The 144,179-nt window shown below is 39.4% G+C and overlaps 2 protein-coding genes across 4 annotated transcripts; both read right to left on the reverse strand.

The window, feature by feature from the left end:
- Positions 1 to 6,708: 6,708 nt before the first annotated feature.
- On the reverse strand, positions 6,709 to 76,447 carry NCK1 (NCK adaptor protein 1). Of its 2 annotated transcripts, none has more exons than XM_087430524.1 (4): positions 76,345 to 76,447; positions 31,109 to 31,352; positions 11,327 to 12,036; positions 6,709 to 8,710 (listed from the first exon to the last, which is right to left on the reverse strand). In XM_087430524.1, the coding sequence occupies exons 2-4, from the start codon at positions 31,332 to 31,334 to the stop codon at positions 8,516 to 8,518; spliced, it is 1,131 nt and encodes a 376-aa protein (XP_087286650.1). In that variant the 5' UTR covers positions 31,335 to 31,352; positions 76,345 to 76,447; the 3' UTR covers positions 6,709 to 8,515. The 2 variants fall into 2 exon arrangements, with proteins under 2 accessions (XP_087286650.1, XP_087286651.1); XM_087430525.1 differs by having other exon boundaries at positions 76,310 to 76,416.
- A 5,782-nt stretch (positions 76,448 to 82,229) lies between these two features.
- Positions 82,230 to 117,335, reverse strand: SLC35G2 (solute carrier family 35 member G2). Of its 2 annotated transcripts, none has more exons than XM_004419338.2 (2): positions 117,198 to 117,335; positions 82,230 to 83,672 (listed from the first exon to the last, which is right to left on the reverse strand). In XM_004419338.2, exon 2 carries the CDS (start codon positions 83,652 to 83,654, stop codon positions 82,416 to 82,418), a length of 1,239 nt encoding a protein of 412 aa, XP_004419395.1. In that variant the 5' UTR covers positions 83,655 to 83,672; positions 117,198 to 117,335; the 3' UTR covers positions 82,230 to 82,415. The 2 variants fall into 2 exon arrangements, with proteins under 2 accessions (XP_004419395.1, XP_014644844.1); XM_014789358.2 differs by having other exon boundaries at positions 116,803 to 117,335.
- Between the last annotated feature and the right edge of the window lie 26,844 nt (positions 117,336 to 144,179).

Here is a 144,179-nt window from a genome sequence, read left to right on the forward strand (position 1 = left end):
AAAAGGAGGAGGGTGGGGTGAGGTCAAGGCAGGCAGGGGTGGGGGTGGTACAGAAAAAGGTTGCATGTGTTCAGCCTGATGCACTTGAATTTGAGATGCTTACCTGGGGGGGAGGGTGGTCTCCAGTATGTAAATGATCTTTGTCTCAAGTTTATGTGTCAAGGGTATGGCACCATTTCCCCTACCTTCAGCATTTCAGTGGTTGCTGAGACCAGGAAGTGGGTAACATTGAAGGAGAGTATGTAGATTAAGGAGGCATGTGGATGTGTTCCTGGAGAAGACCCACATTTAAGGACCAACACAAGAAAAAGAAATAGGGAGATATAGGGGGAAAAAATAGGTCAGAGAGGTGGTCCTGGAACAAATTATGGTCCTGGAAATGATGAACGATGGAGTGATCGTCAAGGGAGAGTGCAGAAGAGAGAGTCATTGAGTTAATCATTGAAAAACGTCCCCTGGACTTAGCACCTGGAAGGTCATTTGTAATCTCAGTAAGAAGAGTTTCAGTGGAGAGCTTGAATCAGAAGTGGATAGTTGTAGGTTGAGGAGCGGATGGGGAAAGTAGTGCTCTTTTGATGTGAAGGGAAAGAAATCAACTCCAGGAGCCTCGTTTTTTCACTTATAAAATAGATACAATGATGTCTTGCATAATAGTTGTGGGAATTAAAGAATGAGAAGCTTATTATCACAGTGCCAGGGATACAGTAGGTCTTCACAAATTCTGTATTAACCATTTATTATATTAATAATATTAACAATAAATACATTAGGGATTATTTGCTCTGACTGGCTGGCCCTCTGTGGGCTGCGCATCCTTCGATTTGGCCCCTGGATCAGCAAAGGAAGGCTTCCAATTGGAGATACCTACTAGAGGGTAGTAGCTAAAAGCATGGGCTCTGGGGCCAGGCTGCCTGGCGTGGCATCCAGGCTCTGCCGCTTATTGGTTGTATTTTAGGCAAGTCATTTAAACAACTTGTTTTAGTGTCCTCATTTGTAAATTGGAGACAATTATAATAGTACCTAATTCATAGGGCTGTTGTGAGGACTAAATGAGATGGTACAAGATCTAGGAAAGTAAGTGTACAGTAAACATTAGCTGTATATCTTTTTGCTACACCACTGTCAAGAAGACTTGGTGCATGCTCTCCTTGATCCCAGCACTGTGAGTCATCTGTGCCCTGACCTCTGGTCACCAGCTGTTTGTACAGTCTCCCAGTGCTCCCCTGGCATCTGATCCTGGCTCCACTTGACTTTGGGTCTGGACACACCTCAACTTGGGAGTGCTTCATCCATGCTGGCCTCAACATCTGTCCTCAGTCTCCTGGCTTCCTGATTCCTCTGTCCTAAATCCACTTCTGCCCACAGTTTCCACATGTTAAAAGCCAACAATAAAGGCCAATGTGTACTGGATATGTATTATGTGCCAGGAATTGTCCTACAGGCTTTCCATAATTTATACATTTCCACGTATTATACAACAGACTTTCAAGGTAAGATCTGATTCCCAACTTTTCAGATGAGGACACAGGGCTCAGAGAAATTTATTTACTATAGATCACAGAGCTATTCAGGGATGGAGACAGAAATTCGAATCGAGGTCTGCGTAACTCCAAGTTCTTTTCACTCTTCTTACTGCCTTCCAATTAGCCCCAAAGGAGGGCTCACAACGTGTCCGAGGGGCATAGAAGAGTGAGTGATCCAGATTAGCAAAGGCTTTAGAGAATAGACAGATCCCAATATGGAGTTCCAAATATGTACCCATTTAGATTTGGGTAGGAGAGATGCATTCACAGTTTAGCATTCCAACTGGGAGAATGGCAAGAGCAAGGCCCAAGGATGGAAAGGTTGAGAGGAAGATTAAGAATGAAAAGGAAAAGGTAAGTAAGTAAAGAGAAAAATGGGAGGGAAAGAACAAGACTCTTCAGCTATGCCGTGGGGGAAGAAGGAGAGTTGTCCACCAAAGCTTGAGGTCTTAAGATAGTTAGCTCTACGTGGGCATGGATCCTTGTCAAGATGCCCCTGACCAGCACTGCCATGCTGATAAGGCAGTACTGCCTGCCAATCCTTCACAAGCCACTGCAAGGAAAGTCTCCATCCTAGGCTCAGCACACCTCAAGGGACACTGAGGGGTAATGCTACCTGCCCATCACAGCTTTTAAATGACGGTCCCGCTCAGGAGTAGTTCATGACTCAACGAGGAACTCAGACCATCCACCTCTGCTTGGCCCACACTATCGGGTGACTTCAGGAGGGCTATGCCTTACCTGCTAGCCCCTACCCTTGCCTGGACATCCCTGACTCTGATCTTGCCTTTCTCTTCTGCCTTTGAGGTACTTCTCTTTGTATACCTTCTCATCAGCTGGCTATGATCTTTTGCCTACGCAACATGCCAAAACCAAACTATCCTCTAACCTGTTGCCTGCACTTCTCAGGTTAATTTCCAGTGCCTTCCAGAGTTGAAGGATCATCTATGTCTGAAGATGAACTGCTGGAAGAATAGACCTATTTCCTATCATAAGCAGGTAGTCTAGAAACAGGAATTTTTTTCCTATTACACTATTTGCAACTTAAATATTTGATACTTAATTATGGAAGGAAAAGCAAGAAGATACGGCGTTTTTGTAGAAGGGTAAAGATGCAGTGGGGAGGTATAAGGAGGTTCATAGTCAAGGAAGAGACTCCCAAGCCCTCTGAGCCCCACAGGGCCCAGACTAGAATGAAGCGAAGGGAGGCGTTAGGGCACAAAATTTGAGGCATTCACTCTTACGTTGTGCAAGTGCAGGATATGTGCTGGCCCTGGCACCAACTACGTGGTCAATTACTCCATTCCAATACCCCTTACTTGCCCTACTTAGCACAGAATAGTTCCCTTCCCTTTACTGAGTAAGATTCCTAAATATCTATGTCCTGTGTTTTAGCACATCTAACATTTAGTTGTAACTCATCATCTTTTTTTTTTTCTGGAAGTAACATAGGGTATTTAAACAGTTGAATTCCCCTTGTCTTAGATTCTTCTAACTCCTGTTTTGATTGAGTCTGCTCCAGATGTAATTTCCACACACTTCCAAGCTCTAGTTTCCAGGGTTCTTGCAGCCCTTTTTCACCTTCTCTGAACATACTTTAGTTTTTCAATTTCCTCCAGTGCAGAACATCAGGAATTTATCCTCCCTTAAGCTCAATTCCTTCCTTAGGGTGTGATCAATTAAAACCCTTAAGGCTGTCAAACAGCCCTCCTTTCTGTAGTTACAAACTGATTTTTTTCTAAGTCACCTTCCCCAACAACTCTTAAGATGGAGAATTCGGCTTTATGCAGAAGAGCCCTATATAGTTAAAAGATGCACATTTAAATAAAACAAATACTATGTAATTCAATTTTAAACTTTAAAACCAGAAAACAATGCTCTGTAATAGTGAAGATCTTAATATAATTTTCAAATGATTTTAGTTGCTTTATTTTCACTCAACCACTGGTTTAATCCCAGTCATCAGTGATTCTATTAAGTGGAGCACACAGTATACTCCAAGGTCAATCTTATTAGAGGCCTCCTTTGATCATCCTACATAAATTAATACCCCTACTTTCACTCTCCAACCCCCTCAACCTACTCTATTTTTTCTTCAGAGCACTTCTTCATTAGACATTACATCATTAGAAATGTAAGTTTGATGACAGCTTTTGGACAACTTTGTCCATTTTCTTCACTATCATATTGCTAGTTTAGAACAGTCTGGCACCCGCGCAATCAAATATTTGAGGTGAGTTGGGTGGATGGTTGGATGACAGATAAAATATCTCTAAAAGCTATTTAAACAGACACTACCATACACATAGATACAACAGTTCAAAAAATATTTTTTTCATCTTGGTGCCAAGTGATTAGCATATGTCCTGATAAAATCAGTATTTGTTTTCTATAACATCTCCCTTATCTATAGTCTAGAAACCGTATCAAAAGTTTGTTTGTCCTTACTTGTTCCTAGAAAAGACATGCTTATTCAGGGATTACTAACTTCTTCCCTAAGGACTCAAAAAATACTAATTAATAATCATTCCTGTGTTTAGCCTAAAACAGACAACACATCAGTCTCATTCTGGGTCCCCCGGTCTCCATAATTTCCCAAAGGCTATCTGCAAATTTTCTACATAGTCTATGATATAAATTATCTCAGCCCAGAAATTTATGTAAAGGAACTATATATCTTAACTATTTTAGATGTCTATTTTTAATTGCCTATTTACGTTTGTTTTCCTGTTTGAAAGTCATTATCATTCCATGAGGTATAAGAAAACTGGAGGGGAAATTGAGTACTCTTTTTGTGTTCTGTAGTTATAACCACAAATAAAATTTGCAACATTATTCCAAAATACTGAGACCAGTTTTCCTGTGAGCTTTAAAAACAGCTTAAATTTAAAGTGGTTTGAGTGGAAACGTTTAAAAATCAGCCAGTCCAGTAGGTAAAGTTTGTGTTAAACCATTGTAGGCATCAGGCCAATTCTGAAATATTTGAGATAATGCAAGTGCTCTGGCCAGCAAACATAGTCCCAAAAAGACACTTTGGTTTAAAACATTTACCTCTGTGAACACGGCCAATAAAAACTGCTCTTCAATAATAATTTTCCTGCTCTTTAAAATCTCACCAAGTTCAATTTAGGTTCTCCTCATTAAACAAGCAAGTCTCAGCAAACTGTATATGCTTTCAGATCAAAAGAACACCTCATTAGTAACCTAGAAAAATATATTTTGGTTCCTCGGTCACTTGGTTTAACTCATGTAACAGCAAAAAATTAGGGTGTGGAGTACGCATAGTATGCTTGTCAGTGTTTAGAAGATGACAGAGTTGAGTCACATAAACTTGCTAAACCAATAGAACCAGCTTATCAGAAGAGAAGAGCTTCCTACTTTGCCTTGCATTAGAATCAAATAATGGTTTTCCCCAGAAGCAGTAATGTGGCATTTTTTAAAAAGTCCACTGGATGCTATTCAGAACATAAAATGAGGATCTCATCATCTATATCAAATGTCCTTTAAGGAAGAAGTGACTACAGTTGTGAAGCCATTTGGAAACAGTCAAAAGATCTATATAAATACAAGATTACGAAGGACCCCCCTTATCTTCTAGGAAAATATTAAAGTGGAAAAGTTAAAGCATGTTGTAATGCTACGTTCCTAATTTATTGATTTGGACATTGCACCTGAAGTGTTTCTGAAAAATGATAGTTTCCTGATTCTATATCGAAAACTTGGAAAAATAGGGAGTAACAGTAACTGCATTTGGAGATGTGAACTAGGGAGATAAGGGTTGGAAGACTTTTTTACGTTGAATTTTTTTTTTACCATATGCATTGGTGAAAATAAGAGGACATCCATCTGATAAGTCGCCTGGTGGGAATTCAACTCCAGTATTGTCCACTTCTCCTTTTTCAAGGGAACCCAGAACTCTGAATTTTATGTGAAATCCCCCAATTTTTAAATGTTAACTATTTTTTTAGGCACTGTGTGGATTGAACTGTATTCCCATTTGGTTGAACACGGCACCTGGCCAAGATGAGGGGTGGGGGAAACGGTGGTGGTGAAACTTAGACTTCACAACAAGAAGAGGGGCTGGGCTTCCTGGGCGGAAGAGGTGCCTTTTCCTAATTTTCATAGACAGTAGTGGCCCTGCTTCTTTGCAATCTCTGGATTAGACGACAGAATTAGAGCATTAAAGCTTAATTTATGTATCTCTGAGGATGACCTTATTCTAACAACCCAAGCTGCTCACCTACTAGGCCTTTATTCTTCTGGCAATGGCAATGCATTGCACTTAGCCTTCCTTCTTTGTTTAGTGATATATCTGTGATACACTGTCCTTAACAGTGCCAAGTGCCTGTGTTACTGTGTATAGTGAAAGATGTATAACATATATGTGTGAATATATATTCAGCTGAACCCTGAGGATTTAGGACCAAGTAACAGAGCAGCAATACCTTTTCGCTACTAAGTTTACATAAAGTTCTGAAAAACCCTCTACCAAGATTTTGGAAAAGTTATTTGTACAAGTGGGGTGGGCAGGATTATTTATGTGTATTTAAATTGATAGCTCAGCATCTCCTCACACGTGGAAGAAAATTTCTGTAATACTGCTCTTTCCAGGACTCTCCTCCCAGTCTAAAAACAAGCACACAGAGGGCAACGTGTCATGATACAGAGTGTACCAGGCTGGGAATAAATAAGGAAACCTGGTTTCTAATACAAATCCTGCTACTAGCTAGCTATGTTGTTCTAGTTCTTAAGAAAATTGCTTCAAGTAAAATTCATGCTTATAAAAACAGCCAATGGCGTAAGGATTGGTTTAAGACTTTTAAAAAATTGACAAAATGTTGAAGTACAAAATTAAGTAGTTCCCAGTGAGGTTTTCATTCCATAATAAAAAGAGGACACAATAGGTATTATTGGCACACATGGGCTATCTGGGAACTCTCTAGTTATTATAAACCTAATTATAGCAGAGAAATATGCCTTCTGCTTCCAGTGCTACTCCATTCCTAGCTACTTTCTTAAAAGCCTTAACATTGCTGCTCAGTGGGGTTTGCTACAAATAGCTCATGTCTGTGATACAAAGTTTTAACTGCTCTTTTTTCTTTTTAACAAACATTCTTTTTTTTTTATAAAGAAGACTGGAAAAAGAACACAGAGATGAAGAACAAAAAGAAACCATCATCGAATGTTTGTTTAAAATGAAATGAAAAGATTTTTACTACCCAGTCATTTTACAACCACTTTAAAACTATTTCCTTCAATTTATATTCAAGTGACTTTACAGCAAAAAAGGTAAGCATACATTACTTTTATTTCCATTAAACTTACCTACTAATAATCACCCTAATAAACAAAAGGGGACTGAGAAAGATAACGAAACATGAACGAAAAGGCTTTAAAAGCAGATGTAACGAAGATGAAAGACTATACATCAATATCTTAATTATATTTGCTGACTCCTGTTGCTTAGTGGGAGAAGCCAGGGCTGCCACCCAGTGGCAACATAAGTCTTTAAATGATTTTAAGATTTAAAGAATAAAAAAATATTTAAAATAAAACAAATTAAAAAACCCAAATACCTCATGAATTAGACAATTTTAATTTTAACCTCAGTAATTCTGGCGTATTAAATGTCTGTTTCTAATTATTAAGGAATGGAAACATTCATTTGCTTAGGCAGCATTGGAGAAATTTTTGAAAATATCATATGACTTCCTACCATTTACTAAGTTATGTGGTTTTAATAAGTATTTTCAATTAAAATATTGAAGGTTGCTTTGCTTAAATTTAAATCTCCAGAATTAATAATGGAGAAGAAAGCTGTGACCATAAAACACAACTTGTTTTCTTCTGTGACCTACAGAAGTTGATTCAATACTCTCTAGTAACCTTTCATCCATACACCCAAACTTCTGCTTGGTAAACAAAAACATGATGGAAGCACCTGCAAAAATAAGATTTTAAAAACAATTTTCTCTAACCATGAGCACATCTTATCTTTTCCCCAGGTATACATCAATTTTAGTGTCCCAGTCAACAAAACTCAAAGCTGAAAGGAGGAAAAGAAAATAGAAATACTATGCCTGATAATTATTGATGTTTACGGATGGGGGGAAACTAAGTATCTTATTGCCTCCTCTTACCCCAAATCTTGGCCATAGCTTTATTCCACATTGGCACAGATATAACATATTCTAATACAAGATGCTTTGGTAACACAACATTAGGGGAAAAAATAACACTAGAGCATCCATTTAGTTTGAAAAGCTAAATATCTCAGTGACTGACTGCTTTTTTCTCTTGAAAAACCAGATGAGAGAGAAGCACCAAAAAAACATTTTTCAAAATTTAGAGATTTTTGTTTCCAACAGTTGAAAATTGAAATTGTACAAGACATGTTTTCTAACCTATGTTCCATTTGTTTCGCTTTACATTGAATGAATTTTTTAAAATAATGGCAGACACAACATACTCGATATTTACAATGGCTTGTGACAAATATAATACCTGAAAATAATTTCTAATTTTCCATTTATTATTGCTATTTAGTCACAGAAAAGATTAACATTCTCCAAGAAATTTATTTTAGCATATGTCACATACTGATATAATAACTTTATATGAAGAGAAACCATTGTGAAAGTGACTAATATGGTGCCCTTACAAGGAAATAAAGGCAACAAAGAAATTCTCCCATATAAAGACTTTCAATCTGCATCATTTTTTCAAAATATAAACCTTAATATTAGAAGCAAAAACAGCAAAAAAACCGAACAGAAGACCAAGGATAAGGAAGTGCCCTATGCAGATGCTTTGCATACATAGTATATTTGTATGGGCTGAGTTATAACAAAAATACTTAGGTATTATAGTCAATTCTCATACAGAGTTAGAAACAGCAATTTCCAATCAAGTACGATTGGACCAACATTTTCTCAGTCTTCAATTACATGACGAATTATAGCTGTGTAGCAGTCACTTTTGGTCAGCAGTTATCATGATAAATGCTTGATAAGATATAATTTTTCTCCTTGTTCACTTGTAAAAATTGGTGCCTTTTTGTAATGTTCTACAAGTTCTTCCATGGTGCTGAATTTACGCTGCCCAATGCAGTAGACAGTCTCTTTTAGTTGGACTTTAAAATGCTTGTTTTTCCCTTGCGCTTTTAGTGATACTGAGAAATCATTTGGCTAAAAGAAAAAAAACATGTAGGGTTAACATACTGAAAGACATTAATTAGAATTTTTATATAAACAATAAAAGCACTTACTAAGTGCTTGAGCACTTGAGCACTTACTAAGTAAGTACTAGGCACTATGCTAAATTATTTACAGAGATTATCTCCTTTATGCCTCAAAATAAAGCCATTTTATAGATGAGAAAATCGAGGCTGAGAGAAGCTAAGTTGCCCAAGATCATCCATCTAGTTAACAACAGAACCAGGATTCAAACCCAAACAGTCAGACTCCAAAGTCACTTAACTAATATGCTCTACCTAACACCCACGGCAAATTCTTTCATTTAACATCTGAAGCACAAGAGGTATCTTCTCTCCAGTCAGACCACTGGAGAAACACGTGAAAAATCCAAGACATCCACCCCTTTTCAATCAGTAGCTAACAGTACTTACAGAGTAAGTGAGATAACACTCTCAATTCTCAAAGATGAAGGACACAAAAATGAGAATTAATGTAAGCTCTAATGAGAGGTCATAACTCAAATGCCTACAAGGGGCAAAAAAGAAATGTAAACAAGTGACACGGTGGCTAGACGGAGGAAACAACAGTGCATGGCCAGTCTAAAGGAGGTGGCCACTGAGCTGCGACTGTTGCCTTGTGGGAATACGAGCTCAATGTTGACAGGCCTTCCAATTTTATTTTATTTTTTGTGTGTGTGAGGAGATCAGCTCTGTGCTAACATCTGCCAATCCTCCTCTTTTTTTGCTGAGGAAGACTGGCCCTGGGCTAACATTCGTGCCCATATTCCTCCACTTTATATGGGACGCCGCCACAGCACGGCTTGACAAGCGGTGCGTCAGTGCGTGCCCGAGATCTGAACCAGCAAACCCCAGGCCGCCGCAGCAGAGCACGTGCACTTAACCACTTGCGCCACTGGGCCGAGGCCTTCCGATTTTAGAAAGGAGGTCTGATGTCTGAATTTTTATAATAAATCTCCGAATATTTAAATACTGACAATGAATTCAAACGTTTAAAAACATTGCGTAGGTCAAACAATATATGCCTGTTTGACACCCCTACTTTAAAAATTCTACTGCTAAAATTAATGATATATTTTGGCTAATACCTATGCTCAGTCACCTACGAGAAAATACACAGTATTCTGCAATCAAGCTACTTTCTTTCTTTTTTCTGAGGAAGATTCACCCTGGGCTAACATCTGTCCCCAATCATCCTCTTTTTGCTTGAGGAAGATTTGCCCAGAGCTAACATCTGTTGCAAATCTTCCTCTATTTTGTATGTGGGCCGCTGCCACAGCATGCCCAGCGACCAGCAGTGTACGTCCACACCCAGGCATCCAAACAGGGCCACCGAAGCGGAGCACACCAAACTGAACCACTAGGCCACGGGAGCTGGCCCTCAAGCTACTTTATTACGTTTTTTTTTTTTTTTTTAACTTAACACTCTTCTGAATGTCTATATCAACCCCAGAAGCCTCTTTTTACACAGTTACTGCCAAAGTTTCAAACAGTGGGCTTCTTGGAAACATCCCATACTTATGGTTACCCACTCCAAGGTCACTCCCTTCCTAACCCCTCTGCGCATTGCTTGTCCTGGAAAGCAGGGCCAGGTTAGGCATCCAACAGGAAACAAACCCTACTACTCTTCCCTATCATCAACCACCTACTCTTCCTCAGGGGTTTTGTACAGGCCCCATTTCCTGAATTTCACGTTGGGCAGTTCAATTATCTCCGTCTCTCCTCTCATTTCCTCTCTCCCTCTCTTACATACATACACACACACACACACACACACACACACACACACACACCACTCACACTGACAGGTTTTCTTCTGACTTTCAACCTTCTGTACAATCACACATTCACTTCTGTACAACTACATACACACAAACAAAGCCAGTACTAATCATGATCTGAAAAGTAGTGGTATCCTTTATCAAGGAAAAATAAAGGCTATTTTTAAGGGAAATGAGTATCACCAAATGCTGATATCCCAGAGAGTTCCCAAAAGAGCTCACATAATTTTCTTATTCAATTTTTATGGTTTTATAATTTTATTAGTATTAGAATAGAATTTATCTTTTATAGCAAATGCATTCAAATACAGTGAATGTTAAAATAGGTTTTTGAGGTACATAATAGAAGTGTATTTCCAACTTCCAAACGACCAATTTATGAAGTAACTTAAATATCAATTTTTTAAATTTGGGATTTCCTTTATTATAAGCATAATGGTGCATCCAATAAGCAACTTAAAACTGTTTTCCCAGCTTAGTCTATTGCATTGTTCTACTCTCAATGAAGAAGCCAGTGTTAACTTCTCAGTTTAATGCAACAGAAAATTATTTCAGGAATGCAAAACCAACAAAACTAGACAAGGCCAAATAATCCAGTGTAGTATCACTGCTAGGGCTATATTTTATTCAAAATAAATACAGTTGAAAAGAACATTGACTTTAGCTTCAGAACATGTATGCTTATGTCCCAACTTACTACCTGGTTAATTTTAGGGAAGCCACTTAACCTGTCTAATCTTCTATTTACTTTTTTTTTTTTTTTTAATACCCAGAGCTCTATTTCCATTTACCTTTGAAAATCAACTTACCGAAGATTCACTATCACGAATGAGGAAATCACCTTCACGCCCTCTTTCATTTAATGCCATTTCTGCTTGATGCCTGGTGACTTTCCCATAATACCATGGATTGCCAGCAAACTTTCCAGTGAGTGAAGGCCTAATATAATCACACTGTGGAGGTGATGGTTCCAAACCTGAGGTTAACGGATTATTCTGCATAATGGTAACATAGTTTTTGGGCACCAGACCAACCATTCCATTGATCTTCCTGCATTTCCACCACTCAGGGTCATTTTCAGGTTTTTCAATAACATCCATTACATCTCCTTTCTCAAAATTAAGTTCTTCATCATTGGATGAGCTGAATGGGTAAAGAGCCTGTACCACATGCAACACTTGCCCAGTATTTAGGTTATTGACGACTGCGGCTAATTTCTCTGACAGAGAACCTACATGGTCACCTAAAGGACTTTCACCTTCCTCAGTTACATAGTTTGAAGGGAACCATCCAACTTGTCCATTGTAGCTACCCCGCCACCACCCATCACTGCATTTCTCCATGACGATCACCTTCGTCCCTTTTATCAATGACAATTCATCCTCTCTCTCTGCCATGTAGTTAAATTTCACATAAGCAGGCATGTTGAGGTCATAGAGCCGTTCCCCTGGGTCAAAGCTATCATCAGCAGGAGATGCAGAATCTGGCACACTAGGTTTTCTTTTCACTTTTCCAATGCCTGTTTAAATAAAAAGGGGTAATGAGAAGAGAATATAATCCACTGATAACCAAAAAAACCAATTTCTTCACTATTAAAAAAGGATCTTCAACTCTGTGGTTCTTTTAAGCCTTACATTTAGATAGCAAATATCTTTCTTTCTTTTTATATCCCCATGACTTATTTATTTCATAACTGAAAGTTTGTATATATATATATTTTTTTTGGTGAGGAAGATTGGCCCTGAGCTAACATCTGTTGCAGAATCTTCCTCTTTTTGCCTGAGGAAGACTAATCCTGAACTTACCTCCATACCAATCTTCCTCTATCTTGTATGCAGAACGCTGCCACAGCATTGGCTTGATGAATGGCGTTAGGTCCACACCCAAGGTTCATGGTTTCAGATCCTGAACCCATGAACCCTGGGCTGCTGAAGCAGAGCGTGCAAACCCAACCACTACGCCACCGGGCCAGCCCCTGGAAGTCTGTACTTTGACCCCCTTCACAAATTCTCTTTTCATAACCACACACTTAACTGCAGTTATTACATAAGAGTTTACCCTTCTCATCTTTTCTCTTGTCAAAGGCCTTTATAATTATAAAGTTGTCCTAAATTAACAAATTTTCTCTTAAATGTAAATAGATTATTTCTCTCATATCTACAATCTAATATCTTAACCCATACTCTTCTTGTCTTACTTTATTAATCTAGATTCCACAATTAGCTGTATAGAAATAAAACAAAAACTGACATTACAACTTGATGTGCAAGATAAAACTCTATTTAGGTCTGGGTAATCCTCCTATTTGCTTCCTTAGTTCCCAGACCCAGGTTGCTCTATTTACCTCATATGTTTATTTTAAAATAATATATTATCTACTTGTTTGTCTCCCCTGACCCCATTCTCATGTCAGCTACACAAGGGCAGGGATTTTTGTTTACTTGGTTCACAGATATAATCCCAAGGATCTCATATAGTACTTAGTACACAGCAGATGCTGAATATACATTTGTTGAAAGAAATGAGAAAATCACCAAATGGTACTATTATTATAAATGTATGCTACATCAACTTCAGTCAGCCATTATCACTACTACTCATTTCTTAGCACAAGATTTTTTGTTCTACCTTTACCGAGAAAACTGAGGTATTCCTAGGTAAAACTTCTCAAATACCTTCTCACTATCTCAAAACTCTTTCTCATTACCCTCATTGTTTTTCTTCACCCAAGTTTCCAACCTCTGATCCTCCTGGATTCTTTTTTTTTCCTCCTTTTTCTCCCCAAAGCCCCAGTAGACAGTTGTATGTCACAGTTGCACATCCTTCTAGTTGCTGTATGTAGGACACCACCTCAGCATGGCCAGACAAGTGGTGCGTCGGTGCACGCCCAGGATCTGAACCTGGGCTGCCAGTAGCGGAGCGCGTGCACTTAACCGCTAAGCCAGGGGACCAGCACCCCTCCTGGATTCTTAACACCATCTTTCCTGCCTCTTTTGAGCCTCTTGGCCATCCTTGTTTTCCTCTTACTCAGCTCCCACTGTCTAAAAACACACTCAGATTACTTTTATTCCAAAATAAAGTTACTTAACTCTGCTACTCCTTTTAAACTACACTATTCTTTAAAAAGTGGTCTTCCCCTTTTCCTTCAACTTTTTCCCCACTCACTCACTCACTCCCAACTTCTTATAAGGTGGTCCTCTATCGCCACCATTCTACCAAAACTATTCAAGTAAAACTTATGAAAACCGTTTCACCTCTTTACTGACAAATCAGTACCTTCTGGAGTCCTCAGTCTTTTCAAACTCTCCATACAGCAACCAAGATCACAGATCACTCGCTCCATCATTTCCTCCTTCTCTAACTTCCCTGAGAGTCCCGTTTTCCCTACTGACCCGTTTAAATATTCTTATGTGCCTCTTACGGTCCCTGTCCAGTTGAAATATTCTCTATGCCTCTTCTAAACCTTATTATAAAATTGCATTGTACTTGTTCACTTGTCCATCTTCCTTAGTAAGAGAGTGAGCTTCCTGAGGGCAGAAAACTGGATCTTATTACCCTGTATCTCCAGCGCTTAGCCGTACCTACACTAATAGTAGGAACAAAGTGAAAGTCTGCTGAATGAATAAGTGAATGATTCCTTAGTTTAAAGTGTTTCCCAAGATGCCATGCTTGGACTTGCCCTCTACTTCAAGGAAACCATACACTTTCATTTTCTATAACTTCTATATAGAAGTTTCCAAGGTCTCTTTACAGCTCTCACCTCTTTCTGGAATGCAAGCACTACAATTCCAATTGTCACTAGACATCTACAGACTGTACTATCAGCACCTCAAATACATCACCCATGTCCAAATATAAATAACCTCTCCCATATCCATAATCAACTCCCTCTCTCCCAATTTCCTTACTTCTGGTTAATGGTATCATCATCCTGAAAAATCCCAACATCAGGGACTTCTGGCAGAATAGGGAATTCTAGGGCTCCATCCCTCCCAAAAAAGTAATTAATGAACTGGAAAATACTGTCAGAATCAACTTTTGCAGAACTCTGGAATCTAGTAAAAAAATTACAAAAACTAGGGCAAGGCTTAGTGAAGAAAGCAGCTGCTGCTTTGTAGTAAGACAGCACTGTGGCATTTTAAGTCTCCCGCCTACCATCTCTTACATCCCAAATCAGTGGCAGCTATGAGGACAGCAACCTGCACTCCTAATCCTAGAGGGAGCAATACAGATCTTATTCTCAAAGAATTGTGATTGTGGGTTGCAAGCTGTCTGGTAGCTATCTGAAAGACCAGCACACTGTCTTGCGTTGGTTTCACTCAACTTGGAGAATTCCCAGGGCTAGAGTGTCTTTTACTGACATCATTTAACCGATGAAACAGCCTGGGGTAAGGGACAATAACTGGGACAAGGAACAGACAGACTGAAAAACTGGGAAGAAAACATTTGGGAAAGGATATATGTGTGGTAATAAGGGCTTTTAAAAGCTCCTGTGTATAACAGAGAATCAAGAAGAACACGCACATAGCCAGGGCTGGACACATGCTCAGCAAAGGCCTGAGAAGACCCTAAGCTTTCACCTATGCCTGACCTTCAGGATCTGAAGAAGCAGTAAGTGGAGGCTAAGGCATAGTTGTAAATGGCCTGGCTAAGTGCTGGAAGAGTATTTTTTAAAATCTTTTTCTTTGGTTCCAGGTGTTTAAGGAAACTGTCAAAACACTAGCTGACAACTAAGCAAACAGAACACAGACTTCAGTGGCCACATAACAAAGAAGATAGACTTTACAAAAATAGCTTAGAAAAGTCACTAAACAAGCAAACAACCACCACCCATAAGAAGAAGCAACAACAAACCCCAGGGAGGGGTAGAATCTGATGCTGAAAGAAAAACTGTCAATCAAGAATTCTATAATAGCAAAACTATCCTTCAAACCAAAGGAGAAATTAAGACACTCCCAGAAAAACAAAAACTGAAGGAGTGTGTCACACTACACCTGTGCTACAAGAAGTGCTCAAGGGAGTCCTCCAGGCTGAAATGAAAGGACACTTAACAGTAACTTGAAGTCATATGAGGAAATAAAGAACAATGGTAAAGGCAGCTACATTCATAAATATAAAACCAGTAGCATTACATTTTTGGCTTGTTAAGTCCTCTTTTTTTCCTATATGATTTAAGATGCAAATGTGTAAAACAATAATTTCAAATCTAGGTTAATGGGCACACAATGTATAAAGATGGAACAGTAAAGGAACAGAATTTTGAATACTATTGAAGCTAAGTTTGTATTAGTTAAAACTTGATTGTTAAAAAATTAAGATGTTTGGGGCCAGCCTGGTGGCATAGTAGTTAAGTTTGAGCGCTCCGCTTTGGAGGCCTGGGGTTCACGGGTTCGGATCCTGGGCACGGACCTATGCACGGGCTTATCAAGCCATGCCGTGGCAGGCGTCCCACATATAAAGTAGAGGAAGATGGGCACTGTTGTTAGCCCAGAGCCAATCTTCCTCAGCAAAAGAGGAGGAAAAGAGACCTAACAGATATATATTGAACACTGGTAAACAACAGCAGAATACACATTCTTCTCCAGTGCACATAGAACACTCTCCAAAATAAACCATATGTGAGGCCAAAAGAAAAGCCTGAATAAATTTAAAGAGACTGAAATCATATAAAATACCTTCTTTTACCACAATGGAATAAAACTAGAAATAACAGAAAGGAAAACTGGAAAATTCACAAATATATGGAAATTAATCGACACACTTAAAACAACTGGTGAGTCAAAGAAGAAATTACAGGTGAGATTAGAAAATATTTTGAGACAAATGAAAATGAAAACACAACATGCCAAAACCTACAGGCTGCAGCAAAGGCAGTGCTCAGAGGGAAATTTAAAGCTCTAAAAACTCACATTAAAAAAGAGAATCAATCTCAAATCAATAACCTAATTTACTTCTTAAGGAACTACAAAAAGATCAAGCTAAACCCAAACCCAGCAAAAGGAAGGATATAATAAAAATTAGAGCAGATATAAACATAAACAGAATAGAAAAACAACAAAGAATCAATAAAACCAAAAGTTGGTCTTTGAAAATATCAGCAAAATTGACAAATCTTTAGCTAGACTGACCAAAAGAGAGAAGACTCAAATTATTAAAATCAGAAACGAAGTGGGGACATTACTAGAGACCTTATAGAAATAAAAGAGTAAGAAAACACTATGAACAACCATATGTCAATAAATTAGATAACCTAGATGAAAAGGACAAACTGCTAGAAACACACAAATTACCAAAACTGACTTAAGAAGAAACAGATGCAAAAATCCTCAACAAAATAGTCAATTCTTGTTATTCATGGTAGTTATGTTCTATAAAGTCACCACAAATATTCAATTAGCAGATATTGAACCACTGCTCCTAGGAGAAATACAGGAGCAGGTCTTGCAAGTCTGTTCACATTTTTGTCAATCAATCAAGACATAACTTTGTTTTATGTGTTTCTCTTTAAAGACACTTTAATATAAATTACTGATTCATTAACATTGAACTCACGGCCAGCATCACTATAACTCACGCCTGAATAAAGCTTATCTAACATACATATTTTCCCACAAGACAAATCACAGCTTTCTTGTGCTTAGGAACACTAGACCACACTTTAGAACTATGTTTGGGGGCCATTTTAAACAGCAAAACTACAAGGAAAAAAAAATGCAAAAAATATGGCACTAAAAGGTGAAAAGGACACTTATTTACAGTATGAGAGCTGAAACAAGAAGGCAGAGAATCACCTTGTTTGACCTCAGCTGGCAACATGTGCATCACGCAACTCAAATTTTTTGCCTGCACATGTCTGCAAAAGCACTGTGAGTATCAATTTGGGGCTTACAAATAAATGTTAGCAAGTAGGCAAATTCACAAATACGAAATCTGTAAAAACTAAGGATCATCTATACTAGCAAACTGAATATAGCAGCATGTTAAGAGGACTGTATATCAGGGCCAAGTGGGACTTGTCCCAGGAATGTAAAGGTGGTTCAACACGTGAAAATCAACATTATACACCACATTCATAGAACGAAGGGAAAAAAACAACACACAATCATCTCAATTGATGATGAAAAACCCACACTTATCATCACACTCAATAGTCAAAGAGGGAAAAAGCTTTCCCCTAAGATCAGGAATAAGATATGGATGTCCTCTTTCACCACTTCTATTCAACACTGTACTCAAAGTGCTAGCCAGAGCAATTAGGTAAGAAAAGAAATAAGAGATCTCCAAACTGGAAAGGAAGAAGTAAAATAATCTTTATTCACAGATGACATGATCTTATATATAGAAAATCCTAAAGAATCTACACAAAAAAAATGTTAGAATAAATGAATTTAGCAAAGTTGCAAGATACAAAATCAACACACAAAAATTAGTTGTATCTCTATACAGTGGCAATGAACAATCTGAAGAGGAAATTAAGAAAACAATTCCATTTATAATAGCATTAAGAAGAATAAAATAGTAATAAATTTAATCCAGGAGGTACAAGACATGTACACTGACAAAATATTGCTGAAAAAAACTAAAGAAGACCTAAACAAATGGACATTCTATGTTTATGGATTTGAAGACAATATTTTTAGATGGCAATACTAGCCAAAGTGATTCACAAATTCAATGTAATCCTTATCAAAGTTCCAATATCCTTTTTTTGCAGAAATGAAAAAGCTGATCCTAAAATTCATTTGGAATTGCAAGGGACCCCAAATAGCCAAAACAATCTTGAAAAAGGAAAACAAAGTTGGAAGACTCACACTTCCCAATTTCAAAACTTACTACAAAGCCACAGTAATCAAAACAGTGTGGTACTGGCATAAAAGGACAGACATATAGACCAACAGAATAGAATTGAGAATCCTGAAATAAATCCATTCAGCTGTGGTCAACTGATTTTCGACAAGGGTGTGAAGACCATTTAATGGGGGAAGGAATGGTCTCTTCAACAAATGGTGCTGGGACAACTAGAGATCCACGTGCAAAAGAATGAAATTGGACTTCTACTTCACACCATATACAAAAATTAACTCAAAATGGATCAATGACCAAAATATAAGAGTTAAAACTTTAAAACTCTCAGAAGAAAACATAAAGGAAAGTCTTCATGACTTTGGATTTAGCAATGGATTCTTAGATTTAACACAAAAGCACAAGCAACCAAAAAAAGAAGATAAATTCTACTTCATCAAAATAAAGAACATATGTGCAGAGGACACTATCAAGAAAGTGAAAAGACAACCTACAGAAAACTAAGAAAGAATATTTGCAAATCATAATTCTGATAAGGGTCTATATCGAGAACATATAAAGAACTCTTAAAACCTAATAACAAAAAGAAAAACAAAAATAGGCAAAGGACTTGAATAAACACTTCCCCCCAATGAAGATACACAAATGCCAAAAAAAACACATGCAAAGACGCTCAACATCATTAGTCATTAGGGAAATATAAATCAAAACCACAATGAAATACCACTTCATTGGTATTGGATGGCTGTAATAAAACCAAACCAAAAAACGGAAAATAACAAGTGCTGGTAAGGATATGGAGAAACTGGAACCCCTCTTATGCTGCTGGTCAAAACTTAAAATGGCACAAGTGCTGTGGAAAACAGTTTGATGGTTCCTCAAAATGTTAAACACAGAACTACCATATGATCCAATAATTCCACTCCTCGGTATATACCCAAAAGAACTGAAAACAGGTATTCAAATACTTGTACACAAATGTTCATAGCTTCACTATTTACAATAACCAAAAGGTAGAAACAACCCAAATATCCATCAACAGATGAATGGATAAACAAAATGTGGTATATCCATATAATGCAATATTATTCAGCCATAAAAGGGATAAAGTAGTGATACATGCTACAACATGGATGAACCTCAAAAATAGTATGCTAAGTAAAAAAAAACAGACATAAAAGGTCACATATTGTATGATTCCATTTATATGAAATAGCCAGAACAGGTAAATCCATACAAACAGAAAGCATATCAGTGGTTGCCAGGGGCTGAAGGGAGGGGGTAACAAGGAGTGACTGCTTAATGGGAATAGGGTTTCCTTTTGGGGTGATGAAAACCATTTTAAATTAGACAGATGTGATGGTTGCATAACATTGTCAATGTACTAAATACCACTGAATTGTACACTTTAAAATGGTTAATTTTGGGGCCAGTTAACTTCACGTGTTCCACTTGGGTGGCCCAGGGTTCACCAGTTCGGATCCTGAGTGTGGACCTACTCACCGCTCATCAAGACATGATGAGGCAGTGTCCCACACAGAAGAGCTACAACTCTATAACTATGATACACAACTATGTACTGGGGCTTTGGGGAGAAAAAAAGAAAAAGAGGAAGACTGGCAACAGATGTTAGCACAGGGCCAATCTTTCTCAAAAAAAGAAAAGGTTAATTTTACGTTATACGAATTTTACCTCAGAAAAATTTTTTTCATAAAAGATTCCCACGTCAAATCCTTAGAGTGAGATGCTTTCCATTCCCACTATTCATGCGCTAGTTCAGGCCCATAATTGTGCTTGAGCCTTCACTACCCTCTACACTAGTTTCCTTACTAATCCAATCTGTTCCACTTCAACCCATCATCCATATTATCCAGTCTAATCTTCTTATGAATATAGCTGCAATCACATGACAGTATTGCTCAAAAGCAAACAGTGGCTCTTCATTGCCTATCAAATTAAGAGAAGTACTCTGCCTAGAATCTACAGTCCTATCTAGAATGTCCTCAGCCTTCCTCTCCAAGCTTATGGTATAGATTATTGAAAACAGCATAGAGTTCGAATCAATCTTTAGGGTTCAAATCTCAGCAATACCACTTATTAACTGTAGAATCTTGAGCAAGCTTTTTCACTTTTCTGAGCTTAGAAATGGAGAAAACAGAACTGAGCATGAGAGTGTTGTGAGAACCGAATAAGATAATATAAAGTAATAGCACAGTACATATAGTAAATGTTCTATAATGCCCTGCACTTAAACTACCAAAAATTTTAATAAAAATGGGCTACTTAAATCCCCTGAATAGCTAATGTTTCCACCTTCAAGACTTAGTTTACCCGTTTGCTAGTTTCTTCCCAAAACCTTATTAAAACTTACGCCTCACACCTTCTGCCTTACAACCATGATTAAGTGGGATTTATTCCAGAGATGCAGGGATGGTTCAACATCCGCAAATCAATCAACATGATACACCACATTAACAAAATGAAGAATAAAAATCACATGATCATCTCAATAGATGCAGAGAAAGCATTTGGCAAGATACAGCATCCATTTATGATAAAAACCCTGAATAAAATGAGTACAGAAGGAAAGTACCTCAACATAATAAAGGCCATATATGACAAACCCACAGCTAGTATCATTCTCAATGGAGAAAAACCGAAAGCTATCCCTCTAAGAACAGGAACCAGACAAGGATGCTCAATCTCACCACTCCTATGTAACATAGTACTGGAAGTCCTAGCCAGAGCAATCAGGCAAGAAAAAGAAATAAAAGGGATCCAAATTCGAAAGGAAGAAGTGAAACTGTCACTATTTGCAGATACATGATTTTATATATGGAAAACTCTAATGAATCCACCAAAAAACTTTTAGAAATAACAAATGAATATGGTAAAGTTGCAGGATACAAAATCAACACACAAAAATCAGTTGTGTTTCAATACACTAACAACGAAGTAACAGAAAGAGAAATTAAGAATACAACCCCAGGGGCTGGCCTGGTGGCATAGCGGTTAAGTTCGTGTGTTCTGCTTCAGTGGCCCAGGGTTCACGGACTTGAATCCCTGGCATGGACCAATGCACTGCTCATCAAGCCATGCTGTGGCAGCGTCCCACATACAAAATTGAGGAAGATGGCCCTAGATGTTAGCTCAGGGCCAATCTTCCTCAGCAAAAAGAGGAAAACTGGCCACAGATGTTAGCTCGGGGCCAATTTTCCTCACCAAAAAAAAAAAAAAAAGAATACAATCCCATTTACAACTGCAACAAAAAGAATAAAATACCTAGGAATGAACTTAACCAAAGAGATGAAAGACCTGTACACTGAAAACTATAAAACATTGCTGAAAGAAATAGAAGATGACACAAAGAAATGGAAAGATATTCCATGCTCCTGGATTGGAAGAATTAACAGCTAAAATGTCCATACTTCCTAAAGCAATCTATAGATTCCCTATCCAAGTTCCAACGACATTTTTCACAGAAACAGAACAAAGAATCCTAAAATTTATATGGAACAACAAAAGAACCCGAATAGCGAAAGGAATCCTGAGAAAAAAGCTTCTGCACAGCAAAGGAGACCCTCAACAAAACGAAAAGACAACTTAACAAGTGGGAGAAGATATTTTCAAACCATATATCTGATAAGGGGTTAATATCCAAAATATATAAAGAACTCATATATCTCAACAACAAAAAAACTAACAACCCAATTAAAAAAATGGGCAAAAGATCTGAACAGACATTCCTTCAAAGAAGAAAGACAGATGGCCAACAGGCACATGAAAAGATGTTCAACATCACTAATTATTAGGGAAATGCAAATCAAAACAACAGCAAGATATCACCTCACGCCATTCAGAATGGCTGTAATTAACAAGGCAGGAAATAAGTGTTATAGAGGATGTGGAGAGAAGGGAACTCTCATACACTGCTGGTGGGAGTGCAAACTGGTGCAGCCACTATGGGAAACAGTATGGAGATTCCTCAAAAAATTAAGAATAGAACTACCATACAATCCAGCTATTCCACTGCTGGGTATTTATCCAAAGAACAAGAAAACATGAACGCGTAAAGATACATGCACCCCTGTGTTCACTGCAGCTTTATTCACAATAGCCAAGACTTGGAAGCAACCTAGGTGCTCATTAAGGGACGAATGGTTTATATATACAATGGAATACTAGTAGCGATAAAAAAGGATGAAATCTGGCCATTTGTGACAACATGGATGGACCTTGAGGGTATTATGGTAAGCGAAATAAGTCAGAGGGAGAAAGTCAAATACCATATGATCTCACTCATAAACAGAAAATAACAACAAGAACAAACACACCGAGACAGAGATTGGATTGGCGGTTACCAGAGGGGAAGGGTGGGAGGGAGGAGGGTGAGAGGGGTGATTTGCACATGTGTATGGTGATGGATGGTAATCAGTCTTTGGGTGGTGAACGTTACATAATCTACACAGAAATCGAAATATAATGACATACACCCAAACTTTATATAATGTTATAAATCAATGTTACCGCAATAAAAAAACAGAAAAACCTCTGCCTCTCAAAAATCTACCCATTCAAGAAGAATCATTTCAAACAACTTTATTATTTTATTCATCTTCCCACTCCATGTTTCTCAACATCCTTCATTTCCTACCCTCACCCCCAATGATGTGTAAGCTCTCCTTTTTTAAGCACCCTAGCACGTTGTACTTCTGAGGTACTGTATGACAGTGTTTCCTGTGTTTGTCTTTTAAGCCCATCTACTAGAGCATAAACTACTGGAGAGGAGCATTCTATTTCTCATTAATCTTCTGCATTTCTTATACTATTTAGAACTGTATACACAGCAGATGCTCAATAAATGTTTGTTAAATGGATTAAAATTGAATACTGATCTAAGCAAATACAAAATTTTAAACTTTAAAATAAAAGCTAGTTCCAAAATGATTTTTTTAATACTGAAAAAGATAATGTCTAAGACTAATTATATCTTGTCAAAAAAAGAATGAATTTTTGGACAGACCCAACAATTAAAGTACCAAGTGGGAAAACACCAAAAACAACCTATTTTAATCTTAGAAGCCAGAAATATTTCAGGGAAAGAACATAAGCTTTGTTTTCTATGTAACATAATAAACAACATAATAAACAAACAACATAATAAACAAACATAAATATTTGTTTTCTATGCAACAAAAAGCCCTCCACGATCTCTCTTGTGAGCATGTCTAAAAGCTCACACCTGTTCAACTAATGTACAGCCATAGAAGCTCCTCGGTTACAAAAAAATCCATGCTCTTTCAAGACTCTGAGCCTTTGTACATGATGTTTTGCTGCCTAAAACACCTGCCATCCTCATTCTTCAAGACTCAGTCAAGGTATCTTCTCACTGAAGATTTTCCTCTCTCTCCCTAAAACAGAACTGATAACCTCCTCCTTTGTGCCACTACTATTCTTTGTAAATATTTTTACTGTCAACACTCAACACTCTGTATACCAGTATTTACTTCCTTGAGATGAAACACAACGTTTTTAATCACCTCTCTATCTATCCCCAGTGCCTGGCCCATATTAAGTGTTCTGTTTCTGTTTATCATGTGAATGACTGACAAATGTATGCATAACCAATAGCTTGCTTTTTTCTTGCTTACAATTCTTTGGGAAGGGGCTGTTTGTTTATTGTCCTTTGTTCCTACTGCTAAAAAATGGTCCTTCCAATCTCCTGCTCTCAGATGAGAGAATACATGCAAAAGTACTTCAGAAAATTATACAAATGTAAAGTATTAGTATCTCTTAGTTTCTCAATTATGTACAATGTATGTATAATCAGCAACAATTACATCATTCCACAGCAAGCAGGCTCCCTCAGATTCCACAACAAGCAGGCTCCCTCAGATCAATATCACCTTTTCCAAATTCTTCCCAACTTCACAGTTCACCACAATCCCCCTAATCTCAATTAGTCCCTTTTGCATCAAATCTTTCCAATCCATCGCTTATCTGACTCCAATCCTTTCACTACCCTTTTGTCATAATAGGTGCACAAGGAAAACTCTGAAAGACCCTAAGTTTAAATTTTAGTCCTGCTACCTACTGGTTAATCTGGTCTTGGTCAAGTTATTTAATCTTCTTTAAACTCCAGGTTCCTTGTTTGTGAAATGGTGGTGTGTAGTAAGTATCTACCTCATAAAATTTTTGTAAAGAATTTTTAAAATTTATAAGTATAGCACTCATCACAGTGCACAGCACAGAGCAGGCACTCAATCAGTGGTAGTTATTACTTTCCTTCCTCCTAGTGCTTTTAGCATTTATTTTTTCAAAGATACTTAAACTTTTATTATAGCATTATATAGCTAGACCTGGCCAGGGTTGGGAGAGAAGTGCTCAGGTCTGAGCACTGAAGATGTGCACAATTCGGAAGCAGCCATTTTTACCGTTAGCTTTGTTTAAAAAAATCACAAGTGTTAGTATAGCTTCCAATCTTCCCCTCACTCCTATCCCCTGGTCTTCTCTCTTCCTACAGCACTGTTTCTTGACCAAAACAATGTATTAACTCCTCAAGTTGTTCAGAATCTGGTTAAGCACTGTGAGTATTTCATCTGGACATGATAGCTGTCCTCTTCCTAAGGCAAATCTTTAGACCCATAACTATTTCGTATGTAACCAGTTTCCAAATTCTTAATATACTGGATGCCAGTTATTTGGAAGCATCTGAGGTTCTCGATACCACTGTTAAGTATATCTATCCAAAGTGGATAAACTATGTTTTATTTGGCTAGCTCACACATAAGGAAGCTACTGCATCCCTTCACCTGAGCGTGAATCAGGTGATTCACGATATGAATCAATGCCATCACGAACTGTGTTGAATTTTTTAGCACCTACATTATCACAGCAGCTCTTACTAATCCTTATACTCATGTAAACTGCTGCCAGGCCAGATTGTCAGCAATCTTTTCAATTTCTTTTAAAACCTTAATGTAGAATTTTACATTAAGGTCTGTTCCCATTCATCTTGTTTATTTCTATCTCAGTTTTCAGCTTTCAAATATATTTCTGAACCCAATGTATTAGTTTTTCTTCCAGCATTAGGTCTTCTTTACTTTTAAGCATGTCATTTTCCCTCCATCTAAATTACTGGGTAAATAAATGTTCCATAGAATGAGGCCAAAGAAAGTATGGCTGGTTATTCTAATTCTTTAGGGAACTATAATTCTGTTCTTAGTTTCCTACTTCTTCAAAACCAGTTTGTCGCCGTTATGAATTTTCCCATGATTTCTATGACATATGTAAGACTGATCAGTTGTTTACCAGGACTGTAAGACTCTTAAGAGTTAGAAGGGACTTTCCAGGATCATCTAGTCTTGCCCAACTCTCTCCTTTACAAATAAGGAATAGGAAATCAGGAAAGTTTAGTTACGTACTCTTGGGCACATGGCTAATAAGTGGTATATCTGGGAGTAGAACTAAGGAATTCTAAATACAAATATACGGTGTTCCTTCCATGACAGGTTTTTATGTAAATTTTTGTATTTTTATCTGTTCATTTCATCTACATGAAGTATGATAAACTATTGTTTTCTTTTCTTTTCTTTTTTGTGAGGAAGATCAGACCTGAGCTAACGTCCGTTGCCAATCCTCCTCTTTTTACTGAGGAAGATCGGCCCTGAGCTAACATCCGTGCCCATCTTCCTCTACTTTATATGGGACGCCGCCACAGCATGGCTTGACCAGCGGTGCATCAGTGCGCATCCAGGATCCGAACCGGTGAACCCCAGGGTGCTGAAGCAGAGGGCGAGCACCTAACTGCTTGCGCCACTGGGCCGGCCCCTATTGTTTTCAATTATTCTGTTTCATCTAAAACATTGTGCCCTTTTTGTTTTCAAGGGTATTCTGGCTATCACACAAGGAACACATAAATTGTTTTCTCTACTTTTTAAGTTCATTCAGGGAATAGGTGGGCCAATAGCCTCTCTCTACTCTGACAAGCTATAAAGCAAAATACACATAAATTCTGGCTTGCTGCAGGCAGTGAGGAAAGGAATATTTTGGTTACAAATCTCAAATCCTGACTCTCAGTCTAAAAATGAATTTACTCAATAGAGAAAATGATAATTTATACTGTATTAATGGTATATATTAAATCACTGTATCAATGATACAGTATATTCTTTTTATACCATTTCTGGTTGATTTATGGTCAATATCCCTTATTAATTTTTCATTTTATGATTTTGCCTGGCTTGCACTAGGTTCCCAATAAAAATATGTTGAAAAATGAATGAATAAATAAATTAATAAGCTCTTTACAAGGAAAACCAAAAAAAAGGACCTAAAAATTTAATAACTCTCCAAAAGTAAACAAGAGATATATTCCAGAAGGATTCACTTGGCCACCAAAGCTAACTAAAGAAACAAATTAGTCTTTACATTACCACTACAACATTCTTTTTCAACAAAGTGCTTTCTCCTTTTCCATTTTGCGCTTTTCCCTGAAATCTCTGACAGGTTACTCTTTGTTTCCTTAGACTCCTTATGCATAAGAGACTTCTACAACAATTCCTCTGTTCATTTTTCTAGAAACACCAAGCAAATATCAAAGAGATCAAAATCAAGTTCACTATCATGAGATCATAAAAAGGCCATCACCAGATACACAGATTAGGCTCTTGCAAATTAGTATTCCTTTTATGACCTGTACTCAAAAACAATCCCATGAATTCACTGTTTTCTTTCAATGTTTTTTCTTTGTATGCAGCTGCTCTCAGAACTCATTTCAAAATATCAAATTTCACATTCACCAAAACAGCAATTTCAAGCCATCCTACATTGATTAAATCAAAATATTCTCTTTACTGGTGCTTTTACTGAATGTTTTCTTCCACACTGTTCCTCTACAATCTAAGTTAAAAGTACTAAAACAAATCATGTTAATTCAAATGTTGAGGATGAAGGAACCTGCTCACCTAATCCTTTTTTTCTCTTATTTTTAATATGTTTACAATTTATTTCATTCACTTCAAGTGTCTGTGATAAATTCAAAGTTACTGAATTAGAACTAATTGCATCAAACTCAAATCATTTATATTCTTTTCCTATTTATTTAAACATTGATACCAAAAATTTTAAAATTATTTTACTTATCAAGTCAAAACTAATATTATTTGATGTATCACCAATCATTTAGTTTATGTTTCGTAAACAACATAAAGCACCAGCCTATATAAACCCACCAGGTTCTCTCCATAGAGTTTTCACAAAAGTGAAAAATCTAATTAAAAAACTAAAGAAAACTATGGATTTAATAAACAGATTAACTTACTGAAAAAATCTTTAAAGATGTTTAACCAATCCATTTTGAGCAAAAATCCCGTGTTCTCTTTTGTCAGTTTAACACAGCTCAGGATAATTGTCAGTGAGCTTCCTGGTCTGTTCTGCTACACTCAAACTCCCCACACCCAATCCACGTGACTTGGCCCACATCCAGGCAATAGAAAGATTTTTCTGAGGCTTCTCTCTTTCCAAAGTGTTTTTTCCCCCTGAACTATAACAGAACCTGTAAAACAAGTATATCATGATGGCCCCAAATGTGACCTATTATTCAGACATATTTTTTGGAAGAAACTTTAAAGCACATAAATATTTTCAATAGTTGAAAATATATTGGCCGGCCCCGTGGCTTAGCGGTTAAGTGCGTGCGCTTCGCTGCCGGCGGCCCGGGTTCGGATCCCGGGTGCGCACCGAGGCACCACTCCTCCAGCCATGCTGAGGCCGCGTCCCACATACAGCAACCAGAAGGATGTGCAGCTATGATATACAACTATCTACTGGGGCTTTGGGGGAAAAATAAATAAATAAAACCTTTAAAAAAAAAAAAAAAAAGAAAGAAAATATATTAACGTATTCATTCTTTCCTCTGTTTTCTCCCTTAACTTTCAAACAATGTCGCCACCAGCAAAATCATTGTGAAACAAATCCATTAATTCTATGAGACATTTAAGTCACCAAAAAGGGCTTCAGAAATTCTGAGAAAGGAGAGAAGGCTGTCTGATGCAAAAGGTGTATTTACATCATTATACAGGCTAACTACAGATCACTAACTTAAAAGAGAAAGTTTCCAATGATGGTGTTCAGGGCAGGCCGCCCCAAGATGCAACACTTAGGTATGCAGATTATTTCGCGCTGAAGACAATAAAGGCTCAGAAGACTCAGGAAGAACATTTGAGTTTCCCCTCCCAAACTGTCTACAGAATTTAACAAAGAAGACCTGTTCCAGGAAGGAGCCGCTACCATATGATGGCTGTAGTATAATGTAAAATAAAATGCTGCAATAAGAAAGGGACCAAGCCCACCTTATCAAAAATTCTCTCTCCCTGGCCACATTCTCTAGGTGGCCCTGTAAAGAGGTGTCAGACAAACATTTGCATTTTCATCTCCATGTGAATTGTTTTCTTCTCCTCTAAAATCCCAAACCACTACTCCCACAACACCTTTCTCACCTTTAGCTAAAATACTTCAGCGAGCAGCTTAGTCAGAATGACAAGTTGCTGCTCAGTTCTCTTTCTGAGTTTCTCCCATGTATACATGTTATTAAACTTTGATTTTCTCCTGCTAACCTGCCTTTTTAATTATTTGGCCAGCCATAAGAACCTTAAGGGAAAGGGCAGAGGGGGATTCTCCCTCTTCCCCAACATCAAGTACCCTGGAATACAGGCAGCAATAATTGTAATATGGTAATAAAGTTAACAGAGATATCCTAGGACTTAAATAAAGTCTTGCTAAAATTGTCTCAATAATATCAGAAAATAGTATGGAAGACTTCCCAGGAGTATCAACAAATAATAAAAATTGCATCTAAACTGGGATTTTTATATGCAATAATATCTAAAACTGGAATATTTTTCCTCTTTGCTCTATATTAGTTTTTTCACTATCTTTTGTTAATCACTGTCACATTTGCTCTAGTCTGAGGATACCAGTATCCTTTTAAAAAAGAACAAAAAATTCTCTTTGAGTGTGGCCCTATTCCTTTCTGTGCCTTCATCACTATGAGGCATACTTTCTCGATAGAAGTTACCCTAATTTTCTCTAATCAACATGCTTTAAATAAATGTCCAGTATTTACAAAATCAGAAGTATTCCTGGATCTAACTCTGGTCTCTTCAGTTATTGAAGGAAAATCTCATTCTGATTTGTCTTTCATTTAAAAACCAATATTAAAAACTAATAATAATGATCCTATTTGCAAAACCTTGAAATCTTATAAAAAGATAACTTCAGATATAGCAGTTACACGTCATGGTGAAAATTCAAACTAATAACTCTATTTACTAAATTACACTTAGAATACTGGAAATGTTTTTAGCTCAGAAACCGATATTCCAATACATTGTATCTTACTTTTAACCGTACTATATTTTAGTTTTTGCTGTTTTACAATGGTTAACAACATAAAAGATTTGTCTTCTACTGCTGATAATTGAAAGAACATTTTAGTCTAGAATAACAATAATGTTGAATAGGAAACAAAAACTAACATAAAGCAGTTAGTCAACAGTATTTCATATTTGTCAATCATGCTACATTATTCCCAAACTATCTCTACAAGGAGAAATCTTACTTTCTCTTCTACATACATATAAAGAACTATTAAGTAACAGCACACTTGCCTGAATACCAAAAATGAAATTTCGTCCCTCCCAATTCCTTCCTGCCAGCCAAGGAGAGCTTAATTAAAAGGAAAAAAAAAAAAAAGAGAGAGAGAGAGAGGCCAGTCCTCGTCTGTGCACATTTCCTTCTTATCAGCTCAGCCAAGCCCAGTCCAAGGCAGGTTCCACTATCTCTGGCCCTGACAGAGGGCCAGTAAAAACAAACTCTACAGTTAGAAGAAGAGGAAAAAGAGAAACAAAACAGGAAAGAGATCAGCTTTGTAGATGCTAATCTACAGTAATGATCCACAATATAAACCTCTTTTTTCAAATATAAGAATAAAATGATGGGGCCGGCCCCGTGGCTTAGCGGTTAAGTGCGCATGCTCCGCTGCTGGTGGCCCGGGTTCAGATCCCGGGCGCACACCGACCCACCGCTTGCCACGCCATGCTGAAGCGGCGTCCCACATACAGCAACTAGAAGGATGTGCAGCTATGACATGCAACTATCTACTGGGGCTTTGGGGAAAAGAAAAAAGGAGGAGGACTGGCAATAGATGTTAGCTCAGGGCCGGTCTTCCTCACCAAAAAGAGGAGGATTGGCATGGATGTTAGCTCAGGGCTGATCTTCCTCACAAAAAAAAAAAAAAAGAATAAAATGATGGCTTGTTTTTAAAAGCTAAGTTCAAAATGCGAGCCATGAGTTGTTAAAATACAGCAATATGCCATGTAAAATAAGTTGCCTTAATGCCAAGGAGGGAATTCTGCATCTCACTCAGTCACCTCTGTCTCAATTAGACGCAGAATTTGCCTCAACTCCAACAGGCACTCGTGGTTCAAGGAGCCCCTGATAAAAGATCTGCTCATTTCTGCTCATTAGCACCACTCTGGCTTGACCCTTGAACTGGCCAGATCCACCAGCTAGATTTACAGAAACTGCAACTAACACTTATGACCGTCACTGGTCACCTGACTTGAACACCTGCTATGAGCCAAACTTACCTTGCCTAGCTGAAATTTCAGTCCTGGCCTTTTCTAGACAATTCTGCCAAACGCTGCCAAAATGGTGTACAAAGAACCAAGCTCTGGCATCCATTTAAAAGAAAGTATTGTTGTTGTTTTACTACAAAAATAACTTACCTAAGGTATCCTTTAGGTTTTTTACAATAGATGCTTTCCGAGCACTGTTTTTTCTTTCCACATAGTTAGAAGGCACAAAGCCTGTTTTATTCATGGAATTTCGAACTCGCCACCAGGACTTAGAATCATCCAGAAGCCATAATTTCTCATTCTTCTTAATGTCCAGCTCTTGTTCTTGTTGGGCCGCGTAATCAAATTTGGCTACTACCACCGCTTCTTCTGCCATCTTTCAGCAGCTTCAGCACTGTAACCACATAGAAAATATGTCTTATAACCTTTAAATAGTACTAGTCTACCTTTCAAAAGAGACACACCTAAGAACCTAAGAGCACTGAAAGGTAGAAAGTAAAAATATGAAAAAAAAAAATACACTAGGCAAATACTAATCAAGACAAAACTGCTATAGCTATATTAATAACACACAAAAGGAGATTAATGCAAAACCGTCACTAGTGATAAAGAAGTTTGCCACAGAATGATAAAAAGTCTTATTCAATATATATAACAGCTAAACTTATATGTATCCATTAACACAGCTCCAACACAGATTGATAGAAATGCAAGGAAAAATGGACAAATCCACTGTCACAGAGGACAATTTTTAACATATCTATCACAGTAATAAATCAAGGAGACAAAAAAATGAGTAAGCTGAGAAAAGAAGTGACATCACAACCATTAAGTTTGAGCTAACAAATGTATACAAACATTACTTTCAAACAGAAGAATACAAACAGAATATATACAAAAATCGATCAAATGCTAAGCCATAAAGAAAGTCACAACAACTTTCACGTACTTGGTATTCTACAACCATATTCTCTGACAACCATAACAAAAAGATAGCTTTTTAAAAACCTCATGTTTGGAAACTTCTAAAAACTCATGAGGCAAAGAAGAAATAATAGAATTTTTTTTAAATGGAAGCAAAATAATAAAAAGACTATATAGCCAACCTTGCAGAATGCAGCAAAAGGAGTATATAAAGGGAGATTCTTAGTTGTAAATAGTTACATCAGAAAAATAAGAAAAGCTAAAAATAAATTAATGAATTGAGCACCTGTGTTAAGCAGTTAAAAAAGTAGAATATAAGGAAAAGTAGAAAAAGGACACAATAAAAATAAAAGCAGAATTTAATGAAACAGAGAACAAAGATATAGAAGAAAGTCTCAACAAAACAAAAAGGCAGAGGCTGGCCCAGTGGCGCAGCAGTTAAGTGTGCACGCTCCACTTTGGCGGCCTGGAGTTCGCAGATTCGGATCCCGGGTACACACTGACGCACCACTTGTCAAGCCATGCTGTGGTGGCGTCCCATATAAAAGAGGGGAAGATGGGCACGGATGTTAGCCCAGGGCCAGTCTTCCTCAGCAAAAAAGAGGAGAATTGGCATCAAATGTTAGCTCAGGGCTAGTCCTCCTCACAAAAAAAAGCAGTTCTGTCATGACTAACAAAATGGACACAGTTCTGGCAAGACTGATCAATGAAAAAAGGAAAAAGCACACCCAAACTCCAGAAATGAAAGGGAGTCATAATTATAGATGCTGCAGACATTCAAAAGACATGGAATATTATAAACAACTTTATCAATAAGTCTGAAAATGTACAAATTTACATAAAAATGAAAATAACAAAAGTAATAAATTGAATCAGGCATTAAGAAATCTTCCCATAATAAACACACCTGGGCCAGATGGTTTTACAGGCAAGTTCTATTAAAATTCAAGGAACAAATAACTCCAATTTATACAAACTCTTTTAAAACAAAGAAATGAAAATTACAAACCTAACTGACTCCTGAATCAAGATCAGCTTTCTGCTTTCTTCAGAGAGATTATTTTACATAAACACCTACCCCGGGTTTAGCGAACAAATATATTCAGCTTTTGATTTTTGATAATGAATAGCATTGTCTTTTCTCAACAATGAAGCAACTTCTTCAATGTTCTCAGGGAAATGCACTTTAATCTAGAATTCAACATCTAGTAGCATTCAAGTGTAGATACTTTTGTATCTACAGTGTAGATACTTTGGGGGGGGCACCGCAAGGCCTCAAAACTTACCACACATTCTTTTGAAAGAATGACTTAAGCATGTACAGCAGCAAAATAACTAATAATGCTAAAAAAAAGAGGATGATGTGGTATTCAAGAAGGAATAATAAACAGAGAGAAACCAGAAAAATTAATCTGTATTCTTGTAACTTTTCTCTGTTTGAAATTATCTCCAAATAAAAATTTATAACCAAGTCTAAATAATTAATGGTACATGATGTAAAAAATTACAACAATGAGTGATAGACTTTCTGAGACACTGGAAAGCAGAGAGATTTTTCTCAGGGATACTTGGGCACTGACTCTGATTCCTTCCCTGTAGGAACCCGCACTTCCCCATAATTAATCTATAAATTTAATGAAATTTAATCCTAGATCTCAATGGAATTTATTCTGAAACTTGACAAACTGATTTTAAAATTTATCTAGAAAAGTAAACATATAAAACTGACAATATTTTGGAAAAAATAAGAGTTGGTATAATAACACTGTAGGTTGTATACTCAGCATTCATTTTTCTCTTTTCCTAATAATATCCTGATTATCCTTCTAGTTGCCACCTCGCTATTATTTTAGCCATGCAACTTGGGGGACTGACTATAGCTTTCAACGCCCTCTCTGCAGAAGAATCACTTATGGAGTTTTAAAAAAAATACAAGAGTTTGGGCCCCTATTTCAGAGACTCTAGTCATTCTGGAGTGTCACTCAGGCATTAGTTTTGTTTTTTGTTTTTTTTTGTGAGGAAGATCAGCCCTGAGCTAACATCTGTGCTAATTCTCCTCTTTTTTTTGCTGAGGAAGACCAGCTCTGAGCTAACATCTATTACCAATCCTCCTTCTTTTTTTCTCCCCAAAGCCCCAGTAGGTAGTTGTATGTCATAGTTGCACATCCTTCTAGTTGCTGTATGCGGGACGTGGCCTCAGCATGGCCAGACAAGCAGTGCGTCAGTGCGCGCCCAGGATCCAAACCCGGGCCACCAGTAGCGGAGCGCGCACACTCAACCGCTAAGCCACGGGGCTGGCCCAGGCATTAGTATTTTTAAAAGCTACCAAAGTGATTCTAACATACAACTAGGATTGAGAACCCTTATCTAAGCCAATCATGACAATCTCTCCCTTGCTAGCTTTGTCCACTTTAACCCACTTAAGTCCAATGGGATGCAAAGGAAACTATGCTAGAAACTTCAGTGAAAAGCTGGCTGGTTCTTGACAAACATAGTAAAAAGACTGTCTCTGTATTCTGTCATGTACAGATGTGAGGCGTGCAACTATGGCAACCATTTTGTCACCAGCTAGAGAATGGACGAGGTCAGTCATTGACCAATACGTCATTACGTGGCGCATGACTGTATAGGCAAACACACCCTATCAGTATCAAAATGCACTAAAATGTTAAGGCAATTTAAAATAATATGATACTGGTGCAGAGTCAAATAGACTAGCAGAATATAGACAGATCTAAAAACAGATACACCTACATACAGGTGGCTTTAAAATCCCTTTTCTCTAACGTACTAGCTATGAGTTTTGGTTTTGGCTTTTTAAAGTAGATGGAGTACTTCAAACCACATAACACAAAATGGATTTTCGTGTATCTTTCCCCCCAATATTTACAGTGGTCTCACCCAGACCTACTTCAAAAGCAAGTAATTTTTTAAAGTGACCTCCTTTGATAAGTCTTTCCAAAGCAATCAACTTAGTTTTCACAAACACTGTCATTTAGCACTATTTTGGTTTGTTTATATAATATATAAAATTATAGTAAGAAGCACACCTGAAAGAAACAGTACAGCTAACTCCTGGTAAGCAGATTCAACTCAACTGATAAGAGTGGAAACATGTCAAGGCTATCAGGTTGTACTGTTTCATAACAGAAATGTAGGTGTTTAGTTAATCAGACAAGTCAGTTAACTTCTACTCCGTGTGTATAAACATGCAAATATATGAGAATTTCATATACAGCAGGGGTAGCATTTCAAATCATTGGAGAAGAATGAGTTATTCAATAACTGATACCAGGTCTACAGCTATCTATTTGGGAAAAAAATATTCAGTCCTACCTCACACTACATACAAAAGTAAATTAGACAGGGGCCAGCCCACTGGCACAGTGGTTAAGTTTGCATGCTCCGCTTCGGTGGCCCGGGGTTCACAGGTTCAGATCCCAGATGCAGACCTACATACTGCTTATCAAGCCATGCTGTGGTGGCATCCCATATACAAAAAGTAGAGGAAGACTGGCACAGATGTTAGCTCAGGGACCATCTTGCTCATGCAAAAGGAAGAAGATTGGCAACAGGTATTAGCTCAGGGCCAATCTTCTTCACACACACACACACACACAAAAGTAAATTACACAGAGGACTTTTACTTCCAGGAAGAGGGAGTATTACACTTTTCCCAATTCCTCCAGCTATGTACTACTAAAAACATGGTAATTTATACATAAAACAAACATTAGAAAACTTTGAAAGGTAAAGAGAAGAAGGCAGATCAGCTAGGACCTTAGGACTCAAGGAACAACATACTGGTGAATTCCCTAAGTTTTACTTTTGCCTGATATATCCCAGACTTGGAGATGAAGATTGGCAACCTAGATATACCAATGGGCACAGACAGAAAAACCCCAAAACAACAAAACCAAGTGCTCCCCAGACAATGGATCAAAAACGGAACAGCCTAACAAGACAGAAAACTTTTAGACAATAAACACTCTACTCCAGTCAAACACTACAGAAAAAAATGGCCCCACGCATACCCACAAAGACCAAGTAGGAAAGCCAGACTTCCTACCCTTGAGAGGCTATTAACAAGGCATCACAACATCTCTACCTGGTGGTTTAAGTAAAAGCCAATTAAGGAGCCAGGACTTCTACCCATCAGCCAGACAGAAAATCATCAAGGATATAAAAGAAATCAATAACACATTCAACCAACAGAATCTAACCAACATTTATTGAACAATCCACCAAACAACAGCAGAATACACATGCTTTTCAAGTGCCCATGGGACAAATACCAAGATAGACCATTTCCTGGGCCATAAAACAAACCTCAACAAATTTACAAGAACTGACACCATACAATGTATTCTTTGACTACAACAGAATCAAACTAGAAGTCACTAATAGAAAGATAACAGGAAAATTTCCAAATATTTGGAACATACTTCTAAATAACTCATGGGTTCATGTCAGAGAGGAAGTCTCAACGAAAATCAAATATTACACTGAAATGAAAATGAAAATACAACCTATCAAAATTTATGGGACACAGCTAAAGCAGTGCTGAGAGAAAGTTATAGCACTAAAGGCATTTAGTTAGAAAAGTCTCAAATCAGTAATCTAAGCTCCTACTTCAAGAACCTAGAAGAAGAAAAGCAACATAAATCTAGCAAATCAGCAAAAGGAAAGAAATGATAAGGATAAAAGCACAAATCAATGACATTGAAAACAGAAAAATCAATGAAAAAAAACAGCTGGTTTCCCTGAAGAGATCAATAAAATTGACAAACCTCTAGCAAGAAAAAAAGAGAGAAGACACAAATTAAAAATATCAAATGTGAAATAGAAGATATACTACAGACCCTGCAGACATGAAAAGGATCATAAGGGAATGCTATAAACAACTCTACACACACACAAATTCTACAACTTAGAGGAAATGGACCAATTCTTCAAAAAACACAAATTACCACAACACACCCAACATGAAATAGATAATTTGAATAGCCCTATTAACTATTCAGGAAGTTAAATTAGTAATTTAAAGACTCCACCCCCAAAAAGAAATCTCCAGGTCCAGATGGCTTTGCTGAAGAATTCTACCAATTATTTAAAGAATTAACAACAAGGCTACATAATCTCTTCTAGAAAAGAGAAGAGGGGAAGATACTTCCCAATTTATCTTTGAAGTTAGTATTATCTTGATGTCAAAACTAAATAAAGACAGTACAAAAAAAGAAAACCACCAACCAATATCCCTCATGAATACAGATGTAAAAATCCTTAACAAAATATCAGCAAATAGAATTCAGCAGTATGTAAAAAGAATTAATACTCTATGACCAAGTAGGGTTTTTTCCAGGGATGCAAAGCTGGTTCACCATTCAAAAATTGATCAGTATAATCCACCACATTAACAAGCTAAGAAAAATCGTATGAGCATATTACTTGATGCAGAAAAAGCATCTAACAAAACTCAACACCCATGATAAAGGCTCTCAGAAAAACAGGAGTAGAGGGGAATTTCCTCAATTTGATAAAAAAAGATCTACAAAAAAACCTACAGCTAACATCATATTTAATGGTAAGAGACAGATGCGTTCCCCCTTAAGATCAAGGACAAAGCAAAGATATCCACTCTCACCACTCTTATTCAACATAGTGCTGCAAGTTTTAGCCAGTTCAGTAAGACAAGAAAAGGATATAGACAGCATATAGATCAGACAGGACGAAATAAAACTCGTTATTTGCAGATGACATGACTGACTACTACATAGAAGATTCCAAGGAAGCCTCAAAAAAAACCTCCTACTACTAACAAGTGAATTCAGCAAGGCTGCAGGACATAAGATCAACCTGCAAAAATCAACTGTATTTTTATACATTAGCAATGAACAATGGACACCAAAATTAAAAATATAATATCATTTATAATCACTCAAATAAAAAAGGAAAAAAACGAAAGAGGGGCAAATCTAACAAAATGTGAAGAGGATTACATGTTGAAAATTACAAGATGCAGACAAAAGAATCAAAGAAGATCTAAATAAAAGTGTTTATGGAATAGAAGACTCAACATGGTAAAGATGCCAATTTTCCCCAAACAGATAAACAGGTTTATGTAATTCTTATCAAAATCCCAGCAAAATTGTTTATGTATAGACAATATTATTCTATAATGTATATGGAAAGGCAAAATAACTAGAATAGCCAAAACAATTTTTAAAAGTTAGAATAAAGTGGGGGAAAACATTATGCAGCTATAGTAGTCAAGATTGTACTGTACTGGCAAATGTACAATGACCTACCCTCACACCTTATCCAAACACTAACTCAAAATGGATGACAACCTTAAACGTAAAACTACAAAACTTTTAGAAAATACGTAAGAGAACATCTTCAGGCTACAGAGCTAGGCAAAGAGTTCTTAGACCTGACACCAAAACCAAGATCCATAAAAGGAAAAACTCAACAGTAGAAAAACAAAACCAATTAGAAAATGAGCAAAAGACATGGAGACATTCACTGAAGAAGACACACAGATCGCAAACAAACAAATGAAAAGATGTTCATCATCAGTAGCTATTAAGAAAATGCAGGGGCCGCCCCTGTGGCATAGCGGTTAAGTGCGTGTGCTCCGCTGCTGGCGGCCCAGGTTCAGATCCTGGGTGTGCACTGAGGCACCGCTTGTCAGGCCATGCTGTGGCGGCAACCCACATAAAGTGGAGGAAGATAGGCACAGATGTTAGCCCAGGGCCAGTCTTCCTCAGCAAAAAGAGGATGATTGGCATGGATGTTAGCTCAGGGATAATCTTCCTCACAAAAAAAAAAAAAAAATGCAAATTAAAACCACACTGAGATGTCACTACACACCTATCAGAATGGCTAAAATAAAAGAGTAACAATACCAAAAGCTGATAAGGATATGTTGAAACTGGATCACTCACACATTGCTGATGAGAATGTAAAATGGCACAGTTACTCTGGAAAACAGTTTGGCAGCTGCTTGTGAAACTAAACATGCAACTACCATATAACCCAGCAATTGTACTCCTGGGCATTTACCTCAGAGAAATGAAGACTATGTTCACACAAGAAATTTTACATGAAAAAGTTTATAAAGTTTATAGCAATTTTATTTGTAATAGCCAAAAACTGTAAACCACCCAGATGTCCTTCAACAGGTGAATGGTTAAACAAACTGTGGTATATCCATACTACGGAATACTATTCAGCAATAAAAAGGTAAAAAATAATTGATACATGCAATACCCTGGATGTATCTCCAGGGAATTATGCTGAGTGAAAAAAAAAAAGCCAATTCCAAAGGTTACACACTGTATAATTCCATTTATAGGACATTCTTAAAATGACAAAATTATAGAAATAGTGAACAGATTCATGGTTGTCTGGGGTTAAGCAGGGGGTGAGAGTGGGAGGGACGTGGGTGTGGTTATAAAAGGGTGACATAAGGGATTCTTATGGTAATAGAAATGTTCTGTACCTTAATTGTATCAATATTAATATCCTGGTCATTATACTGTACTATACTTTTGCTGGAAGTAACTGAAAGAAACTGAGTAAAAGATACACTGGATCTCTCAGTAAGTTGTAAGATTTCTTATCACTGCATACAGATACATAATTAACTCATAACTAAAGATTAATTAAAATAAAATAGACTGATTAACAATAAGCAAAACAAAAAATATAGAAATAATTTCATATTCTTTTTTTTTTTTTAAAGATTTTATTTATTTATTTTTTTTCCCCTCCAAAGCCCCAGTAGATAGTTGTATGTCATAGCTGCACATCCTTCTAGTTGCTGTATGTGGGACGCAGCCTCAGCATGGCAGGAGAAGCGGTGAGTCGGTGTGCGCCCGGGGTTCCGAACCCGGGCCACCAGCAGCGGAGCGCGTGCACTTAACCGCTAAACCACGGGGCCAGCCCATAATTTCATATTCTTGATGCAAGGAATTCTTTTATTACCATGATCCCAGTGTCAGAAACTATAAAATGAAAATTTTAAACTTCTGTACAGCAAATGACACTAGTACCTACTGCCGCTGTAACAAATTACTACAAACTTAGTGACTTAAAACAACACAAATTTATTATCTTACAGTTCTGGAGGTCAGAAATGTGAAACGGGTCTTACGGGCTAAAATTTAAGTGTCAGCAGAATTGCGTTCCTTCTGGAGGCTGTAGGGGAAAATCCATTCCTTGTCATTTCCAGCTTCTAGAAGCTGTCCACATTCCTTGACACATGACTGTATCACTCTGACCTTTAGCCTGATCATCACATCTCCTTTTCTCACTCTAATCCTTCTGCCTCCCTCTCATCAAGACCCTTATAATTTACAATGGGCCCATAAGGATAATCCAAAATAATCTGCCCATCTCAAAATCCTTAACTTAATTATATCTACAAAGTCTCTTTAACTATGTAAGACAATATATTCACAGGTTTTGGAGAAAAGACATGTACATCTTTGGGGAGCCACTATTGTACCTGCCATCAACATCAAAAAACAAAGTTGAAAGACTAATAAACTGGGGGAAATATTTGTTGTATGTTCAAGTGTTGAAGCTCTTGTAACATTAAGCTCATATAAAAAATGAGAAAAGATATTTAATAAGTTTAAAAAATGGTAGGGGCTGGCCCAGTGGCGTAGTGATTAAGTTCGTGCGGCTCCGCCTCAGCGGCCCAGGGTTCTCGGGTTTGGATCCACGCACGGACATACACACCGCTCATCAAGCCATGCTGTGGCAGCATCCCATATACAAAAAGTAGAGGAAGATTGGCACAGATGTTAGCTCAGGAACCATCTTCCTCACACACTCACACTCTCACACACACACAAACACAAATGGCAAAGAACAAAGAGCAATTATGGAAGAGAAAGTAAAATGATCAAAAGGTATTGTAAAAGATCCTGAATGCCCTTATAATTAAAGAAGTGAAAACTAAAACTGAGGTACTATTCTTTACCTATCAATTACAAAAAAAAAAAAAAAAAAAAAAAAAAGAATATTATCTGGTGTTCCTCAGAATGTACAAAAATAAGGCATTCTACTATATTATTGGCATTATAAATAAAAACTGATATAAAGCTTTAAATTTTTTAATTATGGGAATTTTCAACACATACAAAAGTAGAGAATAGTACAATGAACTCCATATCTACCATTCAACCTCAATTATCAATATTCTGCCTTAGTGGTTCATCCATCCTCCCAATTTCTGGTGTGGGAGCTAGAACCCTACAATTTCATCTGAAAATACTAACAGATAAGAACCCACACCCCACAAAAACTAACAAAGAATCAAGGGCTCTTTGCCCTCTCTTTGCCATGGGCCCCCTCCCCTTTTTGGCAGTATGGTAAAACCTATAACCCCTACTCAGGATAAAGTTTTAAATGCATAAAAATACCTAAGACTGAAAATAAAATCAATTACATTAAAATTCAGTTATCAAAATATTTTTTAAAAACGTGTTCTGTCAGGGGCCGGAAATTTATAGCATTAAAATGCTACTAGTAAAATGTTAGAAAAGAAGAAAGGTCTCAAATCAATAACGTAAGCTTCCGTCTTAAGAAACTAGACAAGGAAGAGTGCATTAAACCCAAAGAAAATAGAAGGAAGGACATAATAAACATAAGACCAGAAATCAGTGAGACTGAAACTGAACATAAGAGAAAAACCATTAAAACCAAAAGATGTTCTTTGAAAAGATTAAGAAAAGTGATAACTCTAGCAAAAATGACCAAGACAAATTACCAATGTCTGAAATGAAAGAGAAGATATCATTATAGACCCAAAGACATTAAAAATATAATAAAAGAATACTATTGCTATAGTCTAAATGTTTGTCCCCCCCCCAAAATTCATGTTGAAATCCTAACCCCCCAAGGTGATGGTATTAGAAGGTGGGGCCTTTGGGAGGTGATTAGATCATCAGGGTGGAGCTCTCAGGAATGGGATTAGTGCTCTTATACAAGAGATCCCACAGAGCTCCCTAGCCTTTCTACTACCTCAGGTTACAAAAAGCCTGCAACACAGGGGAGAGACCTCACCCAACCATGTTGGCACCTGAATCGCAGACTTCCAGCTTCCTGATCTGTAAGCCATAAATTTCTGCTATTTATAAGCCACCAAGTTTGGGATATTTTATTATAGCAGCTCAAACATATACTAAGCCACAAAACTGGGATAAGAAGAAGTGGGGGTGCCATTGTAACAAATACCTAAAAACGTGGAAGTGGTTTCCGAACTATATAATGGGCAGAGGATGGAAGAGTCTGGAGGTGCATGCTAGAAAGTCTACATTGCCATGAATGGACTGTTAAGGGCAATTTCTCCTGAGGGCTCAGAAGAAGTGGAGAGCTGTAGAGAAAGCTTCAATCTTGTTAGAGAATACCTCAGAGAGAATTAGAGACTTCAATTTTGTTAGAGAATACCTCATCTCTCACAAAGAAATGAGGAACATGCTATTGGAAATTGGGTATCTGGCTGAAGCTATTTGTAAGCAAAGTATTAAAGGTGTGGTTTGCCTTCTTTTGAATGATTACAGTAAAATATAAGAAGAGAAATAACTTGAAGATGGAATTGTTAATCAAAAGGGAAGCAGAAATTTAACGTAAATTTAAAAGTTGGAAAATGCTCAGCCTATCCATATTGCAAAAAAAGAGGAAGCATGTTAAGAACAGAACACTAAGGGTATGTATGGGCCAAGAGACCCTTTGATAAAGAGATCAGTGTTGGTTTGAACACTGGACTTAATCAGCCACCCCAGCAGGAAACAGTCAATTTGAACTGGAAAAAGACAGAAAGGAATGAAGGAAGATTATCAGCTTTCTCAGATTTTACAGGATGGGACCATATAGATCTATTCAGCTATGAACTTGAGATAGCCTTCAAGACAAGGGAAGGATGCCAAAAGCAATTCAGAGATCATTAAGGCTGCCTCCCTTCAAAAGAGGACATCATCTGGATTTCAACAGGCCAGACGACTCCCAACCCAAAGCCAGTAGAGTCACTGGTGTGTAATTCCACCCCAGGGAGAACTGCCTCAGGCTGCACCCAGCAAAGCCATGTGGCAAAAATATTTTTAAATGGACAAAATATTTGCACAGATATTTCACCAAAGAACCTATATGGATGGCATATAAACACATGAAAACATCCTCAACATCATTAATAATTACAGAAATGAAAATTAAAACCACAAAATGATCTCACTACACAGCTATTAAATGGCTTAAAAAGAGAGATGGAGAAGAAAGTAAGGGGTGGGAGGGGGAGAGAGAGGGGGGGAGAGAGAGAGAGAGAAAGAAGGAAACACACAAACTGACAGTACCAGGTGCCAAAGAAGATGCAGAGCAACTGGAACTCATACACTGCATGTGGGAATGCAAATTACAGCCACTACGGGTAACAGTTTGGCAGGTTCTTCTAAAGTTAAACATACACTTACCATATGACCCAGAAACCTATTGAGCCAGACTCAAAAGGCTTTAAATGACATTCTGGAAAAGACAAAACTATAGGGACAGAGAACAGATGGGTGGTTTTCACAGGTTAATGGTGGGGGCAGAGTCTGATTACAAAGCAAGGGATTTTTTTTTCTTGAGAGAGGGTGAAGGAACTCTTGTGTATTTAGATTGTAATAGTGATTACATAACTCTAAGTATGTCTCAAATCTCATTCACACTCCAAAATGTGTGAATCTTATTCTATGTAAACTAAAATAAATATACAGCATAAAACATTCATTGGTCTTCTACTTTAAATGGACCTGTTTTTACTCATGTATGATTTTGTAACATCCCGCAATATAAATTTACTGAGTTTCACAGCTTTTCCAAATGTTGACATCTTATTATAAAATATCATTGGATTTCATGCAGCCTCTGGAAACTCCAGAGTGAAAACGGAAATTAACATCCCAGTATTGAAAACAATTTTGGCCCTGTAGATTCCCTAAAAGGTCCGTCCACCTCAGAAACCTTTAGAGGACTGTTAATCTAAATATGAGAATTATATCAGGCCAAACACGTAAAAATATGTTCTTCTCCAACCTACTTTTACGAATTCATTAGGTGTATCTATATATTAATGACACTAAGTTTGTCAAATCACTGTATCAATCATATTGTGTATGATATGTAAACTATGAGGAAGGGCACTGTTTGCCATGTATATAGGTCATGATAAATATGATCATTTTTAGCAAGCCAGCTGTTATATTCTGAGGATCAAGTAAGGAACCAGCTAGTGACATAAGAAAATTCTAAAAGGAAAACTCTCATGCTAATACAAATGCAATTTTAGAATCTGCTATACTGTAACACGCAACTTGACAATTTCCTGTTTCTGATAAAAATCAGCAGAGTGACAATACCCAAGTGACTAACTCCGGAAGTTTGGTTGGGCTATGGCTCTCTCAGTAAACAATAAAGGGGGCAAAAATCCCCAAATAACTAACTTCAATATGCTATAAGTAACACAAAAAGACAAGGCAATTCATAAGATGATTTTATTCCATTCAGTGTTTTATCTTTACCAATCTATCTTGTCAAGTAATTTTAATTGTTAAACACTCTTACTAATGAAACAACATGGATAAGAATCCCACAATGGGGAAAATAAAAAATTACAGGATAATCTGAAGTAAAGGCACTATTTGACATTTTAAACCACGTTCATATATTACTTTGATAAATAAGGATCTTGCAAGTGCCGGGTCTGCACCTAAGAGTGAGTGCCTCCTTCAATTCTGTACCCTAGGCAACTTGCTTGCCTCACCCTAGGCCCAGTCCTGCTTCTATAAATAAAATATGCTTACAATACATTCAATTTCCTTTCTAACCACATACTTGAGTTCTAGACACTGGTGTGCCATTAGCTATGACTCAGGGAATGTCATATCAACTTCCCTGAAACTCCATTTTCTTATCTGCAAAATAGGGGAACTGAATCAGATAATAACAGAAAGTCTCTTGAGCAGCAAAACTATGATCTAAGTTTCCCCTTAAATTTTATGGACTAAACAAAACCAGATTTGTATTGTGTTTTCTAATTTTTTCATAGACTAACCCCTCACTAGTCCACTCTTTACTTTTAACATACTCTATAATTACTGTCTTAGTGTCACTCTGAGTTGTACATATTTCCAAAAGAATATATACAGCACAGGGGACAGTGGAACTATCATTTCCCCATGCTGTACAGTACAAATGAGGTTTAGATTGTGTCATCACTTTTAGCAGACATATTCTCCTGACACAACCAAACTGTGGTCACCTGAAATCCCAGACATATTTAACACACAATTAATCACAACATTTGAGTATTTTTCATATTAACTGTTGCACTTAATTCTAACTCTTCCTCATGTCTTCTATGTGCTTATGTAATTTTTATTCAAAAGCAGTTCTAGGACTTTACCACTTAGCCCTATTAAAGTTTACTGTACCTCCCATTATCCTTTTGGCCCATGCATGCCATGGGACCTACTAGAGTTACAGGGAACCAACCAGTACACTATTACTTAAAATTCCTAGGTATGAAAATGTTTTGTAAATTCTAAATCATTGTGCTTGTCTACTCCATAGGCACCTCACACTTAACTACCTTGCCCTACAAAGTTTCTGCTTCTGTATTCTATAATTCAGCAAATAAACCACCACTAATCCAGTTACCTGGATTAATGAATCCCAGGCAGTCAACCCCCACATCTCAAGACATCTCCTTTTTACCTCCCTCACAGACTCAAACAAATCCATGTATCGCCATTCTCACTACCACTAGTAGTAGTAATAAAGGCATATGCCTCCTTAAGTAGTCTGTTTCCACTCTCACCCTCTTTCAGTTGGAAGCATTTAGTTTTCTCCCTAGGGAAAAAAAAGTATCAGAAATATGAGTTCCTCCTTTAAGCACTTGCTATCTAGACTTGAAAGCTAAATAAAAGGCCTCAAATGTATCTAGACTTGAAAGCTAAATAAAAGGCCTCAAATGTATCTAGACTTGAAAGCTAAATAAAAGGCCTCAAATGTATTTGCGTTGAGTTACAATGAACTTACTGTTCTGGAGTTCCTGAAAACCAAAGAGAAAAAGATAACAACTCTTCTAAATTATAATGAAACTCTTTTTGTAAAGTTATGAGAAGATTCTGGGAGGATGGAGGAGTAGGAAGCACCAAGAATCTGTCCCTCCACGTAGACAACAACTGTACTAGCAGAATCTGTCTCATGTAACTATTTTAGAACTCTGGAGTCTTCCAAGGCTTGAAACTTCCAGAGGAAGGCTTGGACTATAAATTTTGGTTAATTTCAGTCAATTTTAGCTCTTAGCTCAGCAACGGCTACCCATCCTCCATCCCCCAGCTCTGCGCCATGGGGCTGTGCATTAGTTCTAAGAAAAGCCTGTAGGAGCCAAGGTGGGCAAGAAGAATCTTGCCATCCAAATACCAAGGATCTCTGTCTGACAGCTGATTGCTACTTCTGATCACTGAGGAGCTGACAGAGGCAGGCAGCCTCTGTTGCACACCCCCTCAGGCTGGTGCCTTTTTTTCCCTGTCTCCTTTCATTTTTTTCTTTTTCTCCTTTTAGGAGTCAGACATTAAAGACCTAGGAACAGGGTAATTCAGAAAGGCAACACACATGCTCAGGAGAAGGCAAAAGCTCAGAAAAGACCTGAGGAGAGCCTAAGTTTATACCTCAGGTTGATTCTCAGCACAGAGACAGCCTACAACAATCAAAAAACAAAACAAACAAAAAAACCTCCAGCAACCCTGAGGAAGAGGGAGAATCCGATTTTCACGTTTACCACATTATTCGATTCATGTATCCAGTATTCAACAACAACAAAAAATCACAAGGGATACAAAGAAACAGGAAGTAAGGCCCATAAACCAACAGTAATCATCCTGGAGAAAGACCAGAGGACAAAACTACTAGACAAAGACTTTAAACAAACATCTTAAAGATGCTCAAATAACTAAAGGAAGATATGGAGAAAGTAGGAAAAAACAATGTATAAACAAAATGGGAATATCTATAGAAATAGAAAACCTAAAAAGAAATTCTGAATTCTGATTCTAAAAAGGAATCCTGAGAAAAAAGAACAAAGCTGGAGGTATCACACTCCCTGATTTCAAAATATACTACAAAGCTGTAGTAACCAAAACAGCATGGTACTGGCACAAAAACAGACACACAGATCAATGGAATAGAATCGAAAGCCCAGAAATAAACCCACACATCTATGGACAGCTAATCTTTGACAAAGGAGCCAAGAACATACAATGGGGAAAAGAAAGTCTCTTCAACAAATGGTGTTGGGAAAACTGGATAGCCATATGCAAAAAAATGAAAGTAGACCCTTACCTTACACCATACACAAAAATTAACTCCAAATGGATTAAAGACTTGAATGTAAGACCTGAAACTGTGAAACTTCTAGAAGAAAACATAGGCAGTACGCTCTTCGACATCTTAGCAACATCTTCTCAAACACCACGTCTGACTGGGCAAGAGAAACAATAGAAAAAATAAACAAATAGGACTACATCAAACTAAAAAGCTTCTGCACAGCAAAGGAAACCATCAACAAAACAAAAAGACAACCTAACAATTGGGAGAAGATATTTGCAAACCATACTTCTGATAAGGGCTTAATCTCCAAAATATATAAAGAACTCATGCATCTTACCAACAAAAAAACTACCAACCCAATTAAAAAATGGGCAAAGGACCTGAACAGACATTTCTCCAAAGAAGATATACAGATGGCCAACAGACACATGAAAAGATGTTCAAAATCATTAACTATCAGGGAAATGCAAATCAAAACTACAATGAGATATCACCTCACGCCCGTCAGAATGGCCATAATTAACAAGACAGGAAACAACATGTGTTGGAGAGGATGTGGAGAGAAGGGAACTCTCATACACTGCTGGTGGGAGTGCAAACTGGTGCAGCCACTATGGAAAACAGTATGGAGATTCCTCAAAAAAGCAAGGATAGAACTACCATATGATCCAGCCATCCCACTGCTGGGTATTTATCCAAAGAACTTGAAAACACCAATTTGTAAAGGTACATGCACCCATGTGTTCATTGCAGCGTTATTCACAACAGCCAAGACTTGGAAGCAACCTAAGTGCCCATCAAGGGACGAATGGATAAAGAAGCTGTGGTATATATACACAATGGAATACTACTCAGCCATAAGAAACGATGAAATCCAGCCATTTGTGACATCATGGATGGACACTGAGGGTATAATGCAAAGTGAAATAAGTCAGAGGGAGAAGGTCAAATACCGCATGATTTCCTTCATTAAGTAGTAGATAACAACAACAATAAACAAACACATAGGGACAGACATTGGATTGGTGGTTACCAGAGGGGAAGGGGGGAGGGAGGAGGGTGAAAGGGATAATTCGGTACATGTGTGTGGTGATGGGTTGTAATTAGTATTTTGGTGGTGAACATGATGTAATCTATGCAGAAATAGAAGTACAATGATGTACACCTGAAATTTTTACAATGTTATAAACCAATGTTACTGCAATAAACAAAAAATTAAAAAAAAAAAAAGAAACTCTGGAGCTGAAAAATACAGTAACAAAAATGAAAAATTCGCCACAGGGATTCAAAGGCAGATTTGAGCAGGCAGAAGAATGAATTAGCGATCACATAGATAGGGCAATTGAAATTATCAAGACTGAGGACCACAAAGAAGGACCACAAAGTTACGACTTAAGTAAACAGAGAAAAAGGGACCTGTGGGACACCAGTAAAAGAACCAACGTATGCATTGTGGGAGGGCCAGAATGAGAAGAAAGACTAAAGAGGCAAAGAGATTATCTGAAGAAATCAATGGCTGAAAATGTCCCAAATTTGATGAAAGACATGAATATAAACATCCAAGAAGATCAAAGAACTCTTAAGTATGACAAACTCAGAGATTCATACTGAGACACATTATAATGAAAATATTGAAAGAGAAAGAGAGAATCTTGAAAGCAGCAAAAAAGAAGTGAATCATCACACACAAGGAATCCTCAATAAGATTATCAGCAGATGTCTCATCAAAAACATTGGAGGTTAGATGACAGGAGGTTGATATATTCAAAATACTGAAAGAAAAAAACTGTCAACTAAAATCCAATATTCAGCAAAAGTGTCCTTCGAAAGTGAAAGAGAAATTAAGACATTTCCAGATAAATAAAAGCTGAAGAAGTTCATCACCCCTCGACCTACACTACAAGAAATGTAAATGAAGTACTTCACAGGTTGAAATGAAAGGATACTAGACAGTAACTCAAAACCATATGAAGAAATACAGATCACAATAAAGGTAAACACATGGGCAATTATGAAAGATACTATTATTGAAACCACTTTGTAACTCTACTTTTTGTTTTCTATGATTTAAGAGACTAATAAACAATTTTAAAAAAAACAATTATTAGTCTAAAAGTTAGTATTATTCTAACTTTAGTTTCTAACTCCAAATTTTCTTTTCTACAGAATTTCAGAGACTAATGTATTTTAAAAAATGATTATTAGTCTACGTTTTTGGACCCACAATATCTAAAGATGTATTTTTGTGACATCAGTAACTGAAAGGGTGAGGAAATGGAGCTATATAGAAGCAGAGCTTTTCTGTTACCAAAGTTAAGCTGATGTAAACTCGGCAAAAGTAGCCAGTTATAAAATCAATACACAAAAATCAGTTGCATTTCTAACACTGACAATAAACAATCTAAAAACGAAATTAAGAAAATATTTCCATTTACAATAGCATCAAAAAGAATAAAATACTTAGGAATAAACTTAACCAAGGATGCAAAAGACTTGTACAATGAAAACTACAGAACACTGCTGAAAGAAATTAAAGACATACATATACAATACCAAGAGTGAACTGTAATATAAATAATGAACTTTGGGTATTATGATGTGTCAATGTAAGTTCACCAAATGTAACACATCTATCACTCTGGTGCAAGATGTTGATAATGGGAGAGGCTATGCATGTGTTGGGTAGGGAGTAAATGGGAAATCTCTGTACCTTCTGCTCAATCTTGCTGTGAACCTAAAACTGTTCTAAAAAAATAGTCTTAATAAAAAATTTAATTAAAAAAAAAGAAGATATAAGTAAATGGAAAGACACCCCATGTTTATCAATTGGAAGACTTAATATTGTTAAGATGTTAAGATGTCAATACTACTCAAAGCAATCTACAGATTCAATGCAATCCCTATCAAAATCTCAACAATGTTTTTTGGCAGAAATAGAAAAATCCATCCTAAAATTCATATGGAATATCAAGGGACCCAAATAACCAAAACTATCTTGAAATAGAATAACAAAGTTGAAGGACTCACACTTCATGATTTCAAAACTCACTACAGGGGCTAGCCCCGTGGTGTAGCAGTTAAGCATGTGCTCTGCTGCTGGCAGCCCGGATTCAGATCCCGGGCACGCACCGACACACTGCTTATCAAGCCATGCTGTGGCAGCGTCCCATATAAAGTGGAGGAAGATGGGCACGGATGTTAGCCCAGGGCCAGTCTTCCTCAGCAAAAAGAGGAAGGATTGGCATGGATGTTAGCTCAGGGCTGATCTTCCTCACAAAAAAAAAAACAAAACTTACTACAAAGCTACAGTAGTCAAAACAGTGTGGTAGTGGCATAAAGACATATAGACCAATGGAACAGAATAGGGAGCCCAGAATAAACCCTCACATATATGGTAAAATGACTTTTTTACAAGGATGCCAAGACTATGCAATAGGGAAAGGACAGTCTCTTCAACAAATGGTGCTGAGAAAACTGGATATCCACATGCAAAAGAATAAAGTTGAACCCCTACCTAGTATCATATACAAAAATTAACTCAAAGTAGATCAAACACCTAAACATTAGAGCTAAAACTATTAAATTCTTAGAAGAAAACATAGGGCAAAGGCTTCATGACACTGGCTTTGGCAACGATTTCTTGGATGTGACACCAAAGGCACAGGTGATTAAAAAAATAGACAAAGCAGACTTCCGAAAATTAAAAACTTTTGTACATCAAAAAACAATGTGAATAGAGTGAAAAGACAATCCACAGAATGGGATAAAATATTTGCAAATTATATATCTAATAAATGGTTAATATCCCAAATATATAGAGAATTCCTAAAACCCAACAACAAAACAAACAACGTGAGTAAAAAATGCGTAAAGGACTCAAATAGACATTTCTCCAAAGAAGATATACAAATGGCCAGTAAGCACATGAAAAGATGCTCAATATCACTAGCCATTAGGGAAATGCAAATCAAAACCACAGTGAGATACCACTTCACACTCATTAGGATAGCTACTATCAAAAACCAGAAAATAGTGAGCGTTCATGAGGATATGGAGAAACTGGAACTCTTGTACACTGTTGGTCAGAATGTAAATGCAGCCACTGTGGAAAACAGTTTGGTGGTTCCTAAAAAATTAAAAATAGAATTACTATATGAAGCAGCAATTCCACTTCTGGGTATATACCCCCCAACATTGAAACAAGATGTCAAAGAGATATTCGTATACCTATGTTCACCACAGCATTAGTCACAATAGCTAAAACATGCAAGCAACCAAAGTCTCCACTGATGGATGAAGGGATAAACAATGCAGATAAAAAATGTGGTAGATACATACAACAGAGTATTATTCAGCCTTTAAAATTAAGGCAATTCTGATCTATTCTACAACATGGATGAATCCTGAGGACATTACACTAAGTGAAATAAGCTAGTCACGAAAAGACAATTACTCTATGATTCCACTTAAATGAAGTACCTAGAGTAGTCAAATTCATCGAAACAGAAAGTAGAATGGTGTTGCCAGAGGTTGGAAGGAGGGAGAAATGAGGAGTCATTGTTTAATGGGTATAGAGTTTCTGCTTTGCAAGATGAAAAGAGCCTGGAAATGGATGATAGTGATGGTTGCACCTCAATATGAATGTATTTAATACCACTGAAGTGTACACTTAAAAGTGGTCAGGATGGTATATTTTATGTTACATGTATTTTACCACAATTAAACAAATTGGGAAAAAAGTTACATACATTTAAACTTCCTGGATTTAATGTTTTTGTTTCCTTTTTGATTAGACACTTTAGTCCTTTATACTTAAATCTGCTTCAAGTGTTAAAACTCTGTTTAGATAAATTTACATAAGCGATAAAACAATGGTTAGTGAATTATATAATTTTTAAAATAAATCAACTGATGTAAACACAATGTACAAGGAAACATTATGACAAGGTAAAGAAAACAATATCACTGTCTGTTCTTTCCCCACAGCAGTAAAAATAAGATTTTAATAAAGTGTTTTAAGCGTTTTTCCTAAAAAAAAGTCTTTCCTCAATAATACCACGTCTTCCGCTTAATTATTAAATTCTAAACAACCTAGTCTCCACACAATGGTCAGGGTGATCTGAGCTTGTAACTCGCCTACTCAAAATCTTACAATGGTTCCCCCTAGCCCTCAGGATAAAAACTCCTTCACATAGTCACATCTTTCAGTATTCTCCACCTAAGCTCTCTAGCTTCACTATTCTCCACCTAATGAGCCATGTTCTGGTTCCCTAAATTTGGCATTCTTTAAGAATGTTTATCTCTGTATTCCTCCTTCTTTGGAATCTAAATTCAAGGTTCATTTCTCTAGGAAGCCTCATCAGAGTTAGGTGCCTCTCCACTGTGCTCTTACATCACCTTCTATTTATTTTATTAAGGCACTCAACATCCTGCCATTGAAATAGGCTGTTTAAATAATATCTCCCTATTTACACACAGCGAGTTCCTAGGGGAAACAGACAAAGTCTCATTTCATTTTATATCCCTGGCACCTCAATAGAATACCATGCATGTGATAATTAACTTTCACAGAATCAACATAATTTCCTGCTCCCTTCGCACAGTGTCTCAGTCCTCAACATACCATGCCTTTCCTCCCTCAGCAAACTCCTGAATAGCCTTTATGACCTAATTCACGTGTTTTCTTTGAATCATTTTTCCCAGACACCTCTGAGCAGTAAGTCAATCCTTTCTCTATGCATCTACCTAACTTTTGCCTCTCTCTAACTATACTTATCTCACTGAATCTGAAATTCTCTTGTACTTTCTTGTAATTTCTATACCACCATATGGCAGAAACAATTAGCTGTCCACCTCTTTATTTGTTCTCTTCTTCCTAAGTAACAGAACTATCCAATTTTGAGCTCAGTACATGGTAACCAAAATAAGAAATATATTTTCAGCCTCCTCTGGAGTTAGATGTGACCATATAAGCCTTACTCTCAAGTAGTAGTCAGTTGCAGCTTGCCTCCTTTAACAAGAGGGGCAACCTACCCCTGTCTCTGGTTTTACTCAGTGTCCCTGCTCTGGTCTCCAGTATTATGTGTGATTCTCTCAGCCCCTATGATCTCACAGGACATGAATTCAGGACCACCTTGACCATTCCCATATCCAAATCCTGGCACAGCCATGGATCTGACCCCATTTTGCAAGCTGTACATCTAGTCCACTACTTCTACAAATAAATTTATCTCATTTTTCAGCAAGGCTTTATCTTTTAAAATACTATTTTATCTATCATTGCTTTGTGTTTAGAGCAGGCATGTATTATCCATTCTAGTATTTTTAAAAATTAATTTTAAAAATATTTGTCAGTTCAACTAATTATTAAAACTATACGGGTCTCTGCAGATATTGGTGAAGAAATGTTAATACAGGGGGCCGGCCCCGCGGCGTAGCGGTTAAGTGCGCGCGCTCCGCTGCTGGCAGCCTGGGTTCGGATCCCAGGCGCGCACCAATGCACCGCTTGTCAGGCCATGCTGTGGTGGCGTTGCATATAAAGTGGAGGAAGATGGGCACAGACATTAGCCCCGGGCCAGTCTTCCTCAGCTAAAAAAAAAAGAGGAGGATTGGCATGGATGTTAGCTCAGGGCTGATCTTCCTCACACACACAAAAAAAGAAATGTTAATATGACAAAGCCATAAGGTTGTATTGGATATATGTACCTTTGGTAAACAGATTATTTTGCTATTATAAAGAAACACGTGTTTTTTTCTGAAAACTGTATTTGTCATCAACTATTTCTGTTTTTTATATATATATATTTTTAGTACTTTTGAAGGGTAAATCTTTCGATTCTACTTTCAAGTACTTTCAGGAACTTTCAATACCTTTCAAATGTTTGAAAACTTAATCACTACTAAGAAAGAAACAATATTGCAGAGGAAATTAAATTACAAAATCTTTGATCAAGGATGTTGTCGCTCTTGTTTATCACTGTATTACCAGTTACGAGCATATTATTAGGCACACAAGGATCTGGGAACTGAGGCTGATGCCACATAATAATATGACACCTGTGGCAATGAGGTCAACAGGTAAGATTCTACATTCCCACTCTGTTACAGACTGAATTATGTGCTGTATTCAATTATCAATTCACCAAAAGACAGGAAAAGAGAGAAGTAAAGAAAAAGTGTGGTAAACAAAACAAGAAAAAATAAGTCTACTTATATCATAAACTAGGTGTAAACAAGTTTAGCTCATTTATAAGAAGTTATCAGATTAGATACAAAAAAATAAAATACAAAATTCAACTAAAGCTGCTTATAGGAAAGGCTGAAAATAAATGAAAAAATATTTTGGCAAACTCCAACACAAAAAAAGGTGATGTAGCAATTTTAATACCAGACAATAACATGGCAACCTTAATAAGTATGGAGAGGTACAATATATAGTAATAAAAGTATCAATAATCTAAGAAAATATATCGAAACCTTATCTTTCTTAGAATAAAAAAGGCAAAAATTAATAGAACTACAAGAAAAAAATTAATTAATCTTCAACCACTGCATGAGCTTCTAATTTACTTATATTAGAAACTGACAGATCAGAAAGTCAAAACATAAGTAAAGATACAGAACACTTGATCCACTTAAATTATTAAGTTTAATCTAATAGTTATTTAGAGAACCCTCTACCAAACAAAAAAATTAGGATATAATTATTTTCAAGTACACACGGAACATTTCCAAAAATTGATCATGTATTAAGAGTCACAAAGGAAAACACAAAAAAATTTCAAAGAACTTATATCTAAGATCACATTCTCTGACCGCAGTATAATGTTGAAATCACCAATAAAACATTTTTCAAATGTTTGGAAACCTAAAAATGGACTCCTAAACAAAAAATTAAAAAGGAAATCACAATAGAAATTATAAAGTAAGAACTGAGCAACAATAAAAGTAATACACTATAAAAATGTGGAGCGCAGCTCAAATTATAACCTTAGTGCATTTGTAATGCAACTGAATATGCTTAACTAATACATTTTCAATCAAGAAACGAAAAAGACAACAGAGTAAACCTAAAGAAAGAATGGGCATAATTTAATCATATTTTAAATTTTCTATATTTTATGATGCTATGACATGGTAGGGCCCTTTGGACCCACGGAGGGACTGTCTCTCTCAGGGTTTCCTAATTCCTAGAGATAGCAACAACCTGCCTGAGAGCACATCTTTGATATACAACCAACCAATCCATAGCCCACAGCCCCAACCACCTCCTTTAAAAAACTCTCTCACACCAAGCACATATTGCCCCTGCCCTAAATCATCCCAGGGCCAGGTACTACACAACTAGAGACCATCCCTATCACCCAGAGCTATAAATTATTCCAACTATCTAATCCTAAACTTGCTCAAGCTTGCCTACCCTGCCGCATCCAGGCCTTCCCACAGAAACCACAGCAAAGGCTCTGGCCCATGCTTTCTCCTTGCTCCTTCTGCCTCCTGACCAACCTTGGTGCTTCCCCATGTGGCCCTGAGTGGCATGGTATGCTGTGTCTCCTATTTCTAGGAAACTGTGATTAAAAACTTCTTCCTTGATAACAGTCATTTTCGTGTCTGTGTGATTTATTCTACCTGATTAAAACAATTCTGGGTACATTTCAAGACAATAAGGGAAATAAAGAGCAGAAATTAATAAAATGGAAAATCAGGAAAAAATATCCCAGAGAAGGGATGAGTTCCTCAAACTTAAGAATCAAAAAGCACAAACTATAAAGGAAAAAAATAAATATGAAAAAGACTGACAAATGAGTACATTAAATCCTCTTCTTTTTTTTTTTTTTTTTTAGATTTTATTTATTCATTTTTTTCCCCCCAAAGCCCCAGCAGATAGTTGTATGTCATAGGTTCACATCCTTCTAGTTGCTGTACGTGGGACTCGGCCTCACGCTGGACGGAGAAGTGGTGCCTTGGGGCGCGCCCGGGATCCGAACCCGGGCCGCCAGCATCAGAGCGCGCGCACTTAACCGCTAAGCCACGGAGCTGGCCCTAAATCCTCTTCTTTAAAATCAGTTGTGAGATATAATTCACATACAAAATTCACTGATTTTGAGTGTAGAGTTTAAGGAGTCTTGACAAATGTACAAAATTGCATAACCTGCACCATAATCAAGATCTAATCTAAAACATTTTCATCACCCCAAAAAGCTCCCTTGTGCCCCTTACAGTCAATCCTCTCCTCCCTGGCAACTACTGATGGGCTTTCTGTCACTATAGTTTGCCTTTTCTCAAATTCCTTATAAATAGAATCACATAGTTGACTATATTAAAATTTAAAACTTCTGTTCATAAGATCCCCTGTTATCAAAAACATCATTAACTTACTTTTGAAAAATATCATAATAAAAAAGCCTTATTACTAAAAGAGAAAATTCTAGCAAGATTAGGATCACTGCAGAAAACAAATAGCAACTTAGACACAGAGCTAAATAGGTGGCATGCTGGGGTTGGGACTCTTGCATTTTGCGAGGGAGCAGAATTTACACTTAACACTAGAAATGGGATTGCCTTCCTTACCCAAAGTGTCCTTCAACATTTACAGTACCTCTGCCCAGCACCAACATCCAATGGCTTCAAAATGTTTGCTTTATCAAAATGGGATCCATCCTAACATCACCTCAAACCAGAGGACCCATTTAATGTTGAAGGAAAAATAATAATAAGCAGTTGACCATGGCATCCACTGGTCCTTCCACAGGACCCAGAGCACAGTTAGATTCTATCAGAAATCTCTTATACTTCATCTTCATGCTGTCAGCCTTTCTTTTGATTCTAGCTGTATTAGTGTCCTACTGCTGTGTAACAAACTGCCACAAATTTGTGGCTTAAAACAACACAAATTTGTTTTCTTTAAATTCTGGAGATAAGTTTGAAACAGGTTTTACAGAGCTAAAATCAAAGCCTGCATTCCTTCAGGAGGCTCTACAGGAAAATCCACTCCTTGTCTATTCCAGCTCTAGAAGCTGCCCACATTCCTTGGCTCCTGGCCAATCATGAGCTCTGCTTCCATCATCACATCTCTTTCTTGAACTGACACTCCTGCCTCCCTCTTATAAGGCTCCTTGTGATTACAGGGGTCCACCCAGATAATCTAGGAAAATCTCACTATCTGCAAAATCCCTTTTGCCATGCAAAGTAACATATTCACAGGGTTAGAGGATTAGGATATAGACATCTTTGGGAGAGCACTATTCTGTCTACCATACTAGTCATAAGCTAAAGCTAACGTTCCAGGTAAGTTTTGACTTACTTCCCTCACAGTATTTACTGTGATTCATTTGCTTTCTGTCCTGGGGCTTCTTTGAGGCCATGACGTGAGACACCACTTAGCAACCCACTTGGCAGGCTCTCGTGTGTGCAGGCTGAAAGTGGGGAAGGGAAAAAGAATTTACTCCCCCTTGGGGCAACCATCAACTGATGGAGAACAAGAGCAGATGATAATGGTTTATTTACTCTTGTCCATCCATGAGTACACAATTTGAGAAGCATCTAGATCCTCAAAAGTTCCCACTGGGATTGAGCGCTAGCTGCTACAGCAGTGAATAACTAACACATTCTTGTGTTGGCTTTTCTTCTTTTATTCACCCTGGTCCCTTGCTCTTGTTCCCTAAGATCACCTGCCAAATAAATTACTTGCACACAACTGCTTGCTCTTAGATCTTTTAGGGGAGAGGATGGGGAGGAGATCTGGGTAAGACAGTCAGGTAAAGAGTTTTAGACCCAGAAAAGGAAACACAATGATTTAATAAAATGAAAACTATATACATAATAGGGTATCTAGTCTTGACACTACCACTGTATAAACTCTGGGTCAAATCTCTTCTCGAAGTTTTACCAATTATAAAATGAACGGTCTGATTTTCATGATTCTCTCTAGTTCCTTTCAGCTCTAAACTTTTATGACACAACAACCAACGTTAGGGACTGGTGAAAGGAGACAGCAGACAGGCAGAGTTGTGAGATTATCACCAAAGAGGCCAGCCAAGGAAATTGTTGAAGTAAGCCAGTCAGAAGGTAATGTGGTTTGAATTCAGAAAGCCTGCCCTATCCTCCTACCTAATGCTAAAAATTCCACCACCAATTGTATGGAAATATAATTTCAATCATAGTTCTATCTGAATTTTATGATAAGGAAATTATGTCTGTTCCAGATAGCAAATAACCTAAAAGTCACCAATTATATGCTACTGGCAAAGCAATTTTCAACTGCTAATTCACTTCAAGTTGAAATCTGAGGCAAAAGGAAAGATCAACTTTAGATAGTTCTTTTCCCCAATTACTTATCTCTCAACTTCTTTTTCTCCTACCCTCCTGCATTTTTAAACACTTCTTTCCTTCCCTACCTGCCTTTTTACCTTATCCTTTATTCCAAACTATTACTTAGACTACTACTGATCATAAGAAAGGCACCAGTAATTTACTTTTTTCCATTCTAATACACATTAAGAGAGAAAAAAATGACTGATCATGCAAACTATGAGACAGTACCAAACTGCCCAGCTAATCCACCAAACTTCCCTAAACAAAAAGATGAACAAGCTTTAAAAAGATGAGAATGAAAAGGAATGCAAGAAAGCTCCCACTTTCCCTTGTGTTAATGGCTCTCTTATTTGTTTATCTGGAAGGAGAATCCTGTGGCATCTAGAGAATGGAAGTGGAATTTCTCCATATTATCCATAACCAAGTTCCACTAGCAAAACAATGTCAGAGGCTCTAAGAAGTTGCTGTTAGCACAATTTGACATAATAATATTATGCTTTCATTCTAAATATACTCTCATTTCATTTCAATGTTAAGTATGAATTTATTCTCCAACTATTTTAAAAGAACAATGCCTTTCAAAGGGGCACCTGCATTATAAATGCTTCCGGAATAAGATTCAGTAAAAGGATGTGGTTAAGAAGCATAAACAGATGAACTGCCATTGTATTGCTATGACTTTGCATACTTTCACACCAAAAAACTCCTATTAAAAACATTTCAAAATAAATTTATAAATGTTATCTCTATATAGCCTTTTAGTACAATTCTAACTTACTTTAACATTTAGAAAGAATATATCTCTAAAGAAAAGGAGCCCAGAAGCCTTTTCTCCCTCTACAAACTCTTTAATGCCTAACTTAATGCCTCACTGTATTGTCTCATTGTATTTCAGTTCAGAAATGTTTACTGGACACTTAGTGCACAGAGCAAGTATACTAAGTGCTTTTAATACAATATGTTAACAATCCCCACAGCAACCTTATGAAGCAGATATTAATACCACCATTTTATAGCCTTTATGGAAGGTAACATTTCAGAACCTTCAAATGCATATCACAAAGAATAGCCACACTAGAGGCAGCCAAGCCAACCATCCCTCCTTCCTGAAACTCTTTGCTGGTTTCCTTAACCTTGTATTAAATTGGGTCTCCTCCTCCCCTCTCCATCTACTCCTGTTTCCCATTTCTGTCTCCTCTTTTTTCTCCCCTTGAGCTATCTGCTCTTCTCAATATATACCCTCTCTCTCAATAGATCATCTATTTTTATGGCTTCATCTTACCACCTTTGGCCGGATGACTCCCAAATCTGTAATTCCAATTGTGTTCTCTAATTCAAGCTACTATTCCTCAACATTTCTACTTGACTGTCTTGCTATCACCTCAAACTCAGCATGCATCAATCCCAACTCATCATTATCTCCAAAAAGCCAACTCTTCTATCCTCTTTACTAATCTCTGTTAATTACAAAACACTCATCCCATTCACCCAGACTCTCCTGTTAAGTCACAATTTGTGTTGGCTTCTTCCTTGAACTATCTCCTTCATCCTTTTCTGTTCAATTGACACTGCCACCACTAAAATTTGAGGACATGATGCCAAGTGACATAAAGCAGCCACAAAATACAAATACCATATGATTCCACTTACATGAGTTACCTAGAGTAATCAAATGGTGGTTGCCAGGCGTTGGGGGGATAGCAGAATGAGGAGTTGTTTAACGGGTACAAAATTTCAGTTTTGCAAGATGAAAAAGTTCTGGAGATCGGTTGCATAACATGTGAATATACTTAACAATACTGAACTGTACACTTAAAAACAATTAAAACAGTAAATTTTATGTTATGTGTATTTCACCCCAATTAAAAAAAAGATCAGTTAGTACAAATAGTAAATCATTTTGTTGTATACCTGAAACGAATATAACGTTATATGTCAATTATATCTCAATAAAACAAATAAAAACAAATGACAAGACACTATAATGCAGCAGTCCAAAAGAAAGACCAGTTAAAAGGCCAAGAGTCCAAGTGAAGAGATGACGGTAGCTTGGACTTCAGTGGTATAGTGACCATGCAGACAGAGAACAGAAGAATTCAAGATGTATTTGGAGGAAGAAGAGACAGGACTTGCTGATGGATTGGAAGTGTCTGAGGACTGAAGAAAGGAATCAGGTACGACACCTAGCTTTTAGCTACTGGGTGGATGGTAATACCATTAAATGAAATGGGAAAAGATTAAGAAATGGATAAATGGAGGGGGGTTTAAAAGTAAGAATTTGTTTTGATGCTCATTAAGTTCAAAATACCTATGAGATATTCAAGTAGCAATATCAAAGAAACAGCCTGATACATGCAGCATACTGAATTTCCCAAAAATGGCTGAAACAATATCTCCCATCCTACATGCTTTTCTTACTATGTGATTTAGACCCCACCTCTTAATAGGTGGACAGTCAATGTCCCTCCTCTTGATTCTGGGTAGGCTTTTTACAACGCAGAAGTGAAGGTATGCAACTTCCAAGGCTGACATACAAGGTGTTACAGCTTCTGTCAGACACCCTGGAGATGCTTGTTCTTGGAGCCTAGCCATCATGCTGTGATGAAGCCCAAGCCTGCTATGTAGAGACCCACATGGAGAGGAACAAAGGCCCCCAATCCACAGCCAGCCAAAGAGGTCCCAGCCAACTGTTAACACCAACTTGTCAACAATGTGAGTAAGCCATCTTAAAAATGAATCCCTCTAGCCACTCTAGATCATACCACATGGAACAGAGACAAGCCATCTCCACTCAAGTCCTGCCCAAATGCAGATTCATAAGAAAAAAAAAATGATTATCATTTTGAACCACTCAATTTTGGAGTGGTTTTTACACAGCAATAGAATGGACACGATACATGACTCTGGAGCTCAGGGCAGAGGTCTTGCCTAGAGACATAAACTTGTGATCCAGCCACGTATCAATACTATTTAAAATCATCAGACTGAATGAGATCATCTAAGGGAGAGTACAAGAGAAAAATAATTCCAGAATGAAGCTCTAAAACTCCAATATAAAAAACTAAGCAGGGCTGGCCCCGTGGCTTAGCGGTTAAGTGCGTGCACTCCGCTACTGGCAGCCCGGGTTCGGATCCGGGCGCGCACCGACGCACCGCTTCTCCGGCCATGCTGAGGCTGCGTCCCACATACAGCAACTAGAAGGACGTGCAACTATGACATACAACTATCTACTGGGGCTTTGGGGATAAAAAGGAAAAAAAAAAGGAGGAGGATTGGCAATAGACGTTAGCTCAGAGCCGGTCTTCCTCAGCAAAAAGAGGAGGATAAGCATGGATGTTAGCTCAGGGCTGATCTTCCTCACAAAAAAAAAAAAAAGAAAACTAAGCAAATAAAAGACATCACTAATTCAACTCCAAACTCTGCCTACTGCCCAAATTAAGACATACAAACATCAGGTATTTTATTAATTTCACTGTCATAAAACTACCAGTGCCTCTCACTTGCTCAAATCTGGACTTACTGCTCTTTTATCTGATATCAGTTAGCAATCAGGGAATCTTCTTCACTATCACCTTCAGGATCCCCTTTGTCTCTTTAGAAATTGATTTCCTGTTTTCTCCCTCTCACCTTCCTCTTTCATTGAGGTTTACGTCTTCCTTTTGGTGGGTAGAGCAAATAGCACAATACCTTTCTGAGAAAGGAAGTGAGGAAGAGAAATTTTTGGAGACCTTGCACCTTTCAAAACATCTTCACTCTATACTTATGCCTAATAATTTCGTTGGGCAAAGAGTTCTAGCTTGGAAATCACTTTCCAATCAGATTTTGAGGGCGTTGCTCACTGCCTTCTAGCTTGTGAGGCTGCAGTTGAGAATAGTGAATCTCTGTAATATGTCCCATTTCCTCCCCTCTGGAAGTTTATAGGATCTTTTTGTCCCGTGTATTCCGAAATTTCACAATATACCTCAGTGTCTGTGTGTACTAGTTATTAAGCTATTGTCCCTGGCTTCAAACCTACTGTTCTCTACTCTGCTTTGTAATGCTGGGGGGCTGGAACCCTGCAAATACACTTTTCCTTTGCTAGCTGGCTCCCTGATAGACTCTGCCTATATACTTCTTCAGGTCAGCATCAACCAACAACCTTCACTCCAGCAACAGCAATCGTTCCAGTAGCAGCAGTTGGTTCCAGCTAGCAATTTTTTGCTTTTGTGTTTTTCCTGTCATTCCCAGACCAGCCTCATCAAGTCTCCTAAAACATCTTTACTTCCTAAGCTTTCGGCAACTCTTCTGAAGTTTGAGTTTCAGCACCTCAGGGCCACTCTTCAAATTCACAGTAATTCTAATAATCCCCATCTCTTCTCTTAGCTCTCCCAGCCCAAGGGGCTAGCAATTACTTCCTACAGTTACCATCTCTGTGACACCTCAGTGTTCCCTTATTGTCTTTTCAATTCTCCTATTATCTAGTGTATTAGTATCTGAGGGCTGCTGTAACAAAGTTAACACCAACTAGGCTGGCTTAGAACAGAAATCCATCTCATAGTTCTGGAGACCAGAAGTCTGAAATCAAGGTCTTGGCCATGCTGTCTCTGAAAGCACTAGAGAAGGATCTGTCCCAGGTTCCCAGGCCTCTCTCCTAGCTTATGGTAACCTCAGGCATTCCTTGGCCTGTAGACGGCCATCTTCCCTCTAGGCATGTCTGTGTCCAAATCTGTGTCGATTTTCCCCAGACTTTAAAGAACACCAGTCATACTGGATTAGGGCACAATCTAATGATTTCACTTTAACTTGATTACCTCTGTAAAGACTCTATTTCCAAATAAGGTCACATTCTGAGGTACTGGGGCTCACAACTTCAACAAATCTTTTTTAGGGGACACAATTCAACCCATAACATCTAGCTAAACAATTCTTTATATTAAACTCTGTTACAATAAGCGATGTGGTCTCTATTTTCCTGACTAGATCCTGATTGAAAGTGTATATTTATTTTCATCCCTTTTCCTCCTACCCAGAGGGCCTCTCAATCTACAAAATGTTCCTCAACTCTGGGAAATTTTCTTGAATACTTTACTGATACATATCTCTTCTCTGCTCTTTTCTCTGTTCTCTCTCACTGGCACTTCTGTTATTTGGAAGTTGATCTCCTGGATTGACCTTTTATCCTTTTTCACCTATTTTCCATCTTTTCCTCTACTTTATGAAAGGTCTTCTCTACTCTAACTTCCATTCTTCTATTGAGTGTTTTCTTCTTGCTATTATGCTGTAATTTCCAAGAGCTCTATTTTGTTCTAATTGTCCCAAATTCTTAATTTTCTTTTGGTCTCTTATATTAAAAGCTTTCCTCATGCAGCTAGTGATTCTTGATTATCTGTTCATATTTAAAAGTAGGGCCCTAAAAGCTGATTGTGAATAACTTATAGTTTTTCTTCTTGGGCTAGTAAGAGAAGCATCCTCTAAGTTCCCACTTGATTGCCAGAATTCTGGAAGCCAAACAGGAGAAGAGGCCTCAAATAAGGGTCCCAACATTGAGCACGTTCACTTAATCTAGGTGTTTTCTGTAAGACACCAGGCCTTCAATTATGTCTAGTGCCCAAAGAGGGCAGTCACTTAGCTATACAAATTGACGAAGATCTAGGTTCAAGCTGGTTTTCTGGTAATAGCTTGCAGAGATATAACTCAGATACTATACAACTGACCCATTTAAAGCATACAATTCCACGGCTTTTAGTACATTCACCGAGTTGGGCAACCATCACCACAATCAGCTTTAGAACATTTTCATCATACCAAAAAGAAATTCCATACTCTTGAAGAGTCATTTCCCATTTCCCTCTAATCTCCCCTATTCCCAGCTGTAGGCAACCATTAATTTACTCTCTCCAGAGATCTGCATTTTCTGGACATCTCACACAAACAGAATCATTACAAGTGGTCTTTTGTGACAGACTTCTTTCACTTAGCATAATGTTTTCAAGGTTCGTTCACATTCTAACAGGTATCAGTACTTGATAATTTTTTATTGCCAAATAACATTCCATTGTGTGGATATGCATTTTATTTACCCAGCTGATGACATTTGGGTTGTTTCTACTTTTTGGCTATTATGATTGAACTGCTTCTTAAACAGGGTTTCAAACAATCCTATTTTTAGCGCCACTCTCATCCCCCTTGGACAAAAATACCTGCTGCTGCCAATTCCTGGGCCTGAGGTTTCTTCTCCGTTTTTCCTACTGCTAGTTTAGAACTGAACATTTTTTTTTTTTTCCCTAAGAAGGCGGCTCTGGAGGATTGCCCTTTTTTTTTTAATTGATGTTTTAGTAGTTTTTAACATTGTGAAATTTTGGGTTGTATGTTTTTGTTTGTCCATCACCATATATACGACTCCCTTCACCCCTTGTGCCCACCCCCCACCCCCATTGCCCCTGGTAACCACAGTACAGTTTTCTCTGTCCATGTGTTGGTTTATATTCCACATATGAGTGAGATCATACAGTGTTTGTCTTTCTCCTTCTGGCTTACTTCCCTTAACATAATACCCTCCAGGCCCATCCATGTTGTTGCAAATGGGACGATTTTGTCTTTTTTTATGGCTGAGTAGTATTCCATTGTATATATATACCACATTTTCTTAATCCAATCGTCAGTCAAGGGACACTTAGGTTGATTCCACTTCTTGGCTATGGTGAATAATGCTGCAATGGACATAGGGGTGCATAAGCCTCTTTGGATTGTTGATTTCAGGTTCATTGGATAGATTCCCAGTAGTGGGATGGCTGGGTCATAGGGCATCTCTATTTTTAATTCTTTGAGGAATCTCCGTACTGTTTTCCATAGAGGCTGCACCAGTTTGCATTCCCACCAGCTGTGTATGAGGGTTCCTGTTTCTCCACATTCTCTCCAACATTTGTTGTTTTTTATCTTGGTGATTATAGCCATTCTAACGGGCGTGAGGTGATATCTTAGTGTTGTTTTGATTTGCATTTCCCTGATGATTAGTGATGTTTAACATCTTTTCATGTGCCTATTGGCCATCTGTATATCTTCTTTGGAGAAGTGTCTGTTCATTTCCTCTGCCCATTTTTTGATCAGGTTGTTTTTTTGTTGTTGTTGTTCAGTTGTGTGAGTTCTTTATATATTATGGAGATCAACCCCTTGTCAGATGTATGTTTTGCAAATATTCTCTCCCAGCTGGTGGGTTGTCTGTTCATCTTGACTCTGGTTTCATTTGTCTTATAGAAGCTCTTTAATCTGATAAAGTCCCACTTGTTTATTTTTTCCTTAGTTTCCCTAGTCTGGGTAGGCACGTCATCCGAAAGGATTCCTTTACGAAGAATGTCAAATAGTGTGTTGCCTATATTTTCTTCTATGAGTTTTATAGTTTCAGGTCTCACCTTCAGGTCTTTGATCCATTTTGAGTTAATTTTTATGAATGGCGATAGCAGATGGTCCACTTTCATTCTTTTGCATGTGGCTGTCCAGTTTTCCCAACACCATTTATTGAAGAGACTTTCCTTTCTCCATTGTATGTTCTTAGCACCTTTGTCGAAAATTAGCTGTCCGTATATGTGTGGTTTTATTTCTGGGCTTTCAATTCTTAGAACTGAACATTTTTAAGTGTACTAAGAAGTTTCTATCAGTCTGTTTGCTTTCCAGCTTCCAAATTTTATTGCTTCTTTCATTCTCTTCATGAGCGTAGTTCAAATCTTTTAAAAATATCCTTTACTATCACCTTGTGGGCTTCGGAGAAGAGTAAATGTAAATGCATCTTTCACTCATTCATCTTTACCCAGAAGTCCTTTCAATTATTTTTAGCCTTTATTCTTTCTAATATATGTATTTTAAGTTTATAAACTTTCCTTTAAGTATGGCTTACCTGTACCCCTTAAGTTATGTCATATTTTCATCATTTAGTTCAAAATAGTTTATTGTTATTTCTTCTTTAATCCCTGGGTTACTTAGGAGTATACAGTTTAGTTCCCAAACAGCTGACAATTTTCTAGTTATTTTTGGTTAACTGATTTCTGGCTTAATTCCACCAGGTCAGAGCACACACTCGAGAACTGATTATTTCTGGAAATCTTTTTTATGGTCCAGCATATGTCAATTTGGGGAAAATTTCCATAGGCATTTGAAAAAAATCTATTCTCCAGGTGCTAGGTAAAATGTTATATGCATGTCATCCTGTAAATTACATTGTTCAAATCTTCTCTTTTGATTTTTTTGTCTTATTTTTCTACTAATTACTCAGAGAGGTATGCTAAAATATCCCATATTATGCTTATGGATTTGTCTAATTCTCCTTTTAGTTCTGTCAGTTTTTTGCCTACCAAATTAGCAAAATCAGAATGATAATGCATAGTTAAGGAACACTATTTGTTGGTAAAGATGTAAATTGGTATGTTTTTTCAGAACAGCAGTCTGGCAACAGTTAGCAACATTTTAAACATCTATATCTGTGAACCCAGTTATTTTACATCTACAAATTGATTCTAAAGCTCTGAATGTGCACTAAACACTGCTTATCAGTCAAATACATTCATGAATTCTCATTTAAACCTTGTAATAATCCTTTGATTCAGTATCATCCCCATATTACAGACGAGAAAATGAAGCTTATAGAGGCCTAAGCCCAAACAAATACTGATGAAGCCTATACTGGAATTTAAGCTGACTCCAGAATCTTTAAATTTATACATACTGACATGGAAGGATGTTTATAAAAGCCAAGACAGAAAACAAGACATAGTGTGTGATTCTATTTTTTTAAAAAGTGAGCATGAGTTTGTATATTCATAGAAACAAGCCTGGAATATACATATTAATAAATAACAGTGATAAATACTCAAGACAAGACACCATTTAGAGGAAAGAAAGAAAGAATTATACAAAAAACCTGTAATATGGGGCCAGCACAGTAGCGTAGTGATTAAACTCACACACTGTGCTCTGGCGACCCAGGGTTCGCGGGTTTGGATTCCAGGTGCAGACCTACACACTGCTCATCAAACCATGCTGTGGCGGCATCCCACATACAAAATAGAGGAAGACTGGCACAGATGTTAGCCCAGGGCGAATCTTCCTTAAGCAAAAAGAGGAAGATTGGCAACAGATGTTAGGTTAGGGCCAATCTTACTCACCAAAAAAGAAACAAACCAACCAACCAAACCTGTAATGAGCTCACACAATTAAGACTAAACATAACTGAGTTTTATGGCAGCCAAGACTTAAAGAAAAAAAGACATTTCCTATAACCATGTAATTCCCATTTCTCCCACTGTGACATGTGGCTCACATTAATTCTCCCTCTCATTTCTGACTGATATCAGGCAGAAAAATGCAACAACATATATATGTATATATATGCAGACACTTACACACATACATGTATATGTATACTACTGCCTGTAGTACATATGCATATATACATATACATGTATATTACGATAAATTGCCTAGAGCCAATTTATTCTGCCAGTTATGATTTACCAACTACAGAGAGGGCTGATAAAAATGACTCATTTAAAATATGACTTGGCCTGTTCTCAATATGACAACTGCCTCTTTCCCCATTCTTCAAAGTATATGAGCCTATGTTCTGCACTTAGATGACAAGACAAAGAACAATGCATACATACACATATTATGTGTTCTGTGATTTATTTCTTCAACATTTTGCCTTTCCTACCCTTTGAGATTTTACATTGAAAATACCTCATATCTATATGAGTATATCCTACCAATTCTTAGTCATAACTTCCATGATATGCACCAGGCTAAATTAAAACAAATAGCTTCAGGAAGTTCCAAGATTGTAAACTGAAGCTTGAGTGGCAGCAAAAGTAGTAGTAGTCTAGACACAGTTTTATTAAAGGAAATCAGAAACTTCATAAGAAGGACAAGGTAGGCAAACTTTTTCTGTAAAGAGTCAGACAGTAGGGCCGGCCCCGTGGCTTAGCGGTTAAGTGCACGCGCTCCGCTGCTGGCGGCCCAGGGTCGGATCCCGGGCGCGCACCGACGCACCGCTTCTCCCGCCATGCTGAGGCCACGTCCCACATACAGCAACTAGAAGGATGTGCAGCTATGACATACAACTATCTACTGGGGCTTTGGGGGAAAAAATAAATAAATAAAATTATAAAAAAAAAAAAAAGAGAGTAAATATTTTAGGCCACAGTCTCTGTCCACAGTCTTTTTACAATCCTTTAAAAATGCAAAACCATTCTTAGCTGAGGGCAGTACAAACAGGGTTTCTGAGAGGTTCCAATTAAAATAGCAGATTTAACACATAAGGTGTTTTTTTTTTTTTAAGAAATTAACATGACAAAACATACAGAAAAGCAAACAACAGTAACAAAATTTCAGAAGCTAAAGACAGAAGGATAAACTGGTAACTGACCCACTTAGTGAATTCCAGAAAGGTGAAGCCTAACCCAAGAGTTGAGAAACTCAATTTATACCTCAGAATCCTCAGAAAGATTAAGGAACTGGCAGCACCTAGTACTGCTTAAACTGAGAGAACAGGGTGTTAAATAAGGAACACTGGGTGAAAGCTGTCTGAGAAGCAATTAAATCCTTTTAAGTTTCCTCTCCAAATCGACCTGATGGTGGGATACCCCACTCTGAACTAGGGAGTCACCAGATATAATCAAAGATCTGTGTACCTACCAAAAGTGAGAGAATGAGAAATCCAGTCCCTGACACCAAAACAACTGGCTGCCAACCTCTGCACCCTCAGGTAGACTGAGTTTTCTCTCATGAACGTCACATGACCCAAGAGGAAACACCTCCCAGATATCAATCAAGGTTTTCTCAAAAAATGGCTCACTTGGACCACCATGAAATGAACTTCAAAGTCTTTTAAGTCCCCATCGATTCAGGTTCTCGATCACAAGATAACATCCAAGCATTACTGACACCTGAGTAAGCCTCCAACAAAAATTAGAAACCAATTTAGAAGAGAGTCTATAAAAAGATAAAAGGTTAAAAAAAAAGTCATTTATAGCCTCAGAGAAGACAGTGCATCCATGAAACAAGTATAGATGCTCTCTATAAAAAACAATTTTTAAGAACAAAGAGCTCTTGGGAAATCAAAATTTTGAGAGTGAAAATGAAAAATTCAACAGAAAGCTTAGGAAATAAAGTTAAAGAGACCTCCCATATAAAACAGAGCAAAAAGACCAGGAGATGAAAAACAGGAGGAAAAAGATTACAAGAGGACTAGTCTAAGAGATCCAAACAAATAACAGAAGTTTCAGACACAAACAAAAGGGAGGAGACAAAACCTTTTTTATGGACTTATGACCCCTCCACACCCCAAATTCATGTTAAAGCCTTAACCCTCAATGAGACTGTATCTAGAAACAGGGCCTTTAGGAGGTAATTAAAGTTAAATGAGGTTATAAGGGTGGGGCCCTAATCCAATAGAACTGGTGTCCTCACAAGAAAAGGAGAGAGAAAGACAATCGCTCCCTCCACAGAAAGGCCTAGTAAGGACAGTGAAAGGAGGCTGTCTACAAACCAGGAAGAGATCTCATCAGAAGCCAACCCTGACACCACCTTAATCTTGGACTTCTAGCCTCCAGAACTGTGAGAAAATAAATTTCTGTTGTTTAAACCACTCAGTCGGTCATATTTTGTTATGGTAGCCCTAGGAGACTAACATAATCATCAATGAAATAATTCAAGAAAATTTTCCAGAAGTGATAAACATAATTTTGCAGATTTGGAGGGTACAATCACAATGAATATTCAGGAAAACACACAAAAATAGATGTACGCCAAGTCACACCCTCATGAAATTTTGGAATACAAGAGATACAAAATTCTAGAAAGGCAAACAACATTAGGATCAGGAATCAGAATTTTGAAAAGAATCACAAGCTAGAAAACAATGGAGAGATGCCTTCAGAATTCTGAAGAGAAATTACTTCCAATCTAGAATTCGTTACCCAACCAAATCAAGTGGGAAGACACACACAAAAAAGGTTTTCCTTAATGCAAGATCTCTACCTTTTGCAAGAATCTACCGTGGGATATCTGGAATCAAAAAGAGGGAGTCAGACCAGAAAAAGAACCACATAATTCACAGGAAATAGATTTAACACAGAAGAAAGGCAAAGGGAGTCGCTAATTTTTGGTAAAGCGAGAAACCCCAGAAAACTGCTCTGGACCAGCCAGAGAGCTGGTTCAAGCAGGTTTAAAAACTGGTAGACAAGAACAGAGCAATTCTACCCCCAGGTGTATATATATATATATGTACTCAAAAGAAATGAGTGTGTATGTCCACTAAAAGACTTGTAAGTAAATGTTTAAAGCAGCTATATTCACAATAGCTAAAAACTGGAAACAAACCAAATAACCATTAATGATGAATTTTTGAAAAACTATATATTCATCAGACGGAATACTACCATCAGTGAAAAAGACCAACTACTATTGCACCCAACATCGTGGGTGAATCTCACAAACACAACGTTAAACAAAACTACCATCCAGAAAAGAGTATATGCTGCATGGTTCCATTTATATTAAGTTCAAGAACAGGCAAAAATAATCTATGGTGATATAGGTCAGAATAGCGATTACTTCTGGGGGTAAGAGATACTGATTGGGAGTAGGCATGAGAGCCTTCTGGAGCACTGGAAATGTTCTATACCTTGATCTGGGTGATGGGTATATGATGTCCACAAATACAAAAGTTCACTAAGCTCTACACTGAAATCTGTGCACTTTGCAATTTAAAAAAAGTTTAATGATACTTTCTCTAAAGTTTTTAAAGAAATTAATGAGATTTTCAATTGAATCCCACAACAGGAATTAATCAAAAGGAAAAAAAATTTAAGGCTTTATATACAAAGATCTTTATTTCAGAGTTATAACAGGAAAAAAATACCTGGAAATAACAAAATACATGAGTGCCACGTATACCCTGGATTTCTCTGGTATGAGAAAGAAATTATTATTTGGCGTCTGTTACTAGTAGCCAAATTTAATAGGAATTAACCTAAAGTAGCCATCTGCCCAGATGGAAGAGCATGTTCACAGGCTCCAAGGCAAAAAAGAGGTTGGCTATTCAAGGCCCAAGGAGCAGCCCAAAGGAAAAGGAAAATGGCAAGAGACTGCAGCAAGAAGTAGTCAAAAACCAAATCACGAAAGGCCTTATAGGCCTTTTTAAGAACATGGGGGGGGGGGGGAGGACAGAAAAATTAAAGTAATTGACTTCCTAGGGCAGAATACTAGGGGGAAAGGGCTGTAAAGGAAGTATTTTAAATGTTTCTTTAAAAAAATGCTATCACTCAAGAACATGTACCTGGAAGTGATCAAGCATTTCCAAGGAAAATTTCCAATGCTTTGTTTAATTAATAAAACGTTTTTGTAATATAGCTGGAATACTTCAAAAGTACAAGGCATATTAAATACTTTGTTATATCTATTATTTGAGTTAATCTATTTTTATTTTTTTTTTTTTTAATTTTTTGTTTATTGCAGTAACATTGGTTTATAACATTGTAAAAATTTCAGGTGTACATCATTGTACTTCTATTTCTGCATAGATTACATCATGCAACACGATTTGGAGGTATGTACTGAAATTTTGGGAAGGCTGATTCCTAAAAAAAAAAAAAACCTTTTTAGATGCATCCATTTTTTTAAAAGATTTCTGCAAGCCATATTCTCACTGCTTTATTCAATTGGTCTGTTTGAACAAAAGCACAAATTATTCATAGAATACTTATATCCAATTCAGCAATCCTCAAGTACAATTTCAGGAATAAAGGACAAGAGAATCAGTGTTTCAATAGTTTATTTTAGCAGATAATGTATTTAAACAAATAAAAACAAGCCATTATAAACAACCAAAAAATAAAAGAAAAATAGCTTCTAACCTGTTTCAGACCAAAAGAGTAAAGCATTCCCTCCAGAGATATTTCACCTGATAGTTTCCTGTGCTACCTCTCTTACACCTTTCAACTCTTGCTACCTAAATGTAAGAAAAATACCAAGGCAACCCTATGCTGCTGCTATTAACAGAAACTTTAGAGTTAAGAGGAAAAGATGTGAAGAACAAATATATAAAAGCTCTCTAACTCTTCAAATGGAACAAATGATTTTCAGAATGTTTTCATCGATAAGTAGATTGCTCAATAATCTGGTTCTTGATAGATGAACAAGATGACAAAGTAGCAAAATGTACAAGTGCTACTGTTCTAAACAATCAAAAAGAGAAAAAGAACATTTAGCTAGATCATTAAATTTAGTTATGTCGTAAGCCCTCAGCGGTTTCCTCCAAACCATTACATTGTTCGCATCTAACTTCAATGCCCCCAAAGATTCAGTTTCTTTACCAAGAAATTCAGACAGACTAAACTCCAGCAGTAAATCCTGTAAGGGATTCATTCAGTTTTTAGTAGGCCATAAGACTCAACTGTAGAGATGACAACATTATGTTTGTTAACACTGTTAATATATCTAACAAGCACTGAAAAAGGCTGTTTGTAGACTTTAAATCATTGTTTCAATGATTTAAACGATGCAAGTCATGGAGGTTCCCCTGCCCTTATATAGAAGTTTTGAATCTATGTGAGCAGGCATAAATACACAAAATAAAAAGTAATGTGAAGCAAACAATACAAAACATTGCAAGAGATGAGATGTAGTACAGTTTCATAAGGAAAACACAGAAAATTAAAAGAAAAAAAAGAATGGATAGAAATTAAGTTAGGAAATCAAGTAGAAAATCAAAGTTTGAATCTCAGTTCTGCCACCATCACTAGATGTGTGAATTTTAGTGCAGTTATTCTGTATGGATTTCATTTCCCTTATCTATAAACGGAAAGTTGATTCCAATGTTCCGACAATGCTGTTCCATGATATTATGATACAAGCCCACATAAGATTAAAAACCAAAGGAATGATAAAACAGTAAGGGCTATGGGTTCAAAGGAAAGTAGAGAACAGAAAGAGCTGGAAGACCGCACTGAAGGACCAAAAATGAAACTTCAACAAAATCTGACTTCATTTGCTACTTGGGTAATTAAAGGGGAAGAACTTCTTTTAAAGACTAGGCAGGCTACGCACAGGCATTCAAAGGCGCAACAGATATGAAGGTAGAAAAATACAAAATCTAAACAAGAGATTGGTTTGGTTAGAGCGGACAGCTTCTACAGAGAAATAGTGCTGTCATTAGAAAAAACAGGTTTTGAACAGATTGTCAGAAGACTAGGAATTCTGAACCACACACTCTGTAGACAACAGGAAGCAGTCACTGGTTCAACAGTGAGAAACATGTTCCAAGCATTATTTTAATTTTAAGGCAGAAGGCAGGACACACTGTGCAGGGAAAAAAGGTAAGCAGAAAACTCAATTAAAAGCTACTGGAAAAGATACCTGAAAGAAATTTCAAGAAATGGCTGACAAAAATTGGCCAATGTTAAGTTATGTGGATAGAGGAAGTCAAAGACAAAACCAAGGTTTGTGTCCCGGTAACTGAAAGCATGATAATATCACCAAAACAAAGTCAGCATATGGAATCGCTTTTGAAGGGAAGACTATAAATTCTATCTTTAGTTTAAAGTGAAGATCATCCAGGGCTGGCCCCATGGCTTCGTGGTTAAGTGCGCGCGCTCTGCTACTGGCGGCCTGGGTTTGGATCCCTGGTGCACACCAACGCAACGCTTCTCCAGCCATGCTGAGGCCGCGTCCCACATACAGCAACTAGAAGGATGTGCAGCTATGACATACAACTATCTACTGGGGCTTTGGGGATAAAAAGAAAAAAAAGGAGGAGGATTGGCAATAGATGTTAGCTCAGAGCGGGTCTTCCTCAGCAAAAAGAGGAAGATTAGCATGGATGTTAGCTCAGGGCTGATCTCCCTCACAAAAAAATAAATAAAAAAATAAAGTGAAGATCATCCAGACAGAACCGTTGCCTTAATTAAATAATCTTTAAATGCCATTTTTAGCCCTGTCAGCTGTCTTCCTAAAACAGCACAGCTAAGTACTTATGAAGAATTTGTTAAATTGCTTAGTGATTTCAAGAGTTCCCTCCAATTTTACTTACAGACTAAATAAATAACCATTTAGTCTTCTGGTGTAAGTAGAAAACATTTGGTATTTTTCCATATTATAAAGGTGAGCAAATTGTAAAAGTTTTTAATAAATTATGATAGGAAAAAATGGACTGCATCTCTATTTATTTAAATCAAGTCCTCCTGACAAGTGATTTACAACAATAATTACATCAAACCTACCTTGAGCTTTGGCAGGAAAGTTCTCAAAGGTCCAAAAGAAAAACAAATCCAGCGGCATACAGTATCACTCGATGCCTAACAAAACATTCTATGTATGTGTTAAGTTTTATTTACATCGACCTGAAAGCACTGGTAAAATCTAGACTAAAAGATAATGCTTAGAAAAATAAGGCAAACAATTTAAAATTTAATACGTGAACAAGCACAGCTGAGAAGTCTTGAACACTACAGTGTTTACACTATTATATAACTCCTACAGACCACAATATGCCCAAATAAGAAAATCCCAGAGTTTGTGATCAACATAGCATGAAACTACCGTTAACCAACCAATGCATATTTCTTGTGTTACTACCAAACTGGGAATGGGATGCCTATTTAAGAAATGAACATTATTGACAACTACCAAACAAAACCGTCTTCTTGGATTATTTCTCCATTTACTTTGTGACCTCGCTGCAGACTGAGGTTTAGGCACAGTGGTTTCCAGGTGCTTAATAAACTCTACGGTCGGTTTTTTCATAAATCTACCAAAGTAAGATTTTTAAAAATGAATACCTCTTGCAACACTTACCCGTTTTGACCGGACACTGAGTTTCTTTGCTCACCACCAAAGAAGTGGTTAGAAAATTCTCCTCAACTTCATTCTTGCCTAACTCCAATGGTTTCTTACCAAATCTAACGGGCAGAATTCTTTTTAGGTGGCCAGTTCATCAGTTCAACATGATTTGAGCGCCTATGTTACGGTTCTCACCCCTGAACAGCTTCCCGAGCTTCTAACGGCAAATTGAACTTTTATGAAAACACATAAGGTTACAAACCCAGCCTACCGAGATTTTTTTTTTTTTACCGGACATGTTACAAATTCAAGGCAAAAGCTCCAATAACAAGCAACTCGCGTACAAATCTACAGTCCACACCACTAAAACAGCCCCGCTTTCCCGAGAACCCGGGAAAGGCCGGGAGTGGGGAGGGGTGGGGGGAGGGGCAGAGGGCGCATCCCGAGGATGTCCACCCTCGACCCAGGGCACGGCTCCCTCCTCTGCTCTCCGGCTGGAGGTGAGCGCGCCCCTTCCCTCCTCTCCCATGTCCCCACCTTCCCGACCTCGGATTACGCCACAACAGGCAACAGGACTTTTTCGGGAGGAAAAGAAACAGGGAACGCGCGCGCTGCACACTCCACCTCCCAGCCTCACAGGGGCGGCCGGCCCGGCGCTCACCCGGACCTGACACGCCGGGGGCGGCCAGGGAAGCCGCGGGGCCGCGCCGCCCGGGGCCGTAGCCGGAGGTCGCGCAGAGCCGCGGGACAAACGCCCCGGCCCGGCCGAGCGGCCTCCCCGCCCCCTCCGGCTCAGCTCTGGGCCGGCAGACGGCGCCCCCAGGGCTAACTTCGCCGGCGAAGAGGAAGCAACGCAGCGAGTTAACAGGCTGTATGGACGCACGGAGGAAGGAGACACTGCGTGTCTGCCCGGCGGCAGGACCGGCTCACCTTCCCTCTGCCGAGCCCGGGCGGCGCCAGCTCACCTGATGGCACCGGGACGACGCCGCGGCCACCGCGATGGCCGTTACGGCACGAGGCCTCCCCTCCGCCGCCGCCGCGTAGCTCTCGGGAGAGGGGCGGGGCGCCCGCGGCGGGCGGGCGGGGCTGCAGCTCCGACTGGCCGCCAGGCCGCGGGCGGAGCCTCGCGGGCAGGAAACCCCCTCCTGGCCCAATCTGATAGTCTCTATCGCCGTCTTCCCGCCTACCCCTGAAGCGAGAGCTGCCTGCACCGCGCTGGGATTGGGCTGGCCCGCCTGTCAATCAAGAGCTGGGCTGGGCCTGGAGCGAGCTGAGGCTGCGCGGCGGAGAAAGAGAGGGTGAGAGGCGGGTGGTCTGACTGACTCGTGTTTCTTTTCCACCGCGCTGAGTATTTTGGTCCTCCTCCTCCTCGGCTTCGCGGGAGACTCCACAGCAAAAATTACTGCTTCCCTGCTTCAGCCCCAACCGCTCCGGGATCTTCCTCCTGGTTTCTGCGCCTGAAGAGGGTCTTGTCAGATGAAGGTTCTTAGGGGCAGGGAGCGAAAAAGAAACCAAAAGGCCTGGAAATGAGGACCTGAGAGAAAAATGTTTAAGACGTATGCTTAATTTGAGCCACAAACCGAAATAAACAGTCTGAGAGGGTTTGAAGTGTCCTGGTGCGTGGGTAGCTTCCAGTCATCTTGTGAGGACAGTGACCCTCGGTGCCAGCTCTGCCCACTCCTAGTGGCCTAGCCCCAGCCGCCTGCTGCTCGGCAGGAAGTGGGTTCTCCACGCCGGTGCTGCAGCCCCCATAACCTGCCTCATTCCTTCCTCTGTGGCTCAGCTGAGGCGTGGCCTCCTTAGGGAACCTTTCCTGGAACACAGGCATTTTCCCCATCCAGGCTGCTGAAATAGTTTGTCCGCATCCCTACCTGGATTGTAAACTCCGTTAAGTCAGGAAGCGTGTCAGTATTCAGTTTTTCCCCAGTCCTGGCACAGGATAGATCGTCAGTAAATATTGTTTAAGGCATTAATACATTTTCCTGTCCTTGCTTTAATCCTGGCCCTGACTGTAAGTTCCAAGAGTTCACACTTTTCTGCATTTCATTTTAAAATTATTCATTTGAGTGCTGATAGACTATGTGGTTTGCTTGCCACATATGGGATCATGAGATCAAGCACAAATCACCTCTGGCCCCTTCCTGGCCTGAAGTTGGCTGGGGCAAGTAGACCGTGAAACTCTGGGCAACAGCTACTGCATGGCTACATCCCATTATTAGCATCCAAAGTGAATAAGTGAATTTTTACTTTATTCTAAGGGTCTAAATACCTTTGCATATGTTATCATGGCTGCTATGGACTGAATTGTGTCCTCTCCCAAAATTCATGTTCAAGCCCTAAACCCCAATGTGACTGTACTTGAAGATGTCGGTCATGAGAGGACACAGTGGGCAGGTGGCCATGTGCAAGCCAGGAAGAGAGCTCTCACCAGAAACTGACCATGCTGGCACCCTGATGTGGGACTTCCAGCCTCCAGAACCGTGAGAAATTAAATTTCTGTTGTTTAAGCCACCCAGTCTGTGGTATTTTGTTATGGCAGCCCGAGCTGACTAATAAAAATAGTTTTATTTGTTGACACATAAAGTTTATGGATTGAGATATTATTATATTCATTCTTGAAGCTGGAGAAACCATTGTACAGAGGTTAAAACTATTTCTCCAAAATCACACAGCAAACTGTTAGCAAAACCTGGCTCAATTTAATTCTAGTTACATATTTAACTTGATGGGGGCAGGGGGAGTGAATACAAATAGAACAGGTAAAGTAGTCCTTGCTATCAGGTAGCTTATACCACCATCTTAAGTGCGGAAAATAAACCCAGAAAAAATATGCTGAAGTCATAAGTTTAGCTTTTATTTTGTAAGGGAATATGTATTTTGAAGGGGCCAATGATCTAAACAGACCCTTCACAAGATTTTTATCCAGATCTCTTGACCCTTGTGTGCCACCTATTCAAGCAACAGAAGTAAGGGAGAGAGCTTTTTCATACAAGGGTTTTAGTTCCCTGTAAACATGCTTTTTCCTTTTAGTTTTCCTTCTTTAAGTTTTCTCATCACCCATTCTTACCAGGAACTCTTAAAAAAAAAGAAAAACTCAAAAAATAGATGAAAAAGAGAAGGAGTAAAAGAAGGAAAAAAAGGAAACAGCAACGAAAGAGGAAAGCATTGGGTGGAAGGGCAGAGAGGCAGAAAGTCGTGTGAAATCGCAGTATAGGGTACTTAGAAGGAATGGAGTCCATGTTCTTATCTTATGGGGTGGAAGTTTTTCCAGACACTTTCCTGCACACACTGTCTCCCCAACTTTCAAACGTAAACACACACGAGGCTGCTGCTTCCTCTCTTTTTGAGGAACTCAAACCAAAAACAGGAATCACTTCTCTTAATTAGTGCTGAGTAGACCAGGGTCTAGCCAGAATCAGGCAAGAACAAAATTTAGGTCAAAACTTATGACCTATGGACTGGAAATGTGGCTTTGGATATGAGAAGCTAATCTGTCTAGGATAAAAACATGCAGGCGGCTTACTTTATTAATCCCAAAGGAAAGGATTTGGGAAGACAAGAAAGGGAAAAATGAGCCTCCATGTCTCAAGGCCTTTCCCAGGAAACTTGATAGCTTATGGTATCATTTCTAACTGTCATTAAGTTATGATAGTTGTGATAGTTAGTTATGATAGAAATGATTAGAATGATCTAGTTTAGCATCACTGTCAAGCAGGACTGTTTAGGACAAAAAAAAAAAGCCCTACCTACTAAACAGCAAGAAGTAACTAATCACAGGCTTGATCATGATGTATAGAAATTAGTGGACCCTGGTAACTAAATTTAATTTCTGCATTGAATATTGTTATAATTTTCTGGGCATTAATTCAACAAAAATTTATTAAGAGTCTACTTTATGGTAGGCATTACGATAGATACTGGAGATATAAAGATCCATCTCAAATTTAAAGAAGCTCAATTCAGTGTCAGAGAATGAGATTTGGGGGCCGGCCAGGTGGCTCAAGCGGTTAAGTGAGCGCACTCTGCTGCAGCGGCCCGGGATTCGTCGGTTCGGATCCCGGGCACGCACCCATGCACAGCTTGGCAAACCATGCTGTGACGGTGTCCCATATAAAGTGGAGGAAGATGGGCGCGGATGTTAGCCCAGAGCCAGTCTTCCTCAGCAAAAAAAAGAGGAGGATTGGCAGATGTTAGCACAGGGCTCATCTCCTCACAAAAGAAAAAAAAAAAAGAGAATGAGATTTGAACAGATACTTATTATTAATGTAGTAAATACAGCAATAGATATGTACAGGGGAAATTAAGCCACAAGGGGAAGGGAGTCGTGTGATCAGGCTAGTCTAGCAATTAGGTGGGCAAAGAAGAAAAGGGTTTTCCACATAGAGGGGCCTGATAAAAAAGGTATTACAGGGCCGGCCCCGTGGCTTAGCAGTTAAGTGTGCGCGCTCCGCTGCTGGCGGCACAGGTTCGGATCCCGGGCGCGCACGGACACACTGCTTCTCCGGCCACGCTGAGGCCGCGTCCCACGTACAGCAACTAGAAGGATGTGCAGCTATGACATACAACTATCTACTGGGGCTTTGGGGGGAAATAAATAAATAAATAAAATCTTTAAAAAAAAAGGTATTACACAACAGTAGAACACCGCTGGAGCAGAAGATGATGAGAAATGTGAGCAATAGCGGGTTGTGGAAGTTAAGGACCTTAGACTTTATCCTACAGGCAATGAGAAACCATCAAAGGGTTTTCTTGCAGCACTTTAAAATGTCATTCTGTTGTTTTCGGGCCTCTGTTGTTTCTGATGAGAAGCCAGCTACAATTCATATCATTGTTTTCCTGTATTCATATATCTTTTTCTCTGGCTGCTTTTTTTTTTTTTTTTTAAAGATTTTCTTTATTTATTTTCCCCCCAAAGCCCCAGTAGATTGTTGTATGTCACAGCTGCACATCCCTCTAGCCGCTGCACGTGGGACGCGGCCTCAGCAGCGGTGCGTCGGTGCGCGCCCAGGATCCGAACCCGGGCCGCCAGCAGCAGAGCGCACGCACCCAACCGCTAAGCCACGGGGCCGGCCCTCTCTGGCTGCTTTTAAGATTTTGTTTCTTTATCAGCAGTTACACTATGTTTCTAGGTGTAGTTTTCTGTGCATATATCCTGCTTGGTTTCACTTATTTCCCTAGATCTGTCAATTGCTGGTTGTTGTTGTTTCCTTTTATCAATTTAGAAAACTTTTGGCCAATATTTCTTCAAATACTCTTTTCTGCCCCATTCTCTCTCTCTCTCCTTTTCTAAGACTACACTTATGCTAGACTTCTTAGTCCTTAGTACAGGTCATTCCAGGCTGTGTTCATTTTTTTTCAAACCTTTTTCTTTCTGTGCTTCAATCTGGATAATTTCTATTGAAAGCCAGTGTCTAATAATTCCTAGAAAATCTGAATGTTAATATTTTCACAAAAGCACAGGCACCCTACTAATGACTGTGGGTTCCTTTGGGGAAGGTTTGGAGACATATTAGTCAAGAAAACAGAAATCACAAGATATTACAACAGAAAGAATTTAGTATTGGGTATTGATGGACTGAAAAAGCAGAAAGGGAACACTGAAGTAGCCCAGAGGTAATAACTGTAGAGAGCAGCTGCCGCCCTAAGGCTTAGTGAAAAAGAGGAATCAAAGTTGGACTATCAGGTGTCAGAAGCTCAGAGGAATGACCCAGCTGAGCTGTAGCCCAGATCCCTAAGAGGCTGCTGTCCAGCTGGTCCTACTGCTACTGACAGGGGAATGATGACGCTGGTTTGGGAGGTGGAGGAGTGCCAAAAGAAGCTCAAGGCTGAGATCAGCTGCTGCTGCTGGAGCAAAGGGCTATTGCGTATTGATGGGGTAACAATGACAGAAACTGCAAGCAAACAGAAGGGAGGAAATCCTTTCTCCCCTTCTCCTGTCTTCCAGTCTCCCTCTAATGCCCTTTATTGGTGGAACATAGTGAGACACCAGCTGGCATAGGAAAAATGTAGTTTGCAGGGTATGAGCCATGGCATCATGGAGGAAAGTAAAGAAGGGTGAATTTGGAGCTAAGATAGCTCAATAACAATTGTTTAATACCCAGTACCATATCAACATTTGCTTGTGCTACATTAGTAAAATTGCCCAAATTAGACCCCAATTAACGCCACCTTATATGCTTTTGCAGACTTTTAGGCCCTTTTGAAAAGAATCTCAGGACACCATGTTATATCAATTTTCTGCTATACTGTGATTACTGCTAGTGTCTTTTTCAGGGGTAAGAAGTACCTTTACTGCAGCTCACACTTGTACTTGCTACAAAATCATAAACAAGAGCAGTTTTGGAAGAGATCTGTATAACTGAGGATAAGAAGACCCTGCCCCCAACATTAGGTCTCCCACCATCAGGCACAAAATGGCATAGACTAAATAGAGCTGGCAAGAATCTAGTCTTCTTCCTACCTCCACCTCCTATGCATTGCCTAATGAGGCCATAGAAAGGTGAAGACCAGTTTCCTATTCTAAGGTAGAACAATCACCATTGTCGTTGAAAAACCAGCTCCTTTCTTTTGTTCCCTCTTTCTTGCCTTAACTCAAGCTCCCTTACCCACCCTAATCACCTCTAGTTTTCTAACACAAGTAGATGACAAAACACGGGTTGGTATTTAGCATTTCAACTTATAGTGTACTTTTCACAAATGAAGACTTTTTACTATTGAGGGGTTTTTGTTGAACATTTGTAGAACACTGGACATGAGCAAGTCTTATGTTCGTTAGTGATGAAAGTTAACATTCTCCTTCTACCATAATCACCTTTTGTTAATAACAGTAAAAACACCAGGTTCATGATATTTCACATATTTAATATTTGGTTTTGAATATATTAGACTAGAATAAATTTTTCTACATCTGCATATATTAATTATATAGTATATAGCACTCTGTCAATTATACAACACAAAAGACACTTATAGGTAAACATTAAAATGGCAGTGTACCTATTAATAACTGGACCTTAACAAGATAATAATCAGGTAGTCATTTAATGGGAGAGTCTAGTATTTCCTGATAATCCTGCCTTCTTAAATTCCTCCAGTAAAGTTTATAGCCAGCAAGGACAAAAACACTAATCATAATGATTACCCCTCCAAAGACATCATAGACACTAGGAAATATGTGTAACACCAGAAGCTGCAAGACCATAGCTACCACAATCTCCAGATGTTGTACTGTGCTGACCAAAGCTGGATGGAATTTGTCCAAAGCATAATAAACTCCTAAGAATGCTGCAGTAGAACAGACACATATAGCAATGAGATAACTCCAGGTTTCTCCATCTAATGGGATGATGGGTTCTTGAAGAACGAACATAGTAGATACTCCCCAGACTGTCCCAGTCCAACCAAAGGTAAACAATGCAGTCCACATGCTGATCTTCTCCTTAATGGATCTGTATACTATCATGGAAAGAGCAGTGGTCAGTCCAGCCATCACGGTCATAGTGTACCCAAAGGCTTCTTTCCAGGCATTTAACAAAGAATTGTCTTCATCAACAATGTTAGGGATCATGACAAGACAAACACCTAAGATGCTGCAAACAACTGTAGCCATGTCAACATAAGCCATTTTCTCATCTACAAGTAAAAAAGCCAAAATGGCACTAAAGACTGTGGTTGTGGCTCTCCACATAGTGGTCCCATTGCTGGGAGGAACAATTGAAAACGATGTATAAGCACAGGTGATAGAGATGACATTGCACACACCATAAAAGAAGAGACGTAATCTGTATCCACTAGGTCCAAAAGGCGCCTCCTGGTAGTAACACACAACTAACACAGATAAGAGCTGCAAGACAGAACGGATAAAAATCAGTTCTAGAGATGGAACTTTAGAACGATCAGAAACAAGCCTAGTGATAAGAGCTACACATCCATGAGCCAAAGCAGATCCAAACAGCACTATCCACATTTTTCTGGATTGAAAAATATTTTTTTCTGCAAAACTCTGGAATTGTCCAATCTCATTGCTCATTGGGTCTTCAGTTGATGGAGGTCGGGTATCCATGGTTCCAAAGGAAGTTCTTCCTTTTTTTTTCATTTCACTCAGTAGGCCTTTCTTTGGATTTTCTTCCATAAAATTTCCATAGTCTTCATTGATTTCCTCATATCCATCATCCCCAGGCTGGGGATAATGAGAAGTATATTTCACCATCACCGTGTTGGGATGTATTTTCACCCGTTTTTTCACTGGATATTTTTTGGTGGGAGAAGTATCCATTTCTTCAGATAATCAATTCTATTTAAGAAGGAAAAAAAAAAGACAAATGTACATATTCATTCATTCGAAATTTAGTTTTAATTTCTATTATATGCACCAATTCAATAATATATAGTAGAGGTTAGAACAGAAGTTAAAAAAAAAAAAGTAATAGGAAGAGATGATTTGGCAATATCAGGTGTATGAGGCCCAATAAAATCATCTACCCTTTTTTCACTCTCATCGTAAGTCTGCCCCTATTTCTCATTTTGCTTATTCTTTGTCTAATTCAGCTCTATTTCGTATCTTTACATTACAAACAACTGATATTTTTCCATCTTTTCATCCCTACCTGTCTCTCCACCCATCCAATAAGAAAAATACAGAAAAATAAATAACAACTTACATCAAATCTTTCCTTCTCATTGTGTCCATTTGTCTGTATTATAAATTATATATGCATAAGTCCAAAGTCTTTTGCATAATCACTTCTGTGTAATACCAGAATTAGCCTTATATTACAAATTATAGTAATTTTTTTAACATTTATTCTGGGTTCCCCATACATTTTCAGATATATAGATACACTAAAATTAGAAAATAAATAAAATGGATTTAGTGACATTCGTGCATTGTTGGTGTGTACAACCTTACTGATGAGCAATTGGGCAATATGTATTAAGATTTTAACTGAAACTACTCTCTAATTCAGCAATACTACTTCTAAAATTTTACCCTAAAGAGATGATCACAAGATGCTTTTTACCTTATGTGTAAAAAAAAAGGAAAAAATAAGAATACATATTTATATTTGCTTATATAACATAAAGAAATTATGGAAAGATACAAAAGAAACTAATAATTGTTGGAGTGGGACAGGGAACAAGAGTGGAAGAAAACTTTTTTATCATATACTTATTTAGATTTTTATTTTTGAATCACGATAATGTTCAAAAATTAAATTACAAACTAAAACAAAATGTTCATCTCTTATTTAAGAAAAAGAGAGCATACAAAAAAGTGTGGAAAAAAATGTATGAATAGGAGTGTGGAAAAAAATATCAATAGGAGAGTTCATGGTAGCTTACTACAATGACCCTTCAAATACTATGCTATGCATCTATTAAAAACCACAACGCAGATCTTTATTGACATGGAAAGATGTCCCTGACATATTGTTGAGTGGGAAAAAGTTAAGCTTGTTGTAAGGATTAAATGAGATAATGCATATAAAGAATTTGCCACAGTGTTGGCATATAGTAAACTCTCAATAAATGTTAATAAATTCAGGTTCCTTTCACCTACAATTAACTCTTTTGAAACACTGGGTATCTTCTACAATGTTACTCTTTCTTTGAGACCTGTATTTATTCACTCAGTTCTCTTTCCTTCCTTCTTTCTCTCTCTCTCTTTCAATGAAAAATTTTCTATTTCTTTCCTAAGGATTCCTTTTCTCCCCCCTAAAAGAAAAAAAAAAAAGGAAGAAACCTTTTTATTTTTTTGTCTTCATGACATACTCCCTGTTCCCTGCCAAAAACTCATCAGTTCCAGGATCTTAAACCATGGTCCAGGAATCAAATCCTATTTTGTTCTTGGACACCATCTGGGTAGCCAACTGTTCCATTCCTGTTTACTCCTTTCTCTTCTAAACAACACCACCTTCAGCTGGAAGAAGTCATTTGAAAAAACACCACCTGTGCCTCAAGCCCTTTAGTTTCCTAGCCTGGACCTCCCACTTGCAGTCCTTCCTGCATGTTGCTATCAGGCTAATCTGATGTTCTTTTTTTCCAACTTTTATCAGGACATTTCCACTTCAAATCATGACTTCAGCTTCATTAATCCCAAACTGAATTAATCATCTTGGTCTCCCAAATAGATTTTCCTTCCCTAACTTCCTCATTTATGATTGTGATACCACCATTTTTCCAGTTCCCCAAGCTAGAAATCAAGGAATGCTCTGAATTATCCTTTCTGCTGTCACACTTCGATGTGGTCGTCAATCTCATTGTTTTTGTCTTTGAAATATTTCTCAGATTTTCCTTTCTCTTCCAATTCTATTTTCCCTTTGGATTCTGGATCAGGTGATCATGAATTCCTATCTAGAATATTGCAACAGCATCCTAACTAGCCCCCTTGAATCCCAGTTCTTCTCCACTAAAATCCATCTATATTATACCATTGTCATATTAATCTGTCTTTAAAAGATTCAGAACAAAACAAAACAAAAAACTTCCCTCAAGCTTTCCCCATTCAAGAACCTACAGTGATTTCCTACTGACTGCCTCACTGAATCGCAACTCCTCTGCCTGGCCCTCAAGACTCTGCTTAGTCCAGCCTCTATCAACACTTGGCTCCTTAACTCACATACTTTGCTCTGATCCGTCCAGTGTCCTCCCTGTCCTCATTCCCCACATGAACCAATCATTTCTCTAAGCCTTTATGCTCATTAGTTTCCCCTCTGCTCCAACTTGCTACACACTGCTCATCTTTTAAGAAGGCCCAGTCCAATTCTGCCTTTTAGAAACAAGCATTCCCTGACCACTCAAGCCACTTATTTTTTCCTTCTTTGTTTAACATCTGGAGTAGTTCTTCTAATATTTATAATCTAATAATTTTGTTATTTCGTTGTCTCAACTCAGTGGAGTTTTGTCTCCAGTTGTTGTGCTCAAATTTGCTATGTTAAATCTCCTTACATTGCTGCTCAGCAAGCATCTTAATGACATCTCAGTTAGATCCCATAATTTCCCACTTGCTGTTCACTGTTAAACCTTTGTCTAATCCAAAGGTTTCCCCTCCCCCACTGCAGGCCAGATTTGTAGCTCCAGGAGCATGAATAGGGAGAGGATGTGGTCTGCTATTTTACTCCTTCTCCCATTTCCTCCCTTTGGAATCTATAGGACAGCAATATGGTCTGCCTCTAGGACACCTCCTCCATCCTCCTCTTCTAGGCTCTAGCTCCACTGGTGTACTGGCACAGGGAGGAAGGAAAAGGAAAGGGACACGTTTCATATATTGGCTGATATTATGTGATGGCTTTTTCTTTTTTTCTCTTGTGAGCAAGATCAGTCCAGAGCTAACATCCCTGCCAATCCTCCCTCTTTTTGCTGAGGAAGACTGGCCCTGAGCTAACATCCGTGCCCGTCCTCCTCCACTTTATGTGGGATGCCGCCACAGCGTGGCCTGACAAGCAGTGCATTGGTGTGCACCAGGGATCTGAACCCAGGCCACCAGCAGCGGAGCACACGCACCTAACTGCTACACCACGGGGCAGGCCCATGTGATGGCTTTTTGATGTATAAAGTTGGCTAGGCTGAACTACATTCCCCAGTTATCTAACCAAACACTAATCTAGGTGCTGCTGTGAAGGTATTTTGCAGATGTGATAAAAGTCCCTAATAGGGGCTGGCCCAGTGGCACAGCGGTTAAGTGCCTGCAATCCGGCGGCCCAGGGTTCGCAGGTTCAGATCCCAGGCGGGCACCAATGCACCGCTTGTCAAGCCATGTGGTGGTGTCCCATATAAAGTAGAGGAAGATGGGCATGGATGTTAGCCCAGGGCCAATCTTCCTCAGCAAAAAGAGGAGGATTGACAACAGATGTTAGCTCAGGGCTAGTCTTCCTCATGAAAAATGAAAAAAAATAAAAAAATAAAAGTCCCTAATAAATTGACTTTAAGTTAAATCAAAAGAAATACTATCTGGGGTGGGCCTGACCTAATCAGGTAAGCCCTTTAAAAGAGGGCTTTAGGCTTTCCTTGAGCTCAGAGATTCCAAACAGTTCATGCCCTTGGGGTTCCAGCCTGATCTTCCTTTCCTTACTGCCTGTGGACAACAAGCTTCAACCTCTGCTCATGGGGTCCCAACATGTTCTTGATTTCTTCCTGCTTGCCTGCCCTACAGACTTCAGACTTGCTTATCCAGCCCCCACAACTGCATTAGCCAATTTCTTGTAATAAATCTCCTACTGGTTCTGTGTCTCAGGTTAAAACCTGAGTCTGATACATGTTAGAATTCTCTCTTTGATTGTTGTCTTTGTTTCTCTGTTAACTCTGATAGGCCATTGATACTGTTGCAGGCATCCAAATGCAGGCTTTCTTGGGTAAATGCTGTAGGGTCTCCCCAGGGCACAAATCCCTGATGTGGGAGAGCCTCCTGCTCTAGGGCTCACGGCTCATGGTTTTTTGCTGCTTGGCCCTCTTACCTGGAGAGCAGCTCTCTTGGGCAGGTACGAACAGTATTCACTTCACCCCAGGAAACTCACATATCCTTACCACTCCAATGAGTGTACAGGCCACTCACTGTGGCCCCCTTCTCTCCAATTTTATTTCTCTTTGCTCAAGCAAGCAAAGGGCAAATTAAAATGCGCTGTCTAAGCAGACTTCCAACTGGGGAATGAGAAGGCGCACCCAGTCGTTGCAAATAATGATCTAGTAACCTTCACCCTCAATCAGCTCTAAGGGAGAAGTTCCCTCTCTCCCATCCCCCATCAGGAAAAAGCACAACATTCCTCTTAGACCAAAGGCCCATAACAGATAATATGATCCCTGTGACAGACTGTATTTTCCAAAGAGAGCCACTAACCTAGTATCTCCCATAGAGGAAGATGGGCACGGATGTTAGCCCAGGGCCAATCTTCCTCAGCAAAGAGAGAAGGATTGGCAACAGATGTTAGCTCAGGGCTAATCTTCCTCACCAAAAAAAAAAAAAACAAAAACAAAACTTCTTCAGTCTCTCTAATTTTCATTTACTTTCAGGCTTAATGAATACAGTTCTTGAAGAAAACCTGGAATTCTGACTAGTTCTTACATTTTTGCACATGTAAGTCTTTCAACATGTGAGCATTTCAATATTAATTGAGGCACCACATGGCCAGCACCATGCTAGGCTCTATAAATATGATGATAAATAAAACAGGCATGGTCCCTGCACTCATAGAGTTTACAGACTAGCGAAAGAGACAACAAGTAAGTTCAAATTTAATATTTTATTGAGTTAATAATGCAAGCAACTACATGAAGTACGGGGAGCTGTTGGAGTACATATAAAAGGTATCTAACCCAAATATGGGGGATCTTAGCAGGTTTCCAGGTGGAAAGGACGCCCGAATTGGGACTTTAGGCATATGTAACAATTAGACAAGTAAAGAGGAGAAGGAAAAACAATCTGTTTTTCTAGAAACAAAAAATTTAAGAGTCAGAAATGTTAGTTTTGAGTTCTGGCTCTGCCACCAACTAGAGTAATAATTATGTCTATTTTAAGAGAAAGAGTTTTAGATAATTGTTGGGATCTTTTGACTCAACTTGCTTCAAAATCACTTTGTCTTTCTAATAATTTCACACTTCTAGTATTGTGATTTCTCTCCCATGCAAGACCACTGTGCAATTCAGTGATCACAACTTTCTACCACCTGCGCAAAGTTGTTCTGACCAATGTGCCAACTCAACTTCTCCTCCTTCCTCACAGAGACGAGGGGTCTGAACTAATCTCCTGGCTCCAGTTCCTCTGACAGGATTTACATGGAGAGGTGCCCTCGAAGGCAGAGCTGTCCATTTCAGCTGTGTGCAGCCACAGGGCTGAACAGGGGGATATGAAACAATAGGACAGAGGACCAGCCTGCCTGGCTACAAATGTATCAACCTGAAATGGTAGATGCAAACAGATTAAAAGGATGCATAGTTTGACCTCTGCTTGAACAATGGGCACAATTCAGTGTGGAAAGCCTGAAACCAATATTTTTGTCCAAAAGAGGCACTGTTTCCTAAGCTGCAACCCACAACGTAAGGCCAAAGATCACTTCTCTCCTAAAGTTGAGAAAATTAACACTGACATCTCTACTGTCTTGGCAGGAATCCTTAGGATAATCCCCTCAAGGTGCCTAAGAAATGCCACTCGGTAAGGAGAGTTTCTTTCTTTAGTTACCAAACTGATCCCTAAAATAGTAAAAAGTCTTACATATAAAGCTGGCTAGTGCAACTTGATTATAACATAGTGGTTTAAATGTAGGCACAGATGCGATATTTGACCCTTGTGAATGAGACTGGCTTTTAACTAAATATTTATAAAGAACTGATAGGTTACTAGCTTCTACCTGAGCAGCCTAGCCCTGAGACATCTAATTACCCGCAGTGTGCTTGGACAGTCTCATCCCTGAATGAAAATGCAAAGAGTATACCTAACTGGCCACCTGAAAGGGAGAACCCAAAACCATCTTTCCAGGATATCATGAGACATCAGGACATGCACAGGCTCTGTGCTGTTAAATGTAACTCCTGAGACCTGCTGAGAGAAGCCATTCCTCCCACCAAACTGATGAAAAGGGGCCCATAACTCTGAGGCCCCAAAGGCTGTCAGCATGATTCTACTACCCATCCTTATGCTGAACCCTGCCTGGCATAATCCTTAACACCCCTCTTTGAATAGGGATTCTTCACTCTCTTCCCCACTGCAACTCATGAGGATCAGGAGAACTAGAGGCAACATTTCAGTTTGCTTGTACTTTATTAATATTTTTTGAGTCTGTATCTTTGTGTAAAGGCTCACTGCTTTAGAGGAAGAAGAACCTGCTTCTAAGCTCTGGAACTAGAAAATTAGTTCTTAAATAAACCAATAAAGTAGAGTTTGAGAAAGAAGAAGAATGATAATAAGTGAGAAATAACAGAGTACAAGGTAAAGGACATGCCCTTTCTTGTATGAGGCACACTGAGGAAGCAAGGAATTTATCATGAGGAATTAAATGTTTGCTCTTCTTAGAAGGTATGATAATATTCATGTTGCATGTAAGTGGCAAATGATCAAAATGAACCAAGTTTATAATCAAATCATGAAATTGAACGGTTTTATGAAGATGTAAAAGAGAGGCTGCAGGAGAAGTTAATTGTACAAGACTTCAGTCAAATACTCAGATTATATAGTAACCCACCACAGGCAAATTCAACAGAGGGAAAAAAATAAAAGAGGAGACATGCAGTCTAGTAGTCTCCTATGGTAAACCAACTGAATGTTATCTCTATAAAATATGAAAAGAAATTTCAGAGCAATCTGGACAGGATCATTCCAAGTCAGATGTATTACATAGGACAGATATACCATAGCTAATGGCAGAACTTGCAATAAAAACACTGATATGGCATCAGATTATTGCTTGACAAACAACAGTGCATCTACATCTCTCTTAGGAAAACAAAAAATAAGGCACATAATCATTTCACCCTCTGTAACACTTAGATTAAAGCACCCTTGCAATGGGCTATCGGAAAGAGATTATAAAGACAAAGACCTTGATTTAGCCAGAGTCATGGCAACATTTTCAGCACTCTAACAGAAACAATAAGAATTAGGATAAAAGCAAGAATGAGAAAACAAATAGAATAAAGAAAGGCAAAATTAATAGCTCTAAAATCCAGTGAAAACAAAAGGAAAGATGGGAGAAGTCAATGATAACAATACCATCAATAGCCAGAGGTATTGATATTTACATTTTTACAATATGCTAAGCACTAAACATGGGTTAACTCAGCTTTGAGAGGAAGTGTAACCTAGGAGGTTTTGGAGTAGGGGAACATTGGGGAAGGGTGGAAAACTAAAACTTTGGAGAAAGCTAATGGCCTACCTCACTTTGAACTGAAAGAATTTAAAGGAGGTAAAGGGAAGTACTCACTTTAGGAAACTAATTCAGTAGATATTATTGAACATACTCTATGTGAAAGGCACCAGGTAGGCCATGTGGAGCAGATCAGTAGGTTCTATTGTTGAAGAGAATTTATTCCAAAGTTTTGTCTAGAACTTTGTCACTTGTACCCCAAATTAGTCTCTCCTCCCTACTCTTCTCTCACTCTTTCCTCTTCCCAATCCCCTCCTTCTTTCCCCACCTTACCCTCTCAACTTTCCTCTCGTCACCCACAGACACACCCCTGTCTGACGTTCTAGCCCAGAAGCAGTTACCACTTATTTATGCAAATAATCTCAGGAAATATTTATTTCATTGCCTTTAAGGACAAAGCATTATTACTGTCAGAATCACATTCTGCTTTCAGAATACAAGAAACTATTTTCATTTTCCTGAAATCATAAGTTCTCTGACCGGAAATAGGGGTGATGACAAAATATCTGCGTGGAAAGGAGGAGAACAGCCTCAGTCATGTGACCACCCCTCCCACTGAGAATCCCACCCTAAAACCGGGCCTCCCACCATCCAAACTAAATTGTAGGCATTTTCGCTACTCTGGGCCTTTTCCCTGTGCCATTTGGTACTTACCCTCTGCCTCCTTTTGTCATTTTGTTCTCTTTGTGTATGACATTGTTAAGTTTTAAAAAGTAGTGGTTCCTCCAGTGTGTGTTTGGGGAGGAGGGAGGACAACCTAAGTGCCCAAACAGATGAATGGATAAAGAAAATGTGGTATGTCAGTACAATCGAATATTATTCAGCCATAAAAAGAAATAAAGTTCCAATATATACTACAAGATGGATGAACTTTGAAGACATTATGGTAACTGAAATAAGCCAGACATAAAAGAACAAATATTGTATGATTCCACTTATATGAGGTATTTAGAATAGGCAAATATATAAAAATAGAAAATAGATTAGAGGTTACTAAGGCCTCTACCAGAGGGAATAGGTAGTTATGCTTAATGGTTACAGAGTTTCTGTTTTGTGTAATGAAAAGGTTTTGGAAACAGATAGTGGTGACGGCTGCATAACATCGAATGTAATTAATGCCACTGAATTGTACACTTAAAAATGGTTACAATGATAAGTTTTGTGTTACGTATACTTTACCACAATTTTTTAAAATACAAAAAGAAAAAGGGTGGGGGGGAAGTAGTGGTTCCTCCACTGTGTTTTAAGGGAGAGGGGGAGGCAGTGCTAGGTATTGGTATTTTTTAAAACTTCCCCAGTAATCCTAATGTATAATTTTATTGTGTGAGAACCACTTGACTAGATCATCTAAGGGCCCTTCTGACTTTAAGATTTAATGAATCTATGGGCTGCTGTGTGGCTTAAGGAAGAGAGAGTGCACAGGGCTGGAAATTTAAAATAAAAAAGTGGATACTGAAGCCACACTGCCTGGATTTTAATCCCAGCTACAGAACCTATTAAATATGTGACCTTGGGCAACTTACTTCACCTCTTTACCTATTTTCTCTTTTGTAAAACTGCAATAATATTATTATCTCATAGGGTAGAATAAGAATATTAAATCAGTTAATACATACAAAACACTTAGTATCTGGCACCTAGCAAGCACTCAGTAAATTTCAGTTCTTTTTTCACGTTACAGTCATGTGCCACATAATGACTTTTCGGTCAACAAAGGACTGCACATATGGTGGTCCCATAAGATTAGTCCCATACAGCCTGGGCGTGTAGTAGGCTATAGCATCTAGGTTTGTGTAAGTACTGTAGGGGAGGAAGAAATTTTCCTCTACCCTTCTAGGTTCTTCTGGCTGGTCTAAGAATTAAACTGACATGAGACCGATTAACAGGAGAAAAACTAACAAAAGTTTAATAACATGTGTACATGGGAGAAACCCAGGAAAACAGGGTAACTCACCAAAATGGACGAAGCCCTCACTTTAAACACCATCCTCAGCTAAAGACAAAAGAAGATGCTGGGGGTGGGGAGAGTCAGGGACTTCAAAGGGAAAGAAGGCAATTCACAGGTAGGTGAAAAGGAGCAAACGTTTGGAAAACAAGTGTTTGGCCACACAGAAACAGAAGAACACAGAGGGGAGTCCAACAAACAGGCTTTTCTAGGTTCCTCCTTGTCCACCACCTAGTTCATGTTATGCTAAGGTGATAGCTCGCTGCGTGAGACAGGTATTTGTTTTTTTTTTTTTTGTGAGGAAGATCAGCCCTGAGCTAACATCCGTGCCAATCCTCCTCTTTTTGCTGAGGAAGACTGGCTCTGAGCTAACATCTATTGCCAATCCTCCTCCTTTTTCCCCCCAAAGCCCCAGTAGATAGTTGTATGTCATAGTTGCACATCCTTCTAGTTGCTGTACGTGGGACGCGGTCCTCAGCATGGCCGGAGAAGCGGTGCATCACTGAGCCTCGGGATCCGAACCTGGGCCGCCAGTAGCGGAGCGCGTGCACTTAACTGCTAAGCCACGGGGCCGGCCCTGAGACAGGTATTTTTATCTGAATTCTTTTAGGCAGTTAAGGGAAAGTAACAAGAAAAACTTTCTAAGTCTTTTGTTTCTTAAAAATAATCAGCCTAAAATAATCCTCATGTTGAAGAAACACATTTCAGGGTGGCAGATTTTGTTTCCCTTCAGTACACTCTACGATGTTCGCACGACGAAATCACCTAACGATGCACTTCTCAGAACGTATCCCTGTCATTAAGCGACGCATGACTATATCCTATCTGCCTGGAATGACCTGGTCCTCCCTCTCTCTGCCCTTGTCTACCTGTTGAGCTAACATTTGTGCTTCAGTGGTTTGCTCAAGTGTTACTTCCTCCTTTGCAAAATCTTCACTGGCCTCTCATCTTTGTATCTCACTGTCCCTGCATTTGTTTATATCCTGTCTTTCCCACCAGACTGTACATTTCTCGATAGCAGACTCTCACCATTATATCTTCAGCCATTAACACAGTGCCTGGCACGCACTGACACTCAATAAACGTTTGTTGGATGGAATGAAGTAGATTTGAAAACCAAGAAGGAGGAGACATGGAAAAGAATGGGGAATGATGTTAAGACTGTTGACATCTCTGTAGGATCTTATAGGCCCAGATATCCATGTCTGCTGTCTTAGTATCACTGTTGAATCAATGGTAATCTTAGGTAACTGAAAACCTATAGTTTCCCTTGATAATCCAAACTACAGAAATGTTCAGAAGAATTCTCCCTATCCTCTGCCTTTAGCCAGATTAGTCAGGATTATCCAGAGAAAAAGAATCAATAGGATGTGTATATATACATATATAGAAAGATTTATTTTAAGGAATTAGCTCACGTGATTATGGAGGCTAGTAAGTCCAAAATCTGCAGGGGGCAGGGGCAGCAGGCTGGAGACCCAGAGAAGAGTCAATGCTTCAGTTCAAGTCCAAAGGCTGTCTAAGGCAGAATTCCCTCTTGCTCAGGAGAGGTCAGTCTTCTGTTCTAGTCAGTCCTTCAACTGATTAGATGAGGCCCACCCACATTATGGAGGGCAATCTGCTTTACTCAAATCCACCAATTTAAATGTAAATCTCATCCAAAAACACCCTCACAGAAACATCCAGAGTAATCTTTGACCAGCCAAGTTGATACATAAAATTAGCCATCACAGACTCATCCTCTACTTGTCCTTCACATGGACAAAAGTTCTGGCTATTCCAAACTACAGGAAATTCTTTAAATATGTCATGCTCTTTCATGTCTCTGGGTCTTTATATATGCTATTCCTTCTTTATAGAACACTCTTTTCCTGCTTTTTCACCTGGTAAATTCCTGTTCATTCTTCAAGGCCCAGATTAAATACCACCTCTCTGGAAAACTTTCCTAGGCCACTCCCATGCCAATCTGAGTTAGATGCCCACCTAGTGCTTTCATTATACAATAGTAATCATAGAATTTATTGCGCTGAATTATAACTGTGTTTTTGTCTTTCTCTTCCACTAGACCTGTGAGGGTTTTAACCCCACAGGTATTAAAATTAGGTATGACTAATTATTATATTTGCAGCACCTAGCACAGTGCTTGGCATGAAATGGGTGTTTAATAAGGGTTTGTTGAATGAGTAAATGGATTATCTTTTTTAATGAAGCAAATTTTGCTAAAAACAAAATATAAGTAATATAAATAAATGGGTTTAAATGGATAGTAACTCAAATAGGGAGCCTTATCCATTAAAACACTTTAAAGTCCTTAATACTATCTCAAGAATAATAAAACATTAGGGTGTGCAGTTTGGCTATTAAGAGAATTTGTGTATTTAGTTCTATCTCTGGCTCTATTTCTACTGCTAGGTCTCCCATGTTTCCCTTAACATTAAATTCCTCAGTCATAACTGGAGCTGTTCCTTAAGTAATGTGTATCTGCTTTCTTAATTAAACCATTCTCAGTCAACTAGGAAGGGTGCTGGAGACACATGTCTGTCGGCATCACCAGGCTGAACTTCAGTTGCTATTTCCCTGCTTTCCCTGCTTCCCTATTCCTCAGTTTGGCCCAGTCAAGTGAATCCCACCACCACCGAGTCCAAGGAGTTCCTCATCAGGCTCCCTTTGGCTTGCTCAGGACAAGCCTCTGACTCGGGAGCTACCTACCACCATCAGATTTCTAAATAGAAAACAACTTTCTGTTTATTCCTATTACAAAAGCAATCTATGTTTATTGTAGAAAATTCAGACATGTGGGAAAGTAAAGAAAGTAAAAACCACTCACAATCCTACCACGCAGAGATAACTACTGACACTTCTAGGCCTTTTTCTATTTGTGAACATTTTTTTTTCTAAAAATGGCATCAAGCACTATATCTTATCTTATAACTTCCCCATTTTACTGATCAATACATTGTAAACATTTTTCCATGTCATTAAATATCCTACAACATCATTTTTAATGGCTAGTTGATATGGATCCAACAACGGGCTTTGACCACAACAGGTCAATCATTAACTTCAGCTTTCTGAGAGCTAAAAGGCAAGTGGGATGACCAATGTCAGCAATCTTTTCTGCAGGAATAGATCCACAACCATCACAGGAAACGCCAGGACATATGTGAAAATGAACAGATGACAATTTTGCAGTTTTCCCACTGAATATAAATGAAGACATGGCTTTTGACAGCCAACGGAAGGTTGTGCAAGAACAAACAGGAGGTAAATCAAGAGTATTCATGTTTGCCTCTTGTTCTCCGTTCAGATGTCATCTATGGAGAGAAACTAGCTGAGACTAAAAGTGAAATCAAGTGTGTCTTCCTTCACATTTTGTGTGTTTGTTTAGGACCAATCCACCGTTTGCCTTTGAAAGGATTTGAGGCAACCATTCAATTAGAGTTAAAGGAAAAATGAAATGACAGGAAATATCAAGCACCGACGCTTCCAAGCACCTGGGATGTGCCCTTTTGGATTGTCTGGTCCTGAATATGGCTCTAGATTCTCTAATTATAATGATAGCTGTGTTTATTTAGCCCCTTCTCTGTGCCAGGCGTATACTAAGAACTTTATTTTCTCATGTAAAGGTCAAAACAACTCTATGAAGTAGGTATTATAATCTCCATTTTACGTGTGAGGAAATAGGTTCTGGGAGGTTGGGTAACTTGCCAGTTAGTGGGTGACATAACCAGTTAATGGTAGAGACAAGATTCAGATCCAGATCTGCCTTCCCAAGCCCTTTCTTCTATACTACACAGCAAAGTAATCACCCATGGTAGGCAGAATAATGCCCCCCACTCCCCACCAAGATGCCTACATCCTAATTCCCAGAACCTGTGAATACATTACCTTATACAACAAAGGAGAATTAAGGTTGCAGATGGAACTAAGGCAACTAATCAACTGACCTTAAAATAGGGAGACTATCCTGGATTATCTGGTTGGGCCCAATATAATCACAAGAGTCCTTCAAAGTGGAAGACAGAGACAGAAAAGCCAGAGGAGATGTGACAACAGAAGCAAAGTCAGAGTGACGCAGTGTGAGGACTCAGCCTGCTGTTGCTGGCACTGAAGAGAGAAGGGAGTCATGAGCCAAGGAATGTGGGCAGCCTCTAGACACTGGAAAAGGCAAGGAAATGGATCCTTCCCTAGAGCCTCCAGAAAGGAACACGCCCTGCCAACACCTTGGTTTTAGCCCAGTGATACCCGTGTTGGATCTCTGACTTATAGAACTGCAAGATAGTAAATTTATGTTGTTTTAAGCCACCAAGTTTGTGGTAATTTGTTACAACAGCAAACAGAAAACTCATACACCATCATTCTGTGAACATCTAAAGATCAGATTTGTATTCTTAGACAGAAAACCCACACACTTAGTACAAGTGTGGACAAAAGAACTGTTTGAATGTAAATCCAAGATTTTGCCTAGAAAAGAGTTTTTGATCTTCTTAAGATCTAAAAAAGTGTAGGATGAGACTGCAAAGTTCTGGGTCAAGTGACATGGACAAGATTATTTCAGCCTGAGACAGAAACAACTTGCTGGCTTGCTTGCCTCCTGAGATACTGTTTGAAATGTCTGTTTTAAGAACCACATCCTCGTGGATCATCTAGACAAAAGTGCATTATAAAACATCTCTCAATGGCTGAGCGAACTGGCCTGCTGGATGTAGTTATTAAATATTGAATCAGGGGCCGGCCCCGTGGCTTAGCGGTTAAGTGCGCGCGCTCCGCTGCTGGCGGCCCAGGTTCGGATCCCGGGTGTGCATCGAGGCACCACTTCTCCGTCCATCCTGGGGCCGAGTCCCACGTGCAGCAGCTAGAAGGATGTGCAGCTGTGGCATACAGCTATCTGCTGGGGCTTTGGGGGGAATAAATAAAATCTTTAAAAAAAAAAAAAAAAAAATATTGAATCAGGGGCCGGCCCCGTGGCTTAGCGGTTAAGTGCGCGCGCTCCACTGCTGGCGGCCCAGGTTCGGATCCCAGGCGCGCACCGACGCACCACTTCTCTGGCCATGCTGAGGCCATGTCCCACATACAGCAACTAGAAGGATGTGCAACTATGACATACAACTATCTACTGGGGCTTTGGGGGAAAAAAATAAATTAATTAAAATTAAAAAAAAAAAAAATAAATAAATATTGAATCAGAACTTTGGTTGGATGCACCAAATAGGACTTTGGATTAATAACCAATGCTGGACAACAGGTCTAACCAATTTGGAGGCAGCTGATCTGAATCTGAATTCTGCCTCTATCATTTTCTACCTGTGCATACATCACTTGACTTTCCTAAACCTCAGTTTTTTCTTCTGTAAGATGGGCTGATGTTACCAACTTGAAGAGTTATTAATAAGGATTTAATGAAAATATACATCAAAAGCACCTAGAACAATACCTGGCATATAGCAGGTATTCAATAAATACTAGTTTGCTTCCTTCCTCTTAGTCAAATACTGTGGAGATTTTGCTTCCTTCCTGTTAGTCAAATACTGTGAAGAAATGCTTATTTTCCTCTCTGCTCTGTTTCTATAGCAAGAAGGCTTATATATAGTTTATTAATTGCTAGATTAGGAATTTTCTAAAGCATAAAACCATGCATTCTAGGAAATATGCTTAGATGCCCAACTTGAAATCTGCTCCTCCAGCCCTTTCAATGATTTAAAAAATAAAAAAACCTTCTGATTTCTTGTATTATATCTCTTTCTGATTGAAAGAGCTAGAGTGATTTTTGTTATCTGCAACTAAACCCTGTCAGATACACAGATACACTGGCATACCATGTAATATTTAAAAACAAATCCCATCAATCAAGGCACCTCTCCTGCCTACTCTGCTTTTAACAATATTATTTTAATACAGAAGCCAATAAAGCATTAATAGTTTGAAATTTATAGAAGAGTATTCATTTACACATAATGCCAGTCTAATGAATCAAAGACAGAAGGTAATGCTGGTGATCCCTTCTAATAGCCTTAAATTGTTACTGACTCTTTTCTTGATGAGATATGATGGTGTATAACAGTAATTCATAGTAGATAATTTGCCTACATTTTGTTCCTCATGTAGTTACTGTTTTGGGGAAATAGCCTATAATTTTTCAACAAAGCTAGAATAGATTTTTGAAAGAATCAACCAGGATTGGTTGGTAGTCTGGGGTAATAATAACATAAGATTCCTTAAAGATGAGTAGGAAGCTCATACTGAAGAAATGCATGTCAATTGTGACAAGTACGGATTTAGGACTGCTAATTAGGACAGAATATGAATAATTACTTCAAGCCATCTTCTATTAGGAACCTCTTAAATTTTACGTGATTACTTAGTTCTCTGGAAATGCAATTATCAAGGCAAATTTGTTTTCTCATAACTCCCTTGCACACTCTGTCCACTCTCCCAACCACTTCTCAAATCTTCATGTAGGCCCAGCTAGCAAATTCCAGGCCAAAGAGCAAGTACTAAAATTCATTCACACCTCTGATTTTTAAAGTGCTCTTTTTGAGAAGACTCAGAGCCACAGAGAAGTCAGGAGCTGTCATAGTATGACTCCACCTCCTCCCACATCCCTGCTGGCAGGACTTGTCAGCATATGTCAAGTTTTCTGGGTTTTGCACAACACAAGGTGGCTCCTTTAATCTGCCATGTCCACTCCTTCAACAGAGCCAGGCACCGTCCAAAGGGAGCATGCCAAGTCACAATCTCCTTTGTGGCCTATGAGTTCCATGAAGGCAAGGGAGTTCTCATTCATATTTGTGTTCCTGGCAGACACAGCACATTTAATAAATGTTGATGGAAAAAAAATAAAGACTCAGTCCTGAACTGCGTTCTACAACTGCTCTTTGAACTTTGTCTCATCCTGCTATCAGCTATTACAGGCTCTGCTATTTTTTCTCCCCTTTCTGCCCCGGTTTCACCTTTGAGATTGCCATTACACTGTTATCTTTGTCACTAGGCTGCAATTCTGACTCTCTGTGCTGGGAACACCGGTTCCAGATCCCTGAGGAACCCCTCTCCTGGTCTGGCCTGCCGGTAGACTCTATGCTGGCTCCATGCTGGACCAGGATTATCAGAGCACCTCATCCAGGATTCACCCGGGAATGGGGTCAGCATCTCTGCAAAGTTCTTGGATTGAGAGAAGTTTCATTTGAGCTATATCATTGAAGAACTTTCAATCTAAAAATAGGAAAGCCTAGAACCTCATTTGTTATACCTCCTTATCATTTGAAGCAGATCCTGAACCACCTAGCAAGGAAGAAATAGGGATAAATACCTAAGAGTTACCACCATCAGTCATGTCCACAAATCATGTGGGAAAAACCCCAGTTTATAGGCAATTTAAAGCAGGTACTTGGGGATGAATTCTGATCTTTATATCCACATAATTGACCAGTAAGAAACTGATATTTCGCTTAAAAATCAGTTGGATATTAAATCCTTCATGCTATCCATGAGCTTCTTGTTCTTGAGAAAAAACAATTTACTCTGAGTCTGAAGAATGGCAAACTTGCTGCATTCTGGAATCTGGTTTTGGTGCTCTGACCCTGAGAGTCCAGCCCTTAGATAGGGTTAAGTTCTATATTACTGTAGCAATAGCTAGCTTTTGTTTCCACAGCCATTGAAGGCACCTCCCGACCCTGCCAACCATCTCGCAAATGCATCTTCTTGCTTAGAAGAATCAGGGGAGGAATGTGGGTGAATCAGTCTAAATCCATCATCATCACTGTACTTTGCTGATAACTGGACAGTGGTGACACTCTCTGTGAGGATCACTCCTTGCGGTGCTAACAGATGCACCAGAACTGGATGACAGCCTACTCATTTTAGGCTAGAAGAGTTTCAAGGCACACGAGGCTGAATGATAAGCTCCTCGGCATGTTAGCTAACATCAGCTTAAAAGAGGGATACTTAGGTGGGAAAGAATCCTTATTCTGGGCTGAAAAGCCGAAGCTGCCCAAGAGGGTGTGGTCAAGGCTGCTTTGATGGGGTTGAGCTAGGCTGAAGCTGGGTGTACAGCTGATTGCGTTGGGGATGAAGGCTACTTAGCTGAACTAGGAAAGGCAATGGATACTGGACTCCGGAGTGGGCCAGGGTAGGAGGAGCAAGGTAGAATGTGGTCTAAGGGGGCTAAGAAGAGTTGGGCCAAGCTGGGCTATGGGAGAATGGGAGAGAGGCCGGAAGATTTTGCTGGGCTGTGTCAGTCTGGGTTACAGGAGAGGAGAAAATTATAGCTAAGGAACTTGGAGATGAGGTGAGGTAAAGAGAGAGATCTGATGGGATGGGTGTGGGGTTGGGGGAGAGGTGGAAAGGAGAAGTGGGAGAGATGGACCAAACAGGAGGCCTAGCCCAAGTCTGAGCTGGAGACTCAGCTGACAGTTCCAGGGCAGAAAGTTAGGGAAGGGACAGCTAGGGGCTATCAGCTGTGCAGGAGTTGCCAGGAGTCAACAGTTGGCTCTGGGAGGGGCAATGACAGAAAAAGGAAAGAACTAAATAATGGCAGAAGGTGGAAAAGGGAAGGTAGGGATGGGAGTTATCAGTCTCGTTAAAGCTGGGCTTAACATTCTCTCTTGCTGTCAGCTCGGAAGCAACAGGACTGTTAGTTGCCGTGTAGGCAAAACCCAAGTGAGAAGCCTGGCTCCTCTATACTCCATGGTGGTTAATGACTTGAGTTGAACCATGTAATGAACCATGCATAACGGGAAAGGAAAAGGTTAAGTGAGCTTGAAAAAAAAAGGCTTCTGTGGCAGTTTTCAAACAAGAAAGTTGATTTGGCTTGTGTGAAGGTGGTGATGCCTGATTTGGAGCTGAGCAATTTATGTTGTACCGTTTTAAAATCCATCCTGGCACACTGTGATGAATGTGTCGGCTGGCAGCTAAGAACTTGCTGGAATGCAAGAGTCTTTCACCATTTATAATCCACACTTTCCTTCCAGGAAAGAGCCTTTCTAATCTCTGAAGCAATGGATTTACCAATTTGCATAAAATATGCCATTCTCAATGAACATATATTTATCATCTACCACTTTCCTACTGTCTTTAAAAAAAAAAAAAGCAGCATCAGTTTGCAGTGAATCAGCATCTTTAAATTCAGCTGTGCTGGGTGACTCTGTTAAGAGTGGCAGGGAGTCATCACTAGAAGGGGGAGAGTCAGGAATAAAATGATCCTTTTCTATTTCCATGATCTTTTTTGCATGTATCTAAGTGGTTAAATCACCAATTAGGTTAGATGCTAATTAAATGTAAAACAGATTACAGAGCTGTTCTGATATGCTTGTTAAAGTTGTACTTATTGGTTGCTTATCCTTGACCTAACTCTCACAAGAGAGGATCAAATAGCCCAGCAGAGTTCAAAGAAGCCTGCCAACCCCCCAGGACTTGCACCAGTCCCTGAACAAAAAAGGGACACCCAGGATCCACAGTCTCTCTCTAATCCCTCAAACACTACATGTACCACCTGCTCACATTTGCCCTGTTCTTGGTGCTGTTTATCCATGAGAAAGCCAAGCCTGAAATCTCTCTTGAGGCCAAGCTTATGGAAATGCCAAATGAATTAGTTCAAAATTTTACAAGTTTGGTTTCATTTAATCATAAGTGATTCTTCACACTATAGACATCACTCAATGAAATTACAAGTTAGTCACATCTCCCCATATACCACATTTCATTAAACTCAAATAAGATAAAGCAATTAAAAAATGGGGACCAGGGGGCCACCCCATGGCTGAGTGGTTCAAGTTCTGCACACTCTGCTTCAGCGGCCCAGGGTTCACAGGTTCGGATCCTGGGGGCAGACCTACACCACTGGCCAAGCCATGCTGTGGCAGCAACCCACATACAAAATAGAGGAAGACTGGCACAGATGTTAGCTCAGGGCTAGTCTTCCTCAAGCAAAATAAAGGGAGGATTGGCAATGGATGTTAGCTCAGGGCAAATCTACCTCAGCAAAAAAAAAAAAAATGGTGACCAGATGCCATCTTGTTTCAGACCAAAGCATACGTCAAATTTTGAATGAAACTTGACAACATCTCGTTGGTTAAGTGGCATACCTAGATTTATTAAAATCACTCCATTCCTTTAATGTCTGTCTGAGAATACAGTACACACATATATATAAGGCTACTGCAAAGTTGAAAAGAGACTTTATAAAGTCTGGTCATTGGCAGGAACATTGTATAAGAAAGACAAGCATAGGGCCAGCCCGGTGGCTTAGCGGTTAAGCGCTCGCGCTCTGCTGCTGGCAGCCTGGGTTCGGATCCCGGGCACACACCGATATACCACTTCTCCGGCCATGCTGAGGCCACGTCCCACATACAGCAACTAGAAGGATATGCAACTATAACATACAACTATCTACTGGGGCTTTGGGGGAAAAAAAAATAAAATAAAATTATAAAAAAAAGAAGGACAAGCATAGTATAATCCATCACATCAAGAGTTAATTTTACCAGCAACATATATCAAAATTTAAAATGTGTAAACTCTTTGGCCCAGCAATGCCATTTCCAGGAATATATCCTAAGGAGATCACTAGTAAAGTACATAAAGATGGCATGCAAGGATATTCATCACAGCTTTCTTTACACAATGAAAAATTGAAAATAACATAATTGTCCTTTGATGGGGGACATTAAAATAAAATGTCCTTTAATGAGGAACATTTAAATAAAAACATCAATGCAATATTATGCAGTCATCCAAAAAGATAATTTACATGTATGTATATGGACAAAAAAAAAAACTTCATGTGACAATGCTAAGTAAAAAGAAAGGTATAAAAAGATATTCATTGTTTGATTCTACTTATATAAAACAATTTATATCTATACTATAGATAGTGGAATTTCAAATATTCAGCACCTTCTTCTTTTTACATTTTTGTTTAATTTTCTACATAAGCATGTATTTACTTTAAAATCAGGGGGAGTGGAAATCAAACTATTTTCATCAGAGGAAAAAAAAATCATTACTTTGTATTCCAACCAGACCAGAATAGTCACCCAGGAAGCCAAATGTAGCTCTTGTATTTCTGTGCCTTCTGTTGGAAGGAAAACTGTGGATAAACAGATCATATTACAGAGAATTTGAATGGATGGTGTCTAGAGCCCAAACCAAAACAGAGACGAAATACTACATCAACTAAGGAGGATGACTTTATCACACATAGTGTCTGAAAGAATTAATTCATTGTGCATGTGTGCGTATATTACTATATTTTCAAGACAACAACAACAAAATAATGTGGATTCCAAATAGCAGCAAAGAATATAATTACCATTGGTTTTTCTTACATAATTTACCACTTCATAAATCTTCGTGTTAATGTGGAAAAATCTGACCTGAACAGATGGACCTCATGCTGTTTTCTAAAACATGAACAGATTTCTGATCTTCTGGACCAGGAAATGGAGTCAGCACTAAAACAATAAACACTATCACCCATCTCCTGGAATTTCAACTTAAGAAGTTGCTAATAAAAGCAGTATTTCCCTCTTTAGACATACAGTACAGCAATACGTTTCTATCTTAATGGAATGTACTCTTGATATAGTAACAAAACAGTGGATATTTGTGGCCCTGGAGGTGCTGACTGACTGATCCCCAAACTGCACCAATTTTGAAGAAACCCTTCATTGCGGTTCTTGGCAAGAGGCAGCATTTGGCTGCTTCCATCCTCCATTCTCCATTCTCATGGAAGGCACAGCCCTGAGGGTTGCCAGTCTGCTTGGTTAAATCTTCATCTCATTAGCCCAAGCACCCCTTTTCCTTGAGCATCTTCACAGGAGCAGTTTCACAAATAGATGCCCTTGGGCTTGAAAACCCAATAAGGGCTCTCTGTCAAGTAATTAGCAGCTTTGCATTTTTTTCCTGCTCCACCACTTTCTAGCTGTGTAACTTAAGGCCGTGAGGAGGCTGGTGGGCCCAGCAGGACTACATCTGAGGAGGAGATGGGGCCAAGGAGGCGGCCTGTAAAGTCAGGATATTGATTATATACAGGGAGAATGAGCAAACAGTTAAATATACTGACAGTAAAGGGAGCCAGATTTATCACCATCAGAGAAGGAAGTTACAAACAGAAAAAGGGTGAAGACTAGAACGAACCCTGTGGTGTCGGAGTTGATATTACAGTTGACTCATGGATTTTAATACAAATAAATGAATAGCTATAGAAACAGATATCGACCTATGTGTATATGTGTTTGTCAATTTCCTGGCTCTGTCTGCTAAGATGGCCTAAAAGCAATAATACCCCAGTAGCAATGACCACACCTAGCACCCAGATCTTGCAGTCTCTACTAGAAGGAACCAGGGATCCTTGGAGAAATATCTTTTGAAATGACTAAAATGGTTGGGGCAGGAAAAGTACAAGATAAGCCTGAAACATCTTACACCAGAAAGGACTTTAAGAATAATACAGAGATGTCAAAAGAACACAAGAGCCAATTTGAATAGGATTCCAATGGCCAAATCTGTGACAATTTCAGCATCAAGATCAATAATGATAGTAATGGCTTAGAATCCATTGAATAAAAGAGAAATCCACAAGTCCATACTGATGTAAATAAACAAATAAATAAAAAGAAAGAAAATTCTTCTTTACAAAAGAATACCAACAAGTAAATGTAAAACAAATGTTGAAATTTGAAAAACTGCCATTTGGCAATCATCATAGCAATAATTTTTTTTTTTTTTTGTGAGGAAGATCAGCCCTGAGCTAACATCCATGCTAATCCTCCTCTTTTTGCTGAGGAAGACCGGCTCTGAGCTAACATCTATTGCCAATCCTCCTCTTTTTTTTTTCCCCCAAAGCCCCAGTAGATAGTTGTATGTCATAGTTGCACATCCTTCTAGTTGCTGTATGTGGGACGTGGCCTCAGCATGGCTGGAGAAGCGGTGCATCGGTGTGCGCCCGGGATCCGAACCCAGGCCACCAGTAGCGGAGTGCATGCACTTAACCGCTAAGCCACGGGCCGGCCCCATAGTAATAATTTATTCAAGCAAGAATCATCATAAAATAAGTGACTGAAAGTCTGTTAAAGAACAGGATGTTTACATAGTCTCAAAGTATCTCTCCACAAAATGTTTATTAATTGCAAAGGGAAAAATAATAACTTTACAAAGGAGAAGTTATCATCTAACCAAGTCATCAATGTTAACATCCTCAGCAAAAAGACAAATTAATATTGTGTCTCTTAATAAGATACACTGAGAAGAACACAATATCACTTCTGTCATTTCCTACTAAAAATGCATAACTGGCATCTAATCATGAAGAAACATCAGACAAACCTAAAATGAGGGACATTCTACAAAATTAACTTTCAAAAATGTCAAGGTTGGGCCGGCCCAGTGGCTTAGCGGTTAAGTGCGTACGTTCCGCTACTGGCGGCCTGGGTTCGGATCCCGGGCGCGCACCGACGCACCACTTCTCCGGCCATGCTGAGGCCGCGGCCCACGTACAGCAACTAGAAGGATGTGCAACTATAACATACAACTATCTACTGGGGCTTTGGGGAAAAAAAGGAGGCAGACTGGCAATAGATGTTAGCTCAGAGCGGGTCTTCCTCAGCAAAAAGAGGAGGATTAGCACGGATGTTAGCTCAGGGCTGATCTTCCTCACAAAAAAAAAAAAATGTCAAGGTTACTAAAGACAAGGAAAGAATAAGGAACTGTCACAAATTAAAGAGACATAACAACTAAAGGCAATTCATAGTCCTGGATTTGATTCTAGACCAGAAATAAAAAATATTTTTCCAAAGAGGAAATTATTGGGACAAATGGCAAATTTTGAATGAGGTCTGTGGATTCAATGGTAGAATTATATCAGTGTTAAGTTCCTCATTTTGGTGATTATACCATGGTTATGCAGGAGAGTGTCTTGTCTTTAAGGAAAATGCCTAAGTATTTAGGGGTATTATGCATGCATCACATCTGTAACTTACTTTCAATTGGTTCAGAAAAAAAGAGAAAGAAATAGAACAAATGAATGACAAAGCAAACATTGTAAAATGTTTATAATTGAGATCTTGGGGTGAAGGATATATGGGAATTATCCTTCATCCAGGAGTTCATTGGACTATATGTGCAACTTTCCTGCAAGTTTGAAATTATTTCTAAATAAAATGTAAAAAATATACTGGGGATAACAGTATCTACTTCATAGAATTGTTGGGAGAGGGCCGGCCCCATGGCTTAGCAGTTAAGTGCGCCCGCTCCGCTGCTGGCGGCCTGGGTTCGGACCCCGGGCGCGCACCAACGCACCGCTTGTCCGGCCATGCTGAGGCCGCGTCCCGCATACAGCAACTAGAAGGATGTGCAGCTATGACATACAACTATCTACTGGGGCTTTGGGGGGAAAAATAAATAAATAAATAAAATTAAAAAAAAAAAAGAATTGTTGGGAGAAGTACATAATACACATGAGGTGCTTAAAACAGAGCTAGGTATACGGTAAATGCTAAATAAATGTTAGTGATGATGGTGGTGGTGATCATCACAGTGGTGATGAAGTCCTGAATTTTAAACCACAATTCATCTGAATTAGAACAAGTTGACTCTGAGTCACTTACTCATTTTCTCTTTTTAGATATAATTTAGAAATTGAAATAATATTTATTTTCATTTGAGATGCTAACATTATTAAACTTTATTGCAGTTTAAGTACACAGTGTTCACATAGAATAATATTTTATAACCTGGTGTCCTCAAGCAAAAAACGTGTTACTAATATTTTTTAAATAACCAAGATCAAATTTTTGAAGTTATTTTCACCCTTCATTAATTTAGGCAAAACGGTGATAATGAGAATATATAAATCATACATACATATATATCTTTTTATATATACATATACAATATATACATTAGCATATATATTTAATATAGGATACCCATACACAATACTATAATAATATACATAGAATTAAAGACCATGAGAGTTGAAAAAGACTTTGGGTGTCATCTACTCCAATACCTTTGCAAGTAACTATATCTTCTATGCATCCCCAACAAATAGTACAGTTTCTGTTTGAACACCTACGATGAGAGGAAACTCATTGCTTCTCAAGGCAGCCAGCTGGGAGTCATTTTGATTGTTAGAAAATTATTTCTTGGGGCCGGGCCCTGTGGCTTAGAGGTTAAGTGCACGCGCTCCGCTACTGGAGGCCCAGGTTCGGATCCCGGGCACGCACCGATGCACTGCTTCTCCGGCCATGCTGAGGCCACGTCCCACATACAGCAACTAGAAGGATGTGCAACTATGACATACAACTATCTACTGGGGCTTTGGGGGAAAAAAAAAGAGGAGGATTGGCAATAGATGTTAGCTCAGAGCCGGTCTTCCTCAGCAAAAAGAGGAGGATTAGCATGGATGTTAGCTCAGGGCTGATCTTCCTCACAAGAAAATAAATAAATAAAAGAGGTTTTTAAAAAAAAAAAAAAAAAAGAAAATTATTTCTTAACATTGAGTCAAAATCTTTCTCCATATAATTTCCAGAGGCTGTTCCTATGTATTTCTTCTGGGGTCACTAATTAATTCCCTCTTCCACATGACAACATTTCAATATCAGGAAGTACTATTTCCCACCCTCCCCATCCCAGGTCTCCCAACATGAGTTTTCTCTTCTCCACACTGAAAATCTCCTCTTTTTCAATTATTCCATGTATAATCGTGGATTTCAGTCTTCTCACCACCTTAACCACTCTTCTCTGAACATACACCAGTTTGTACAATTTCTCCTATTCTCCTATGAGGGCAGCCTGAGATCACACCAGCTATGCAGCCTCATGCATTCATGTTTATTCTTTCATTCAGTCAATATTTACTGAGTGCCTATGCTGTGGAAGGCCCTATACTAAAACATATTTAGAGATAAGATTAAGAAGACATAAGCTTTCTCTTAAAGAACTTACATGTTCATTTGGGAGAAAAGATGTACGGTTACAAGCGCCATAAAACAGACACAACAAGAGCTATGCACGTTCAAGGAAAGAAATTATACAATTAAATAGGTATTTGCTTTAACATAAGACTATTAGAGAACAAGGCAAAAGTAATGACAATTCCAGACTAGATCTATTTTGTTTTGAGATAGCGTGAAAATTGGTAAAAAGCAGCAGGTTGGGATTTAACCTACATTAAAAGAGAAACATCCAGATTAGAATTATCTCACAGAATCAGAAGACACAAGGGTTTATACAGTCCTTTTGCCCTTGAGAGCTCTGACAACGGGATCAAAAATCATTTGTCCAGAGTGATTTACATGCAGCTTCGTAGAAAGGCTAAAAAAATAGACTAGACTACTACGCACCAGGTTTATACCAAGTGCTTTACATGTATTATTTTACTTAATCCCACAACAGCTCCAACAAGGTAGGAACTAATTTTAGTCCCACTTTTCTCAAAACAAAGTTAAGTGAAGCTCAGCAAGGTTCAGTGACTTGCCAAAGCTTATAAAGGTGCTGACTATGGCAGCCAGGGTTCAAATCCAGGCTGTCACCTTCCAGCCCAATTCAAGGCCATCAACTACTTGCTACCCACCAAAGCAATCTCTGGCAAACTCCCACCCTCATCCCCACAACCTCCTTGGTGACCTACTTGGAGAAGCCTCTCACTGAACGATGTGTTCCTCCTCTGGGTTCAAGAACACTTTCTACAGGGCTCTCCAACAGTCCTTGACATACGGCATCACTGTGAGTTGTGTATGTTACACTAACCCCTGATAAAGTGTTACTACTCCAAGAACAGAGATTATGTCCTCTCTTCTTCTTGGTATCCCCAGGTCCTGGGGCAATGCCAGACTCAACAAATGCTGGGAGAATTGAAGGAGTCCTCTGGCATAGCTGGCCTGCTTTAGAGAAAGTCATCCTCTGAGCCGGAGAGCTCTAATTCTGGGTCTAATTAGCTGTGGTGCAGAGTTTTGGTTGCCACAGTTCCGCAACCTCACTCTATCTTCTATCTCCTAACTCTAAATTAACAGAATCCAAGAAGTAACGTGAGTACCTGACTTTGGTCCACCACCACCCGCAGCAGCTTCAGTCACCTTTGCGATTCTCACTCCCATTTAGAACAGTGGCTCAGCCGGAGTTACAGAGACCAGAGGCAAAACAGATGGGAAATTAGATGACCTAATAGTTCTACTTTCCTTTATCAAGTTCTTAAAGTAAAAGTCAGAGTTAAGGAGAGTTGTTAATACTTTAGGGTCTTAAATAAAAGGAAAGGGATACAAAGCAAGTGATTTTGATACAGTCAGGAAATAATTAAGTGAACTGCAGTAAAGATGACAGGCATATGGAATGAGTTCATATACAATTATAACTATGAAATACTGTTAAGTGCAATAAAGTATTACATATGCCCAGTGAACACATATAATTCTACTACAGCAATGACGATAAGAGAGACTAGAGTGAATAAACAATTTAATGCGTGTGGTGTTATTTAAGTGTTACGTTATATAAGCCAAAATTTTTAAATTATATATGTATATTAACATTTATAGGGCAAAATAAAATTTTGGCCCACAGAAGAAAAAAAGCTCTGTGATCTCAGCTCATCTCTCACATTTCCCTCCAAGTAGAAGGATAGTTGTTGTGTCCACACTAGAAGGTAGATTGATGAAAAGCAAGAAAGGACAGGCCCTGGAGTGATTATCATTCCCCTTCCCACCCCCAAGCCAGTGGCCAGCACACAGTGACTGTTGATGTAACACTTTGGTTACTTGGAGAATCTATTGCTAAGGACAGAATGGCAGAAAAAAACATGTGTAGTGATAAGAAGGGTACTTTGCCTGATTTTATAATCAAAATAGTGTAGGAGAAACACGAAATAAGGAGGAGGATAGAGCAGTGGCCCATAACATCCTGGAAATGTGACTTATCAGATTGTTCAAGAACACCATCCATGGTACAAGGTGGCCTCAGGAAGAAAAATGAAACAAGACCCTCATCACCACTGAAATGTTTTAAAGTGCTCAGAAAAAAAGAGGGTCTGGTTAGAGTATGATTAATGCCACCATCTTTTTCCTCACCAACAAATTCTAATCCCAAAGTGGAAAATTATATTTCTACTCAGGCTACCAGGAGGCAAAGACTCCTCAAGCACCTAATAATTGAGGAGGGTCTCATTCGGATAACCATAAACTGTCAGATTGCTAGATAGGCCAACAACCGCTGAGATCAGCTAGGAGATCTAAAGTGCGGATAGCAATGCAAGTTAAAAGGTATTGGGGAGGGGCTGGCCCCGTGGCTTAGCGGTTAAGTGCACACGCTCCGCTACTGGCGGCCCCGGGGCCCTGGTTCGGACCCTGGGCGCGCACTGACGCACTGCTTCTCCGGCCGTGCTGAGGCCGCGTCCCACATACAGCAACTAGAAGGATGTGCAACTATGACATGCAACTATCTACTGGGACTTTGGGGAAAAAAAGGAGGAGGATTGGCAACAGATGTTGCTCAGAGCTGGTCTTCCTCAGCAAAAAGAGGAGGACTGGCATGGATGTTAGCTCAGGGCTGATCTTCCTCACACACACACACAAAAAGGTATTGGGGAATTCAACCATCCATTTGAATTAAAATATTGTGAAAATTAACTTTATAAGCTCTAATCAAGCTTATATTTGATTATTGGACTATTTACATCTATACATATTCTCAATAAGTCTGTCTTTAAAAGACTCTAAGTTATATAAAAGTATGAAAAAAAAGTATGATTAATTAATCCGTCAATCTTCCTGCCAATCTCCCCAAATACTATTTTCTCATGTGACTGAATTCACTAACCCCCATTTCCAATAGCTAAAACAGAAGTGTCACCATATTAATTAAAAGAAACACTGTGATCATTGCCCCTCTTCAGTTTGGGCCCCTCTGCTTGCAACTACCTCCCCCTGACTGGAGCTGATCAACAGGTCTACCAACACAAATAGACAAAGCCTATTAGATCCTGCTTAGAAACAGAATTGGTGACTATCTAAATACAGTATGATTCCAAGTTCTAGTCCTTAGTAAATTTAACTGTGCTCTTTCTCTCACTAGAGGATATTTTTATAATCTTGGGATGGGGACTGGAGTGGTATTCTAAGTGTAACACCAAGGTTGGACATCACAAAAGGAAAGATTGACAGATCTGACTCCATGAAAATTTAAACCTTCTGTGCTAAAAAAGAAACCATAAAAAATTTTTAAATGACAAACTAAAAACAACAACAACAAAGAGGCAACATGTTTCATCCAAAATTTGCTCTTAAAAACTCAAGAAAATTGGCCTGGCCCAGCGCATAATGGTTAAGTTCACACCCTCCACTTTGGTGGCCCAGAGTACATGGGTTCAAATCCTGGGCACAGAACTACACACCGCTCATCAAGCCATGCTGTGGTGGCATCCCACATACAAAATAGAGGAAGATTGGCACAGATGTTAGCTCAGGGACAATCTTCCTCAAAGCAAAAAGAGGAAGATTAGCAACAGATGTTAGCTCAGGGCCAATCTTCCTCACCAAAAAAAAAAAAAGAAAACCTCAAGAAAATTGGGCAAAGGACATGAATAGGTAATCACAAAGGAAGAAATACAAATAACCAAATGACATATGGAAAGATGCACAATTTCTGTAAAAGTCACAGGAACAAGAATTAGAAGAGTGAGATATCTGTTTCGCCTCTTAGGTGAGGAAAATGGAAAACGCTGATTACCTCTAGCATAAGTGAGTGAAGAATCTAGAACATGCACTATTGGTTGCAGAACAAATTGTTTCAAGAATTTTGGAGGGCAGACAATATGCACCCAGATGCAAAGTATGCATTCTCCCTAACACATCGATTTCATTTAGGAATTTATTCTACTGAAACACCACCATTACCCACAGATATATTACAAGAATGTTCAATACAGCATTGTGTTTATTATCCAAAAGTTGTAAATAATCTAAATGTACTTAAATGGGATATTGATTAATTCAATCCTTATATGTATCAGATGGGAAGATATCCATATCTTATGCAAAAAAAACCAGAAAAATAGATATAACATTATTCTATTTATGATACATCAAATTTAAAATGCACACTTTTTTCACATTTCTAAAACTAAAATCATCTTACAATTGGCAATAGCTTACACTGAATGAAATATATGTTTATTAATGAATTTAATAATCTGGAAGTATCTATTTCAAACTAATATTCAAGGTTACCTGTAGAGAATGGCTTACTAGAGGCTTTTATTTTCTGCTCTGTTGTTGTTTCCATTTTTTATAATCAGCTATATTTTAAAATTTATTCTCTGAAAACAATAAAATTATTCGCATTTAGCTGTTCTAAAATGTTTTTAAACCACAGGAAGAAAATAATACAGAAAAGTTCATCAACACCCCAATAATCATTCTCTTGTTTTTTGGAAAAAGTTATTTTGACCCATAATGGATGCCAAAAAACAGGGTTTGGGTTTTTGGGTTTTTTTTTTTTTTTAAGGCATTTGACCAACCTTATGCGTGCACATTCTTAGGAACCTCAGTGACATGAATTCCTAATTTGGCTAAAAAGTGGACTTTGTCATATTTTCTTTCATCTACAAAAAATACTCTAAAGAATAACTCCTTTCAAAAAAGACTGCATACTAACAGTTAAAAAATACTACAGACTAAATAGCATTTTAAGTATTTAGAAACTAAATACATCACATTAAAGGGTTCAAACTGAGTCAAACATTACTCTTCATAGAGGACAAGACCATGTATATGTGCATTGAAAATAAATAACTACCTCTTACAAAGCAATCTTCAGTAGAATTTTTCATCTAGTAATGAAATGAATTTACTAAAAAGGAAAGTGGGAGTATAAACCTAGAGTTTAAAATGTAATTTTTTTTATAAAACCATAAAACATGGTAGATTATCTTTTATTATAGAGGAGTGAAAGACTGATGTAAATGCCAGAAATTGTAAAGGAAAAAAAGATATATTTGACTACATAAAAATTGAAATTTTCTATACAGCATAAAAGATCATAAAGTTTAAAAATAAAAAAATCAAGAAAAAATTGCAACATATATACCAGAGTCCTTAGTACTATACAAAGAACTCTTATAAATAAGAAAAAATATAAGCACTCCAATAGAAAAATAAGGCGGGAAACTCACAAAACAAGAAATAAATATTTCATAAAAGAAAAGATGTTATTTTTTGCCTATCCAATTGGAAAATACTTTTAAAAGACTAAGAAAATCTAATAACATAATTTTGGTAACAGTGTGGGGGCACTAACATTCTAAGGCAGTGTTTATAGTGGTATATATTGGTACACACATTTTCTGTAGCACAATCTGGAAACAGTGTTCTTCCAAAAAATATTTCTTGAATACCTATATATCTGGCACTGTTGTAGATGGTGAGAACATAGTAAAGAATAAAACAGACAAGAGAGAAGACAGGAAATAATTCAACAAATAAATGAACAAATGAATGTATCAAAAAATAAAATGTACCTACCCATTGGACCATTAATTTCACTTCTAGGAATTTGTTCTAAGAATATAATCAAACAAGTGCACAAACATTTGTTCAAAGATGTTATTATTTGCAGAATTGTCTATAATAGCAAAATACTGGAAATACACAAATGTTCATGATTATGAGATTGTTTAAATAATTATGTTTCACCCGCATAGTATAATATTATGCAACGCTTAATAATGATGACCTAGTTTTATACATATTGGTTTGAAAGACATTAATGATAAATTATATAGTGAAAATGCAAGCAACAGAATAGTGGCCCATTTAAAATGCATGTGTGTTCATCTAAAAGAAAATATGTTTACAATGGTTTTCTCTGGTTTTATGCATTTCTCTATTACCTAAATTTCTTACAACGAGCAGACATTTTATGAGAGAAAAACCATAAATACAAACATTTTGAAAAAATACATATAACCTTTAAGGAGTTCCTATACCACCAGTATATTTGAAATTGCCAAAATTATGATACATCTTAGTCATATTTTCTTCACATTATAACTTTCCATAGGATTATTATGTAGAGAGTGTTCTGTATTAATTTTTTTTTTGGGGGGGGGGCGAGGAAGATTGGCCCTGAGCCAACATCTGTTGCCAATCTTCCTCTTTTTGCTCGAGGAAGATTGACCCTGAGATAACATTTGTCTGTGCCAATCTTCCTCTATTTTTCTGTATGTGGGTCGCTGCCACAGCATGGCTGATGAGTGGTGTAGGTCCACACCCAGGATCCAAACCTGCCAACCGTGCTGCAGACGCAGAGTGCACCGAACCCCACTACACCACTGGGCTGGCCCCTCTATTAAATTTTTCATTAATTCTTTTTCTTTAAACTTCCTTTAGGAACATCTTTTTTTGTATCAATACCAATTTTACATCTTTCTAGACTATCTTTGTTCTGGAATTAAAATATGTATAAATAGCTAATTGCTCAGCAAAATATCAAACACTTTAATCCACAGGCTCTGTGACTTTGGAACAGATGATTATGAAAATTAATTGTTCTGCAGAGTTCAGAAACACTACAGGTGTCATAAAATAAAGATGGATTACAAAAAAGCTCTGGAAAAACGTGTGACTTGTGGCGTGTGATGGTGTTTGTTGAAAACGGATGTGTATTTACATGTGCGTTACATTTGTGTACATATACACACATGTATCCTACATATGCATGAGTGAGAGTTCATGTTTATGCTCATCGTGTGTACCTGCATAGGTAATCAAAGCTGACATGCATATGCTTTATCTCCACCCCCAAGGCGAGCCACATTTGCCCTCATGTTATCTTCAGGAAACTGGCATCAACCCATCTGCAAAGGGTTTCAGTGTGGGCCAGCTCCACTCTGGCCACCTGCCTTGGAGATGGGCTATTTCTAGCAAAGGTGCAGAGTAGAAAGGCAAGGCGGGCGGCGACCCAGGAAGTAAGCCGAAGAACGCGCCTGAGGCACTTCAGCACCAAGGACACGGGCAACCCCAATCCAAGTCTTTTCGGGCGGATCTGCCAGCGGAGATCGCCCCTCCCCAGCCGCCCCCAGCACTCTCCGCCCAGTGCGTCAGTAATTCGGGGCCCTCAACCGTCGCTCGGACGCTGGCTTTCCTCTCGCTCCTCGCCAAGCCCGGCAAAAGCCGGGATGGAGATGCAGGTCCGCGCAGCGCCCACACTCACCCTAACCCGAGCCTCCTTCCTGCTGGCCCGCGCGACCCTTCCATCCTCTCGTCATCTCAAAAGAGGCCAAGCGAGCGCACGTGGCGCAGAAATCCTACAGCGCCCAGAGCCGGTCTGGGAGGGTTCGTGGGTTCCTGCCCGGGGCTGGGGAGGCTGAGGGGACCTGCCGTGCGCCTCCAGCCGCCACACTCGGCCACAGCCTGGCCCTCCCTCCACTACTCCTTGCCCTCGCCTTTCGTTGGAGAAAGATTTCTACAAACCATTTATTCTCCATGAAAATCTCAACCCATGCAGACTGGCGTTCAAGAGGCACAGACATGAGACAAGAGATTAAAGGAAAATACTAATTCTTGGCCATATTTCTAAACCATCCAGCACTTTTTAAAGTTTGTATTTGAAATTGATCGCATGACGCCACAGGGACTCACCCTTGTTTGGGTGGGCTCGTGGGCGAGAGGAAAGCAATAGCCTGGCCTTTATCCTGGAGGCTGAGGAAGAGCCCAGAGCGGCAGGAGAAGGCGGCGTAGATGCTGCTCCTCCCGACCCCGTGTCCGGGTCCTCCAGGAGAGCAGTGCCGGGAAGTGGGGGCCCCGCGGCCTTTGGGGCGTCGAACAGAGCTCCCTGTGAAGGTCTGTGAAGAGGGCGGGGCGCTGCGCCCCGGGCTCCGCCCAACCACGAAAGAGGGGCTCTGCCCTTAGGTGCCACAGCGAAAAACGAGTGTGTGGGGTCGGGGTACGCTCCCGCTCCTTCCGGGAGGGGCGGTCCGGCAGGCAGGGTCAAGGGTCCAGTCCGCCGCTGCCGACCGCTCCCGGGGCCCGGTTACCTGCGAGTCGCGGCGAGGAAGGCGCGCCCAGTGCCGGGGCTGCCGCTGCCGCGCGCCGGGTCTACGCTGCGCGCCCGCTGAGGCCGCCGCGCGCTTCGCCAGGAAAACCGCGGCGCGGACAGCTGGGGCCGCCAGGCGGGCCGGGGAGAGGGGCGCCGCGGGCACGGACACTGCGCCTGCGCCCTCCGCTGCCCCCTCCCCCGCCGGCCGTGCCCGCCTGGGAGACCGCGGGGGCGCCCAAGGTTGGCGCCGGGACTGAGGGCCTTCTCCTCCCCGCGCGGTGGGTGGGTCTAAGGCGCCAGGAAACTACCCGCCCAGGCGCCTTTAGCCTGCGCCTTTGGAGATAGCCGGTTGGAAGCAATCGCCTGTCAGCCGGGGTGACGTGGTCTTCTAGAAGGGGGCAGGGTGGCAGCCTCATCCATTCCCACCGTCTGTTTGCATTTAAAACTCGCAAGTCGATTCCTTGGTATTTAAAAATATGTCTAGCATCGGTAAATCGTGGTCCGGAAATGTCTTTGGGCTTCCCCGAGCCCACCCGGCATTTTACCGATGAGGTCTCTGAGGGAAGGGCGTTGACACTGCAGAGCTGGCTGCTGGACTCAGGTCTACAGTGTACCCCAATCCCGGCCTGAATAGATGTAGTCTCTTGGAGACAGACCTGGTCATCAAAGCAATGGACTAGAGGGGTCAAGAGGACAGACAGGAAGGCCATTACCCGAGGCCGGGCAAGAAAGGGTGAGGCTTGAACCAAGGTGCTAGCTGTGGGAAAAGAGAGGAAGTGACTGCTGGTGTTTCCTCCATCCCTCCAGATCCCCTCTCCACCCTGCTCTGTGCCTCAGGACTGACTTTTATGGACTACATCAACTGTCCTCTTGCTTTCACTCGGTTTCGGCCAATGGGAGGCACCTGCAGGAGATCACAGGACAGGATATTATTCAGGACCTCCTCCTACACCCCTAGAGGGCCACTGTTAGCACTGGCTATGTTCTTTATCTGAAAGCCATTCCTCCATTCCTGTGGTCCTCTCCTACAGTCCTCTCTTGATTCTGGTTACCACTGGCTGCCCTTGCCCCTTCACGACTGGGGCTGGTAATGGCTCCCGGGGGGGTTTCCTTTAACCCTGCCTATACCTTTTAAACAGTCCCTTCCTTAAATTCTCCTCTACTATCCCCTGGCTGTGCTGTGCCATCTTTTTCCTACCATTCCAGGACATTCCAATAGATTGTAGTGGGGAAGATTCGTGAGGAAATAAGTACTGCATAAAAGAAAGAGGGGGCTTTTAAAAGGTGAGGTGTCTTCCAGAGTCAATTGACATATTGTCTTCCAGAGTCATGATGGCTCTGGGGAGCCATCATGCTACATGGGTCCCTGCTAGGTCCCCCAGCCCGAGGGCACCAAAGATAGTTTGAGTAGACCCAAGAATGGGATTCAGACCACTCATAACCAATGTGTTCTCAATGGGGCTGGAGAACATCTAAGTGTCCAGCATAATAGAAGTTTTGGATGCCTCTGGATGTGAAGAGACAATCTAGATCTTTATGGAGCAAGTGCTGGTGCTCTCCCAACCACAGCTGGGCTGCTTTTGAATGAGTCAATATGCTTACGACACTTAAAAGAGTCCTGGGCACAGTGTCTGAAAAATGTATTTATAAAGGAGCTTCTGAGTGAGGCAGTTGTCAATTAGAGTCTGTTTCTGTAGAAAACCCAAAAAACATTCCCAAAGAGGGGGGAAATAAAAGGCAATAGAGTGAGTAATGGTCATTAAATTACCCCAAGCACTCCATATCAGCTTGGTCTGGATCCAGGACCTGACCATTTCTCTGGCTTGTAAAAACAGTGAAACTGGTTTAACTAGTTTAATTCTTTCCCTACTCCCCTTCAAAAAACACACAGACAAACAAAACAACCCTGAGGCACTATCTTGGCAAACCTTACCCAAAGGGAACCCCAGGAGTTTGCAAACAGAATTAATGTCCAAGCAAACACACTATTTGTACTGAATACAAATGAGACCAGAGCTGAAAATTTAACACGTATTTTCAGCCTTTCACCCTTTCAAAGAGGAAAGATCTTTTGTTGTTCAGAAAGCAGCCTGGGCATTAATTGCACTGACCTAGGTAAGGAGTAAAGGTACAGAAGCAAAAGGAGCCTCGGAAGGCTTGACTCATCTACAAAGCTCAGCTAGATTTTACTTTTCTCTTGGAGGAAGTGGGGGAGAAGAGAGGCAGAAAAGTTTTGAGGCTAGGAGTGAGGAAAACAAAGATGTGGAATGAGCCGAGTTCAGGAGAAAAGGTTTCTGGGAGATTTGAGAGTGAGACTAGGGATTTAGCACAGCTGCCATTCTGAATGACACTGAGAGATACTGAGAAACAAGAAAAAGGATTTTTAGGTGGTGTAATAGATGTGTAATAGATGGAATTCTTCTTTTGTGCTGTAATACTTTTTCTTGCAAGTGTCAAAAAGTCAAACTGATTTAAGAAAAGGAATACATGTGTCTTAATAACTGAAAAATCCATGGATAGATAGCTTCAGATATGGCTGGATCCAGGGTGCAAATAATGTTATCAGGATATGGTCTCTCCTCTCTTTGACTTCAAAGAGTTTATTCTCACGTAGTGATTTCTTCCCACCTCCTCCCCTTCCCCAGTGTTGAACGCATAGCTAACCATTCCAGTAGAAAGAGAGCACTTATTTGCAAGTAGATCTAATAAAATCTTGGGGTTATGTCTCATTAGCAAATTATGGATCATATACCCAACCATATGCCTTAGTCTGGGGACAAAGAATGATGGAGGGGTCATTCTCCAAACGAAAATCAAGATTTTGTTATCAGAAGAAACCTTACAGTGATGGGCAGGTGAAAAGAGGACATGTCCACTACAGGTATCTTTCACAGAAACTTCAATTAAGATTTATACTGCTTTTCAATTTTTTTATACTAGACTAGTGTTTCTTTTCAAAATGACATCATGTTGACATGAGCAGCAAAACAGCTGAAATATTCTTTCAACCTCAAAAATAAACTGAGATGTCTTACTTTTCCTATAGAAAGAGGTACTAGAAAAGATTTTTAAAGTATATTTTGTTCTGACTTTCCATATACACATAGCCTTTATTTAAGTATAGGTCCCTTTTCTGAGCCTAGCAAACAATTCAGATCCCTCGAAACCTGAAGACGTTACTAGAGTTCCTGATTACCATTGTGGAAATACTTGTTTCCCCCATCAGCACAACTACAACTTTGCTCTTGCAATCAGACACAAACCTCAGCACTTGTAGCACTCTGAACTAAGCCACCGAGAATTGATTTTTATACCCACACATTAACATCCCATTTCAGGAGCATTCACACTTTTATCGGCCTCAAGTACCTGGCACACAACCACAAATCTTGAAATAAGTGAGGCAAATTGCTGTCACTTCAAGCACTTGCCTTAGTCTTCAAATTGTGTATAAAACAAAGGGCACCAACAATAAGCACAGCTATCTGTTTTCCCCCAGTCAATTCTTTCTTCCTCACCATTTACTACTCTGTTACCTCATTTGCTGCTTCACCACTTTCTAGCTCTGTGCTGTAGATTCCTTATCAGAAAAGAGGAATGATAACCTACTACAGGGCTGTTATGTGGATTTAAATAATTAATACACGTCAAAGGTTTAGGACAGTGTCAGGCACTCGGTAAGTGCTAAATTAATGTTTGCTATTAGGATTACAGGGGCCAAAAAGTAAATCCCTCTAGATACGTAAAATGAGTGAAAAAGTCTAGATGGAGATCGTTTCTGAAGAGCATACTATATAAAGAGAGTAGCTGCTAATTCAGCTTCAGAGACCATAAGGAAATGTGAATCCAGTGTTGAAAGATCTTCCATTTTTTAAATAGGGAAGATAAATTTTTTTTATTTTTTTATGAAAATTTCTGATCATTAAAAATGCAAATGCATTCACGATAAAAACACTCAGCAAACTAGGAGTTGAAGGAAACTACCTCAACATAATAAAGGCCATATATGAAAAACCCACAGTTAGTTAGCATTATACTCAGTGGTGAAAGACTAAAACTTTGTCCTCAGGAATAAGACAAGGATGCCCACTCTCACGACTTTTATTCAACATAGTACTACAAGTTCTAACCAGAGCAATTAGGCAAGACAAAGAAATAAACAGCGTCCAAATTGGAAAGAAATAAAAACCCTAAATACTCCACCAAAAAAGCTGTTACAACTAACAAATGAGTTCAGCAAAATTGAAGGATACAAAACCAATGCTTAAAAATCAGTTGCATTTCTATGCACTGACAATGAACAACCTAAAAAGGAAATTAAGAAAACAATTCCATTTACAATAGCATCAATAAGAATAAAATACTTTGGTACTGGTTATCTACCCAATGAACCTGACATCAACAATCCAAAGAGGCTTATGCACCCCTGTGTTCATCACAGCATTATTCACTATAGCCAAGACATGGAAGCAACCCAAGTGTCCCTCGACTGATGATTGGATAAAGAAGATGGGGTATATATATACCTTGGACTACTACTCAGCCATAAAAAAAGACAAAATCGTCCCATTTGCAACTATGTGGATGGATCTGGAGGGTATTGTGTTAAGCGAAATAAGCCAGAAAGAGATAGACACACACTGCATGATTTCACACATATGTGGAAGATAAACCAACACACGGACAGATAGAACTGTTTGGTGGTTACAAGGGGCAAGTGGAGTGGGGGGTGGGCACAAGGGGTGGAGGGATGCATTTATATGGTGACTGACAAACAATAATGTACAACAAAAATTTCACAATAAAAAATTAATTAATTTTAAAAAAAAGAAACAAGCTAAAAAAAAAAAAAGAAACATGAACTCTCTTCTTACTACCCAGCCATAACCAGTGTTATTATCTTAGGGTCCAATTAATGTCAAAATAATTGGGAAAAGCCAAAACACTGTAATGTCACCAACTAATATTATATACTGAGATCAATGACTAATACTGTAAACTATAGAACAATTAGTCAACGTGGGCAATAAAAGCCTTAATTAAAAAAAAAATACTTAGGAATAAACTTAACAAAGGAGATGAAAGAGTTGTACACCAACAACTATAAAACATTGCTGAAAGAAATTAAGGACACAAATAAATGGAAAGACATCCCATGTTCCTGGATTGTAAGACTTAAAATTATTAAGACGTCAATACAACGCAAAGTGATCTATAAATTCAATGCAATACCTATCAAAATCCCAAGGGCATTTTTGCAGAAATAGAAAAATCCATCCTAAAATTCATATGGGAACTTAAGGAACTCTGAATAACCAAAACAATCTTGAAAATGAACAAAGTTGGAGATCTCATACATCTGATTCTAAAACTTACTGCAAAGCTACAGGAATCAAATAGTGTGGTACTAGCATAAAGACAGACATATAGATGAATAGAATAGAATAGAGAGCCCAGAAATAAACTCTCGCATATATGGTCAAATGATTTTTGACAAAGGTACCAAGACTATGCAATGGGAAAGGACAGTCTTTTTAACAAATGATGCTGGGAAAACTAGATATCCACATGCAAAAGAATGAAGTTGGACCTTACACCATATACAAAAATTCATTTAAAATTGATCAAAGACCTAAATGTAAGAGCTAAAACTATAAAACTCTTGGAAGAAAACATAGGGCAAAGTTTCATGATATTGGATTTGGCACTGATTTCTTGGATGTGACACCAAAGGAACAGGCAACAAAAGAAAAGATAGATAAGTTGGACTTAATCAAAATTAAATGTCTTTTATATATCAAAAGACATTATCAACAGAGTGAACTAAGGCAACCCATGGAATGGGAGAAAATATTTGCAAATCATGTATCTGATAAGGGATTGATATCCAATATATATAAAGAACTCCTACAACTTAACAACAACAAAAAAAAACTGCTTAAAAATTATCAAAAGACTTGAATAGACTCTATTTCTTCAAAGAAGATATACAAATGGCCAATGAGCACATGAAAAGATGCTCAGTATTACTAAACATTAAGGAAGTGCAAATCACAACCACAATGAGATACCACTTCACACCCATTAGGGAAATTATTATTAAAAACAACTACAACAACAAGAGAAAATAACAAATGTTAGCAAGGATATGGAGAAATTAGAACACTTGTGCATTGCTGGTAGGAATGTAAAATGGAGCAGCCACTATGGAAAACAGTGTGGCCATTCCTCAAAAAATTAAAAATAGAGTTACCATATGATCCAGCAATTCTACTTCTAGGTACGTACCCCAAAGAAATGAAAGCAAGGACTCAAACAAATATTTGTACACCCATATTCATAGCAGCATTACCACACTACCCGAAAGGTGAAAGCAACCCGAATGTCCATTGACAGATGAATGGATAAACAAAATATGCTATACATATACAATGGAATATTGTTCAGCCTTCAAAAGGAAGGAAATTCTGACACATGCTACAACATGGATAAACTCTAAAGACATTAGGCTAAGTGAACTAAGCCTATCACAAAAGGACAAATATTGTATGATTCCATTTATGTGAAGTACCTAGAGTAGACAAATTCATAGAAAATGGTGGTACCAGGGGCAGGGGTGGAGGGGTGAGAGAACGGGGACTTAGTGTTTAATGGGTACAAAATTTCAGTTGAGGAAGATGAAAAGTTCTGGAAATGGATGGTGGTGATGGTTGCACAACAAAGTGAATATACTTAATGCCATATAACTGTATACTCAAAAATGGTTAAAATGATAAATTTTATGTTACGTATATTTTACCATAACAAAAAAATGTTGACCTAAAAAATGCAAATGCATAAACACTCTGTCAAGCACATCCACAATCCACAGTATGTAGTACTCCCAGAGAAAAATATGGGCTTACAAACAAAAAATTAAAAATTACGTGAGAAATCACCAGTAGGAAGAACCACGTGGATGCAACAGGGAAGATTCTCTCTGGCCCTTCTTGGTTCTCACTGGCACTATGGTCCCCCTGATGTCTGGCTGTGACTCCCAGAGGATTCCCAACCCAGGTGATTTGCCTGCGCCTTTTGGCTACAAGGTCACTTTGCTGCCACCATGGCAACCCTCTGGCCACACCAACTAGCACCATCAGCTACTTGCTACATGCCTCACAGTGCACGCAGGAACCTCTGGATCCCTTCCATACCAGACAGGAGTATGAGCAGAGTCAGGAGTGTCAACTCAGCTCTCACTCTGCCTTGCCTGTGCCACACTGCACTTCACTCTGCTCTAGCCATCCTATGTGGGTGCAGAGCCACCCTGTGAGGCTTTCTCCTCCCACATTTCCAAACAGAGAGTAGCACCCAAGCCCTCTCTACTTTCAGCTTTCTCCACCATCTATTTACTAGCCCTACTGGAATTTCTGCCTGGAAAATTAAAGTCACAGTACAAGAGTCGGCCTCCTTACTCCCACCATCTCTCTCTTTTTTCTCCTTTCTGCTCTCAAGCAGAAAATTGAAACTTGACTCCTTTTTTTTCTCATTAAATTCCTTTTTTTAGGAGTCCTAATCCTCCCCACATTCATGGTCAGTAGATAGCTTTGGTTGACTAGAGAGAAGGTCATATACATAGAAATGCAAAAGAGAGGGGCAGGTTGATATATTCTTTTAAATTAAGTAAAATGGACTGATTTGGGCAATAAGGGAATATAATTGCTCATGTAACTGAACAGTCTAGAGTTTCAGGCCAGACTTTATCCAGATGCTGAAACGATGGGATCAGGACCCAGTTTCTCTCTGATTCTCAAATCCACTGTTCATTGTTGGCCCCATTCTCGGCAGGCTTCTTTCCTGGTGGTTTCAAGATGACTGCCAGAGGCTCCAGGACCCACGTGCTTCCTTGTTCACATGAAAGGAAAAGGAGCACTTTCTCTCTCCCACTTGTTGAACCAAAGTCCTGAGCTTAGCGTGGTTGGACTTCCCCTTCCCTGATCCAATCATTGTGGTGATTGGGGTGGTGTTTATTAGCTTAAGATAAACACCATATCCTAATCCCATTCCTAAAGCAGAAGAGGGGTAGCATCAGGTTCCCCCAAAGCCCATGGACCATGGGAATAAACATTAGATACCATTACCAAGACAAAGAGAAATGTGTGTTGGGTGGCCAAAGACAGCAATGTCCTCTGCTTCCCTTGTCTACCAGATCTGATTTGAGTTACTGCTCAACAAACACTTATTGAACAAAATACTAAAAAAAAAAAAAAAAAAATGCAAAACAGAAGCAACTTAATCTTAGCAACTCTTCCCCACAAGACAGATTCTTTCTGACGCCTGACTCTTGCTCTGGGAAATTTCTTTTTAAATAGTATACTAGTGTCTGCACTTGATACACCAAAGTCCACCTATCTCTTGGGAGTCTTGGGTCACTTCTCCCATGAATCTCCATCCTTGCCCTAGGACTTGGTGGGAACCCTGGTGCCTAGTCAGGAGCCTGTGCCCAATACCACCTGCCAGGTGGATAGGCTGCCAATCTGCATGTCTGCATCTCCTTAAAGATCATTAAAGTGGTTCATAAACCACCTTACAGCTGAAGCAGAATTCACTCTAATTTTTATCACTTTGACTATTATTACATATAATAATAAACGTAATATATGGGTCTCTCTGCTTAGATTTGACTGTGAAAATACTCACAAACAAAAGGAGGAGAGGATCTGCTGGGAGGAGGGGGTCACCAGGGCTAGCCCAGTGGAAGTACTGGAGGAGAGGTGGCTCACCCTGGCTTCCTACCTTTGCCCCTCTGCCATTCGTCACCCTCTGCACTCGCTAAACACAGACAAAGAACAACAGCCAGCCCGCCACCAAATTTCCTGCATGCAAGATAACTTCTCTCTTCTTTCTCCATTAATCCTCAAAGACTTTTATTTTAAAGCTCGAGATGTGATTGCTCACATTGGGTGTTTAATATTATATGTAATAATAATCAATGTGATAAAAATTAGAGTGAATTCTGCTTCAGCTGTAAGGTGGTTTATAAACCACTTGAATAATCTGTAAGGAGATGTGGACATGCAGACTCGTAGCCTGCCCACATGGCAGGTGGTGGGCACAGGCTCCTGACTAGGAATGGAAGGCCAGAGTTCTATTGTTAGCTCTGCTGCTCTGCAGCTGTGTGACCTTGAGCAAATCAATTAACCCCTCTGGACCAACCAATTCCTCAACTCTAAAATAGCAGAGTTAAACTCAATGTTCTCTAGGCTCTTTTCACCTCCAGCATTATAAAATTTTCTACCAAATTGATTTTGTTTTTAAAGTTCATGAATGAGAAGTTATCAGTAAAGAGCTATCTTTTCTAGAGTAGGAAAGATTGCCAGGAGACACTCATTCAGGCTGAATGGGGTGAAGGAAGAGGTGTAGTATAGACAGGAGGCTGCAGAGTGATTAGGATCATAGAGGACAAGATCCTTCAGTGGGTCCTGACCCCCCCCATAGAGTTTCCAAGAAGCCTTATATAGCACATGTACAGCCTCAGAAGGCAGTGTGGACTGAATTGCAAGAATCCCCATGCTCTTTGGCTTGGGAAGAGGTTAAATTTTCTAGGTTCACAGGATTCCCTTCTTCTGAAGCTTCTCCAAGGACCCAAGGCTCTCCCCCACCACCTGTGTTTCCTAGAGGAGTGCCCTAACTAGGGTGGGCCATCCAAGGTTTTGTCCTATGTCACCTCAATTAAGATGACAAATAGAAAGCATGAAGTAACCCCCACCTTCTCTCAATCTCACTAAAACAACGTGGAAGGGATTTTTTTAAAGACATAAATCCACAAGGATAAAGAGAAAAGAAGAGGAGACACAACAACTAAATTTTGGAAGTTGGAAGATGCCTGGACTGGTAACTAGCTTAGCAGACTCTAGTAAACTGAATCCTAAGTCAGTGATGGTGAAAGAGGTGAAGCAGCTTGATTTACACTGCAAAACGTCAAGGGCTCATGAATTGGCAGTACCAGGTACCTCTGGAAGTGGAGCTGAAGTAAGGGGTTGAGACAAAATGAATTGATCGAAAGTTCTTTTAAGAAGATGTCAGATCCCCCCATGCCCTTCCCAATCCATGCAACAGGGAAACTACTTCTCCCCAACCCTCCTGGGAGACTAGAGACCTTTCCTCTGACAGTGACCTTTCCTCTGACCTTTCCTCTGAAGAGCTCTTCAGAGAGCTTGACAGACAAGCTCTCTGAAGAAGGAAAATCTGAGGGTCTCTGCACTGGGGGCCATCAGGCATAGCTGAGGATAGGGAGATCCATACAGCAAACAGGAAGATGTGAATATTTACATACTGAATCTTGGAACCACCAGCCCTCTTCCCCCTTTCTACTCCCGGAACCCTGACAGCCAGGCCTGTGCTGTCCAGGAGACTGGAGGATCCTTCCCTGAGCATTCTGTCAAGTGCAAGAGAAAGACTTCAAAATTCTGATGTGGGGATTTGCTAACTGATTGGCCCTGCTGGACCACTGAACAGTGAAATCCAAAATGACAAGCCCCAGTCCATGATCTCAGAGTTTCCAATCATCTTTTTATGCCCCGTCGTTAAATATGAGCAGAGGCCAAAGATCACCACACATCTGAGGAAAACCTCAGAGAGATCAAAACACACAAACAGATAAAGATAACTTTGAGGAAACAGAGCCTGTCCAGGGAAAAAAGAAATTCTTTAAATCACCAAAATTCTCAGAGATAGATGTTAGATCAATGAAAGAGGAAATAGATGTATTTATAAAAAGGAATATTCAGAGAATACAAAGGGAGCCTTGAAAATTTAAAACATGATAGTAGAAATAGAAAAAAAACTTAGTAAACTGATTGAAAGGGGCCAGCCCGGTGGCACAAGTGGTTAAGTGCGCTCACTCCACTGCGGCAGCCTGGGGTTCGCCAATTGGGATCCTGGGCGCGCACTGACACACTGCTTGTCAAGCCATGCTGTGGCGGCGTCCTATCTAAAGTGGAGGAAGATGGGCATGGATGTTAGCCCAGGGCCAGTCTTCCTCAGCAAAAGGAGGAGGATTGGCAGATGTTAGCTCAGGGCCGATCTTCCTCACAAAAAAAAAAAAAGATTGAAAGAGACAGTCTCCCATGATATGGAACAAAAGGACAAAAAGTCAGAATATTGAACAGAAAAGGTAAGAACATTAGGAGACCTGCTGGGGAAGTCCAACATCCAAATAAAGAGTCCAGAAAGAGAGAAGACAGCAAATAGAGGAGAGGAAATAAACCTTGAAATAATTCAGGACAATATCCTAGAGTTTGCAGACTGAAAGGGCCTATAGGGTACTCAGCATAGACTCTAAAATAGGCCCACATCAAGGCATATCTTAGTGAAATTTCAGAACCCTGGGGATAAACAGAACATCTTCAAGCTTCTAGAAAGAAAATAAAATAAAAACAAAAAAAACTTTTTTTAAATAGGCCATATTAAAAAAATCAGGAATCAGAATTCCTGGGTCTTCTTGACAAAGCTCTTCCCGTGTGCTCAGAGCTTCCAACCAAATTTTCAGTGCTCCACTCTTCAATCTGAGTTAAAGATAGAGGCCAAAGGAAATTTGTAAATGATGATTATAAAAGACTGAGCCCAGTCTAAACGTCTAAAACTCCTTCCCCTCTCCCCTACTCCCTGAGCAGCAGTGGGATGAATGGAGCCAGAGCCAATGATCTGCCTGCCCAGCCATCCCTTCATGCTTCCCTTAGGCTCCACCTCCACCAGCCCACCCTTTCCTATTCACTGCCACTATTCCCTCTCTCTCTCTCTCTCTCTCTCTCTCTCTCTCTCTCTCTCTCACTCACACTGGCTTGATTTGGAGGCATTCATCATGCTGCTTTTCTTGATAGCAAACATTGTTAACTATGGCTTTGCCCAGGAAACAGGCAAAGATCCCAAGAGCTCAGGTCTTGACAGTAGGGAGCCACACTTCTTTCTGGACAAAGAGTTAGACTAGATTTAGTGACAAACTCTAAACTGGTATGAGACTTTCCCATTTCCTTGAAGCATAATGCTCCATTGATTGCAAGCTGAGTCATATATTGAGCCTGCTTCTCACACTGTCAGCGGGAAGTGTAATTCCTGAATGACTCCCAGCAGACATTTATAGATTTTTCAATCTGTTGAGTTATAAAAGATACCTAAAGTCTTTTTTTTTCCTGAAGACCTTTAAATAAATCTTGATCTCAACAGCTAAGTCATTGAATATAATTATATACAACACATTGGGAGTAATCTGCATAGAAGCAAAAATTGAAGTAATGAGGATAGAAAAAAATCGAGTCAGTGCATAAAAAAATAAAGAACAGAGGACTGAGGAGTGGAGTCCCACCTTCTGGTTTGCTTTTGTTTAAGAGATAAAATAAAGAAAAATAACTCTTCAAGGAGACTGAGACGGCAAAGATGGGAATAAGAACCCAGTTAGGGTACAATGACAGAAATCAAAGAGAGAGAATACTTCAAGAAAGGGTGATGGGCAGAGTAAAATACGTTGGGGAGAACAAGAGGAAGGGATACGGCAGACCCAGTCAGTGCCCCATCCTCTTACAGTTACAAGGCAGGACTCCTGACTCCAACTGTCTAAGGGGCTTTGGCTGCTGGAGCCTGCTCTGCCCCAGCAGTGTCAAGCTAGAAACACTGGGCAATTAATGCTTCCCTATCCTCACTCCAATGTAATAGCCCTCAACCAATGACTGACTAGAGTTGGTATATAAATACTCCAGATTCCACATCCCTTATGTAGGATAACTCTGAGCCCATGCTCTACACTATGGGCATAAAGCAATCATCTACACTATGATTCCCAGAGTTCCTCAGCAGAATTAAGCTCTTAGTTACTCCCAGTGGTAATTGACTCAATAGGACATCATTTTTTGCCTTCCTTCCTTTTTCTTTCTCACTTCCCTACACCCCTATGGGTGCTTCCTGGCATCATCTCCAAAAGAGTAGGATGACAAAAAGCCATTGACAAGATAGCCTAAAGATCCTTGAGAGATCAAGCGCAGTAGAATGGAAAAAGCAGAAGGCATACTGTTGGATTCTAAGAGGAGAGTTGGAGATGGGGAATTGGAGACAGAAATGGAACACAACTCTTTCCAGAGGTTTAGCATTTAGAGGAAGGAAAGAAACGGGGGAGTTATTAATGGGGCAATAGAATTGGGCCAAAAATTTTTTTATTTGCATCTCTGTAGGAGAGATCCAATGCATATTTTTAGACATTTGACTCCAGGACCACTTAGGTCTTCCTGGGAACTCCCTTCCCTCTCTTCTACCTCTCCTCTGTTTTTATCATCTCTTTGGCTAGCTTTTCTTCTTTTCCCAGGCTTAAGTATTTGTTTTTCTGAGGATTCTGCACTTGGCCCTCTTCTTATCTCTTTCTACACCCTCTCTCTGGATAATCTAATCCTCTCCCATGGCTTAAACTTCCACCTATACATTACTGATGCCTAAATTTGTATCTTTAACGCAGAACACTTTCCTGAGCTCCAGACCCATGTACTCAACTGCCTATTTTATAATTATTCCTGTCTATCAAGCAAGCACCTCAAATTAATCATGCAAAAATTGAACTTGCCATCTTCTCTTCAAATTCATGTTTTTCTTTGTCTTTGATTGGTGAATGATACTACCATTCATCAAGTTACCCATATCAGAAAAGTGGGACTCATCCTGAACCCCAAACTCTCTCTCATCACCTCATCCAATCAGTCATTAAGTTTAATAAGTCCTTTCCTTTTTTTTAACATCTCCCAAGTCCATCCATTCCTTCTATCTCCTGTTCCTGCCTGAGTTCAGGCCATCATCATCTCTTGCATGGACCATAAAGGTCTCCTAAGTGATCTCACTGCTTTTAGTCTTGGCCCTTTCAATACGTTCTTCACACTCCTGTCAAATAGATTTCCTGCCACTTAAAACATTTGTAGGCCTTAGAGTGCATGCGCGCATGTGTGTGTGACTTTAGAGGGATGTTCACAGTCAGAGTTGAGGAAAATTGTGCCTAGGACCCAACTAGAAGAACATCAGACTTCTGGGTCCATTCCCATTTCCCTTTCTGCCGGTTCAAAACAAGAATGTGCCCACCACCACCAAAGATAATGACTCTCCATTGGAATCTTTTCCTGGGGTCAGCCCCTGTCAATCAGGGTAGAGATAGGAAAGACATTCCCTGGTATTTTTCATCTATTGATGGCAACCACTAGTGGAGAGCCCAAGGTTAAGAAGTTGAGCCGAATGAGGGTCATAATACAGAGACAGAAAGCTCAAGGTGTAGGAGCCCTCCTAAGATAAGTATTTTCAAGGTTAAGTCAAGGGCCAACATGGCAAGACACAAGAAGGAGATTTCTTTTTCTTAGAAGATTCTTGTTTAGAAAGTCCATTCTGGACCTGAGAGGAAGACATTCCCATCCTAGCTCCCACACAGGTCAGCAATAACATATCCTAAGATAGTTGTCTTCAACCTGAGGCACGAGCAGTGCTAGAGGCACAGGAAGACTTTCCAAGGGGTTTAAGGGCAAGATGGCCTAAGAGAATCAATTTTCAGATCCTCAACTTTCTTATTTCTTTTTTTCTGAATGATTGATGTGGGTTTGTATCCTCCAGGTTCTCCTTTCCTACTTACCATTTTGCAGTTATCCTTCTTCCTCTTTACAAAAGAAAGGTACCTCCCTCACCCATCCTGAATCTCATGGTGATGCACCAAAAAAGAATGTGAATGTGTTAGGGGGATTTGATATTTTGGTGTTGGTGCTGATGAAGTGAATCACTGAATAACAAAACTTTTTATAAGCCAGGTGTTTCCTATTCTTTCTTCAACAAAAGTGAAGGAGGCTCTTTATATATATAAACAAACTAACAAAAAAGGAATATGATTGGTGATGAACTCTGTCTCATTCCAGCAATAAATAATATTCATCCATGCATTCATGAACCAATTTTAAAAAATGGCCATCCACCTCATTAATAAACTTATTTACAGTAAATTTTAATTTTTATGTTTAATATTACTTATCAAAGTTTGCAATATATTTATGTTGTTTTGGTCAAATATGCACTTAAATTAATTGTAATGATAACTCAATCCAGAAGAAATGTTTAAATAATTAAAGTCTAATGGTCATAGCAAAGGTATTAAAATTCCATTTCAATTTATATACATAATTTTTATCACAAAGAAGTAGGATAGTGTGATCAATAAAATACTTTCAAACATAAAAATACATTAGGACAAAATTCTGTGGAGGAAGTAGAATGGAAATATAAGTTCAAGGAGAGAAAAGAACAATATAAAATTTTCTATTTAAAAAGAGATTGTTCATGTATTTTTTAAATGAATATTGGTTGGAGGACAGTACTGAGTTGCTTTTGTATTTAAATTCCACTGGATTCATTTAAAAGAGTGATATTACAGTTTATTTGAAAATGTCGATATTTATAAAGTGGCAGGAAGTAAACCCTTTGCAATGATTAAATTTATGGTAAACATTTTAAAGATCAACTTAGAAATATGTAATGGGATACATAGTTTTCAAATTATTTTAGAAAACATATGAGCAAAAATGTTTGAAGATCACTGAGTTATGATTTTGCAAGCCAAGCTAATTTTTGTTTTGTTTTAAGTTAACCAAGACCCAAAAGGACCACTGTCACCATAACAGGGCTCCTGCTCCTGATAACTGCTCCTAAGCCCTGAAGATAAACTTCTTAGCATTGAGCCGCATTCATAAAGCGCTCTCTGCCCATTTCAGATTCCATCAGCTTCATATTTGACCAGCCACCTCCCTTCCCCTCACTTTCCACTCTGCCTCCTCTCTCATCTCCAAACTGGAGCCATACGGGATCCTTGCAACTCCCCAAACCACCATAACATTTCATACCTCGGGCCTTTGCTCAAGCTACTCCTTCTGCCTGGAATGCCCCTCACCTCTCCCCTCAGTTCCCCTTCTCCATCCAACAGGGAATTTCTCCTACCAATTGTCATTCATAACTGGCCCTTAATTTAGGGTGACCAACCATCTCAGTTTGCCCAGGATTGAGGGGTTTCTTTGGGGTGAGGGACTTTCGGTGCTAACACAAGGACAGTCCAGGCCAAGCAGGATGGTTGGTCACTCTACTATTGTATGTTTAAGGGACTCACAATTTGGCCTGGGAAAAGTGATCCCGACTTTCCGGTGTTGACTTATATCTTCTCCCTACTGACAGATCTCTCACCTGGGGAAGACAATCACCCTTCCAAATTCCAAGAGCACTTTCTTAGGATAATACTATTCAAATGCTTTAAGCATTCAAGTTACTATATTCCCAATTACCAGCTCACACTTGAAATAGCAGTTATTTTGTGATCTTAAAAGAAACACTTTCTAATAATTAATTAAACTCATTATGCTTGCATGTTCAATTTCTGCCAGTGCATGCCTTAGATCATCACTTCAAAAAAATTCATCTTAAAGATCAGGGCTCCTAATCTCCTAAAAACAATTTTGAGAGAAGCATTATAAATTTCCTGTGCATGTATGAATGTGTGTTTGGGGAGGTAGAAGATGGTTCTAACCCTTAGGAGAGTTTCCAGAATTTCCCCAGGTCAGAATGTGTTCAGGAACAGAGAGGCCATAAGACATGTTACCTAACGGAGCCTCAGTATCCAATCTGAACAGTAAGCCTAGTGACAACTATTGTGTTGAATTATTGAGAGGATTAAAAGAGGCAGTGTAGCAACTTGGTTAGGAGCACAGACTCTGGAGCTAGGCAGTCTGGGATTGAACTTTGTCTCTATAGCTTACTAGCTGTGTGACCTTGGGCAAGTCATTTAACATCTCTGTAACTCAGTTTCCTCATCTGCAAAATGGGATAACAACAGAAGCTGCCTCATAGGCTTATTATGAGGATTAAATGAATTAACATGTGCAAAGTGCTTAGAACAGTGCCTGGCACATAGTAAGTGATATATAAGTATTTGTCAAATAAGTGCATGCAAAGTGCTTGGAGCATCAATAGGTGTGTAGGAAAATGGAAGCCATTATGGTATTTATAGGCATTCTTTCTTAGTTGGAATCTCTTAACTTCCAGAGAATAATTGGATTCAACAGAAGTTCAACAAATTACTGAACTGTGAGAATAGATTTTCTAAGTCTCCCCTGAGAGTCCTTTGTTCAAACTATTTAGGGCTCACTGAGAAAAGACTTAGAGAGGACAGATTTTTTTTTGCATTGATAAGAAAATCTGAGAACTTGACAACAGTATTATTTTAAATAAATTGTTTTATATTTGCGAGAGTGTCTCTGAGGTTTTCACTGCCAGTGTTTTATTTCCATCATTCTCCTGCTTGCCCAAGAAGGAGACCTGCACATGCAGCGTGGTTCAGGGTCCAGGTCAGCAGGCAGCCTTCCTCAGCAGGGGTCCCCTTGGTACACAGGACTGTGAAACCAATTTTGGGTTACCATGGTAACTAAGGGAGCTTTTAGAAAATTTTCCAAATGAAACATTCATTCAGGGCATCAATAAGCATGGTCAGGGAGAGTGGGGAAATAGACAAAAATGTCCTGTCTCTGACCCCATCAAGTTCACAAGTCTGCTGGGGAGAAAGAGTGTAAAAAAATCATTACCTTAATACCCTCAATTTAAGGATGCCTTTTTTTTTTTATGTTTTAAATCTTTTGAAATCAGATGTGTCAAAGGATGAGTTCATTTAACAATGGGTCCCCTGACCCAGATATCTATTATTAAGTTACTAGGTTAAAAGATGTCTTACAATCTATAACTATTTGGAACTGAAGAAATTTGGTATACTAGTGTGCCATGTGCTATGACAGAAGGACGTACAAAGCACAGAAGGGGCCAAGCAATGGGGGGAAGAGAGAAGCAGCATGAGTGTAGTCGAGCTCCCTAGAAGATTTTGCAAGCTTCTACCTTGGTTCTGAATATTTGGATACAGAAAAAGATACAAGACTCTATCAGCAGAATGCAAATCAAATTGCCTTCTCTCTCCCTCCTTCTGTCTGTCTATCTGTCTTTCTCTCTCTTAAGTAAACAAGGCCCACTAGCCTGACCTTATGACACACAGATGACAGAGAGACAAGTGGAATAGGACTTGGTGGTGGCAAGGCTTGTGCCCACTGATGGCCAGCCTGTGAGCACGCAGCAAGGAGCAGACCTGATTGAGGAGGCTCTCTCTGTAGCAGCAGCTTTTACATGGCTACTCTCAGGGGCACCTCCAGCCGAACTAATAAGGAATTCTAGAATTGGGGCCATACACATACCAGTAGTGCTAGCACTACACTCCTTCCTGTGGACTGGAGGGATAGGACTGTCCAAAACCAAGAATAGCAGACACTCATACAACCCTTCCTACTGAAAAATTCTTACGCTGATCTAAGAGTCTTACAAAATTAATTCAACTAATCTGTACAACAACTTTATAGTTAAATACTACATTTTACTATTCCCATGTTACCAATGAGGAAATTAAGGCATAGAGAGGTAAAATAACGTGCTCAAAGCCCCACACTCTATAAGGGGCTGAGATCTGAACCTGGTCTGACTTTAGAGGCCATGTTCTCTACCCTCTGCTGTCTCTCAGCCTTACTGTTAGTAAGACAAGTGAGTCCAGGAACACACATACACAGCTATTTACTTTGATTTTAATAGTATATTCCTACCCTCAGAGAGTGGGGGGGTGGCAGGGAGAGGAGGTAAAGGGTGGGAAAGCCTTCTATTAAACTTCGACGTCTAGCCACCCACAGGTGTGGGATCAGGTGGAGCCTGATCAGGTTGGCCTGACTCTCAGGCCACTCAATGTGGCCAACTCCTCGCAGACAAAAAAGAAACCTCTCCCCTTTGCACCCTTTCCAGTTCTTCACCCACAGGCCCTTTATCCATTTACCCAGAGGCCTTCAGGGGCGAGGAATGTAACATAGAAAACTAAAGAACAGATGCTCAAATTCAAAAAAATTAAAACCTATGCCTGACAAAGAAAACACTGGAGACAGAATGTGGACTGCGGAGGTTGCCCATTTGCAACTCCTGGTCTATTCCCTTGTTCCCCACTCATGGAGTGGGCCTCACATCTTTTTGGTGCTTGGTCTCCAGGGAACTGTCACCTAGTCATTCCACTACATCCTAATCCTTTGTGGGGTAAACCAAAGGAGGCTTCATTGATCCGAGTCGTGAAGGATGAGTAGGAGTTTGCCAAGGAGGAAAAGTGGATTCCAGGTAGAATTGCTATCTCTATAGCAAGAGCAAAGGCTGAGACACAGAAAACATAAGAGACCTCTTGAGCATCTGTGGGTAATTTTACGGGACTGAAGAGTAGGGACACCAGATGAGGCTGGAGAGGCGGCAGGGCCAAGTGTCAGAGGACTTCAGCATCAAGTGAAGAAACTTAGCTCTTACCCTGGAGTCAGTGAGAGGGCCTCAGAGATTTTAAGCTGGAAAGTAAGATGCTCTGATTTGTATTTAGAAACTTCATCCTGACAGCTGTAAAGAGAAGGCCAGAGCCAGTGGGGAGCGGTGAGCAGGCCAGGCTGCTTGAACCAAAGCAGAGGCTCTGGGGATAGAGTGCAGAGGTCCTAGGGTTATTTGGTTGTAGAAATGATAGTGTTCAGGGATCAGGGAGGAGAAGGGGAGAGGAAATTACAGAGTGGATAATGTTAGAACTGGGTCAGGAAAACAAGCCTGAACATGGTACTGCTCTTGAATTTTTTCGTTCCAGTTCTCTATCATTTTGACTTAAATTTATCCTTGAATTGTTTCAACCTACTGTGAGCAAATCCCTGTAGAATCATTTAAAAAGCTCAATCTGTTCTAGTCCAGTTGTAATTGAGATGTCTAATAGAGGAAATACAGAACCCATTTGTGAGGAAATGTGGAGATAACTCAGGCAGCAACATGGTGTGGCAGGTGGGCACGTAGCCTGTGTTACCTCTGTGGTTCCTGGTTCCTGTGCTCTCTTGGTTTCTCTCTCTCTCTCTCTCACTCTCTCTCACTCTCTCTCTCTCTCTCTCTTTCTCTCTCTGAGATCCTCCAGCTGGCACTTCCCTTCTTCAGTCCTCCAGCCTTTAACTGACTGGATCCTCAGAGTCAGGCGCCTCTGGGCTATCTAGTCAATACCCTGAAAGAACAGAACAACATCTTGTCAAGGGGACTCCATATCTCCAGATACAGGACAATTACCAGGAGAGAGGGGGCAGATGGGGGACAGGGAAAACTACTCTTTGAATCAAGGTCACCCTGAAGAGATGTGCTGTGAGTCACTCAGCGCTCAGAGGTTTTGTTCAGATTGAACCACAAAGGGACAGATTGGGAAACCTGAAGTTCAGCTTCAAGCCACTTCACAATGGACAGCACCTGGGCACCCGGGAGATGAAATTCAGCAAGAAAAAGCTGTGGCCTTTAACTGTAGGGGTAGCAAGTCCAGCTATCTACAGGGACAACGCAAGAGTGAAATGGGTTGGGGGAGGCTGTGGCACCCCAGAGCATGCATGCTTCATCTAAAAAGGGGCAGCTCCTACTCAGCTCTGGTCAAGACCATGTGGGAACATGGGGCCAAGGAGGGAGAGCTGCCAACCTTTCAAGAGAAGGCAGAAGTTCAGAGTTTTATGAGCCATCTCCTGATTTTGGGGTGCTGGCAATTAATTCAAAGTTTAAAAACATTGAACAAGCCAAACACAGCTCACTTGTGGCCAGATTTGGCCCGGCAGCTACCGATTTGCAACCTCGGCTCTGAAACTTGGACATTAAGCTCAGAATTCCAACAATCGAGAGCTAGAGCAGGAAAAACGGCAGAGCTATTAGGAAGCTGGAAACAGGCAAATGGTTCATTGGACCTTAGGGGTCCAATTCCTAATTGCATAGATGGCGAAACTGGGGCTTGAGAGGAGAAGAAGTGCCCAAGGGCACACGGTTTCAGGCGATGGGTGGCACTTGCAGCAAAAACAAGGAGACTCACATCAGGCTCTTGAAAAGCAGTGCTCAGCGGCCTGACTGGCACTTGCTCCTCGTCCTTGCATCTCACGGTTGCTTATATATTCCTGTTCTCTAGTTTGCCACTGTGACTGATATGTATGTCCTCTACTGAACTCTGGATTCTCCCCATTGGACCCCTGGGTACTGTCCTGGGCTTCATCTGGAATCTCTGCCCTGACTTCTTGGCCTGGAGCTGGTGCTATTTCTGAGTCTGCTGGCACTGCCCTCCTCGGGCTCCTTGCTGGACCTGACTGAGCCCCACCTGTGCTGGCTGCAATCCATAGCTAGTCAGGGCAAAAATAGGGCTTGACCTCAGTCTGCCTGAGTCCTGTGTTCTGTCCACTCAGCCACACTGCTTCCCAGGATCAATATCTCCCTGCAGAAAAGAAAGGCAAGTTTGAATGTCATTTTGTGTGTGTGAACTATAAAGTGAATTTGAGTACATTTCAATTTTGCTCTTTCTTGCCATTTTTTGCCGTCTAATAGTCAGGGCCAACTTATCCATTAGGCACAGCAAGCACAGTGTCTAGGGTCCATAATACTTTAAGCCACAAAAAGTTTTAATTTTAATTTCTTTTAAAATAAGAATAAAAATAAATATAATAGTAATGTATATATGAAGATAAATCCAATGTAGTTAATGCCACTGAACTGTGCACTTAAAAATGGCTAAAATGATAAATTTTATGTTATGTACATTTTACCACAATAAAAAAAAAAGTGAATCCAGCCTGGATTATATTCATCTTTATAGCAACACAATAGCAAAATATAATTTTTTATATTTTTTTATGGAGGAAAGGGCCCACAAATTCAAAAGTGCCCAGGACTCATGAAAGTCATAATTCAGCCCTGCTAGTAGCGAGTAGTTGGCTAATTCATATCAATGATAAGTTTTATATTTATGGGCCAAATCATATGGATGGTACCTCTCTCATTTGTCCCTGGCTTCGAGGGCCTGACTATGAAGGATATACATCATGACTCAGGTTCCTAACACCTGCCACCTGGTGACATCTACAGAGATTGTTCAGTTGAGATGCTAAGCACAGTGGCTCTGAGAGCCTTGTTAGTTCTAGTCTCCACAGTATGGGTCCCCTCTTAGCACAGTGAAGCCAGATACTTGGACGTGGTCAATTTTACTCCAAAGGGCATTTTGATGCTTTTTTTTTTAAATTAACAAATCTCTCTCTTGGACTACCAAAACAGCCTTCTGGTGGCTCTCTCTGACTTGACTTTTGCCTCCATCTAACCCAGTATGATCTTTGTAAACATATATCTCCATGGAATGAGATTATTCAGTGACTCCCAATATTTTCACTATTTTAAAAGTTTGATGGAAATCTCACTTTTTCTCATGGCAACTAACTAACAGTTGCTTTAGTTTGAGCTAGAATTGTATCAGCATGCTTGGTACAATTAATAAATACTGAGAAAACAAATGGATCTTTCTTCCAGATGCATAGTTTGTGTTGTAATGAGATTTTTACACATGGGCCCTTGAGGGAGCGATCATGAATGGGTCCTTGAAGAGAAAAGGCATGGGAATCCCTGGAAGTGTCTTGCAGAGTTTGCCTGACCCTTCTGGGAGGGCAATGTCACTCCAGCCACAGAGAAATTCCTGACTAGCTGACTATGGGAAGAGAGCGTGGGGGAGATGAAGAAATATCACATTAAAATTCAATGCAAAGTGAAAGCTTGACTTCAGCAAGGGTGAATGACTCAGCAAGAAACCTGTCTCCAGGATTTTAGTTACTGCTCTCTGTAATTCTTATATTAAATAAAAAAACAGATTCTCATTATCTACTTGAAGTAATTCCATTACTCATCAAATGGCAAATAAGTAACAAATGCATTTCCTAGAATATTTTTTAAATCCTAAAGCAAAAGCACTGCTTAGGGTCACAAACGCTTGGCACATCTGGTCATAGAGAGGAACTTGGCCTTTGGCAGAGTGAAAGAGGTTTTGGGTTTTAAGTCCAGCTCTGCTTGGTTGTTTGTCTCTGTACTGCATAGTTATCATTTTACACGAGTACACTCAATCCCTTTTCTTCTGGTAGAAGTTACCCCAATTTTCTTGGGAAATAATAAATACACACTCAATCCATTCTTTCCTTAATTTATTTAAGTAATATTTATTGAATGCCTACTTTGTGCTATTCTGGACATAGGAGCTACAGCAGTGAACAATCAAAGTCCTCGATGAAACATATTCAGGAACTCAGCTCTATGTGGTATAGCAGGGGGGCATGTGATCTGGATTATCCTTGGTGTAATCTCTCCCCTTAACCACAATAAAATTCAGTAACTGGTTCCAAAATGTGCATGTGCCTAAAACAGAATTCCCTAGAAGCAGAGCCTGAGGCAAGGATTCAGATGTAAGAAAGACGGAGAGTACTCTTAGCACAAGCAGGTAAGGAAGGGAGGGAAGCAAGATAGAGAAGAGGAAGGAGCCAAGCAGAGAGCTGGTGTCAGGTAAATTCCAGATTTGGCCTGATTTTGAATATGGAAAGGGAAGTTTACTTCTGGAACACAAAGTGCACTACAAAGTTGTTTCTGCCATGAGGCAAGGGGCTGGCCTTTTTAGCTCCTTATTTGTCAGTCATTGGTCCAGACATGTAGGCAGTGTAACCTCCTAGGCCTCCCTGGGCTAGGAGGTTCTTATCAGCCAAGGACAACTCTCATAAGTCAAAGTCACAGGTTTAAGCTGCTAGCCACAGCCTTGAAACAGCTGTGGGTGGTGGGAAAAGAGGTAAGGAAGAGCAAGAGTGTGCCAGCTGATTTAGGGGATCTGAGTGGAGCATCAAAAGCATCTACTGCTGCATGTGTCCCAACCATGCTAATCTTAGAGAGTGAGACTCAATTCTAGAACTTCTATTGGAACCATTGGGAAAATAATCTCTCCTTTTGCTCGTTGTGAAATTAGTAGGATGCATGCCTGCAGCTGCTTAAGCCCAGGAAGAGTCAACTGAGAGCCAACATGCGTAGAGAAATGTGAAGAGATAGAGTCCTCATTACATTGTTTGAGCCTCACAACCAGCTGTACAAACAGGCATGTGGCCTTAGCCTCAGGTGGTGTCCAGTTGGGCAGAGTGTGAAAGCTGATGAGTTCCAGGGGCACAAATATTTAAAGAGAGAGCCAAAGAAGAAGCACTCACAGAGGATGCTGGGTGGTTGGAGAAGTAGGAGCCAAAACTGAAGAAGAGGTTTTGAGCCTGTGTCAGTAAGGTTTTGCACAAATTTCTTTGGGGAATTAGTTTTGTGGAATATTTCCAGGTGGCACATTCTTCCTTTTTCTAGATCTCCTGAGACTGTGAAATGGACATGTTCATTTTTGCCTCCAAGCCAAGACCCCCTTCCTAGAGATTCTGACCCCTTGCATGGCTCCTGCTCACCCTATGATCTCCCCTCCCCTGGCCACATTTTATTAGAACCAGTGGAAACCAATCCAAAGGCAACCAAATTCTCTAGATAATCTAAGCTGAGAAGCCCAGTGATTGCCTCTGATGGACATTTTAGTTAAAAAGCCATGGAGTGTGGACCTAAATCAGCACAGGGACAAGCCAACACCATAGCCAGTAGAAAGCTAAAATAATGGGAGAAGATGCATCTTGGGAAGACAGAAGAGACTGGTCCTCACAGAGAAACAGGTTAATAAATCAACTACAAAAGAAGCAGAAACCAAGAGTCGTGCAGCTTTGTGAGAACTGGAGGGGTAGCTTCACACCGTGATTTTCTAGTTTCAATCCTGTGTCACTAGCACAGCCTCATTCCCTGTCCTCAGATTCTTAAGACATTCTCCATTGATCTCTTACAATAATGTACCTTTCACATAAGCTAACTCAAGTGGCCTTCTGTTCTATTACCAGTCCTGTCTGAAATACAAGACAAAGTGCCTTATCACATCTATCTGACCTGTTAAATGGATGTGTATTACATTTAGACAGCATGGTAAATCGATTTATTGGCACCAGTTCTTCACATTTGCCTGAATCCACACCCTTTGCCACGTGACCTTGCAGTTCCTCTCATTAGAGGCAGAATGTAGTTCTCCTTACTGTGTGCAAAGCTTTGTAACTTGCTTTGGTCAAAAAGATGTTAGCAGACATTATGCAAGCGAAAGCTTGAAATCTGCTTGTGCAATTATGCTTGCCGTCTTACACCTCTGCCATTGCCATGAGAAGAACTGTCCTCAGAGAGCTACTGCCCCATCAGCCGGAGCCCCAGAAAGAACACATATGGAGCAGATCTGAGCCCTATTCTTAATGAGGAGCTAAGCACAGGTAAACCCACAGCTTGAAGCAGAGCCAGCCAACCAAATCCAGCCTAGATCAGCCAACACCCAGACACATAAGCAAGAATAAATGAGTTTGGGATGATTTGCTACACATAACTATTGTGACTATAGCTCACTGATAATTCCTGGAATATTCCAGCCTAGCAATGCTATTACACGCTTCCTACACCTACTGAAACTCCCTTGGCTTTCCCCTCAGTTCACAGGGGGACGCGTGTGGTGGTCCTAGCTTTGTGCATCAGACCTCAGAGTATCCCAGCTGTCATGAGTCTCCACTGGACACATGGACTTTGGTTTTCTTCAGGGCCCACTCTAAAAACATCATTCTTCAAGCTCAAGGCTCAACCCTAGCAAGGCTGGTGGAGCTTACCTACAGCATGTGCTGAATTTTGGAGCCTAACAGCAAAGCAGTGCCAACCACCTTCTTTCTGCCACAGCTAGACCAAGAGATAAGTAAAAAGGCCACCAGACACTAATAGGTAATTTACATAAACTATCTCATTTAATCCTCTTAGTAAGTCTTGAAGCATGTATTATAAAATGTTATATTATCTCCATTTTCCTTTGGAGATTGAGAGACTTTAAGTGGTGTGCCCAAGGTTACCCAGCTGGTTAATGGAAGAATGAACCAGGACTCAGGTCTCCTAAATCCTAGTTGGTGTTCTTTCCTCTGAGTACCAGTGTGTCCTCCACCACAAATTGTCCAGTTCCCTTCAGCACACATCAGTTTAACCCAGATGGGAGGGGACTCAGTAGTCACAGAGTCCAATTCTCTTACTTCAGAGGAGAGATTAGGGTGGCAGAAGATTGGGGATTAGAATCCAAACCTTGTGACTAAAGTTGAGGGCATGTTCAGGGCACCAGGCTGCCCCAGCTTTTAGAGATGACTAAAATTCTTTTGCCAAGGAAAAGAGTGTTTATTTTACAAGGTCATCCACAGTGTAAGAGAAACACAAACAGAAACTCTGCCCGGTGACTGTCCAGTGTACCCTACTTTATGGAGCATTTTCACATCTAAGATATCCCCGGAGACTCCCACCAGCCCTGGAGGTCACCAAGCCCTGTGCCCTCTGCCACTTCTCCCTGGAGACTCAGAGTGATTGAGTGTTCCACTCAAAACAGAAGTGGGACAGGATGAGGGCCAGCTTCTGTGCCCACCTGTCAGTTCTGCCTCCTGGCTACATGCAAGCCGAGAGAGGCCCCTCCCAGGGGCTGCAGCTGTACTCTGTGAATGCAGGCTGGGCTGCGCTCACTCAGCCTCCGTTGGCTCTGTATTTCTTGCATTTCAAGGAGCCAGAAGGCTGAGGGCCAGAAGACGATCCCATTAAGGAATATGAAACATATGCTTCACAGCTTCTTTGTTGCTGTCAAGAACACTGAAGAATTAACCACCAATACGTTTCTGCAAGTGAACAAGGATAGTGCCAGAATCAAAACTGCAAGGGAAAACACTAATTTTTTAAAAAATTACGAAATTCAAACTTGAAGAGACCATAAGTTTCAAGCTGTTGGCCAGCTAGCTAGCTTGGAGTGACTCCCCACTTCCTTTTCCATACCCCAAAGTTTGAAAATGTTATTGTGAGACATATCCTCCTAGCATTAGTAATATTTTTGTTAGTGATGCATCAGAAATTATAATAGAACTTAAAATTTTTGAAGTTAGGATTCTCCAACTCTATTTTTACTTTAAATACAGTGTCAAAGGCTACACCCTTC

The sequence above is a fragment of the Ceratotherium simum genome, chromosome 5 (genome assembly GCF_057802395.1).
Source record: "Ceratotherium simum simum isolate JZ-2026a chromosome 5, ASM5780239v1, whole genome shotgun sequence".
Lineage (NCBI taxonomy): Eukaryota > Metazoa > Chordata > Mammalia > Perissodactyla > Rhinocerotidae > Ceratotherium > Ceratotherium simum.

What these genes read in the sequence shown, in the direction of transcription:
- NCK1 (XM_087430524.1), bottom strand. Translation starts at nt 31,334, where the DNA reads ATGGCAGAAGAAGCGGTGGTAGTAGCCAAATTTGATTACGCGGCCCAA. An exon ending in AAACCTAAAGGATACCTTAG is followed by an intron (nt 12,037 to 31,108) that starts GTAAGTTATTTT and finishes TTATTTAAACAG; the next exon opens with GCATTGGAAAAGTGAAAAGA. An exon ending in TTCGTGATAGTGAATCTTCG is followed by an intron (nt 8,711 to 11,326) that starts GTAAGTTGATTT and finishes TTTTTCTTTTAG; the next exon opens with CCAAATGATTTCTCAGTATC.
- SLC35G2 (XM_004419338.2), bottom strand. Translation starts at nt 83,654, where the DNA reads ATGGATACTTCTCCCACCAAAAAATATCCAGTGAAAAAACGGGTGAAA.